This window comes from Acipenser ruthenus, chromosome 14 (assembly GCF_902713425.1).
Source record: "Acipenser ruthenus chromosome 14, fAciRut3.2 maternal haplotype, whole genome shotgun sequence".
Lineage (NCBI taxonomy): Eukaryota > Metazoa > Chordata > Actinopteri > Acipenseriformes > Acipenseridae > Acipenser > Acipenser ruthenus.
The window spans coordinates 9,143,916-9,265,811 of NC_081202.1; the positions used below are offsets into that span (position 1 = coordinate 9,143,916).

Genomic DNA, 121,896 nt, shown 5'->3' on the forward strand with positions numbered 1-121,896 from the left:
CCGGGTGAGACATAATTGTAAGTGACTCTGCAACTGATGCGTAGTTCACACACCCTAGTCTTCGTAAGTCACCTTAGATAAAGGCGTCTGCTAAATAAACAAATAACAATAATAAAGGGGAGAAACCCCTTTAAAAACTGAAAAGAGTTAATGAGTGTTTTGTCGTTGTTTGAATTTACTAGATGGCTAACACATCTCCGAAGCTGTCGCCTTGGGCCAGCACTACCCGGAGCAACACTACACCACAGTCACTGTTTAATTGTTATCACCCACCACGAGCACTACTGCACGCACCCAGGACTGGTGACCGTGTTAGTATATTGTGGGACGGATATTTGTGTTTATTATTTGGGACTGTAACCCTTTTGTTATTTACTCTGTGCACTACACTAGTGCTGTGGTGAAACAGACGTGGATACAATTACAAATTGTTCCAAACTGGATTATAACTCTCTGTGTTTCATTACTGCACATACCACTTACCACTTTGCCACACATGGTGTCAGAACACGGGATTATGGATCACGCATCACTCACAGCGCTGGAAGCACTGGATAGCAGATGGGAGGCTACGGAAAGACAGGGAGAGGATCGGTACACGACGATGGTGGAGAAAATCGGTCTGGCGATCCAGACCACACGACACCCGTAATGATGGCCCCGAAGGCGAGGGCACTGATGGCGGAGGATGACACCGAGGCTTACCTGGTCGCTTTTGAGCGGCTGGCTACCACCTCGTCATGGCCCAGGATGTACTGGGTGAGCCAGCTGGGATCCTGTCTGATCGGGGAGGCTCAAGCAGCATATCAGGCCATGACGGACACCGAAGCTGCCGACTACGACCTGGTAAAGCGAGCCATCCTACGCCGGCTCAGCATCACGGGGGAAACGCACAGGGTAGGATTCCGGGAGAACTGAAAATCCCTTGACCACATGGTGCACTGGCTAAGCCCCGCCCAGAAAACGGGTCTGTAAAAAAGGAAACGTGGGTGTTGTGTTTGTTTGTTTTGTCTAGTAAAAACTGTTTGTTTTTTGTTTCTAAAGACTACTAACACTATCTGGAGCTGCAGCCACAGGCCAGCAACAAACCCGGACACCAGCACTAGTTTCACGCACTAGAATAAACACTGTGTTTGTGTTCTGTGTTGCGTGTGGGTGTTTTATGGTTTTGGGTCAAAACCGAGGATTACAAACGAAGTGATACACGCCGTTGTATCAGTTCCATCATTTATTATTTACAGGTGTTTGCCCTAAGGCTCTGGACATTGTATAATCAGTAAACACCCTTGCACCTGGAAATCATTGTCTGTTTTGTATCCGTTCTGCACTGCACACACCTGTAACCACTCACCACTTTGCCACAACGTCCCTTGAAATATCGCATAATGTTCTGTCTCTTTTATTAAACATGTTTGTAATTTTGTTTTGTTTTTAATGTAACAGTTTACATGTTTGCAAATTCAGTAAAATACCCTATTCTTATTTCCATGTGTCAAAAAAGTAGGATTGCCTTAATGAATAGGCCTATATAAAGAAATGCTAATTTACAGTGCATTTACTGTTCAGATTCTCCTTTTAAGATATTTGAGGAGTGTCCTGGAAAAACGCAACCCAAAAGTTCATTTCTTTAGATAAACCACCCTTTGCTTCTTGCTAACAAAATAGTTTTCTGAAAACGTAAATGTTTGTGGGTTACATATATTAGGTTCTTCCACCATATATATATATATATATATATATATATATATATATATATATATATTCCTTAAAATCCTTTTTAATGTTTATATTAAGCAAAACGAGAGGACTATGAAATGTTTCCAGGACACCCATCATTTTCACTTTGTTTCTGTACTTCCAAAGTAAGTTAGGCAGTAGTTATTGCACTTGAAAACACAACAGCAATTACATTAACATATCTCTTCCTTTATTTACTTGTCCAGTCATACCCAAACACATCATGAATATGTTTTTGACCTAGTTTAGCCATGACAAGGCTTTCCCTAAAGCATTTCACTGCAGCCTACATTTTCGTGTCATAAAAATATACTGTACATATCATTCAACCACAAGATGGCAGTATGAGTCAGCTATTTACTATTAAATGATGCCACCCGGCGGTTTTTATTATAAATCTAAATTGCAGCAGCAGGAACAACTCGCTGTACTCCATGGACAAAAGTCCATGCACCCCCTTAACACTTTTATTGGTTATTTTAATGATCTTCTTTGGCCAATGAGGAAGGGATTTCTACATGTTGACATCTACAGAACCTGCGTGCTGGCTACAACAACAATAACACAAACACAAAGTCATAGATACTTTATTGTAGCTTTGTTGGAGAAGGAGTATTTAACACGCAGGTGAGGTGTTAGTATTAGGGCTGTGCAAATACTTTTGTTGACATGTATTAAATGAAGACTATTAAAAGTGTTAATTTCAACTTCAAGAAAAGCTTCATTTCCTTCATCTGTGCAATGGCAATAAACCCTTGCATTGAGTGATTCAAAGCCCATTTGGAAGCGAATTTTCCTTTCACCTGAGGCTCTGAAAATGTTACTGCTGCAAACTAACACAAAACACAAACCTACCAAATATCTTTCTATCTTAAGAGCTAAGTGTTTTGTATACGGGGATATGTATTTGTTTGTCGCGTTTTAGCCGAGGTTAGAAGGTTAAATCTTGCCCAAGACTACCAACCAACCCACATTCACTGCAGAAGTTTGCTCACATTGGGAGACTGACATGTTTATATGGAAACAAGCAAAAAGAAGTTAGATAAATAATTGCATATAAAATTTGAGTGGTTTTAGTTGGTTTTATTCCATTGTAATTATTAGCCAACAACTTAAAACGTATTAAATGGAATTACTGCAGACAGACTGATATATAAAGAGACATACATCCCCACAAACTGATACTCCTAATACCTAGTGTAAAATAATATGAATACCAAGTTTCATCAGAATTTAATCAGGGGTTTTACAGATAGATGCAAAAACGTCAGTGTGATACAGATGGACACCCCCACGTATACCCAGAAACCAATGCTCTAAATAACTTAGAATAAATAACGTTATACACAATTGGAGAAGCAGCGTTCCAGATATATGTAGGAATGTGAGGAACTCCACAGCTGTGTATTTTTAAGAAGAAAAGAATGCTTCAATTCACTGGATGTAAAGTCTAGCCCTTAATGTGAGGGCAGAAGTTGATTGTCTATTAGAGTACTGGGTAGGAAGCAGGAAGAATGACTGAGGGATGTGCATTGGAGCATTCCCCATTGTGGTAATGCTACTGTATCTGAATGAAAGAGAGTTGGTAGTGTGCAGCTGCAGCAGTGGTGTTACACTGAGAGAAAAGAAATCATCCTCCCACTGGATTTTTGCCTATGTGTGGATAGAAGGGATATTCAAACAGGGTGACATGTAAGGATTTTGTAGTCAAATGTGAAAGAAAGAAAGAGTTGAAACTATTAAAGGAGGTCTCCCCTTTAAGGATGAATTGTACAATATGCCAGACCTCAAATGAAATCTGTGAAATCTGTGCTTGCCTGTACTTGTTATAGCTGTTTGCATGTTCTGATAGCTATTTGCTTTACTGTAGATATCTGGCATTAACAATTCTGCTGCTCGTCTTCTCCCAACCTCGCTACTCATGGGCTCTGCTTCACACCTTCCACTGGCTACCTATCTCTGCTCGCATTCAATTCAAGACCCTTGTTCTTGCCTATCGCTCTCTTCACCACCCTGCCCTTCCTACCTCCAATCCCTCTTGTCTCCCTACACACCTCTCACCCTCTCCACTCCTCTACTGGCTGACTGGTCACGTCTTCCCTCCACTCTCCATCCACCCGTGTCCATTTCTTCTCCTTCCTAGCCCCTCTGAGGTGGAACCAGCTACCGGATAACTTCAGGACTGCCCCGTCTCTCATTGCCTTCTGTAACCTCCTCAAGACCCACTGTAGATCTCTTGATCTAGCCCTCCTATTTTGCACTGGACTTGCCTGACCTCAGCACCAAGTTATTGGATCCTCAGCTAATGTATTATTGCACTATTATGTCATTGTAGTTATAACTTCTTGTAATCCTAAATGGTTACATCATATTTCATATTGTATTCTATTAGTATTACTGCACTTACTGTAAATATACTGTATTTAAATATTAATCTTGCATTGTAACCCTGTAATGCCCTGTAATACCTGTGAGTCTTCAGGATTTGGGGTTTGATACAGCAAAGTTGCCTCAAACTAGGTCTCCCAGAAACAGATTTAAAGTCACTGTTCCTGAAAAGGAGCTTTGTGTTTCCTCCGCTTTAATCGAGATCTTTAATCAAGATTTATCAAAGGCAAAAATATTTCTGTCCTGTGCCTTGTCACATTTTCACCTAACCACTGTCACTGAAGTGACTGAAGTTTGCTGTATTTGTTTGTTACTATGTATGTATGTAAAAGCAGTGAGTGTGACGGTTATGACACAGCTGGGTCTCAAAATATCAATGAAGCGAAGCTAAACCTAATAACTCTTCCTGTTGTCTGCTGGCAGGAAAGCAATACAATCTCATCTTTCAATTAAACCTTCCAGCTTTACAAGTAGACATGGCTTGAGATTTGTGATCATAAAAACAGCTAATGCACCATGATCTGTAGTAGCACTAATATGATACACTGTAGGTACACATGATGGATGATGATTAAAATGGGAATGGACTATTTGAATCGTATTTACAGACTGTGGGTAGAGGGTTTACTGGTAGAGTAACCAGTGACTAAATGAGTTTCATGAGTGGAGAAAAATGTTAAAAGAATCAGCTATGATACTTAAAAAAAAAAAAAAAAACTTCTTCATAAACCTATGACTTTGCAACAGATGTTTTTTTTAAAGCAGACTACTGAATGATGACTGCTAATCTTAGCAGTTTATGTGAAGAATGTACTATGAATCATAATGGAATATCAGTAATAATATATCATTAAGAAGAACTGAATCTCATAATAAGGGAGACATTTTTTCATGTCAGACATCATGTTATCTAATAAAACTCTGGCGTGCTAGAACTTTTTTAAAGGTTACTTTATTACAGCTATAAAAATGTGCTGCATTGAGTATCATTTTCACCATCTGACACTTTGCATTATAGTGTACTGCTGTGTAGTTATTCATTATAGTGTACTACTGTGTAGTTATTCATTATAGTGTATTACTGTGTAGTTATTCATTATAGTGTACTACTGTGTAGTTATTCATTATAGTGTACTACTGTGTAGTTATTCATTATAGTGTATTACTGTGTAGTTATTCATTATAGTGTACTGCTGTGTAGTTATTCATTATAGTGTACTACTGTGTAGTTATTCATTATAGTGTACTACTGTGTAGTTATTCATTATAGTGTACTACTGTGTAGTTATTCATTATAGTGTATTACTGTGTAGTTATTCATTATAGTGTACTACTGTGTAGTTATTCATTATAGTGTACTACTGTGTAGTTATTCATTATAGTGTATTACTGTGTAGTTATTCATTATAGTGTACTACTGTGTAGTTATTCATTATAGTGTACTGCCTATTTGCGTTTTCTTTGGATTGTTTCCCGTCTCTCGCTGATTTATTATTTTTCAGATATTACCATTTTTAGGACTGTCGATGTATTAAAATATTCAGTCACTTTTTATTTAAGGAGAATGTTTTTAGTTTATTAACTGTTAGCCTCTAGATTACTAACATGATAACAAACGTTGTGCATTTTTGTTATGATTAGTTTAGTTATGGTAACCTATTTATAATGCAATACAATGGACAACTAAAACTGTTCAGCAAATGTCAGATCCCTACCGTGGCTTTATATCCTTGAAACTGTTCAATTTGTTTAACAATCGTACTCTACTAATGTTTAGAACATTAGTTTATAAAGAGTTTATTATATTTCAGCTAACTAAAAAAATTAAAAGTGAACAACATTTCTTAATGTGTTAAGAAACACAGACAATAAACTAAAACAAGTGCCTCTTAGAACTATACTGTTATTTCTGTGAATGGTTGCTTAGATAAATTATATGATCTATTTAAGGCTTTTTTTTTAATCTATTATCTTTATTATAAGTGTTGTTTAGTTTTTTTCTACTTTGCATTTCAGCACAGTGTTTACTATCATGGTAATATGGTGTCCCTCCCTTTAAGTAACTCCCATGCTCCATTACCCATTGTTGAGAGCTGAATGTGTATAAAGTTCAGGCACTGGAACATAGTGTGAATAGCCAAAGGTATTCAGTCCCATCATGGGAGCTCATTAGCACTCTATAGAAACACAATAACTACCCACAGATCAGCAGATCATGCACTACAGCACAGTCACCACATAAACAGCCTGTAGTGGGTAGAGGTGATTCCTGACTTCCCTGGTTTGTATTCTCAGTTAGGCTGAGTGTGTGGGGCACCTTAAATCATTTTAGAGTTTGAATTAGTAGCATTTAGCGTTGCATCTATTATTTAAAGGAATTTAGCATGATGTCCCAAATACATAAAACATGTGTTATAATGTATGCCTATAATTCTCTCTCTCTCTCTCTCTCTCTCTCTCTCTCTCTCTCTCTATATATATATATATATATATATATTGCTTTTAGTACAAGCCTTTTTGTTATATACCTGTGCTCAAAATAAACATTAACCAAATACATGTGAAAGAATTTGAGAGCCAGTTCTTGCTAGCGCCAGTCTTCAGTTTGTCCATTTCAACTAAAATCATAAATTCATAGTCAAATTACCTTTTTTATGTTACCATATTGAATTGCATACTGCTTTGTAGTTTTCCATATATTTAATGAAAAAATGACAAGAAAAAACAAAAAAACATTTGGAAATCTAACATCAAATACTGTAGTACTATTATGGCTTCCTGTATCATTTTGTAGTTTCTTTGATAACATGGTGTTAAATAAAAGATCTAAATTATGTTCATATAGATTTTTTTTAAAAATATGTCTCAATCCTAAAATTCTGGGTGATGGAAAACTTTCGCCATAGCTGTATACTGTGTGTGTATATATATATATATATATATATATATATATATATATATATATATATATATATATATATTCAGGATAAGTTTCTAGGTCATGCCAGCCACAGTTAGTTAGATTTTCCTTTGTTAATTCAAAACAAAATGTTAAAAACTGTTTTTCTAGCACCTACAATACATTGACACTAACAATGACTTGCAGTTACCACCCAGAAGGTAAGCGTTATTAAAAATATAAAAGCTGCTGATTGTAAAAGTTAGTTGTTTGACAATTGATTAAATAGTTGAAGCTAATAGTTGAAGCTAAGGTTTTACAATACATTTTATTTTATCTTTGAAATAAAAAAAACAAAGCAAAATACATAACATACTTTAAAAAAACAACATGATAAAAAAGCAATATTTTGTGGTGAAATCATTTAAAGATAGCGTTGCTTGTGTTTCAAAGATCTGCAAGATTCAAGACAAACGTGCACTTCTCACTTTTGGTTTTGCGCTTTTGTAAATAATCAAAACAAAGCTCTTGAAGTGCCTGCTGAGGGGTAATTTGTTAGAAATAAACGGCATTAAAAATACACTAAGAGAAAACAAGGGAAGAACAGAGGAACTAATCTTCACACGAGGACAGGGAAACATTTCTTTACTAGCACCAGAAACTCAAATTTGATTACAAGCAACCTTTGCCTTTTTATCACTCAAACAATGGGCAGTGCTGTCTAGGGCAATTTCCATGCACAGCATGTGGGTCCCATTTTTTCATTCCTGGACATGGGTGTTTGCTGCTCACAAATGTTGTTGCATTTCAATCAACTTTATTCAGCTGTTCCATTATTAATCACTGCATTGTTAGCTGTAGCATTTACAGAGCCACAGAGTATTAGCAAAAAGCAGTTTGCATTCTGAGTTATATAGCCTCGCAGGCATTATTTTATCGGGGGCAGACAATAGTATAATTAAAGGAACCACAAACAAAGGGGCTGTTAACAGCATTGTATGTGAGCTCTCCAAGTCTAAAGGGTTAAGAAAAGCCCAGATAGCTTTCTGATCACTACAAGGGCTTTTTGTATCAGGTAACCTTTATAAATAATTTACAAATATACACATTCATTTAAAACAGAATAGATTTGTGACTACAGTGAAATATACTACTGGATCTCAGATTTATAGTGGGGGAAATTACTTTTCAAAATAAATCCTTCAGTTACAAGTTATTTGAACACAAGTGTAACTAGTTATCATAACTTATTACTTTAGAAAAATAGTTACAAATAGTTACTTCTCAGGCACAGTTTATATTGTACAGAGATATTTTATTTTGGTTTTGTCAGGCTGCAGTTCGGAATATTCTTTAAAGATCGAACCCACTCATTCCCTTCTCTGATGCAATTTTCTAGCAAGATGATATAAAAAGCATGTTCTTGTGAGGTTTGAAGCATTATGCATAAGTTGTGGTCCTTGTTTTAAAATGTAACTAAAAGTAAGTATGTTATTTTTTCACATACATTTTACTGCGTTATCACATTTAATTACCTGTCTGAAAAAGGAAACATTACAGTTACAAGTTACTAAAAAAATGTAATAAAATGACAGTAATGTGTTTTGTGTAAAGCGTTACTCCCCAACACGTCCTGTCAGCCATATTATGTAACCAGAATATTGGGCAAACATGACAGCATGTTGAACTTACCCAATGTAAATACAGTTATATTGTTTGCCAAATTAAGAAATGCTCTTCCTTTTAGCTTGTACACATTTATTCCACTTTTCCACAATTGAGAAGACATTTTCAAATCTATTATGCAATCTTTGTTGTCCAATGTCGCAAACAGTGGAAGCAAACAGATTTTGTAGAGCATTGTTTTTAGCTGTCCAACCCACTTTCTGCTGAAAATATCATGGATTAAATACATGCTTCCTGTTGTTTATGTATACAGCATCTTAAGAAATCTTCCAGTCCTAAAATGAAATAGTTATCGTTGATCATTTGAACAAAGATTAAATGATCTTTACTAGAAACCAGCATGTCACATTGTTCTTTTGAGGTAAATCTTAATATGTATAATACCTTCGAAAACATGTGCACAAGAGTTCCAGCATACCTAAATGCTTTGTTTAATTTTCACTTTGTGTCAGTAATTGAAAGGAACTGTCTGGAAGAGAGACAAATGGACTCAAGTGAAAAATGCCTCTGTTAAAAAACACATTGCTGGTCTTGGTATACTAAATGAGTGGAGACATTTAAAATGACAATTATTTTAATATACATTTTTTTTAATAAAATGAAGTAACTTCAAAATGTCATGTAAAGTTACTTTTGTCCCTTGCTTTACTTTTGCTTGGTGTACCAGTCCCCTATAGAGTAGAAACTCCCCCCCCCCAACTCCGTATTTACAATGGTACTGACTGACGTTATATAAAATATATGTTTTCCACAACCAGTCTGTAATAATCAGAGTAGTCATTTTTTAAAGTGTGTGTTATAAGCTGTCACCTTCATTCAATGCTGCTTTGCAGAAGCCTTAGTGCCATGTTCGTAATGCTTAATTCTTTGTGACAATTTATCCCACAGTGAAGAATAAGATATTGAGTGCTTTTAAGCTGTCTCAATCATTCCCCTTGGGGGAATAACAGAAACATCCTTATTTGAACTGACCTTCACTCCATCATGCCACATTTTAAACAGCTCAGAAGAGTTCAGGAATAAATAATATGTCATACAATATAAATCATGTAGTATATATATTTTCTTAGATATCAGTTTTGAAATGTTTTCAACCCCACTGCTATTGCCTTGTTACAAAAGTCTTTTAAGTGTATTTATTTAAATAGAGAAAACACCATTAAAGTTTATGAAGTACCAGTATAGTTTCACTCACGAGGATAGCCGCATCAGTGAATAAGTTATTCAATAATATACAGTATTTAGCTAAATGTATTTCTTCATTTCAACTGGAAATTGTAGCCTATATAAGCCTTGTCTTTACAAAACAACTAAGGAATGATTATCTCTCAATTTAGCACACAAACAGCCCTACTCTATAAACAGTTTCAGTGGAGACGAAATTACACAATCTAGAAGTATTTACATATCAGGGACTGGAATCCCAGAACTCTCCATAAAATCTTTGTGGGGATTTTCAAATTGGGCCCATTCAAGATCCTTTATTTTCCTGATGCCACCAGTCAAGTTTTTTAGAGATGATTTGTAGAGCAAAAAACACTTCCATTAGATTAAGATTTAAGCATAGACCTATGTTACCTTGCAGCCAGACCTGATATCCTACAACTGTTAACATATTGTCAACATATTTGGGTTGGTTGCTATGGTCACCACACCATCAACCCGTTGACTTTGTAGAAATTCATGACACCTGGCTCCTAGCATGTGTGTTTAACTAGATATTAAGCCACACCAGTTACTAGTGATGAAGACAATCTACTTCAAGTTTGTCTATACTAATGTTCTTGTTTTGTTTCCCCAAGCAGAAAAACAGAGCCTTATCTGTTTACAATACATCCCCCAGTTCCCTTGGGTTTACTCACACACTAAAAGCTGTGATCTCTGACTGAGGATGCTGAACATGCAAGCAAGGCAGGATATAGATTTGAAAAGATAAGACACGGAAATGTATCAAAATATTACTGGATTTCATTTAACCTGATCATACATGCTTTCTTTGCATTATTTGTTTAATACTGTAGTTTTACCATACCTGTATGTGTATTTGTAAGAAACAGACAAGGCATGGGTTGCCCAGTATGTGTAATTTAAGTAAACCAAAAATTATTATTATTATAGCATTTTTGTTTGTTCAGGAATTTAAATATATTTCTCATAGCTAATTACTGTTTTTTTATATTATTATTATTTGTATATTTTTACATTTTTTAGTCTAATTTGGTTCCACTACTAATTCAATTGCTTCATTTAAAAAATATATATAATTATTGCGAAGATAAAAACCGGTCTAATGCATTACCATTGTGGAAAGTTACTTATCATCAAAATATAAGTGTAGTTTAAATGTAAAACTTTTTTTTTTTTTTCAAAAGTTTCCTTTTTAAATAAAATAATAATCTTAAACTGTTAAATAAGACTTTATTTACTGCAAAAAGAAGTCAGTTTGGTCCAGAAGTTAAACTTTGGTCAGCAGTTCATTGTCTCTGATGTCTATCATTTTATAGTCAATTTGACATAATGAATGAGTTGGACACACCTTCTGCCCATCAGAATAGCAGTCTCCTTATCTGAATTGAAAATCAAATTAAGACCTTGGAGCCAATCAGAGAACACCCAGAACTTCAGAAACCCTCCAAAAAAAAAAAAAAAACATCTTTGGATTTTATCAAAACTTTCGCTAACTTCCCTTGGAGGAGAAAACTGCTCTACACTGCAGATGCAAGTTCACTTAATTACAACCACAGCAACAGAAGAGAAACCTTGATTTGTAACCCTCCCTTGAAGCAGGCCGTCTGACACAATGGTCCCCAGTTCTCTTCCAGCCCAGAATCTTTATTGGGAGATGGCAGGCTCCTATCCATTTCTACACGCTCCCAAACCTCCAGGATTCGGAAATTCGGGGAAGAGTTTTCTTATTGACAATCTGCTGAAGGATGGGGATTCACAGGACTCTTCAGCCCCCTGGGTCCCTGTGAGTCCCGTACCAGTTAAACTGTGTCCAACTGCGGAACAAATCAGCCCCTCAGGAGGTCCATATAGTACAAGATGGGGTTTTCAGCTTGTTAACCCCTCAGACAGACAGTGTGCCCAGTCTCCAAACAGGGAACTGCTCCTGCAGCCTCAACCAGGTAAGACAACCGTCTTTCTTTCTTTTTAAAACAGACTATGCATGGTCACGTTGACTTATGTTCCCAGTTTGTTAAAAAAAAAAATCCAAAGAGACATGCAGGGGCCCTTTTACATGCATTTTGTGTATTGTTTGTTTTTATAACAAATTCAAAGAAGTGGTACAAAACTTACACTAAACTTAATAGCCTATAAAACGTCTCACCCAATTAAGTAGTTAATGTAGAAGTTTAGCTGTGATATATATATTCAACCCGTGAACAGTGCTTTGTGTGAGCGTAAAATGAATATCTGGCTTATGTTGGGTTTAGCTAGAGTAGTAAAAAACATATATATTATAGATGGTAGTTTCAGTATTTATGTGTACTGTTTTCTTGTACTCTCAGTAGAGAGATTGTTTAGTGGAAGCTGTGGTATTGATTTTTTTTTTTTTTTTATCTTTATTGGAACTCAATTTACACCCAAAAGCTGTATCTGACCAGTTATTAAACTGAGTCATGTAAACAGCTCTTGCTTCACTCAAATGATTGTATCAAGTTTGAAGTACCATTTATGAAAAATGCCAGTGGTGGTATTAATTATTTTGTCCCTGAGGCACCTTATTCTTGGAACAGACTCAATGTATGCATCAAACTGAAATATAATTGAAAGTTCTGCTTCTGTTAATCTGAAGGCAATTTGTAGCCCTTAAGAAACAAAATATATTGCTCTATACCAAAAGATATTGTGGTAATATACAGTGTCGTAACCAGAGCTGACATTCTACCGAGGTCAAACTCAGGTTTCAAGCTATAGCTGGCAGTATTTATATGACTGCTTGGTATTTACTATTCAACCAACAAATCTATGTTACACAGTAAACCAACAGAGAAAATGAAGGAGTCTTTTGTACTTTAGCAGAATTTTTACATGAGCGTCAGCATCGATGATGCAAAAAAACAACCAAGGACACGACTTCAGTGTCTTCATAGCAAGTGACGGCCATGTAACATATATCAGGGTATATTCAGTTCATCTAAATGAGAGTAGATAAAAAATACCTCCACTGTTTAGAAAATTAAAAAAGGGCCTAAGGTTATGAAAAATAAACAACCAACAGTCCATGCTAGTCTTGTTTATTTACATAATTTAATAAAAGTATGAGAAAGGAAGATATATGACTGAACAGACCCCATTGTGAATTATCAAATATTATGGACAAATTATATGTACAAAACAATGCATAGTATGTCAATATATTAGAAAATATAAGCAAACATATTGTAGTGGCAATTTTTGTTATATTGTCCCATATGTTTCACTATATATATATATATATATATATATATATATATATATATATATATATATATATATATATATTGTGATTCAAGATTCTTTTTTAATGTGTAACAACATGAAGCAGTTAACTATTTGACCACTGGTAAAAGCACAGTCTGTAAGGGAGGGGTTTGAATTATACACTTACTGTAAACTAAAAACGGTTTCTTGGATCTGCAATTTAAACACAGGATCAGATAACTGTATGAATTTATTTTCATTTAGAGATGGTACTAAAATTGATACTGTGCAGGTTTTATGAAGTGTGCGGATGTTATATTACAACAGTTGTGTTGCTAATACCTGTAAACTAGTAGTCCTTCTTAAATAAACATTAAATACATCATTAATATTAACAGTACAAATATTAGTAATGCATTATTACAATCACAATTAACACCAAAAACAATAGTTGGGAGTTAGGGTGCATACAAAGTCGTTTTTCAATGTAAAGCTATGGACAAAAGTTTTGCATCTCCTAGAATTTTAGGATTGAGACATTATAATACAAAATAAAACTATAGGTAATCAAATAAACCACAAAATAATATCACAAAAGTCTACTGGACGTCATAAAAACATTATTTCATGCTAGATTTCGAAATGTCACATTTTTCAATTTTTGTCAGTTTTTCATAAGTATATGGAAAACTACAGTGGTATGTAATTCAGTATGCTAATGTAACATTATTTAACAGGTTTCATGCGACTTTATGAAGCAAAAGGGGTGATGCAAAAATTTTGGCCATAGCTATATGTACTGTATTAACATTATAGCATTTATTTGTTAACAAAATACAAGTAGAAAACGTTATTGTGGAAGGATCCATAACATTATTGAACTATTGTAAAATTGTTTGAATATTAGGGAATAGCTAATATTTGCTAAGGTTCAGGTATAAGATCTGTGTTTCTTTTATGCTAACCATCCTTTCATTAATTATCTAAAAAATATATACATTTTTGCTTTTGCTTTGATTCTGCATATTTTTCTTATAATGTATTAAATTGTCATGCAATAATAATGTTTATGTTCCTATATGTTTATTGAATGTGATTACATTAATCTAATCATTTGTTTAAAAGAAAATTACTGGATGATCAGACAAGAAAACACTTCTGACACTGAGATCAGTAAAAGGAGAGCGAGCAACCTTTGTGCTTATTAACGATTAAAGTCTAGCTTAAGCTTTTAAAAAAAATTGCTGATGGTTATTAAATTATGTAAATTAAGAGAGTATTCAGAAATTCAATTTAATTGAATCAAAGGGGTTTTATGTATACAGTTGTGGTTTAGAATTGTATAATATTAACAGGTGTTAACACCTAGCATTAAGCTTTGACAATAACCCTGCACATTTAGTATTTTCTTGTCACATAATTCATACTGGAATTAACTTTTTTTTCAGCACTGGCTCTCAGAAACTGCAATACTGTGAACTGCTATACATAACAGAATTCAGCTTCTTAAATGGTGCATAGTCATTTAAAAAATGGATTTTGTTTAGAACTGTAATTGGTGTTTCTTCCTTACAGAAAAAAAAAATTGTTTTGAGAATCAAGCAATGTATGCACTGTATTTAAAATTATACATTAACTTACAAACACAGAAGAATATGTATTGGGACTGATATACTCTTTTTTTCTGAATATAATGTCCACTTCATATAGATATAAAAGCATGGGCTTTTGGATGAGTTGTCTGGTCTATAAATAATGAAAATAGAAAATGTATTAAAATCAGTTACAAAACAAAGTTTAAGTCTACTGCTTATTTCACGCAGATACTTCCAGAATAAACGTATATTGTTGACTTTATTTCCTTCTATGTTAGTTTATGGTGCTTCGAATAGACCACTACAGACCAAAAAAGTGAGTGCAAAGAGGTAACTGGCAGATGTGATTCCCCTGAATAATTGAAATGTGTGTCCCTTTTCACAGTTTTCTTGAAGAATGTCTTTCCAAGGGCTCCACAGTTTCTTGTGGCCTGCTGTGGTGGGTCTTGTCCTCTCCCTGCCCCTCCTACTGCTTTTTCAAGTAAGTTGTTATGCTTCATCTGTAATGCTTGACTTCATCTGTAAACCAGAGCAGCAGGATTTAATGTGGTCTGAAAAACTAATTACAGATGCAATGCCAACGAGCTGATTCTCAAATAAACCCTCAGCGGTGCTATTCATAAGATTCACAGTGATTTATCAAATGTGGGTGCTTCTAGTACCATGAAAGTTGTTTTCTTCCAAGAAGAATGCAACAATAGCACAAAGGATGCATGTTTATACCGTTCATTATATATTTCTATAATTAGTAAAGACAGCCTTTTAAAAGACAAAGTACAAAGTGTAAATGTCCATCACAGTCCATGAAATACAACTTTGTTTTAGCAACTTTGAAAATATCATTGGGAGGGAGGCAGCTGATAATCATTTAGTGAAATGCCCATCTGGGAATTACATATTTACTACCATAAACTGTTGATAAAAACATGGCCTGTCATATTTGACTGTTTTTAGTACTAATTTGATTACCAGTAACTTACATTGTATTTTATTTTTTTCTTATTGTATATTTCTAATTAGGAGAATGACATATTTTGGTATTGTCCTCCTATAGCTAATAGAATTACAGAAGAGCTTTTTTTTTTTTTTTTTTTTTATCACACCAGTCTTTATTTTTTGTTCTAAAGCTGGTCTGTGTCAGGACTACCCAGCTGCCATTTTTAGGAATATGTTAAGGCTCTAAGGAAGGTTGCTAAGTCAAGTGATTCTTGACAAGTGAGGCAGCAAATGCTAGCAGTTTAATGAGCTGTGAGTCCCTAAACACCTTTTAGGGGGCTGACACTTTCCCACAGAGCACTTTACATGGCCAGGGTTGCCTAACAATGCACGACAGCACCGTGACCAATCACCACTTTCACTATACTCATCCACACGCGACCTCGCCACCATTTTTCACTGCAGCGATAAACTTTAATAACTATTGCGTTCTAAAAAGGCTTGGGCAAGGATCAGTTACCCTTTTGTATGGTCTAAAAGCAAAGCTCTATGTGTCTTTTCTCCTGTCTCTCACATTCCAACCAGATTCCTGAACACCATTTAAACCCCTTGACTACAACATAAAGCAGTGAATGAAAGTGACTTTTATAGACTTATTCTAGCTCATCTTCCCATACAGCCCTGTCTACCTGAGAATAAAAAGATTTAGTGGAGAAGCTGAGTTTAGAAGCGGGCTCGCTGAATACGCTGAGCTAATACTGACTGTTTTGATTGCTTATTAAGAAGGGCAGATACACTAGTATTTTGGAAGTGACCTATTAATCGTCCATTTATCTATAATGTATTGAATTTAAATGATGAAATAGAGCCTGTGACTAACCACCTTACACGCTCCTTCCAGGTGGTCTGCATACCAGCAAAATACAGATTTGTCCTACAGATTAAGAAGACATTTATCATTGTGAATTGGAATTTGTTTATGTAACATGCACTTCAAACGCAATACAAAAAAGAACATAGATGTGAGTTTTTATTTTAAAACACTAAAAAACATAATTACATGAACCATCTAAAAGCACAATTTTGAGAATTAAAATATATAAGCACAATACGGTACTGCTAATACCACTACTACTAGAACTACTACTACTACTACTACTACTACTACTACTACTACTACTACTACTACTACTACTAATAATAATAATAATAATAATAATAATAATAATAATAATAATAATAATAATAATAATAATAATAATAATTTATCAAAAATACCAGTTTAAGAAATATTATATATTTACACCTTTCTATTTGTTTTTGGTTGGATACCTGATAGGATAACATCAATAATATGAATTGGGTAGCCTCAATGATACTATGGGGAATAAGCGTGCTGAAGCATGACATGATTGCATGTACTTGTGGGTGCACAGTCTGGATTAACAGCATTGACAATATATTGAGTTTCCTCACATAATGCCCCCCTCAGGGGGTGAATATGCAGGCCATTTTCCATGCCTGTCCAGTCTCTGGCAGGTATACTGGTACATAGTGTTAATTATGAAGTTGGTGGTTTTGTTATTTGGGCTAATGTTTCCAAAGGGATGTTTCAGACCAGCAAACATTTAATTTGTGACCTAAAATGGAGTCAAGTGAAAGACTAGTTCATTAACCCTTGTGCACAGTAGTTTACATTATAAAAGTTCTTAAAGTAAAACAAAATTCATCTTATTTTCAAAGATGTAAAAAAGTGTGTATATTTAGTACACTGTAAAATTACTGTAATAATTATAATTAAATGAATTGCAATAATCTGATTGAAGTAACATACAGTAGGATGTTATCCTATTATCAATTGATGAGCAAGCATCCCAGAGCGCTTTGCATAAATTGATCCGACAGGACTAGATTAAAGCAATAACCTAATCAAATAGAAAAGTCTTCAGTGGAGCCGTGGAAATAAAATCTCTTTCTGCACTGTACTGGGGAGAGAACTCCAGAACTGGGGAGCATTGAGGAACATAAGGACTACCAAAAGGTCTGCGGCCAAGGACATTATGAGTAAGAAACTCACTTACATAAACAGGTCCAAGGCCATGGATTAATTTATAAGAATTAATTAGCTGAAATAGTAGAAAATACCTCATCCTTTTCAGATATTGTACAGATGAAAGTGATTTTTGTCTACTACGGTACTATAAAATACCACAATCATTTATTATATTCTGTTTCTTATATTTACCTCAGAAGGCAGCAACAGCTTTGCACGATGGTCCCAAGAAGTGAATACCAAGTCAAGGAGAGGGATTCTAAAAAGAGCTGTCTTTTCAGAGGAACAGAGAAAAGACCTGGAGAAAACCTTTCACAAGCAGAAATACATCAGCAAAACAGATAGAAACAATCTTGCAGAACACCTTGGACTGAAGGAGTCACAGGTACCGGACATTTTTTATATAAATAGATTTATGTTAATATATAGAGTATACACCATGAATGTGGGTTGTCTATGGCCTTCCTCATGAGCAAAATAAACCCAGCACTCCATCCTATGGTATGCATTTTATATTGTGAAGTACAGAGCATGTGGGAGTTATACTTCCATTAACATCCTGCATCCCAACATTCCTTGAAGTGTTTGTGCATGATAAAAGAAAAGAGACTCAAGCATTGCAGTCTTGGATAGGGAAGCACCATTGTACACCTACAAAGCACCCACTAGTCTGTGGAGCGGCTTTCTTGTCTATTGTGTGATCAAAAAAAGATAAGCTTTGGTGGAACCTGATTTACATAACACATTAATCATTTTTTAAAATTAAATGCCAGCCCTTTAACTTTTCTATTAGAGATAAGAAACAAAGTTCACTTGACACTGATGTTCTGCTGATCAATACCCTTTTACTGTGTTTTAGTTGATTCTCTACTCGTTTCTGCTAAGATGATTAGATCACTGTTTGCCAATATTGCATCTAAAAAAAGGCTTCTCAAAGGAAGTGAGGTGGGGAAGCAGATTAACGAAGTGAACCCTACATTGTACAGTCAGTGAAGCATTGTGCGCTGAAGCACGTGTAACACCTCACTCTTAAGGAGACTTTTCAGAAGCAGTTTTTGCTTGAATAGTTCGCAAGCCTGGTCTAAACAGAAACAACAATAGAGAATCACAGAGAACACATATAGTAAGATATTAAACAGGTAAGCAATTCAATATTAGATAAATAAATTATATTGTTAAAGCAGTATAGCTACAACATCCCACGTGTAACAGGAAAACTGGGTGTCTTAACCAGTATGCAAAAGAGCTTGGATAGACTGCATTCCTGGTTACAGAGCTTTGATCCTCATCTCACCGACAGGAGTTAGAATCCTATTCTATAAGATTTTGGCACCAACGTACCCACTCAGGCTGCACACGAGTAGCAACCATGCACACAGCAAGCCAGGGTCTTAACTTCTATGCTAAACAGTAGCCTACACACTTGGTTATAACGTTTTTAACCTCATCTCACCAAATGAGGTCAGAAGTCTACATCACACAACACTTGCCATTACACTAACTCTGCATTTGAAATGCAGTATGCATTTTGTGCTGATGTCATCCATGACTCTTTCAACAGGTGAAGATCTGGTTCCAGAACCGAAGGATGAAGTGGAGAAACTCTAAAGAAAAAGAAACCTTCTGCCATAAATCTTGTGAAGAAGAAGAAGAAGAAGATAATTTGCTGGAGAGTGAATTACTCAATGAATACACCATTTGTGCAGCAGCATTGTCCATTGCACCAAAGGGAACTCGTTTGCATTCCAGCAAGGACTCCAGCAAGGATGTAGCTCTGAAAACAGAACCATCAGAGAAAGAGTTCTGTTTATCCCTGCTCAACACCAGGACATGAACATCCTACCATCTGATTAAAACTGACAGGAAAAAGAATGTCTTTCTCAAGCACTTGATTAGATCAAAAAGGAAACCTAACTAATAAACAGTTTACACATGAAGACAGATTTTACTGTGTTACCTCTCCCTTTTCTTCAGCTTAACATTTCAAGCAAGCTATCGTTTCAACATAAGGAACAGAGCGGTAATTCACAATGACGTTATCTTCTTTTTTATTCTTTGAGATGTAAAGCTTTGGGTGTAGCTCTTTACTGACCTCTGCTGGCAGACCTGAATAATACTATTGTAAAGGTTTTTATTGTGAACATGGCCCTGAGACCGCAATATATATTCTTTAGTGTTCATCTTCGCCTTGTGGGTAAGCCATTGTGCAATTAATCAATAAAACAATAACAATATAATAAAAGAGGTGACAGTTCTGTTGAATGTTACGGACATTTCAACAAATCCGTTGATTACATTTGATTTTCATGGACACTTTTTATTTTGTTTATTATCTGTTCTAGCTTCCAAGTTACCAGATGTTGTTTGTATATAGTAACCTATTTATAAAGAAATATAAAAGTATATCAATATCAAACCTGTACCGTAACATCTTTAAAAGTTTTTCTGAACATGTTTTACCCCATTTCAATTATATGATCGACTTGGAGTTAATATTCCCAAAGTGGAGATCTGATGTTTGCTGTTATAGTCATCGGTTACTATATATTAACTAACTATTAACATTTGTTTATATGTTAGCTAGCGAGTTGTTAACAGTTAATAAAGCACGTCCAATTAGTTCTTCAAAGAAACCCCACGAGTGAATTTTTATTTTCAGGTAGGTCACACAAACTGAAACAGTGTTTTTCACCGCAGGCTTCTTTACATCGCATTTTTTGAGACCCAACACTGATTAAATCAATAAAACAGATCCTCTGAAGCATGGTGCGTCTCACTTTTATAACATTAACATTACATATTCTCCTTTCAATTAAAAACTGGAGTATGTCTTTGAAAATATTCCCCAATATTTCTTGAAAATCTGAGGGGACTGTCAGGCCATATCGAAATAAATGTAGACTTGTTAGTAATTGGTATGCCATTATTGTTAGTTCCAGTGTGCAGTATTCATAGTGAAATTGTAATATCTATCTATCTATCTATCTATCTATCTATCTATCTATCTATATATATATATATATATATATATATATATATATATATCTATCTATCTATCTATCTATCTATCTATCTATCTATATATATATCTATCTATCTATCTATCTATCTATCTATCTATCTATCTATCTACCTGTTCTGTCTGTTGGTGCATGCTGGGAGTGTGAGGGGTGTGTGCTGCTGCAGGAGGGGTTGTGGAGAGAGTAGGTGAGTGATATGTGTTTTTTCTTTTTTTTGGGATATAAGTGTTATTTAGGTTTATTTATTTTGGGTGTTTTCAAAAATTTAGCTGACTTTTGTCAGCTTGAATAGGCCAGTATGGCCAGTTCCGGGGGGAGGGAAGCTCCCACAAACTTTTCTTTTGAAAAGTTAAGTCGCCGTCATGGAGTAAAGATCATAACGGAGGGGTTTGTGTCATTGGAGCAATGTGTTTTAGCGTTAGGTGAAGTTGTCGGATGCGAGAATATCAAGTCTGCATCTCGAATGAATGGTTCAATTGTTGCTTTTCTGAATGAAATCAATCTCGTTACTAAAGCTGTTGAAAAGGGAATTGTGGTAAATGAGACATTTATTACCGTGTTACCTCTGGTTTTACCATCCAGAAAAGTAATTCTTTCAAATGTTCCCCCTTTTTTAAAGAATGACGTGTTAGAGAATGCACTCTCTAGACACGGGAAAATTGTTTCGAGTCCAAAGAGAATCCCCTTGGGGTGTAAATCTCCGAAGCTGAAACACATCGTTTCTTTCCGCAGGCAAGTTAACATGATTTTAAATGACATGAGTCAGGAGTTGAACGTAGCCCTCAAATTTAAAATAGACGAGAATAGTTATATTATTTTTGCGACTACAGATGTCATGAGGTGTTTTGGTTGTGGGAAAGAGGGGCATGTTGTTAAAAACTGTCCCGAAAATGAGGCTAGCACGGCGGAACAGGACAAGGGGAAAAAGAGTGAGCATAAAGAAACAGAGAGGAGAGAGGAGGGGAAAGAAATTGGGAACGGCTCTAATAATTCTGCAGATGCAGGTAACGAAAGTAGCCGACAGACAGAAACTCAGGGGGATGAGAGACTGGAACAAGAAGCTAGTACTGAGGTGAATGTAGGAGAGCTGGCAGTGACTGGAAAACAGAGCAGAGAGACGGCAACAACTAGCGCTGAAAAACAGTCAGCTCTTGATGTAGACAGCGCTGTGGAAGCAGGTTGCAGTAAAATGATACAGAATACGTCTGAGTGTGTAGAGCTCAAACAAACTGAGAGTATTGTTAAATCTGTAGAGGTCAAACAAACAGAGAGTGTGGTTGAGGCTGTAGAGTTAAATCCAACAGCAGGTGATGAAAGTAAAATAAATTCAGTTTTAGAAAAAATGGATGTAGAAACGGTAGGGGAAAAGTTTAAGTTCAAAACTCCGAAAAAGAAAAGACAGAGGAAACGGGAAGATGATGAAACTGTAAAGAAAAGAGCTAATGTTATTGAGGAAAGTGAAGCGGCGCCTGGGAAGAGTAAAACAACAGTGCCGTGGAGTGTTAGAGTTGCCAGCAAAACTCCCGAAGAGAGCTCAGAGATAGACAGTGAAGAGGAGGCAGTTTTGACTGACTGTTCCCAAACATCAGACTCGGCTCTCTCTGGAACTGGCTACAGTGTCAGTAACATAAAAGATTTCTTGGAAATCACGAAGGGTAGAAGAGGGATTAATATTGAAGACCATTTCCCAAATATCTCTTTGTTTTTATTAGCGGCACGTTTTACCTCACAGAAAGCGTCAGGCTCCGACCTCACTGAGCAAGAGCGTTGGCGTTTGAAAAACCTGATCGCTAGAGTCAGTAAACAGTTAAAAAAAAAAACCTAGTGATTAAATGGATTGGATTTTCTTTACCTTCTTGTCAGTGTGTCTGGTTCTTCTTTTTCCAGTTTCCTTCCTTCCTTTTCACATTAAAATGAATTCGTTCACAATTGGGTCTTTAAATATTAATGGGTGCAGAGATGAGCTGAAGAGAGCTGCTTTATTTGAATACCTTGATCAGAAAAAATGTAATGTTGTTTTTTTACAAGAAACACACACTGATTTTAATAACCAAGTCGACTGGGTTGGTGACTGGAAGGGGGACGTGTTTCTTAGTCACGGCTCCAATGTAAGCGCTGGGGTGGCCGTGCTGTTTTCAAAAGGTTTTATTCAGTCTCCCCCTGTTGTTACTGAAGTGGTGAAAGGGAGATTGTTAAAAGTTGACTTAAAGATAGGGGAAAACATGTTTGTTTTTATAAACATATATGCCCCGAATGATGGACGAGAGCGGGTCCGGTTTTTTAAGACGTTAGATCAAGTTTTAAATGGCTGCAGTGGCAGAGATAGGGTTGTTTTAGCTGGTGATTTTAATTGCACAGTTAACCACATGGAGGACCGTAATCATCCTGAGCCACACCTTCAGTCAGCTTCAGAACTTAATTTGATTTTAAAAAAGCATGACTTGACTGATGTGTGGAAACAATTTAACAATTCAATGAGACAGTATACATGGGTCAAATACTGCAATAATAATGTTTCCTTGGCCAGGTTGGATCGCTTTTATATTTTTAAACAGCATTTTAATCTGGTCACCAAGTGTTTTATTTCTCCAACTGGGTTATCCGATCATTCTCTTTTAACTTTAAGTGTAATGGTTCCCTTGCAAAAGCCAGGAAAGTCTTACTGGCATTTTAACACTCAGCTTTTAAAAGATACCCATTTTAAAGAATGTATGAGTTTTCTATGGGAAAGGTGGAGAGAGCAGAAGACTGCTTTTACTTCCCTGGCTGAGTGGTGGGATGTGGGGAAGGTGCAGATCAGATTGTTCTCTCAGCAGTACACTATTAATGTCACAAGGAGGATGACTGCGGCTCTGGAAGAGCTGGAGAGGGATATGTTAGAGCTTCAGGGAGCTCTACAGTCCAATCCCAGTAGTAGGTCGATTCAAGACCTCAAGAACAAAAAACAGCAGATGGCTGAACTGCTGAATGTCAAGATGCAGGGGGCGCTGGTGAGGTCCCGAATGCAGCATATAGCTGAGATCGATGCACCCACACAGTTTTTTTTTGGATTGGAAAAAAAGAGAGCAGAGCGGAAAGTCATTCACTGTTTAAAAACTTCGACAGGGGAAGAGCTGAGGGAGCCTGGGGAGATTCGGCGACACGCTGTGAATTTCTATTCGGAACTGTTCACAATGGAGGTTGGGGAACAGGCTGAAGCGACACAGCGGTTCCTGGAGGCTCTGCCAAGGCTCGCTGAAGAGGAAAAGAAAGCACTTGAGTTTCCCCTAACGTTGCAAGAGCTCTCTGATGCCCTCCAGGGGCTAAAAGGGGGAAAAACTCCAGGAATGGATGGGCTGCCTGTTGAATTTTTTAAAGCTTTTTGGACATTATTGAAGGATGACCTGTACGCAGTTCTAAATGAATGCATGGAGAAAGGAGTGCTGCCTATGAGCTGCAGGAGGGCAGTGATAACACTATTACCCAAGAAAGGGGATTTGTGTAATATAAAGAACTGGAGACCTGTGTCCTTGTTATGCACAGATTACAAAATAATGTCCAAAGCCCTGGCCAGAAGACTAAGCACTGTTTTGGGTCTTGTTATACACCCTGACCAAACCTACTGTGTGCCCAACCGATGCATCTTTGACAACATTTTTTTAATTCGAGACATATTGGCTGCCTCTAAGCTCTTTAGTTTCCCTGCTGGGCTTATCTCTCTTGATCAAGAAAAAGCCTTTGACAGAGTCGACCACAGTTATTTATGGAAGGTATTTGAAGCCTTCGGATTTGGCCCGAGATTTATATCTCAAATACAGTCCCTATACTGTGACATTTTTAGTTTGCTGAAGATCAATGGGGAGCTGAGTGCACCTTTCCCAGTCCGCCGGGGTATAAGACAAGGTTGTCCTCTCTCAGGAATGTTGTATTCTCTTTCTATTGAGCCGCTTATCAATAGACTTAGACAGGTTTTAACAGGACTCACTATCCCAGGTAGCCTAGCTCAACCAATTAAGGTCTCCGCTTATGCAGATGATGTTTCTGTTTTTATTCAGAGTCAAGCAGATGTTGACAAATTGTATGAAAGTCAGAAATGTTTTGAAGCAATTTCTTCAGCCAAAATAAACTGGCAAAAAAGTGAAGGGTTGTTAATAGGGGATTGGAAGGGATGTGGGATCCCAGTTCTGCCAGGTGGCTTGCGGTGGAGTCAAGAGGAGATAAAGTATTTGGGAGTATACTTAGGGAATGAGAGGGCAGTCAGGAAGAACTGGGAGGGGTGTTTGGAGAAAGTAAAAGGGCGCCTGCAGAAATGGCGTTGGATTTTGCAAAAGATCTCTTACCGGGGAAGGGTCTTAATTATAAATAATTTAGCTGCTTCTATGCTCTGGCATAGGCTTATATGTATGGAACCTCCGAAAGATCTTTTAAAAGAAATTCAGAGAGAGTTTTTAAGTTTCTTCTGGGACGGGTTACATTGGTTGAGGCAGTGTGTGTTGTTTTTGCCGCTGGAAGAAGGAGGGCAAGGTTTGATGGACTTGTCTAGTAGACTCAAAGCTTTCAGGCTGCAAACAGTTAAAAAACTGCTGTATAGCAGCGAGAAACTTCCCTGGACTGATGTAGCTCAGTTTTTACTGCATCAAGCTGGAGGGCTGGGTCTGGACAAACAGCTTTTCCTCCTAGATAGTGCCCTGTTCAACTCGCCCAATCTGCCACCGTTTTACCAGAGTTTGCTTAGGGCATGGCAGAGTCTGAGGGTTAAAAGAGGTGAGGGAACTCTTGACTTCTATTGGCTGCTTGAGGAACCTGTCATTTTTAATCCTGGATTTAGAATAAAATTAACAGAGTCTCAGTCGTTTACAAAATCAATGATGAAAGCTGGGGTTATAAAGCTTCGACACGTTGTGGATGTGAATAGGGCAAAATGGAAAAGTCCACAACAGTTGTCCTTAGCTCTGGGTTTACATTCTACGAGAGTAGGTGGCAGGTTACTTTGTCAGATTCAAGCAGCCCTGTCTAGAGAGCAGGATGACATTTTGAAAAATGGGTTCTCAGCAAAGAACCAGGCCTTACTTGAGACCCCGTTCCCCTCCTTATTGATTTCCCCATTGGCCCCCTTGAGTGGGGAAGATGAAGGTCGCCTGCTAAAAATGGAAAAGTTGACAGATCTCCCCCTGGCAAATACAGAAGGCAAAAAATTATATGAATTGTGTGTTAAATTGTGTCATGAAAGACAGTTACAAGAACTTCCAGACACACATTGGAGGGAGCGGTTGGAGGTGGGAGAGCAGGCCAGACCGGCCTGGAGGAGCCTGTATAAACCTCCTCTACCCAAGAGATCAGGGGACTTGCAGTGGCGACTCCTGCACACCATCATCGCTGTCAATGCTTACCTGTGCATCATAGACCCAGGAATAACAGATAAATGTCCCTTTTGTATAGAAAGAGAGACTGTTTTTCATGGTTTTGTTTTCTGTAACCGTTTAGCCCCTTTGTTTGTTCTCATAAGGCGCCTGTTTATTGACCTAGGCTTGGATTTTTCTGAGTGTGTTTTTATCTTTGGTGTAGCTTACACAAAAAAGGAAAAATATGTGTGTCAGCTAGCGAATTTCCTGCTAGGACAAGCCAAGCTCTCTATTTTAAAAACTAGAAAAGCTCATATTGCTGGTGTTGGTGAAATCAATGCAGTTACTGTTTTTAGAATGCTGGTTATCAGTAGGATTAAACTGGATTTTAAATATTACAGTATGGTGAATGATTTGGAAATGTTTTCATCGAATTGGTGTATTGCTGGTGCACTTTGTGAGACAGATGGTGGGAATTTAATTATTTATTTGTAAATTGCTGTTGTTGGTTATTTATTTAATTAAAAAAAAATAAATAAATAATAAAAAAAAAAAAAAAAAAAAAAAAAAAAAAAGTAAATATTTGACTATGTATTAATGTATTTGTTTTTATGTGTTTCTTTGTAATGTTAAAGATTTGTGAGTAGTTAATAAAGGTATTTTGAAAAAGTAAAAAAGTATCTATCTATCTATCTATCTATCTATCTATCTATCTATCTATCTATCTATCTATCTATCTATCTATCTATCTATCTATCTATCTATCTATCTATCTATTACCATTTAGATTGTATTGTTTTAATCTATCTGTAAATATCTTGAACATAATAATTTGAAAAAAATATAGTTTGAAAATTGGATGTGTTGTACATTATTATCTGTTTGGAAGATGAATTGTACTAGATTGTTTAATTAAGTAAACAATACATTTATAAATACAACAATCATTAGTGTCCTTCATTGCACCACACCTGAGCCAACCACAAACACATGAATAAATAAATAAACATGCATATGTACATTTAAAGGAAGTAAATACACACAGCATATGTTCCCCTCCACAGCTGTAAAAACAAAATTATTGTACAGGTAAAAATGAAGGCTCACAGAGGTACAGATTCCCCAGATTCTGATACTCTTAATAACTTGTACAAAAGAATGTGCAAACCAGTTTTAATTGCCATTGAATTTGTGCTTCTTTTGATATAAAGTGTGTAAAACTATAGTGTGACACAGGGATGGACACAGTGCCTACATATACCCTGAGATTCTGATAACCTTAAACATTTTTACTAACAATGTCCTTTGCAAGTTTCATCATAATTGGAAGGGGTTCGCTAGATATATGCCAACATTTATTGTTGACATACAGGCCGACAGACAGCCTCCAATAAAACCATACGCATAATAATTTATATAAAAGTATTAAAGTATATCCTTAGCAAGTTTCATCCCAATTGGGCAAGCGGTTTTCTAGATATAGGTTTTGTGACACATATACATATGCATCGGCTCCCTCCATGATAACCGTATTACATGCTAGTAATATATTCCTTAATATTACATTTTGAATCTAGTAGAAATAAAAGCACTATAATTTGATATTGAAATAAAGCAATCAAGATAGACAATAGACTAATAGACTAGACTAATTTGGATTAAAAAAAAACAGCATTAGATATATAACATATACATTTCCTACATCTGATCTAAAGGAATAATTAATATTATTAAACCTGGTCAATTATGCCTGCGAGAAATTAAGATTGTTAAGTAGAACAATGCCACTTACAAACTCAGAGTAGAGATCACTTGAAAGGCTGTGCATTCTGTTTGAGCGCTGGATAACTCTATCAAAGAGATCCGAGACCGATAGCAAATGACACCCAGCATCCCCATGAGCACAGATAGGTGCTGAAGTTACTCTGTACTCCAAATCTAGACACACAAGGACTAGAAACAACACAGACACTGGAAATAAAAAAATGATCAAATCTCATTATAATAATATACTGACATCATCGTTGAACAAAATATAACATGATCATCCTCCACAGTTGCAGTAATACCTTGCCTCATTTTGCTGGACTTGCTTCAAATCTTGCTGGTAGTTGCTCTTCAGTATCAGCTTGCTATTTATATGTCCAAGGATCCAGGTAAGAAAGCCTTATAGACATCTGATGACATCCATTAAACCAGAGATAAAATAAAGAGCAATGTAAGATGCAGGTGTTTCTGTTCATCATTTTGATCCTTGAATCATGGTTTGCCCCTTCAACCAAGTTTTCACGGCTCAAAGCTGCATTGAACAAATCAGGCGTAATTTGATGGAATCAGCAGAAATAGTGGACCAGAAACTTCAGGATGCTGCTGACAAACTCGCTGCGGTGTGTTCATATCTATATATATTCTTTAAGAAAAGAAATAAAAGGAAGATTCTCACGCTATCTTGGAAATACAACGACATTTGGCTTATTGTTATGCCATTTTAATGCTTTGTATTGCTAGTATGGGGTTAAATTAAAACAAAATTCAACTGAGTAGGTGTCTGTTCATCCATCTGCTTGTATGCCATTTTTACATACATCTGGAGAATTGCATATCAAATTGTGATTAAACAATGAATTGCTAATCCTTATTCTGTACTGTTCTGTACAAACTGCTGATATGTGTCATGGTAATTTTATACTTAGAGCCGTGGCAGGGGATAATGTTACTGACATAAATTGTTGTTTTACAAACCAGAGGAATTACAGGAATAAAAGAAACACACTGGGCAATAATCGAAATACAGAAAATAACTAACCCTAATGTCTAATAGAAAACTCCAATAGAGAACTCCAAAGTAGAATTGCGTTTAAGGAATGACAGGAGAAAGGGATTTGTAAAATTAATATTTGGTCTAAAAGGAACATTATAAAAGCCTGTACAGTTTGATCTATAATGAGCACCACGCATCTAGACAAAGGGCAACAAGATCTAAATAAGTATTATAATTAGAAGCTTTTGAAAAAATACATACCAACAGCTGGGAAGTCCATTTAAAACCTGGTCTAGGAATTTAGATTCATGTCATTAATGTATAGATAGACCTATACAGACAAATTGTTTCACTTTAACGAGACAACATTTTTACATTTTTTTTTTTAATATACAAAGGGTTTGGGGTAACATATTTCCAAAGATGCTGTTCAATGTAGAGTGTGTCAGTGTATTTCTCTTTAAGACAAAACAAAAAAGAAGGAATGACACAACTTCTAGGGCAAATACTGTATAACTATAGCATCAATCTAATTATTATTTTGTAAATGCAATGTGTACTGCCAATGGTCACAGTGTGCGCGTCTGCAAGGATTTCTATTATCAGTCATGTGTGCATATGTGTTTGTGGGGGCAACGTCTATGAAATTCATTTCAACATTTCAAAATGCAATGCTTTGTATCAACACATATTTGTTGTCCTGAGATGACCATGTGACTGACTGAGATGAACACGCACAAAAAGCAGACCTCTAAAAATACATTTGAAAAAAGAATTTACTGGTGACCGTATGATGAACTCATTTTTTCTTTTTAATCTGGCCTAGTAGTGTCCTTACAGTACCGTCACATAAAAGAGGAGCTGATCTAAGTGCTTTTGTTTTGGATCATTACAGCTGCTGTATCTCACAATCACTCTCAATCTAATAATGAGGCACGATTCCTGGGGATTAGTCAGTAATTTACCCTTCTTTGCATGGTTGGATTTCTAGTTTGTTACAGTCTGCAACGGTAGCTTTAGCAGTAGGTACTGCTACTGTTCTGCTGCTAACTGCATCAGTAACAAACTGCTAAAATGTTGTGTATGGTGTTCCTTATTGTATAAGAGCAATCATCTTGTGCTGTTCAGCCTTCTCTTATAACAAGTATAACAGTAAAATACATCCCTCACATGGCAGTAAATTCAAAATTAGAGCTATCAGTATGATGAAAAAGTTGATGATTGTAACATATTAAGAAATGCATAGATAAGACCTGACATATAACACCTAGATGCCATTAGGCAGGCAAACAAGTGTGCAGAGGTTATACAGACAGAGAATCCATTCCAAATCCCCACAATTTCATAACAATAACTTAAGATAAATAATGGTAATACCTGTTATTTTGTTTACACAATTTTATAAGCAGTTTTACAGAAGCATGCACAAATATAAGTGGGGCTACAGATGGCGCACCAGCGCCCCCTGTAGTCTGGCTGGGCGCCTGCGGGCTTGCCTGTAAGCTGCCCAGAGCCGCGTTGTCCTCCGATGCTGTATCTCTGAGGCGGCTGCACGGTGAGTTCGCAGTGTGTAAAGAAGCGGACGGCTGACGGCACACGCTTCGGAGGACAGCGTGTGTTCATCTTCGTCCCTCCCGAGTCAGCGCAGGGGTGGTAGCGGTGAGCTGAGCCTAAAAAATAATTGGGCATTTCAAATTGTGGAGAAAATAATAAAAACTAATTGGCAACAACTAAATTTTTAAAAAAGGAAAAAAACAAAACAAAACAAAAAAAGTGTTTCATTTTCTTATTTCATAAAAATACAGATCTGAAATGGCATAATTAATTATTAAGACAATAGCTATATTCTTCCTTTTGTGTGACCAGAATAGAGCAAGTTTGGGTCATATTACTTTGGGTCACAGCCTCACTGCTGTGGGGACAATATGTGAACAGCCTCAGTCTCATCTAATATTTCAAAGAAGTTGTGAGTCATCCAACTATGAATATCTGTCATTCTGAGAACTCCAGAAAGGGTTGGTTTTAGAGGTCGCACGAAGGAAAGTATTGAACCCTGGAACAGTTTCAAGGGCAGAAAGATCAGGTTCACAGCTTACTCAAAGTGCATTTTATACACCTAAGAAAATGAATGTTAAAACACAAAACTGTACTTTTTTTTTAGAAGCCAGGGTGGACATTAAAAAGACAAGTGATTTAAAAAAAAAAAATGTTTTTAGTAATAGTAGTAGTTTGTATGTTTATTTATGTGGGAATTAAGACTGCTGTACCCTATCCACACATTAGCAGTTGCTTTTATGTACGTGGAAAAACACACTGAAACAAACGGGCAGTTTCATGATCTGAATCTGGGTTCCGCTCTTCTTCCCATCAAGCAAATTGTTCTGAAAATGAATTCCTGTGGCTGGGAACACACCATGCACATGTACATTTTCATATATCTATATATCTATATATCTATATATTGGTTAATTATTTGATCATGTATAAAGGAGGAGCTGGGAGAAAGTTCTTCTGCACAGCACTACATGCAAGTAGGTTGTGCACTTGGTCCCTTATTTTTTAGTGATTTTATTATTTGTTTTTCAAAACCTTTTGCTTGTTATAATTTTTGTAAATTAAAGTGTGCATCAAAGTACAGTACTTAACTTCAGCTTGTGTCTCCTGCATTTGCTATTCCTGCAACTAACCTGCCTGACTGCAACGCTACTCTTCCACAATGCCTAAAATACATTATCAGCTTTAACTTATAAGATTATCAGGTGCCAATTAAGTTGTAACCTACATTTCTAATACACCCCCTTAAGCCTGGTCTGCCAACAAATACAACATTCTCACCCAAAGGAAGATCTAGAGATGTCATTGGAGGGAAGATAACTTAAGCTACAAGAAAATTGTCAAGAAGGGCTGTCAGACTGTATATCATTTTTCAGTTGATCACCGGAAGGTATTGCTCAATCTTCATCTTAGAATAGATCCCTGAGGCACTCAATGCGTCGGCCTGCTTTCAAGCATTCAAAATCTAGTTTCTAGGCTCTAATAGTACGTTTACACTTAAAGCTTTGAACTGAGCTGGCTTAAGGTCGATTAGATTAGAAGATTCTTATCATATGAGCTATCCGTTTACACTTGAGCAGCACTCTAAGTCAACTCTGAACCTGTGTGGGCGCCCATAGCCCCTGAAATAACACGCGTGACGTCATATCTCCATGGCAACCTCACTATACACAGGACGAAAAGTTATTACAGACGAAGGGTGCATTTATTAAAATTTTGTAATTAAGATGTACTTTTATCTTAACAAGTATTGTTAAGTATGCCGGACACATTTCAAGTAATCATAGAGGGCAATAGAGAATGAAGCTAATTCATATCATATGAACTCAACTGTATTTTGTTGGTTCTCTGTTTTCATGTCATATTATCAGACAAGTGTACTTTTCGTGCCTCTTATTAGTGGTTAGCAAGATAAATGTCCTGGACCCTGTGCATGAGTGAAACTGTCCAGAACAGACAATTAAAAAAAATAGTGGTAAGCAGTGGCTCTGATAACTCCGGTCTGTCATGACTGCGGCTACAGTTGAGTGTGTCTATGTGTCCTGGTCCCAAGGAGAGGGCAGAGTCACACTGCCACTGGGAGCATTGCTCACAACGTGCCTCTGTGTGACCGACTCAAGGACTGATGCGTTCACAGCAGAGGGAAAAACAGATCAAAGCCGTGGCAAAGCTGCCCTCTAGAGCAGGCCATTTTTGTGCACATGTTTGAAATTATTGTTTAAACCGCATTGCGGCAGGCTTTAAAGGTCATGGTGTATTGGAATATAAAGTTATTTAAGGATATTTGTAACTATTTTATTTATTATTTATTTCTTAGCAGACGCCCTTATCCAGGGTGACTTACAATTGTTACAAGATATCACATTATTTTTACATACAATTACATTCTTTTTTACACATTATTTTTACATACAATTACCCAGTTATACAGTTGGGTTTTTACTGGAGCAATCTAGGTAAAGTACCTTGCTCAAGGGTATAGCTGCAGTGTGCCCTACCTGGTATTGAACCCACGACCCTCCGGTCAAGAGTCCAAAGCCCTAATCACTACTACACACTGCTGCCCTGTCTGTCTGGTATGATTGGTCTATAAAAATTAAATTAATTAACAACAGTTTTCAGAATCACTTTTGGGAGCCATTCCCATACTGTATTTCCTAAAGGCTGAAACACTCTGCACCTGTCTGACTATCTCTGATCTTTGATCAGAACATTCGGGGCTCAGCTGAACACAAGCTCCCAAACATCAGAACTGCTGGATTTGACTGTCTTACCATCAAGTCTAAACTATGTTTACACATTACACACACAAAAAAGAAAACTTTGTAACTTTTCCAAATAACTTGTGGAGCTCGGTGGAGTTCATTAGTTGGCAATCCATTTATTTTGCTTCTCACTGGATGCGCCTTCTGTTTTGGTACAAACAAATGTTTCAGTTTTACCTCCAGTGACCTGAATACCCAGACCTCGAGGCCTGGAGACAATAATATGTGGAGCAGAAAGTTACGTCTTTCCTGTTTGGTGATGCACTTTCCACACCACTTCTTTCCACTTCTTTACTGAAATATGTTTTTTCTATTTTTTAACATGATCTGATTAAATTTATGACATGTTTATTTATTTTTTTCTGTATATTGCATCAAGACTACTGAAAGTGTCACCATGAAACAAATGTATGAGAAGCGTATGACTAGACCTGCCAGCCCTAATAGTCAATAATCATTTAAAGCTCTTATTCCAAGGTACCCAAGTGTCAAATAAGATTTTCTTGTCTAGAGTTGATGGGCTATATTTAATTTAGTTGTTCTGTAAATACATTAAATAATATAGGAAATTTGAAAGTACAGTGTAACCACAGTATCGCTGATATACCTGTAATGTGAAGTGCATCCAACAGAAATTATACAAAATAAAAAGATTATTGATTGACTATCAAGTACAGTAGTAAGACTTTGACATTAATTTAAGAACTTGACATTAATAAGGAATGAAATTCATGCAAAGAGCATTTTTGCAAATAAGTTTTTAGGGAACAATTCATAGCAACCGGAAAATCATTCTGAATAATTGAAGATGAAGATGAAACAACAATCATTTCATTACAATATGTTCATAGTAAACGATGGTGTTGTTAAAATAATGTCATTGCCTTGTCTGAATAATAAAAGCAGGAATTCTGCACTGTTGTACACGTGGTTTATGTAAATATTAATTGTGTAAACTCTATTTCCCTTTCACACTTGACTACTCTACATGCTGTATTATTAAGTTAAGTTATATCTAATAACATCTATCTTTTCTATTATCAGGAATTTCCTTCTGCTAGTTTATAGAAGCTATAAATCCATGTCTCTTGATAATGATAGAGATGTGTTTGAGTCAAGATTAGGGAGGTAAAACCTTATCGCGATTTTCTTAGAATGGGAGGTCTGCTCAGCCAGATCACCTGACATCCCACTTTGTACTGCTTTATAGAATTCACTGGTACACTGCAAACTGTACTAGTTTGTTATTTTCACTAGATGGCAGCATAGTTGTTCTGTAAAATACAACTCAACTTTTTTGCTAATTTGATAATTTGGGAGTACTTCCAGAATCCCCCCAAAAAAGTATCATAGTCCAGATTTTCTGAATATTCTTTATTAGTTTCAATTTTTTTTTCTCATAAATGCATGTAGACATTATGGGCAATTAAATAATAATAATAAAAAAAAACATTTACCCAGTACTAAGTTTATACCAGTTCTTTGTTTTTCTAAGCCAAACTATATGTTAAAAAGCTTTGTTTAAATAACTTAGGAGGCTACACATTACCACAGACTGCCTTGGAACTGAAGTGCAGTCCCTCAACATGTTCAGTATCCAAGACTGCAGATTCTTTGCACACAAAAAAAGTATTGAGACACTTTATAAACACTTTATACCAGACACTTTATAAATAACACAATACTTGATATATTGATGGAATGTGCAGGTGGCCCCATAACAGAACACAAACACCAAAGGGTTAAAAAAAAAAAAAAAAAGAGGACTTGACCACTTGCTGCCAGCAGATGATGCTGATGAACAGAGATGAAAACAAAAGCAGGACAAATCAAGTCACTAACAGAAGCCTGGAGTCTCTTTGGATGTCTACTTGATGAGGAGCACTTTGACATTGATTGACAATTAGGTCAACCACGCATAAAATATCATGCAAATAATATATTCTGGGGAATCAGATTATTGTAAGTACAATACTGACAGAAAATGCTGTACAAAAGCAAAATGACCAAGCAGTACCTGTTTCATGATAGTTACTAGCCAGTATAGTATACATTTATAAATTATAAATTGTTATAAATTATAACAATAGATAAAGAAGGCAAAAGCCATTGGTGAATGTATCACTCTGGATGATTTGCACATCTTAAAAATATGGACACCCTGATGTTTCCATTGGTGTTGTAGACAATGGTGTTCTGTCTTTATCACTGGCTCTTAGCAGAAGTATACAGTGGATACCATTTTGTTCTTTGTTTGTAATCAGAGGCCATCTTGTTATAAAATGTTTTAAACTGAAAGGAACGCTGTTGTTATAGTATTCCATAAAGCTATACATTCCCACATATCCGTTTTACATAAACTTGTTAACCATTAAAATGATAGAAGCCACCTGGCTGAAAAAATATAACAAAGGGAAAAGTTTAACCGGGAATAAGCTGGTCTGTGAAATCTATAGTTTTTCATAAATTGTTAATATAGCCTTAAATTTCCATCTGTACAATTGACATTGCCAGAAACATCTCTCACAATGTCAGTGTTTATTTTGGACAACTTTCTGTTTGTCATTCATTATCTTTTTTTAAAATTGATTTCAATAGGGATCTCTCAAACCAGTAAGTGTTACTCACCATTCGTTCCATTAGATGTATATCTTTATATACTGCACTTCCACTGTAGATTATTTTTAGCTAACACCTCCACTTACTGTAACTGCTTTTCTCTCTGTCCTTCTCAGTCCTTTCTGTACTGCACATCACCCAGAACAGCAGCTTGGAAAAACCTGTTGTCACCTACCAAGCAATTTACAAGCTGCATTTAAAAACATGATTAACTATTCAACAGCTTAATAAAGCTAGAAAACATATTTTTCCTTGAATAACCAGCTCAAATGATTGTGTTGCAAAGATACAAGGGCATAGGTAGGATACTGATTCACAATTCCCAGATCTGTAGTATTTATTATCCTATTATGTGTGTTATTAATCATCATTTATTACTGTTTCAGCACTTGGCAGAACGTAAAGACATACATATAGGGCTAAAGGAGGCTGGATGGTTGAACACAAGTGTTTTTTCATTTTAATGCTGGATTCCAAAGGGAATTTATTCAGACTTTGCATATTGTGCATTCAATATCAGTATCAAATCATGGTAGGGTTTGCAGTAAACTGAAAATGTATTCCCCAGGGCAATGGTTTTCATCCCCCATCTGTCTGACCAGGACTCTCAGTCATGACATTGGCAGTGTGAGTGAGTAATATTGTTTACAATACATTCAGAATCACATTACATGTGTTGCCTGGTGTGCATTCAAGTTATTTTATTTTCCTCACGGCACTTAAAAATAATATAATATAATGATATTTTCTAAGTCCCCTTTCCAGATGAAACACTATTAATAATGTAGAGATGCTTTCAGAATGTGACACAATGCAGTGCCAGGGATTTATATTTTGGATTCCATTTTTATTTAATCTTGGTATTTTCTTTATTGTAATGTGTGTTTCAAACTATAAACACCACACATCCAGGTTTTGAACAGTGAGATTTAGAAATAATCCTTCAGTTTAATAGTCTAATCATGGGCTTTTTTTTAAATGTGTTCTTTTCATTCTAAACAAATTGCACCCTTGCCTTGAACATCAAGTGCTGCCTCATTAGACTGACATTTATGAGAAATGTGTTTTGTTTCAGGCTATTTAGGAGTATGACCTAGTCACAGAATGTTCTGGAAAACACATTTGAAATATTTACATTGCAGCACAGGCTCTAATCAATTTAAGATGACACTAAAATGATGGTGGTGGGTCTTGATTAAGATGGCCACACAATTGACTTTATTCATCTTACTGTACACCTGTCTTGGTGAAATGGCACAAAGACCAAAAGCGTTTGAAGGGTGAAAAGTTTAACGTTTTTAATGACTGTGGCAGGGCTCAGTCCCTGCACATGAGAAAAGCTGTGTTTTTGTTTTGTTTATTTTTCGTTCAGGGATTTTGTGTTTGTTTTCTGTAAATAGTATCATATAAATTTTGGTCTAAATAATTATAAGGCCACAATCAAAGGATTAAGATGGCCCATGCTACCTGGACAACAAATATAAAAAAAATTAAAAAAACAGAATCTGCCAATCACTGTGTGTGTAACTAGGATCGGAACCCCAGAAGAAAGAAGCCAAACACTCCGACCACCGTGTGTGTGACAGGGGTAGTTTAATTTGTGTTGGAACAATGATTCGATCCCACAAGTACAGATGTGTAAACAGGGCCTCCTGTATAGCAGAGCAGTGCTAGCCGCATTGGCGGACTTTTGTTTGTAATTTGTTTTGTACAGTGTTTTATTTTGCGTCTTTGTTCTATTGTATGTCTGCCGTGAGCAACCATTGCAGGTAGTGTCACGTGATTCTGTATTTGTGTAAACAAATCATGCGTGTCAACCTCACTTCCTGTGTGTCTCCTGTCTCGTCCCACAAAGAACAGCAAGAAGTACTAATGCTCAAAAGAGCCTCACCACTGCTCTCCAAGGATCGAAACAAAGTGAAAAAGATTCACCCCCCCTCCCATGTTAACCTTTTAAAGAGCCTCACCACTGCTCTCACCACTGCTCTCCAAGGATCGAAACAAAGTGAAAAAGATTCACCCCCCCTCCCATGTTAACCTTTTAAAGAGCCTCACCACTGCTCTCCAAGGATCGAAACAAAGTGAAAAAGATTACCCCCCCTCCCATGTTAACCCTTTAAAGAGCCTCACCACTGCTCTCCAAGGATCGAAACAAAGTGAAAAAGATTCACCCCCCCTCTCCCATGTTAACCTTTTAAAGAGCCTCACCACTGCTCTCCAAGGATCTAAACAAAGTGAAAAAGATTCACCCCCCCTCTCCCATGTTAACCTTTTAAAGAGCCTCACCACTGCTCTCCAAGGATCGAAACAAAGTGAAAAAGATTACCCCCCCTCCCATGTTAACCCTTTAAAGAGCCTCACCACTGCTCTCCAAGGATCGAAACAAAGTGAAAAAGATTACCCCCCCTCCCATGTTAACCCTTTAAAGAGCCTCACCACTGCTCTCCAAGGATCTGAACAAAGTGAAAAAGATTCACCCCCCCTCCCATGTTAACCTTTTAAAGAGCCTCACCACTGCTCTCCAAGGATCTAAACAAAGTGAAAAAGATTCACCCCCCCTCCCATGTTAACCTTTTAAAGAGCCTCACCACTGCTCTCCAAGGATCTAAACAAAGTGAAAAAGATTCACCCCCCCTCTCCCATGTTAACCTTTTAAAGAGCCTCACCACTGCTCTCCAAGGATCTAAACAAAGTGAAAAAGATTCACCCCCCCTCTCCCATGTTAACCTTTTAAAGAGCCTCACCACTGCTCTCCAAGGATCTGAACAAAGTGAAAAAGATTCACCCCCCCTCCCATGTTAACCTTTTAAAGAGCCTCACCACTGCTCTCCAAGGATCGAAACAAAGTGAAAAAGATTCACCCCCCCTCCCATGTTAACCTTTTAAAGAGCCTCACCACTGCTCTCCAAGGATCTAAACAAAGTGAAAAAGATTCACCCCCCCTCTCCCATGGTAACCTTTTAAAGAGCCTCACCACTGCTCTCCAAGGATCTAAACAAAGTGAAAAAGATTCACCCCCCCTCTCCCATGTTAACCTTTTAAAGAGCCTCACCACTGCTCTCCAAGGATCTAAACAAAGTGAAAAAGATTCACCCCCCCTCTCCCATGTTAACCTTTTAAAGAGCCTCACCACTGCTCTCCAAGGATCTAAACAAAGTGAAAAAGATGCACCCCCCTCTCCCATGTTAACCTTTTAAAGAGCCTCACCACTGCTCTCCAAAGATTCACCCCCCCTCCCATGTTAACCTTTTAAAGAGCCTCACCACTGCTCTCCAAAGATTCACCCCCCCTCCCATGTTAACCTTTTAAAGAGCCTCACCACTGCTCTCCAAAGATTCACCCCCCCTCCCATGTTAACCTTTTAAAGAGCCTCACCCATGTTAACCTTTTCATTCTCTACATTGCTCTTTGGCAATATCAGGTTAGTGATCTTTAAAATAAACGTTGCTACAAATTCCATTTATAAATCTCCATCCATTAACTTTGTATGGTGTTTAAAATCATTCAGAATTGATCGTGCTTCTCTTTTACTCACTCTAACTAGCTGACATATTGCTAAGGTAACAGCCTGTGTGATTTAGCCATGCTTTATTTTCTTTTTGCTTCCTGAACATTTTATAAAAACACAAACACTTAGGTTTGGAAATAATATGATAATGTTACCTTTTAACTAATTTCAGTTAACAATGATCACAAATCAGACACCTGGCATGCTAGTAACACAATACCATTGGGTCCTCCTGTCCTATAGTTCCTACTCAGTGATATGGCAAGAACCTGGTAAAACTGGAACTGCATTCATCTTGATTAGAGTCAACATCTCAGATATCACTGGGGATAACTTAAAACGTTACTTTAATTCTCATGAAGATGGTTACCATTTTCAAGAGATCACTGTTTGGTCAAAGAGAATAGTGATTCAGTTTACTGTCTGTGTGCCAAAGACAAATGTCTCTGAGCTACTGTAACTGCCACCCTGCTCTTCCATTTGTTCTACCGACGATTCCAGATGGCCTTCGGGCTCGAGCAGGAGAAAACTGCCAATGTTACAAAAAAATAGTGACAAGCAATATTAGGCAATGCATATTAATTGCCTTGTGATGGAGCAAAGCACCAGCCTGAGTACTCTGCAGTTTATTGGAGTTGGCTGCATAGGATTTATGGAAAATTACTAACACAGCATATTCTTATTCTGTGACTTTAATGTATATTTATTGGACCCAAATAAAATGTAATATTAAAAAAAAATATATATACATATTGTTCTGGTTACAATAGGAACTGTTGTTGGTTCTATATTTAATTCTAACAAATCACAAATCATATATTGAAGTAAACAGCAGTAACTGATGCAAAATCATGGCTTCTGACATGAACCCAGATTTTATCAATTGTGTTTACTTATTTGCAAACTAGAAAAGATCATATACAGGACAACATTGATAAATATGTACATCGTTTCGAGAAAACAGTTTAATATTGGCCTTTCATATATGTTTGAGTTCAGACTGTCATTAAACAACAGATGTATTGACATATGTCAAGCAAGTGCTGAGAAATACAGACAGGAAATCCTGCTGGAATGATTGGCATAAGCTTTTGACCATGTGTGGCATTCTGATCTGTTGCCAAGCAAGTTGCTGACTTGCTGATGATGTCAGTGCTTGGGTTGGACATGTTTGCCCCTTTTCTCAGATATCTTGCTTGTTAAATATCTTGCTATCTTTTCGGATATGCAAATTATACAAATTTGGTACACCAAAAAATGTATCCATTTACAAGGAATGATAAACAAATTGGGATAGACATTGATTACTTGAATTAATCCTACAATACCTATTACCTGTTTTGACCAGGACATTTTGGTATCACTGAATAGATAATTACCCACAAAAGCAGCAACACCCTACTACTGTACCTATGCAGAATGACAGAGTAGGATATTAGTTCTTCATTTTAATTCAGAAAATGGTTTCTGCAATGGCAACCGACAAGACATGTATCCAATTGAATGTTGTACCAATCCTGGCAGTAACCATTGCAGAAACAAATTCTGGGGGTGAAATTAAGAACACATATTGCTCAAAAGAGCCTCACCCCAGTCATTCTACATTAGTTTTGAAAAGGGGGTGCTTAACTTTTAAGGGGTACCTATATATTCCGTAAACAAGCTGAGTTTACCAAGCATTCTTTAGTTTGCGTATCCATAACAGACCAACAAAAAAACTACTGGGTCATATTTTATTAGCCAAAAGAAGCTTCAGATTCCAGTACTTTCACACCCCTGTCCAGCTCAGCTGTTTTTAATTTGGGACACCTCAGGCAGGACCTGCAGCAGTGGGTGCTATTCAATGTGGCTGTGACTGACTGACTTCGAAATGCTTACTGCGGTATACCAAGGTAAAAGCATAACATTGTGTAAGCATGTTAAAAGCATGATTTAGCAAAGAATGTAAATTATTAAACATGGTACAGTATTTCAGGAATTGTAAATATACAGTATGAGCTAGAAGGTTTAACCATGAGGATTTAATTTCAAGAGTAACTGAAAGGTTTGTGTTTGATTGAGAAAGAAAATACTGCATTGCTTATTGAATTCAAGCATTGTTTGGACATTCACTGATCATTATACCAGGGACGTGGTAACCTCTGCATACTTATGAAAGCATTAGCTGCTAAGTTTGCCTGCTTGACCTAGTTTCTATTAGTTTTACCTCAGAATTCATAATTGAGTGTTCAAAGATATGGATAAACTTATGATAAAGGTAAAACAAATATATAGATAGTCCAGAGGTAACCTGCTACTGATGATTACATATTTATAAATTGAAATCCATTCGCCGCTGAGTTTTATATTACTTTGATTGTAATTGTTGTTATACTACAGATATTTATAACTATTTCCAGTCGATTTATATTAACCCTTTAAATTAATTTAAATGAACCGTTATGATTCCACCTTTCCAGGTTGAGCACCCCTACGAGGGTAACAACATGCAACCCCCCCCTCCTCCCCCCCCCCAGGTGCAACCGGCATAGGCTATATGTTGTATCAGTCCTTAAAGGGTTAAAGGAAATCAAAATGCAATTTATTTTTCACTAGAGTACAGAATAAATAAGTGCCACTGACTACAGAATACTATTTTACCATTGAAAAGAAAGAGTAACAAAGGCCGCCATGACCCAGGAGAATATGAAAAGGGCAGAGAAAAGCTGTGTGGCTTTGATGTTGTCAAAGGTCATTTCAAATCCAATATGTGATGCCCTGACAAGGCTGACCTTGTTGTCATCTACACAATGTTAGCATATCATCTCAGGACTCGAGTCATCTCTTCAGTTTCAGATCGTATCATTCCCAGGGATATGCTGGGTGGTTAATACACAGAGTTATATTTTATGCTATTACAATGTAATACATCATTTCTCTAATATATCTAATCTCTATGCATACTGTAAACCCCTCAATGACCTCAACCTCTTTTTTAAAAAAAATGGTGATGGCAAAATTGGATGAAATTAAGTGTAAGCTAATAAATGTGGAGGTGGACTAGGATTCTTTCAAATTAGTTGTGTGAATAGATGGCTTCCATTTGATTCAGTAACTATTTTTCATTAGAAAGTATAGTCATGACTAGAAATAGGTGCCATTTGTATAAACAAGCTACTGTACTTATGGCCAAGGTTGTACCATCCTTACAATGGCAGCCATAAGCTGCATCCATTTTAAAAGAAACATCTAATTAAACACAAGTACATTAAAGTGCAAGTAGCTTTAAATGTAATCGTAATCCCCTGTTTGCATTACCATTATTATTGTATGTGCTTGCAATCATTGCAAGTGGGTTCTGCTGCTCCAACATTGAGTTATTATCATGTTTCTCTGTATTAGTCTTTACCTGGCTGTAAGCTGCTTTGAGCTTGTCCGGTGAATCCTCATTATAAGTACAAATAGTAAATACTAGCAAATGATAAGTACAGTGTAACTACATTAAGTTAAATTAACTGTATTTTGGATTGTATCTGAACATTTAAAAAAATATATAATAAAAAAAACATCTGCCAGTTACTGTAAACATTTTGTAAATTTTGCCAGATAACTGACAGTATGTCAGTATATATATATATATATATATATATATATATATATATATATATATATATATATATATATATATATATAACAGAATAAAATGCAATACATTGTAATGTAAATTAGAATATGGTGCCTTTCATGAGAAAGCGTCTGTACGTGGGAGTAAAAGCATAGAAACAAATGCAGAAAGAAATCGGTTTTAATTTGAGATGTACTGTACTGTAAGCTGGAGGCTGAAAAGTGACTTTAGGGGCATACAAACCAAAATCCCTGCCATCCCGGGACTTGAGCCAAACTACATGGATTATAAGCAGACTTGCATCCAATGAACAGAAGAATAACAGTTCAACCAACAATATAATTCTGATGATCAGGTGTTAGGTCAATTAGGTCTGCTTATCGGAAGTAAAAGCCTTTCCAAAAAATGATCTGCTTAACTGGCGTTCAATGTAATGAAAAATGGATGAAATATCCAGCATTAAAATAACTGCAAACAACCAAATACATCAGCAAATAACAAATTTGAACATTAATACAGCGATAATTTACACTTTTCTCCAAAACCCCATAGTCCCAACGCCCTTTGTGCCAATTTCATACCCCTGCCTCTACCACCGGTCTTCCTCTGGGAGAAGCCTGAAAGGCTGCAGTGTCCCACAGCCGCCAACAGTGGGCACCAAGTCCAAGTCTGCTACAATATATTTGCAATTCATTCCTGGTCAATATGCTTAAATTTAAAAACACTTAGATCTCCTTTCAAATATACACAGGATTAAATTTGATTCTACATCCTATGGACCATCATGGGAAAATATGGTGGATTATACATTTTAGAAGCAATCGATAAAGAAATAATGTATAACAGTGCTCCATATATAAACATGAGATAACAACTGACCCCAATTGTCATAAAGTGCAAGATACCAAAAGCAGGTCCATCTCATGTGGTTTTCAACCACATTTCCTCACATTAAAGCAGTCAGACAAGCTACCTCCTTTGCGTCATTCATTTGGATGGCATGGATAAACAGATTCAGTTAGACGAGAATTTGTAGATACAGACGTGCTCAAATTTGTTGGTACCCTTACAGCTCATTGAAATAATGCTTCATTCCTCCTGAAAAGTGATGAAATTAAAAGCTATTTTATCATGTTTGCATGCTTTTGGTATGTCATAGAATAAAGCAAAGAAGCTGTGAAAAGAGATGAATTATTGCTTATTCTACAAAGATATTCTAAAATGGCCTGGACACATTTGTTGGTACCCCTTAGAAAAGATAATAAATAATTGGATTATAGTGATATTTCAAACTAATTAGTTTCTTTAATTAGTATCACACATGTCTCCAATCTTGTAATCAGTCATTCAGCCAATTTAAATGGAGAAAAGTAGTCACTGTGCTGTTTGGTATCATTGTGTGCACCACACTGAACATGGACCAGAGAAAGCAAAGGAGAGAGTTGTCTGAGGAGATCAGAAAGAAAATAATAGACAAGCATGGTAAAGGTAAAGGCTACAAGACCATCTCCAAGCAGCTTGATGTTCCTGTGACAACAGTTGCAAATATTATTAAGAAGTTTAAGGTCCATGGAACTGTAGCCAACCTCCCTGGGCGCGGCCGCAGAGGAAAATCGACCCCAGATTGAACAGAAGGATAGTGCAAATGGTAGAAAAAGAACCAAGGATAACTGCCAAAGAGATACAAGCTGAACTCCAAGGTGAAGGTACGTCAGTTTCTGATCGCACCATCCGTCGCTTTTTGAGCAAAAGTGGGCTCCATGGAAGAAGACCCAGGAGGACTCCACTTCTGAATGAAAAACATAAAAAGCCAGACTGGAATTTGCTAAAATGCATATTGACAGGCCACAATCCTTCTGGGAGAATGTCCTTTGGACAGATGAGTCAAAACTGGAGCTTTTTGTCAAGTCACATCAGCTCTATGTTCACAGACGAAAAAATGAAGCTTTCAAAGAAAAGAACACCATACCTACAGTGAAACATGGAGGAGGCTTGGTTATGTTTTGGGGCTGCTTTGCTGCGCCTGGCACAGGGTGCCTTGAATCTGTGCAGGGCACAATGAAATCTCAAGACTATCAAGGCATTCTGGAGCGAAACATACTGCCCAGTGTCAGAAAGCTCTGTCTCAGTCGCAGGTCATGGGTCCTCCAACAGGATAATGACCCAAAACACACAGCTAAAAGCACCCAAGAATGGATAAGAACAAAACATGCAGTGGCCTTCTATGAGTCCTGATCTGAATCCTATCGAACATCTATGGAAAGGGCTGAAACTTGCAGTCTGGAGAAGGCACCCATCAAACCTGAGACAGCTGGAGCAGTTTGCTCAGGAAGAGTGGGCCAAACTACCTGTTAACAGGTGCAGAAGTCTCATTGAGAGCTACAGAAAACGTTTGATTGCAGTGATTGCCTCTAAAGGTTGTGCAACAAAATATTAGGTTAGCGGTCCCATCATTTTTGTCCATGCCATTTTCATTTGTTTTATTATTTACAATATTATGTTGAATAAAAAATCAAAAGCAAAGTCTGATTTCTATTAAATATGGAATAAACAATGGTGGATGCCAATTACTTTTGTCAGTTTCAAGTTATTTCAGAGAAAATTGTGCATTCTTCGTTTTTTGTGGAGGGGTACCAACAAATTTGAGCACGTCTGTATGTAGAAAGACATGTTGAAACTAGATAGGTCTAATGCTTGTGTTGTGCTAATTCACTTCAATGGGATTAATCACATGTCATATGCCAATCCTTTTCATTATAGTATACTTTATGCATGAGTAGCCTAGAAGTGCACAAAATAATAACATGAGAGACAAAAATGGAGATGAAAATGAATAAAAGCCACTTTAGCTTTACCCTTTGGGAGATGTGTTCACTTGACCCTTCTCAAATTAGACTAAATCCAATGGGCAATGGTTCATGTAAACATTTAATTTGTGTAGAAAATACATTGTGATTTTCTAAAACTGGGCTAGTTTTGCAAGGGCTCAATCAAATTATGACAGATATCAAATGAGCCAGACCTCCTCACCCACTGAGCTCTTCCTCACCATGGTAATGTTCGAACCCCCATGAGGTCAGAGTAGGGGAAAGCGAAGGCGTGGGTTATATGGCACATACATTGTCAATGATAGTTTTAGGGCCAACAGTGAAATACAGATACTGTGCTTTAAGATTTATACCATGTTGTCAAAATGAATGCTTTTTTTCTTTCTTGAACACTCGTCAGCAAATAACAGCTGTTGCTTTAATATGATGAACAAAGTGCGATCTTATAAATGTACATTTTAATGCTAACAGAGACTTAAGGTGGCATTGTGGTGTAGATTTGTACCCTTCTTTTTCCTCCTTCTCCTCCGACAGCCTCCACCAAACAAAAAAATTTGCGGGACTTATTGGTAATGACGATTTCAAGTCCAGAGCTTTGATACCCGTAAACTGTAATTATGTAAGAAATAACCCACCCCAGAATTGTCTTACCGCACACCCTGTCATGGGTTACTTCGTGGGTTAATTACACAAACTAGCTTTTTAAGGAAAAAAATAGAAATGTATTATGTATCCTTCCACTGAAAAATAAACATTACATTGAAAATTCCCAATTATAGTCAAATTCTTTAGATAAAATGGCATTTGGGAATTGAAAGCAGACTGATTTCCCACATCTGAGGGAGGATTCATGGAACAGCTAAACACTGCACTGGCTCTTGACATGAAAGGAGAAGCTTCCAAGTGTTTTTTTTTTGTGTAGGAAATTATCCTGCTCAGGTTTTGCGGTCTTCAAGAGAAGCTGACCAATAATTTCACAGGCTGTTTTCACATCGATGGCTGGTAACTGACATAATTTCTCTAGATTGTAAACCAGCATTAGATGCTATGTGGACTAAAAGACTTCCGTGTCAGTTTGTACAGTGCCGCAGTCCTTCCTGTCTGCAGAATATGTTTCTGAAATCGGGGGGTTGTGGTGAGATTTTTATTGTGTCTAATTTAAACATAGCATACTCACTAGTCACTAGGCAATATTTAGTTTAATAAGTAGATGCCTAATATATATATATATATATATATATATATATATATATATATATATATATATATATGTGTGTGTGTGTGTGTGTGTGTGTGTGTGTGTGTGTGTGTGTGTGTGTGTGTTGAGTGAATTACATGGTGATTTCTCAGATGGCTTTTGAATAAAGTGTTATTGGTACTGCTTACCTCAGAGTTTTCTTTGTTCTGTTCTCTGACAAATACCACTGTATATTTGCCATTTTTTCTGTAATTCTTAGTGACAGAAATGAAAAAAAATTAGGTGATTTAAATGCCATTTCAGTTGTATGTTGACATTTTTTAGATAACTGTTACTATTAAGGTGTAGTAATATTAATAGAACAGGTAAGTAAGTTGGTCTATGATGTCATAGCCGTGCGGAAAGACAATTCTTACCGCATGGTCATGTGATCTTGTTAAGCCAATCACATCACTTAATTTATCCAAGCCATTTTATAAAATGCAATAACCACACATGCAAGTGGAATTTGAATTCGTAAATTCTATCATTTGATTATGATAAGGGTGGCCACAGAGCTCCGCATTTAAATAAATGGAAAATAAATAAAATAAAATAAAAAATACAATTCCGTATCAGAAATACCAGTTTCTTGAAATCACATATTTTAAGTAATCAGCTGTGGGTCAGTGTATTTCAAGTTTATATATACGGGTTCCTAAATAATTTAAGACGCTATGCAAAACGTGTAAACAGCAGCTGTGTATAAATGTACTGACAGGACGAGGAGGTTGCTCTGCAGGAGCCACAAGGGGGCTGCGGCTGGTGTCGATCCTCTCTCTCTCTCTCTCTCACTTGCTCAGTCATTGTACAGTGTATGTCTTGGTCGGGCTGCTGAAAGCGGAGCCTCAACAAATCTCCAGAGACTCGTTTTCTTTCCCATTATCCCGATGCTATCTTTATCATTTGACAACAACAGATTCGTTTTCTATTCGTGGCTCGGATAACAGATTCTCGCATTTTAATGGACTAGTCTTCAGTTTTTTTTTTTTTTTTTTCAATTGCTGTTTGAACTTTTGCAGATGGTGATGCCTACATATGGGGAGTAAACTAAACAGTTGCTTATGTTATCACCTCCTCCGCGCCTATGTGAATCTTGCTAGAGTGTATTCTGAATTTACAAAGACTTGGCCAGAAGAACATGGACTAAATTTTCTTTCATAATGGGATTAATAAAATTTAGCATTGCGCTGTCTATTGTATGCATCTGTTCAGGTAAGAGTTTCTGAAGATTTCAAAAATACTTAAAAAGACATACAATCAAATCAGCATACCTTGTTATATCCATGTGTGAATTTGATATTTGAAACTAAGTTATTTTTTAAATTCCAATGGCCTTAGTCACACTCTGCACCTATGGATATGTATCGAAGTAATAAAATACATACACTGCTAATTTTGACATAATTCACTAACCTTTTTTTTCTCCGGTATGTTTTTCTGTTTTTTAGGTTTTGGGGTCGATCCAGCTTTGCAGACCAATTTTTTCAATGAATTTCAGCTCGGGGAGTCTTTTGATGGAGTTTCGCAGGTCCACGGATTTCACAATGGAAGCAAAGCATTTCTCTTTCAAGGTAGGCAGTGCAAGCCAATGGGTGTCAAGTCGGTACTAATAAACATGGACAGAGCGAGAAAGGGTTTTCTTTCTTTTATTTGTATTGTTTTGCAGTCAATTGATGTTATATATTAAAAATATATACCTACAATATTGATCGTTAAAATAAAATAAAAAAAGTGAAATGTATAATGTGCGAAGTAATGTGCGTATTCAGTCAGCGTGGATACTTCTGGTTCCATAATAAGATACATGTTATAACAATTAAATAACTGAAAGAAAAAAAAAACTGATCATTGGAAAGTACAGAGAATCTTTCGTTTTGGGGCACTGGATTTCTTTAAAACTTGGAATAGTAACAGTAGTTTTCTTTAATCGTGTAAAATAAGTTTACAATATACGCTTTCAATTGTGACAGACATGATACATTTGGAATGAACTCACTACCATACTGCATTGTATAGTACAGCTTTAATACTGTATTGGGGTGGGTGGCACCAGTGCATGTTGTGCACAAAACAAAGTGGAATATACGTTAATAAGGAGGGGGAGATGAATATGTTCTGTAAACTGTTATATAACCAGGAATATCTTATCAAAAGGTTTATGCCTGAAGCCCTCTTTACAAGTTCAGAACACACCTGATTAAAATTATCCTCCACTGCATCGCTTAGTGGCAAAAAGATCTGTGCACAACTGTATTATGTAATGTGTAAAGGGAAGGAGTAGCCCAAGTAAATTACGTTAGGAAGTGTGGTTAGGAATATAATGAAGAATGATGTGAACTAAGGTACAGGTGCTTGTAAGCAGGTCTAGGTGGGCATCAAAGCTTGGGGTTTACTGTGGGCATTGCGCAGACCTTCCAAGTCTACTAGTAATGCAGTGTTCAGACAGGCAATGGTTATATTTATACTGCAGTATGGTTTTTATTTTGGTACTATACAGATGGAAGATTTTGACACATCCGCAGACAACTATATGGTTCTGTATATGGGTGGGCATTTCAGATAAAACATCAGAGCACAGTTTTTGAGTTTCCAAATGCTAATCCAGTTTTGTGGTTTATTGATTTTCTAATTATGGTGGCATTATAACAGGGCTGCAATAAACAACACTACTTAAATTTTGTACTGAAGGCAAGCAATAACAAAAGGCAAAGCCAGTGGGGGTAGCGAGGGGCAGTAATTGGAATGCTCAGCTCATTTGTGTGGAACCATGCCCCCACCCTCAAAGAAGAACACACCCCATAAGAGTTTCTTAGTTGGAGCCAGAACACCTTGGCAGTTTCTTTACAAATTAATTCAAGTGCTAAAGTAATGTATTTGAGATTTTTTTTTTTTTTGAGTAACGCATATTTATCAAAGTACACAAATACTGGTACTCGATTATTCAAGTACTCTAACTCACCCGTAAGTCTGTCTTGTTGTGGAGATCCCACAGACTTCTCCAATTTGAGTCTTTGTTTGCGACTTAGGTGTTAAGGCTTTTAGGGTTTTGACCACTTTTGTCTTACAGTATGGAAATGAAAGACTATTGTTAAAAAGTGTGTGGATTGGAGTACTATAAGGTATATCTACAGTACTGTACATCCTTGTGTTTTAAGTGAAAAATATGTTATTAAAATAGATATTTTGTTTTGAAGTATGTAGTTTAGCAAAAAAAACAACAAAAAAAAACACTAAGAAATCGATTTTGAAATTTAACATGAAATACTGCACTACTATTATGGCTTCTGGTAGACTTTTGCAATATCATTTTGTAGTTTTTGTACAATTCTAGGTGTTTCAAAACTTTTGGCCATAGCTGTAGTTTTGGAGAACTGTAGATAGTAATTCTGTGCTTATTGATAAAAAAAAAAAAGAAAATGCCCTTAAAAAGAAAGAAGCTTATGCCCACTGTGAAAATCGGTGATGTGTAGCTGCTGTCTAAAACCCTGGGTGTTTGGGGGGGGGGGGGGGGGTGCTTAGGGGGGGTGCTGCTGGCTCTCAGTAATCAATATTCTTTTTTAGGTTAAACACGATTTCACAGCAGTTTGACTGCATTTTGTACTAAGGTTTGTTGCACACTACAGATTTCTCAATCAATATGTAAGCAATAGATCCCGCAGTGTGGAGTAGTGGTTAGGTCTCTGGACTCTTGACCAGAGGGTCGTGGGTTCAATCCCAGGTGGGGGACACTGCAGTTGTACACTTGAGCAAGGTACTTTACCTAGTCACCCTGGGTAAGGGTGTCTGCTAAGAAAATAATAATAGTAATTAGAGTGCATTAAAATAATAATAATAATTAGAGTCCGTCTAGTAGTTGTACCACCAGAGTTCTACCATACATACAAAAGACAACTTCCAAGATAATATTCATGGTTTTATTGCAACGGTACAAAGTGCCCTGTTTAATTTTAATTTAACATTTTAATAATTAGCTTTCGTTCCGCTTCATTTTTAATGTTACGCGATCAAATATTGTGTGATAGTGCCCTGCAGTGGAGCTTCTTGATTGGTGGATGAACGTTATGAGGATTCTTAAGTTTAGTAGTATTGATAGGCACAATTTGGATGTGTTGCTTCCCAGTGGTTTACGCTACAGGTGCTGGGCGCTGAATATATCTTCCAGTTTTTTTTTTGTTTTTTTTACATTTGTTCCACAATCACGTTCACTTGGTTGTAGTTGTTTTTATGGATATTATTGTAATCTGTGCTAAATCCACTAGTCTGCTGAAATCCCATTCTCTTTGGGCACTGCTGTGTTAACGTGGGACTGTGCAACAGACTGGTGGTGCAGAGCGCTGTCGAGATAAAAGGATTCCACCAGCTGGAGCTCACAGCAGTTTTCTGTTCAAGCCGATTGAGCTGCAGGATGGCTTGACAGTCCGTGCTTTGCTGCTCCAGCTCAGTGCTGTGCCTCTCCAGAATAAAGTGATCAGAAAACCCATGCTGCTGCCAGCATGGCTTCAGCTCAGCTCAGCTCAGCCCAGGAAAGAGAGCCTGTGTGAGCAGAGTAGAAAGAACAGAAGAATAATACAATCTGGCAGATGTGAAATTAATGAACTCACAGAAAAGCTGCTTTCAGTTCATCATGCTGAGGACTTTTATTATATATATATATATATATATATATATATATATATATATATATATATATATATATATCGATATTAATATTAGGCTTGTAACAATAACGATAATAATCGAATTATCTATCGATTGGGACCCCATGATAACAAATCGATAATATTTTAATGAAATCGAATATTCCATGAAATTAAAAACGTGTCCTGTATATATTAATTTACTGTCAAGAACGTAATCTATATTGTTGCTTCTAAAAGTTACGGAGAATATGTGCCTGTGAACAAGTACAGGATAATGATGCAGAGATCAAGAGTAACCTGCTTTATTAATTTATTTTATACATATTATTTTTGTTTTAAATCAGTACCAACTGTAGTCGTCTGTAAGCGAAACTAATAATATTTAACATTACTAAGTTGTCACGTAGTAAAGAGAGATTGATGTTTACATTCAAAAATGATTTTTTTTTAATGTAAACATTTTGAATGTAAACATCAATCTTTCTTTCCTACTTTCACCTGAAGAAGAGACCTTGAGGTCTAGAAAGCTTGTGATTAATTATTATTTAGTTAGTCAAATAAAAGGTATCACATCTCCTTCTCTTTGTCTAACGTTACAGTGAAGAATGAATTTCACGGTCCGTGCACCCGATCTGATTGAGATCACTCGATTCAATGGGACGTTATCATGCAAACATCAGCCCATAGGAATGGGCCATTAGGTACCTACTAGCCTCCCAGCAGGTAGATTAGGTCCGGATCAAGCTCTTTAATGGACGTCGGATGTAGTAGCCGCTAGAGGGCGCTAAAAGGCGGTGTTGAAATAAAGATAAAGATTAGGTTAGTTGTAGACATTAGGTTTAGGGGTAGAGGGTAGATTTATGGGTGAGTAGGCTAGTAGGTACCTACTGGCCCATTTCTATGGGATGATTTTTGGTTGATAACGTCCCATTGAATCTACTGATCTCAATCAGATCGGCTGGTCCGTGTCACGTTTTTCACGGCCGTGAAATAGGTAGGGCTTGGTCATGTATGTAAGCGAATCCATGTGGGTGAAACATTGCGACATGGTAAATCAATTAATAATAAATCCACATATGTGTATGAAAGAGATATTCTACATATTCAAGTATGGAGATGCAAAATAAAATGATCAACCGGAGAATGTGTCGCTGTGGAAAGATCCGTTGCAGGAAAGGGTAGGCTACCTCTAATGTACTGAGTTCATTATTACAGTATATTATTACAGTTATTACAGTATATATCAATATTCTTAACCAATGAGTCCTTTTTGTATAGAAAGAAAATGTATTTCCTGTTTTAATAAGTGTATTACATGTTAAAATGTGAGTGAGTATGATTAAATCGTACCCAGTTCTCTCCCGTCTCTGTGGTAATGTGTGGAAATGAAGCCTTGTTATACCCATTTCTTAAAAATGTTAACCTGAGAAACCCCATACATATTGCACGTTGAGGACTGAGTTTTAATGAAAAGGGGTCATTACAATAATGTTTCAAATTGAATTCAAGCAAACATGTTTTCTGGTGTTAGAGGTGTCAGCAGTTAAGAAGGAAGGGTGTGAAACTGGACTAACAGCAATGTTTTGACAGGGAAAGAAGGAAACTGTGTCTCTGTTCCCAGAGGAGCAGATCAGATCGGACAGATCTAGGCCCTGATCCTTTTCAGCAGATGTAGCTGATCTTTCCAGAGCTTCTGTAATACTCAGTACTGCACCTTCCTGGCTTTTGTTTCAGGCTTTTATTTATAGATAAAAGAAAAGAGCACATTTTATTGTGTCAATTTTATTTTTCCTGCTGCTGGGATTGAAATGTTTATACCAATGAAATATGTTCTTGCCTACTGCTTAAATGTAAAGCTGTGTCGTGTCATTGTGCATGCATCCCATCGCTGAAAATAAACACTTTGATGTGATGGCTTTTGAGAAGATTCATCATTCCTGGATAAGGGCGTCTGCTAAGAAATAAATAATAATAATAATAATAATTTATTGATAGTTCCATTTAAAATAACATAGATGTATGCATCGAGGCTAAGAACTGGTGGGAAAATAGAAGATAAAACAATGAACATCTTTAAAAAAAGAGTACAATTCTTATATCTAGAGCCCAGTATTTGGATCATAATATACAATATAAATGAGTGCAGTAAAAAGCTACACTGCTACATCTAATTTAAGTGGTTCAAATTGAGATGAACAAACTTACTTATTAAGGATTAACTATTATTCCTAAAGTAATGATCCCTTTATTTATTTATTTTCAGATACCTCAAGAAGCATAAAAGCATCTCCAGATGTAGCTGAGCGAGTTTTACAGAAATTAAGGAACAAACAGGAGTTTACAATTCTAGTAACACTGAAGCAAGAGTGGCTCAATTCAGGGGTCATTTTATCCATCCATCATGCAGATCAAAGGTAAGCAAGTGGCAGTTATAGTGTTATCTTTTTGTTACAAAGCCATAGATTGGAGCTGATGAAATCCACCACACCCCTCTAACTGCTCACAGACAGCGTCTCTAGGTGTTTGTTCTGCATGACCGAGAATGATGACCTTCTCCTCCCCTCCCTTCCCCCAACCCACTCACAAGCACACCTGTTCTGACCCCAACATACCATTTTGCACTAAACCGTTCCATGAAGGCCACCAATACAAGGCAATTTATTATATAGAATGCAGTGGGTCAAAGGTTATGTTCCCTGTGCATAGGTTAATCAAAGAATGATTCTAGGATTGAGTTTGCTCTTTTCTATCCATCTTACATGATCTGCCTATGTTTTACATATATCTAGAGATGATGAAGCATGGTTAGGGAATGTTAGCACATTTTATTAAGAGTATTGCAATCTAGGGCCTGGAGGTGCCTGACCCTATATATGTGCATATGTCACAGATTTGACCACAGATGTAAAGATGTGGCTTTCAGTTCAGTAGTTGTACTGTATCTAGTTTTTCATAGTCATGATGGCTCTAACTTTGTATTTACAAGCACAGTAGTGGAAATGGTTTACTAAGTGGATTGGGAGAAAGGGGTGTTTTTCCCTCTATTGCAATCCCCTTTTGTCATTTCTAATTCCTTGCTGAAATAACAGAAGCATTTGGAAAGTGTCAGGCAATTAAAAAGCCCAATGAGAGGGTGTCATTCCATACACAGCTCAGGACTGCACAAGCGTGGGTAGGCATTAGCATACGATGTACTATATATGTTGGCAAGGAGAATAGGAACATACAGATTTATGGCCTTTGACGACAGCTCTGACTCAATTAGAATGTCCTGTTGAACCATGCAATTTGAATCATGCACCTGTGTTTTCTTAAAGAAGTCTGGGGACCGACCTAAGCTCATTACTACATTGCAAGTGTTGCTCTCTGGCAGCACCCTTCCCCTCCTTGAAGACTTTATTTTTTGTTTAAGGGGCCAGTGTTTGGTAAAATCAACCAAAATGCACGTTGAAAATCAAAAGAAAGGTACATTTTGTAGCAAACATGAATATGTATTTGGATTCTGACCCAACCTAAATAACATAAGAATGATTTCTGGTAATGACATATGATTACTAATTGGTAGAACTGATAACTGTTTCACTTTCAGTGAGAGACCGTCAATCTTGCTGTTTCATAGACTTTAGGTATTTTAGGTCATTTAGACTGATAGACGAGATTTACATATTCAAAGTATGGTAAAAAAAACCAGAAAACAAAAAAAAACATGACATCTTCACCAGTTATTTTGTATCAGAAATTACAGATAGTAATATTAATTAGTAAGACTCTATTATCACACACACATACCCCAAACCCCTTCACCAGTCAAAAGAATGCTACAGAATAAACTGCTGAGGTCCATGAACTAGCTGTATCTTTTTCAGATACTTAACTTAAGCTTTCCACCTTTAAATGAAAATGAACAACTTTATTTGACACACCTGCTGAGCCAAGGCAAATTGACGCAAGTTTTAAATAATTTTTTTTTCAAATAAATGGTAAACTTGCTTAATGATAATTCCTCAATAATATTGATAGTGGTTCTTGCAGAATATCACCAACAGTCAAGTCATGGAATCGTTCAGATCTAGATCCAGGAACCATTCCAGGATTCATAAAGTATTTACAAAGTGTAAATACTATTTAACATGAATGCTTCAGTTTTGTTTCAATTAGGTTTACATAAATCAATTCATCCCAGACCCTGTTTCAAAATTGCTTCTTACTGAACATAAGCAAGGCTGATCTTGAGGGATTGTTGAGAAAGCACAGAAGAAAGCAGAAACATTTTCTTTAGCATGCTTAATTGATTTAAAGGAGAACCACCACCATGTTTTAAATCACAGGCAGTGTTATTAAGTGCACCTTGTCAGCTTTTTGTCAAATTTGTGCAGGTGCAATATGGGACTCATTTTGGCTACATCCCCATCTTTTTCACAACCTCTTGCTAAATTACAACGATTCACTTATTTGCATTTTTTTTGTTTTAGGAAAATACATCAAATCAGAGAACAGTGGCTTTTACTTCAGTATCCAAAGCATAATAGTGTAGAGAATAAAATCTGAACTGAATTTTACAATATCATTATAGATTACTTTGAAAGAAATGTCATCCTACTCTTTTGGATAAGAGAAGTGGACATTACTTCAAGGGGTACCATTATCAACAATGGTTCTTTATCTTAATTGCACTGTGAATCAATCAGTACTCAGTGAGTTCTTGTGATCTTCACAGTAATCATATAATTTGTGTTAAGAACTTGCTTGGAGCCAGCTCTGTAGTTAAGTACAGTAGAGAAAGGAGTATTCACAGACTTTGTGCATCTGATTGCCTGCTTCAACAACATCGTAATTCCATTCCTGATTTTTTTTTTTGTTCTTCTACTTTGTCATTAAAGTGGAGCCATCTATAGAGATACAGTTTATCACCACACCATTTTTCCCTGATTTCATTACCTCTTATCTTTGGTAGTATGCTGTTTACTGAGTACCGGTAATTTCCATGTATTGGCAAAAATCCAGTGAGCATGTCTGTCACACAGTCTTCTGGAATTCCATCTGAGCATGCTACTGTACACGCAGTACTGCAAAAGGGACTTTGAGTATTCTGCATGCTACTGGCACAAACCACCTAGCAAATGTAATGTCCTCATATGCGGAATATTACGTTTAAATAAATGTAATGTATTGCATACCAATTGGAATTTGCAGTGTGGTAAGTCTCAAGTTTTACATTGCCTGTGATTGTGACTTTGTTGTGAGAATTTACACGAACGCGAAATTAAACTCTTAGGACTCCCCTGTAATTCTAATTCCTGTGAAGTCATTGTGAAGTGTTTTTTTTTTAAAGTTGGCTATACAGATCTACAATTTGAAAGCTGCTATACAGGATCCTTCTTAAGTATTAATAACAAAATAATTCTCTGTTGTTCAGTATTCAGTACAGAGGAATGCTAAGGGATTTGCCTTCACTTTAATGGAGCAATACTAAACCACGTGTGCTGCATACTTATCTGCTAAAAAGAGGCATGATTATATAAAACCGCATGTAGCCTACAATATGAGCAACAGCACCCTGCTGAAGATTCTCATTCGGTATAATTATATTTTTCACATTCAAAGGAAGAAAATGCATTGACACTTGTTGCAGTCACAGATGATATATAACAGAAGACTTGAGCTTATCTAAGGCAATACCAGTGCCAGCATTAGATTAAGCTAATGGACTCGCACTTAAAGATAAGCATTCTTTAAAACGAGTGTGCTGAACATGAAGGATAGATACTGTTTGCTTGAAATATTCTTAATATTGGATCTCAATCTGGTAATCTGGTACTATTTAAGTAATAGAACCCTATAGGGCATTACCATCTGAAAGTGGCTATGTTAAACAAGACACAATTGGGGCAAACTTTTACTGCAGTAAACATGGATAAAAAGTGGGGTGCAGGTTTGCCCCTGGTTTAACTATTACATCATTACATCTTTACAGGGCCGACCAGTTTTTGTATATCACATGGCCCCTTTTGTAGATATCACATCTTTATATGTCCTACGAGTATGCTAAGTTTCATGAATCTCTGTGCTCAGATTGAGATGTTTGGTTTTGACAGTCTCTTATGCAATTTGATTCCCTGTTGGCTGTTTCTTCCATACTAACAACTTTTAAAAACATGTTTTTCTATGTTTCATAGGTTTCTGGAGTTGGAAAGTAGTGGCCATCGGAATGAAATCAGATTGCATTACCGTACGAAGAGCCAGCAGGCTCACACAGAGGTGTTTCCGTACATTTTGGCTGATAATCAGTGGCATAAAGTGTCTATAGCTGTCAGTGCATCTCATGTGATCTTACATGTAGACTGCAACAGGTAAACCAAGAAAGAATTTGGAGACTATTTCATTTTGCTAATAAATGCCATATAAACATTCTTACAGCATTATTTAATGATTTATTTTAGGATATATGAAAGGATTGTGGAAACCCCCTCGATGAATATGCCTGGCGACGCCACCGTTTGGCTTGGGCAAAGGAATAATGCACACGGCTCTTTCAAGGTAAGAATATGACAAACAGAATGCATGTTTTTTTCTGTTTTAGTGTTGTGAAATGTATAATGCTATTGCTATTGCAACGAGTGATGCTGCTCCAAAACACCTAACCAATCAGATTCTTTCAGTTTCATTGATCTAATTCAACAAGCACAATGCAGAGTGGACACCAAACTAGATTGTCTTAACAAAGTGGGACGACTACTCATTTTCGAAAAAAAAGGTGGGGTCAAACTAAAGGGACATTACTGGTAGCTGTGGAGAAAGCATTACTGGAATAAGTCAAAATAGAAGTTCTAGCAGCTTAAAAAGGTGGCAAGGCTTTTTAAAACAGTTAACATGTAATTTGAAACCGGCTTGCTCTTTAAATATATTAGTTGCTGCAAAAAAGTCAGTGTAGTTGCTGAATTTGCTGAGCATTTTATACAGCCTGAAGCATTATCTTTTAGACGTCAGGTACTTCCTTGAATCAGGTAAACCTGCTATACTGCATGTGTGCTGGCAACAGAACAGCGAATGTGCTGACACCTACAAGTTAGGCACTTGGCTATCTCCCAGCAACCTTAATATTCACAGCAAATAATATAAAGCTTGCAAGGTTTTCTGGCAGGAAATCTATAGTATCATTAATACAGTTCCCAGTTCCTAGTGCATCGCATTTATTCAATCTACAAGCCAATTACCTATTAGGTTTATAAACCTACTTTGCTACCACCACCACCTCACTCCCCAGCCACCACCACCTCACTCCCCAGCCACCACCACCTCACTCCCCAGCCACCATCACCTCACTCCTCAACCACCACCACCTCACTCCCCAGCCACCACCACCTCCTCCCCAGCCACCACCACCTCACTCCCCAACCACCACCACGTCACTCCCCAGCCAACACCACGTCACTCCCCAACCACCACCACCTCACTCCCCAACCACCACCACCTCACTCCCCAACTGCCACCACCTCCCCAGCCACCATCACCTCACTCCCCAACCACCACCACCTCACACCCCAACCACCACCACCTCACTCCCCAGCCACCACCACCTCACTCCCCAGCCACCACCACCTCACTCCCCAGCCACCACCACCTCACTCCCCAGCCACCACCACCTCACTCCCCAACCACCACCACCTCACTCCCCAACCACCACCACCTCACTCCCCAAACACCACCACCTCCCCAGCCACCACCACCTCACTCCCCAACCACCACCATCGCCTCCCCAACCACCACCACCTCATTCCCAGCCTTGTCCGGAGGGAGGGTGGGTGGGTGGGGGGAGTATACGATGCTCCTCTGCCTAATATTTTTTGTTTATCGGGTTGAACATGTCGTATAGATTTATTATTTTATTCTTTGTTTTTTAGCAGGCGGCACCGTAATGCTCCGAAGGATGAGGGTGTGCGCCAACTATTTTTATTCTAATTTTTTATTTTTCTTCAACCATTGTTTGGGTTCAATGTTTTTGGAAATCTGTAGGATTTTGTATTATAATAAAGGTGGTTTTTTAACGCAAGATTGTCCTGACTGAATACATGTAACATGAGATGCATTTTTATTTTTAAAACTCACCAATGAAATAGACTGCACAAGGAAAGTACATACAGCACTGTACTGCATTTATAATGAATACAAGTCATTGTACTACTCCACTATGACTATGACTACTACAACTGATAGTACCAATAATAATAATAATAATAATAATAATAATAATAATAATAATAACCCTTAAGGATTGCATATAAAACATTAACTAAATGCCTAGATGCCCTTTCATGTTGTTAATTTCATTTTTAGAATGAGGAGACTTTGAACAGCCTAATCTCAGCACTTATCAAAAGTCACACACTAGATTCTCAGTAGATATGCTGTGATTAGCAGCAGGAAGAATATAATAAGCAACAGTACTGCCAGGGAAGGCAGCTATAAAGCAGTCTCCCCTGTTATTAATGGTGACTTCTGACAGCTTTTTCAGCTCAAAGCCTTGTCTAATGTACTGCAGTAAGACTTTGGAAAGGGGTTGCTTCTTATCTTTGTAATAGTATAGAAGTATGTATTTCATCTATTACAGGTGGCCGTACCTTAATATGCATTGCTACCATTACTCCTGTATCTTTGTTAGCACCATAAGAAGAATATTAGTAGTGGCATCATGAATTTTATTTATGTGATTTTTAGTGGAATGCATTAATGGGAAGGTAAAGCAAAAAGAAAATAAAACATTGCTGGTTTCTGTTTTTTAAATCTAGGTTTTTGAACTAATACAACTGCAGTTAATATTGTTTAGTAGCTGAAATAGGACATTAGTAGAAAGCAAGCACAGACAAGCACAAAAACAACAAAACAAAAAAATCTGAATTATGTAAAGAATAATGAGAGCTTTATAGTCATGAAAGAGTCCCAGTAGAAAAGTTTGTAACAGTTTTATATCCCCTTCATGCCCTGGGGTCCCACATGAGATCACATCATGCATGGGTTTTATATCCCCTTCATGCCCTGGGGTCCCACATGAGATCACATCACGCATGTGTTTTATATCCCCTTCATGCCCTGGGTCCCACATGAGATCACATCACGCATGGGTTTTCTATCCCCTTCATGCCCTGGGGTCCCACATGAGATCACATCACGCATGGGTTTTATATCCCCTTCATGCCCTGGGTCCCACATGAGATCACATCACGCATGGGTTTTATATCCCCTTCTTGCCCTGGGGTCCCACATGAGATCACATCACACATGGGTTTTCTATCCCCTTCATGCCCTGGGGTCCCACATGAGATCACATCATAAATGGGTTTTCTCAACATAGGGAAACAATCTCAACTGAAGGTGCCAAACATAAAAGTCAAACAGCAAAATAGTTTTTAATATGAACACATATTTGTTTGATCCCACATTTGGTATGTGGGAAATTCCCAAATATCAAGGTTATCATCCCTTAACTGCAATTGGCTCATTTAACACAATTTCTTACATGGCATTTTCATTTTCCATGTTCCAGGTTGTATTATTTTTAAAACTATTAATCTATAAATTGACATTAGCTGTTTGTATTGTTGACATAAAGCTTTGAGAATCTGGCAAAAAATCTATATTAAATGACATAAAGGATACTCTTGTCGAAGGGTAACAACCAGCAAAACTTGTAAATACTTGTTTAATATTCACAACAGCAGTGGATGATTGAATTTCATGTTTTTCAGTGTTTTATCTGTGGAACAGATTGCAGCGGATGATTAACACATGAAAGCAGTTAGAGCAAATCAAACAGCCGGGGGTCTAACATTTGTTTCCAGTAAATTTCAAGACTTTTTAATTCTAAAAATTCCAGGATGCTTTCCAAATCTATTTTTCTGTTGCATACAGTCGTTGTTTTTCAAAAATAGTGCTGGTGTATTACTATTACTTTTTAAAAATGCACTCCTGCATAGAGTCTTTACTCCAAGCATTAACTCCAGTCTTTAATTAACTTTTTTTAAAGATGAAAATTCAACAGTAATGTAGAAAACTGAGAAACAAAAAAGCAGAGGAGTGCATAAGATACCTCCAATTACTTTAATTTGATGTTGAATACCAGTTTTTTTTTTTTTTACAATCAACATGTGCTTTTCTCCTTTCAAAAATAGGAGTTAATTGCAATTATTACCCCAAGAAGCTTCTAATGACAGTTTGCATTTACTTTATGAGATTTGCTATCCTTCTGAGTACTTTTGAGTGCCTTTGCGCAAATGTACAGTTTCTAATGTCAACTTCTAATGTCTCTTGCACTCTCCAGTAGTGAATTTTCCATGGCCACTAGTAGCGTCTTTTGGCCCCTCAGTGGTCAAATTAAAGCAACATTACTTGTTGCCATAGCTGGTATGAGGCATTGAAAGACTGAATAGTGTAGAAGTTCTGGCACTTCGATAAGTTGCTATGCTTTTCAAAACTTTTTAAAGCTCCAACCCAGCTCTGACGAAAATAAATCATTATTCGAGCAAATTTGTTAAAATGTCATTAAAAACTTCTTGTTCTTTAAAGTACAGTAGATAAAAAAAATATAATAATAATAATAATAAGTAGAAGAAGAAGAAGATACAAATTGCAATGGCTGCTTCTCTTTGTTCCCAGGGTATAATGCAAGACGTTCAGTTGCTCGTGATGCCACAAGGATTTATTTCTCAGTGTCCGGATCTAAACCGCAGTAAGTTTTTACATGATTTTACATGTTTTTACATCATTGTACAGAATACTATATTGTACAGCGTGCTATATCATTTCAGATGTTTACAATGTTTTTAATATATGACATGTTTGATTGTGTTTAGCGTGCCCCACCTGCAATGATTTTCATGGCCTCGTACAAAAAATAATGGAACTACAAGATATATTGGCTAAAACTTCAGCAAAGGTAACGCATCAGGAAAGTGTCAATCTCTTCATTGATTTACTATCATCAAAATACATATATTTTCCATTCACAATTATATTCTCAACATGTGTGGTTTGCAGTCGCATTGAGGGTGTCTACAGGTGTAATGAAATCCAGTAATTAGGAATTGTTGATTGGAAAAAATACATATGCGGGTAGCTCGCAGGACATTGTGCTCAGTCGCTTATTAGAGTTTTTTTTTTAGTTTTAGAGAAAATTATGCCTTACCGAAAGTATAACAGATAGAATGCTACACAAGATATATCTGTCTTCACACAAATAATGATTTTAATGTTTAGAGGTTGGAACACTGTGAAATAAAGAAATTAGAATGAAATCATTTTAAATTCATTATTTTGGTATTTGTGGTGCTTTTGTTGGGGTGTTATGTTGTGTGTGTGTGGGGGGGGGGGGGGGTATTTAGTTTGAAATGTTTTTCTTATGTAGAACTAACATAAAAAATGCATTATATATATATAAAAAATTAACACAGTTTGGAATACAACCATTTATGGGTTAACACAGATGTATCTAAGTTATTTGGTTGAAATGAGTGCTAAATAAAACATGCAGGGATTAAAACTGTGCCTAATTGGTTTTATCGGTTGATTTGCATAAGCGTCATTTATAGAAAATCTCTTCACCTGCAGGGCACTGAAGTCGTGTGCTATAGATATTGTTCCTAATATGATTATTCTTTAAGATAATGCAAACATTCAGAAGTATAAAAGCGCCCCTTCTTTATAAAATGTACACACAGCTGTCCCGAGCAGAGGAGAAGATGAATAGCTTGGATCAGTGCTATTGTGAGAGGACCTGCAATGCAAAGGGAAATGTCTACAGAGCGTTTGAATCATGGACAGATGGCTGTAAGAACTGCACTTGCATGGTATGTGCCTCCTCTGTGTAGATTTGATTTAAATCCCCTCTTTGTGTAAATGTTTAATTGAATGGCACAATGCAGAACCACAGATTCATTAAGTATTTCCTTAGGGGAATAAAATGAATAATGCAATTCGATCACATTCACACATTATGCCTAGATTAGGGGATACAATTAGCAAGCTCCTGCACCTGTACTTTTGATGGGCTATGTCTTTATACATATGGCCATGGCCATATGGAATGAATGTCTCAACTCTCATCTTACCACAATGTATGCTCTATTTTAAGTGTTATGATAAATGGTCCATGATACCTTCCAAAGTGTTATAGACTCCATGACTACATATAGCCCATGCCTGTCTGAACTATTGTACAGAATTGGAGTTGGCACAATTCACTAATAGTGATGACCACAAAGGGGAAGTAATATTTCTGTCACATGGTAAAATATATCTCTGTTGAAATCTGCTGACAAAAGAAAAGGTTTGTGATGTTTGGTGGCGGGCTAAACTGGCACTCTGATTGATTGAAAGATCCTCTGCAGTCTGTTATATCCTATTAATGTCCAAGATGCTAACCAGCCTTTACGTTGTGAAGCGTTAATGAATGGTCTCTCTACATGTGCTACTGTAGGTAACTAAGCTTATGTGTTTTCTCTTAGAATGGTACTGTTCAGTGTGAGACTCTAATCTGTCCACCTTTACAATGTGCTCCTGATTCTGTGCTGGCTTATGTAAGTGAAGCGTGCTGCAAGGAATGTCAGCGTAAGTACATCAATCCATTAAAAGAAAAAAGATCAATCTCTTCAACTGATTGGAACTGGGTGTTTTTTTTATTTAACCATCCAACATACAGCACCGTCTGGTACATCCGTCAGTCAAGGAAAACAGCAGTTTTGAATAATGATGTTTGTCAATAATCTATACTATTTTTATATATTATGCATCCATTCCTGGCTCAGATTATTTGTAGTTTGATTTTGCTGGCGAGGTTGAAGTCTTTACTCAATACAAGCTTGCATTGTTCTCATGATCTGTTTCTTATGGTTCTATAAAGGGGGCTTTCTTTTGTTTAATCTGAAGAAATTTGTATAGTTGAGCAATGAGCAAATGTACAGAGTTTTGGAGCTTTAAAATGTAAAGAAAAAGTCTTCACAGTCATAGTGTTATACCTGTTATTAATTGTTGTGAGTTATTATACGTATCAGTTAAGAGGGACCTGTTAAAACTTCTGGTATTGTTATAAATCAGGGGTATCAAACTGCAGTCCTCAAGGACTGCAGGATCTTCTGGTTTTCATTCCAACTTAAGCTCTCAATTAACATAATTGATCTAATTATTTGTTCAATTTGACATATTTAATATTTTTCAAGATCTTTTACAGTTGATAGTTTTAAAAATGCACTTGATTCAAGGTACACTACCTATGAAACATTTTGAGGTCTGGAAGTGTTAAGTGTGTCCAGTTTGTCAAAAAATTAGACCAATTAAGTAACTGAGAGCTCGGGTGGAATGAAAGCCAGAAGACACTGCGGCCCTCCAGGAACTGAGTTTGACACCCCTGTTATAAATACAGGATACTCTGTCAACCCACTGGGGGCTCGACGGTTATTCGGCCATCCTTGTGAGTAAAATAAACACAGCACTCCATAAACCTTATTGGAGCAAGTACAATGTATGGAAAGCATGTTTAAAATCAAATTTAAACCCTTAGCAACGTCCCGTAATTTGTGATTCACCCAGTCATTCTGTCATTGGGTTTGAATAAATGTACAGGTATGACTAAACGTTTTGCATCACCCTATAGAATGAAACCTGCTGAATAATGTTATGTCAACATATTGAATTACATACTGCTTTGTAGTTTTCCATGTACTTAACATTCAGTTGTGGCCAAGTCAATCACAGGATATAAATCGGATCAATGATGTTAGATACTAGATGGATGTCAACCTTTGAGAACGTTTGCCTGTCCCAGCAATTTACCAGCCCTCAAATGTCCCAGGAGAAGACTGCCTGTCTCATTCAGGTGTCACCCAATTGGGTCCATGTTTTACTTAATGTTGGATATGCAGATATTAACAAATATGAGAGGTGTAGCCTTTGTTGCTCGGTTTCAGGTAGAATAAACATATCACACGTCTTCTAGGTTCTCGGTGTCAATTTGCAGTGGTGTTTATTTAGCCGTGTTCTTTTCTGTTACCAGCGATGTGCATATTCAATGGCAGGGTTTATCTAGATGAAGAAAGACAGGCAATGTTCACATCCTCTGGAGTCTGCCTTCTCCATGAATGCAGGGTAAGTATTTCTTATTAAATTCAAGTGCTTTTCCCTTTTCAATCTTTTCTATATACGCTTTCTTTACTTAGGGTAAAGAATCTTTCTTGGGGAATGATGTTTTTCAAATGTAAAAAATGTTGCCAGGCATAAATCTGATCACAATCTTGAAGGGCAATTTATTAATTCTAGCAGACAATGTGTAATCCATAATGCTGCCCAACACCCAAGTACACTATTGATTTCTCAAATTAGCAGAATAGTTTTTAATATGCATATTTTTATTTAAATGAAAACAGTATTTTTTTTTCCTGAGATGAAGAGCCCAAAGTCAGCAAGAAACCACTTAGATGCAGACAAAATTCAGGAAGGTAGTTGAATTTATACTATGTAAATTATTTTGATTAATTTCAGATTTTTTTTCTGTAGAAGTTTAAGTCATATTATATATTATTTAATTGATTGAGTATACTTGCACATGCATAGACTGCCTCCCCCCCCCCAAAAAGAAAATTGTAAACGGTGCAGGCTAATTGCAACACCACATTTTCAGCTATTTCAGTATTATCTGTGAAAAAAAGAAAGGACATTCATTTGTGTACTGTCCTTGACATCATTTGAACCTGTAGTGTATATGAAACTAACAATACATATGTGACTTTGATATTATTTACACTGTAGTATAGTATGGGTACAAAACTGGTATTAACTGTATACTGAGTGTTCCACGTAGTCATATGAGCTGCTGTGCCTTTGACATATTGTTGAACCATTCAAATAGAGTGGGGATATAGCCTAAAGAATACATTTTTCCCTCTGGATTTATCGGTTTATTCTGTCATGTTATGTGTTCAACATTTTTTACTGTTACACCAGCCATTGATATTTGGCATGTTTAATAAAGTCTCTAATGTATTTTACCTCTGGGGCAATCTCAGATCTAGTTTCAGCAAGGTGGACCTCCAGGGTGTAGTAATCTATTCCCGCATAAAAAAGTGAGTTTGTTAGATTTTTATTAGACTTTATTAAACATGCCAAATGGTGTAAACAGTAATATATGATCATTAAGAACACATATCATGGTATAATTCAACAGAGGAATACATCAAAAAGGGTAGAAAGTATTTATTTAACTGTGGAACTGTCATTCACCATGTTATGAAATGACAAGATAGAAACCGAAAGATCAGCAAGGTTAAAATATGACAGGGCCAGCCTGACTCAGATTAGTTATAGCTTTTATTAAATCTCAGGCAGAAAAGCGTAGGCTAAACTAAAACTGGAATTAAAGTTAACATTTATTTTAATTACCTATATATATATATATATATATATATATATATATATATATATATATATATATATATATATATATACTATATAGTTTCGTGTGGACACATTGATTTTAAATGTGTCTCTTTGGAGTCTTGCTCTGTCTGTGCCTTGTTAGCTGCCTGGAACTGTCTTGTGAAATCCAATTCACATAGGTGATCATTTCTTTTTAATTTATCAACAGTGTTTTCAATAAGGTTTGCATGTTTACTGAAATTCCAGTTCATCATAATGAAACATTAGAAGAAGAAGAAAAAAAAAAACACCTAAAACTATATTGTCTTAAAAACAAAATCCCAAATTGTCTTTTTAACTTGCAAAGGTACCAGTAAAATGTATCAATTTCAGCATTGTTTCTTTGTTTTGGACCAATACGGCTAATATTATAATTGTTTTATAAAATACATGACAAGATGAGAAAGTATTGTATGTCAGACAGTCCTATATATATATATATATATATATATATATATATATATATATATATATAAAAAAAAAACACAAAAAGACAAACAAAACAATTGTGGCTCTCTAGATAAAATCATGTTTAGAAACCATGGTGTGTAATGAGAAATCAGATACTGCCTGAAGCTACACGATCGGCAGCGTTGTACCCTGAACGACCATGTTGGGATTTGATTATGACAGCATTATTGATCTCTGCGGGAATTCATAATTACAAACACCTGTGTGTACACTGACTGCAAAAATGAAAACTGGGAAACCAAAAAAGGATTTTTGTTATTGAGATTTGTGTAAAATACTGCAATTAATTCATTGTTGTTATACAGTAGCTGCCAGCTAACTTTTTTTCCAATTTCTAAATAATATTGGCAAGGTTATTATTAGTTTTTCTTTTTAATTTGTTATTTGCAGAAATAAAAAAAAGGCTGTTTTGCGATTTTATCTTAAGAAGTGTAAGGAGATTAATTTGTCAATGTTCTTTTTAAGTTTTTTTTTCATTAATCATATAACAATATAAGAAATATTATTTCATTAACAGGACAGGACCATGCGTCGTATAACATATCCAAGTTGTCCAGAACTTAACTGCGCACCATCTCAGCAAATTACACTGGGCAACAGCTGCTGCAAGGTTTGCAAAGGTAGGACATACTGAAGCCTCTGACATAAAATTGAATTCATAGACCTATAAATTAGAGACTTGGAGAATCATTCAATACTGTTATTTCAGCAAATATATGTCTAGGCAGATAGTATATTTATAGTATATTTTCTATCAAAGCTATATGTACAGTTGACAACCATTTCCTTTAATTCTGTTATTTTTTTATACCTGTTGAAAACTGCACTGTAAGTGATTTTGTTTGGAGGGTAAAGGATACATGTCTTTAGATCCAAAATGCTGAGCATGTCTTTTTCTGGTAACAGCCTCTTACTTGTTTTTTACAATTAAACATGATTACGATGTAAAGTGTTTAATAGGAGTGTGCAGAGTTGTCCGATGTTACGAGTATTCATTACAATCAAGATCATTTTTCATAGTAACACTATTACAAAAGTAAAAAGCTTTAATACATGTTTCTTGTATCAAAAAAAAAAAAATCCTAAAAGACAATATGGGACACATGCACTCACAAAGTCACAACAATATATTCCCTTTTTTATAATCAGCCTTAGCTACATATTTTTTCAAAAGTAGCCTGACACTAAATTAAACAAGTTTAGTTCTTCACCTGTCGAAATATTGTTTATTACGATGCAGACGGTAACTTCTCCACAGTGCCCAATGGATTGCTTTAACCTTCCTCCAGGCATTGCCATGCTAATTAAGCAATCCACTCTCCATACTACTGTGACAATCTAAACTGTTAATTAGGATCTATGTACCATACTCATTTTGTGTCTGGTCATAGGGAGAGACATTAGTGTTTTTTTTTTACATGTCTTCATATCTTTCTATAATATATTGAACTTAATTTCACAGACTAATTTGGAAGACCGTGGAAAATCTGTATGTAATAATATTAAAATTGTTAGGCTAAAAGGTCACCAGGATAAAATAATATGCACCCCACTGGTATCAAGAGACTTCATTACTATTTCTGGATGAGGAGTAAAAACATTATTTGATTACAGATGAACTGCTTTTTAGCATTACACATTTTTAATCCGGCTATTTGTGGTTCTTCAAAATACTCTAATGCAGAAAATAAAGATGCTCCTTCCAGCTTGTTAGCTGTGTATAACCATTTATTGTTCATAATTACAAGCTCCTCCAAGGATGAAGCATCAATGCTAGGGATTTCTGAAAAAATCCCTCTTATATTGGTTTCATTATCCCCTTTGACACACAGTAGCCGAAGCTGTATCTTGAAATCTGCTAGCCCTCATTTGAAAATGAGTTGGATGGTCTTAGTCATCATTGTAAAGGACAACATTTGTAGCCCTTCTCAAAAAGAGAAGCCAGCACTCGGCTGGGCAATGAGACTGAAGTGTTTCCTCGCCCTTTCGAGGGTGGTCCCAGCGAAATGTGGGAAAGCTCACATTGAAACCCTCATGCTATTCCAGCGAAGCCAAAACATCCTCCCACAGTCATCTTTATATTACTAGATCACATCATTCCATGTTTCCCACAAACACCTTGATTGTATTTTAGTGTGGTTAATCAGGTTCTTAAAAGCTATTCCTACCCCCCCCCCCCCCCCCCCCCCCAATTCAAAGGGTATGACTTTTGCGCCGATGGACACCACTGTATGGATCACTCTGAGTGCATGAACTTGGAGGCTGGGGCCTGCTGCAGCTGCAAAGATGGATTCCGGGCCCTTCGTGAAGACAATGCCTACTGTGAAGGTAAGCCAATTTGAAATCTTAATGAGAGCCATGGGACGCCTTTAGAAATGACATGGCAAGTCATGGGCCAGACATATTTCCAGAAGTAGATGGTTTTGACGAACTAAGTAAGTAATTAGTATGCATTGACATGCAACCCATTTGGATGTTATACAGCATATCTGTATATAAAATATTCTACTATTTATTGGTGTGTGCAGGGCCCCTAACAAGGTTTTTGTGACCACAGGGTGCATAATACTGTATAGTGGTAGCCAATATGTGAATTTTAATACTCTCTATAATAAAATAACTTAGACCGGGTTAAACGTATATCTGTTTCTCTTACATTCAGTATGTATGGGAGTGAACTAGGGATGAGTGAACATGTTGGGATTGCAACAACGTGCACTTGGAAAAGACTTAAATATTGAATAAATAACCTTACATTGTCCACATTCAGCTGTATAAACACTACAGTTAACCTCTATATATAACATGTATATATATTCACAACATTTAGGGAAAAAAATGGAAAATGTTTAAATGTTCAATCTTTAAACTATTACCATCTCTAATGTACACAGTAAAAAAAAAAAGACATATAAACAGAAAATGAATAGTCCTGTGATTTATTGTGACATGTTTAATACAGGCATGTATATGAGGATTAGAACAGTCCACAATCATGTTCTGAATATTATATTATAGTTATACAAGCAGCCTCTTTCACAAATCTTTCTTTTTCTCATGTGCACAAAACCCTGAGGGAATGGCAGCAGCCATCATTTTGCCATTGTAACTCATTTTACAGTCATAACTTGTACAATAATGCAGTAACTTGCATAGGATAAATTGAACACCTGATTGTGAGCATATATTTTATCCAGCCTCTGACCTCGTTCCCCTGGGAAGCATATTCACGTACTGTATTTAATATAAATCTTAAAAAGGATGTGTAACAGGAGATCTGTGCTGACTGTCTGGTGCATGCATGGTTCTGCAGGAAGATGGCAGCAGCCTCGTAAGATCCACCTGTCAGTCATGGCGGTGACACGGAGAGGTGGGGAAGAGGGTGTGTTGGCTTTCCCTCTCTCTGAGTGGCTGAGAGGCGGGCCTTGGGGGGATTGCTCGGCCTATAAGTACTGCGCTTGTTTATGCATTCGGGTGGCCATGATTAGGAATACCCAGAGACGCTGGCTGAGAAGGCCGGTGTAAACAAACACTAGGAACGCCAGTGGTTAGATCGAGAGAACAAAACAGGCAAGCACGGCTGAGGAAGACAGCCAGTTTAGAGAAAGAAAATAATAATGAAAATAAGTTGTTACGTACCCGAGGGAACGTTTGTGACTAGAAGGGGAACCTTGGCCAACTCAGTGTATAGTGCATAACAGAGTATAGGACGGAGACCCGAACTGACCGGCTTAGCGGCAGTGGGGGCACTACGTAAGCAGCAGCTTTATTTTGTAGTTTTATTTTCCCTTTGCTGAAAGCTTTTTTTTAAACACGAGCAAGCTCATAAAACTCAATGACAGCTCAAATTATCTCGATTCTTTTGGATTACAGCAAATCCTGCACTGAAGGTCATTCAGTTAACCTTCATATCTTTAGGTTCTTACATTCAGAATACAATTCCAAAGGCAGTAAAGCTGCCAGTTTCTTCCTGCTGTCATTAAAGATGCCGCACTAAAAACTCTGCAGTTGTCCTTGAGCAGATCAATAGATTCTTGCAAACTTTCTAACTGCTGTTCTCCAAAATGAAAGGGGGCTGGGTAACATGAAAGACTGTTTATCTTAAACACAGGGAGTTTTTAACATGCCTTGGTCAACACTTGCCCCAGGCAATTACAGAGCTGTAGAACATCAGTTTAATTAAAGATGCTATCGTTCCCTATGCTTGCATTGATAGGGCACCTTGCCCAGTGCTTTTATTATCAAGGCTAAGCAACTATCAAATGGCAAAAATTCATTGTAGTAGATTTTGACCCTGACCAGCAATTAACTGTATGTCACCTTTAGGTATACTATGTGGTCAGAAATGTATATTCTTAAGTGGCAACAGTACATTACGTTTCGGTATTATCTTGCTACCATATGTATGTGTGTGTATATATATATATATATATATATATATATATATATATATATATATATATATATATATAATTTTTTTTTGCAATGTCTATAATGTCACTCTCTGAACTGTGTGTATTACACATCACGTAAGCACAAACAAGAGTAGACAGGATAAGCTAAATGTGTTCTTATTATAATGCTTCAAAAAGCACATTCATTTAGATTTACACAACATAAATCCTTTCTGCAGAGGATGAGTTAATGCTACATAAAAACTGCATCAACCACTATGAATATAAACTAACCAGCCTGTTGAAACAACAGCAGCAACATTAATAATAAAGAAAGAAAAATATATATATATATAAAAAAAAAACATACAAGCTTTGCATCCAGCTGCTTCTCCCTGTCCATTGGGTTTGGCACCTGTTTAAAACTGTGAATAATTCAAGTTAAATACTACCCAGAAGAGTTTAATAGAAACATAGTTATACAATTAGATAACTGTTTGGACAGGAAGTCATTGCCAATGTCGATTGCACCTGTAAAGAAATACACTGTAAAGAAATAGACACATACTCTTGGCAAGATATTAAATGGGCCAATATTGTATGTTAAGAAATCAAACTGCTACAGTGTGGTTACACTGCAGAGCAGGGTTTGTTCAGGATGCTGCTTCAAAGTACTGCTTTAAAACCGCAGCTGCTCTGTTTGTTGCTGTATGTTTTCTTAGTAAATTAACTTCCTATCAGAATGATGATGAACAAACATAAATGGAGACAACACCTTTTCATCTACTTTCGAAGCTGGTGGTTTAATTATTTTATTATTATTATTGTTATTATTATTATTTATTTATTTATTTATTACAGAAAAGCAATGCACCAAAACATAAACCCTGTCAATATTTACCTCTAAGTGGTATTTCAAATAACCTTGCATCTTGGTTTTGAAGGAATTAATGAGACTGTTATTGTATAAATATATATCAAATCCCTGCAGGAAGTATAAAAGCAGAACCAGATAGAAATGTCATCACAACATTTCTGATAATAACTGAAAAAAATAATAAATAAACTCTTAAGGCATATGCACTGGATAGCGGAATTAAAACCAGGGACATACTTAAAAGCTTCTGATATTTTTTTTAAAGCACAAGTACTCTCAAAACTAAATATAGAAAATGAAATAGTCTGTGCTCAATTTTTTATGAAAGCAACGGACGACATGAGGCTCTGGGGAACACTGTACTTCTTTTGCAGTAAATCAGAGCCTGCTTGAGAAACAAATCTCATTGTTCTTCCAAAATTTTTATTAATATTCTTAACATGATCACAGTGCAACATCCACCTTCCACTAAACCATTTCTTACATTACTGTTCATTTTCTGCCTGGCCTTAATTGTGTTATTAGTTACTGTTTTGTGATTGATTAAGTGGTAAAAGCACTAAAATAGGAATAAAAATAGACTGCAAAAACACAATCAGAATCCTTAAATTATCTGACCATGTAGGTTTTCTTTTCACTTTATCCCTCCTATGTTGCTTTGTTAACCTTCTTTTAGAGATGTGGACTAGATTATTCTCTATAGAATAGCAGTTCTGACCCTCGATGTGTTGGTTTTCCAACAATAGATTTTCTATAGTAGGAAACGGATAAAATCCCAAGTAGACCAGAAATACCTGACACACACTAATCCGTTCGGGCCCCAAGCAATCATAGATGAAGCTGAATGAAACTGACAGAAAATGATTGAGCTTTAGTCACCTATCTGATCAAAGTTATTGGTTGATCACTTACGCTTAGTCAAAGTGTATTTCAGTGTAATACTGTAGGACTAATACTTTAGGTATAGACTTTGGTCCATGTTACAAGAAGACAAACAGCACTCCCTTCACATCACATTTCTGCTTTAAAACGAATAAATAAATAGTCATCTTTTTTTTTTAAAGATGGGAAGTGAGTGCTGATCTTCTTGTAACATGTAATATTTCTCTTTGACCAAAGCATCCGAAGTGAATGTTGTGAACTGAGATTCCAAGTGTTCTTTGGAGCTGAGCAAGCCATTTGATCATTTAATGGACTTTGGTCCAACCCCAAGGACCAATGGTTGTCACGGTTCCCAGTGTATGTATGTGTCATTTGAGGAGTGTGGTATTAAGGCGTCCTACTGCTCCACAAAGGGAGTCTGGCTCCAAGCATGGGAAATTCATAGGTTTGACCCTATGTTTGGCCGGTCAAACCTATTCCTGGTTTGGCATAGCTATCAAGTGTAAAACTTCCTGAATACTGGTATAAAGGCTTTGGCTTTTATCTGGGTTTAAAAAGCATGTTAATTGTAAAAATAAAGGCTGTCCATTATCTTACCTACTGCTGTTTTCTGTGTACTGTTCATAAAAAGGGATTCATTACTCTGGTCTCAAGTTGAATTGTTATAGGCTGAATTGTTATAAAGCACAGATATATTTGCACAGTACAGACAGTTAATCAATGTCAAAAGAAGGTCAGGAGTAGCACCTACTTTGGGTTGCACTGTCAAAACAGATAAAGCTAATGGCAGAGTAATGGCAAACTATCCTTGAAGCAAAAAAAAAAGACTGTGTAAGATTTGCTAAGTAAAAAGTAAATTAAAAATGCATCAAGCAGTCCAGTGTCAAGAATTGCATTGTGGGCTCCAAAAAAAGGAGAGCAATTCAGTTTAGAATCCAGCTTCTATGACCTTCCAATGTTATTTGAAAGAAAACGGGGTGATCTATACATTCTGAAAAGGTAATGGTTGAGTTGCACAGTGTTTACTTAGAGCCTTAAAACAAGAATACTAGTTTTGTGTAAAGCACATTAGGACAAATGCTTTTTTTATGAAGTGAACAAATAATCAGATATAGTTAATTGACTTTCTAATATAAATACAAGTATCTGTTGTTATATTTGATACATTTGGTGGAGATCATACCAGTCTAAAAGAAATGTATTTTTTGGTGAAATGCATGCAGACTGCTCAGATGCGTGCAGAATAACCGGTGTCTGTATTCTTGCCAAGACACACGCTTAATTAAAATCGAAATGTATTGAAATAATAATAATAATATTATTATTATTATTATTATTATTATTATTATTATTATTATTATTATTATTATTATTATTATTATTATTAATAATAATAATAATAATAATAAACTAGTAAATAATTAGTATGGTATTTCAGAGGTTCATATAGAGGCTAAGAATATAATAAAGGTTGAGAGGGCTGTAAATTGAAAACAAATTGAAAATTAGTTTTCAATTTACCGTCAATCTCCAGTGACGGTTTATATCCTTGTCAAAGTATTACTTTGCTTCTCCTTGAAACATCTATCCATTGTTGTCATAAAGAATACAACATTATATTCCCTGTTTGCTCAATGATGTCCTTGTTTTATGAGTCATGTGTTAATAACAATAATCCTGCAGAGCACCAGGAAGGCACATGAAAGCAATGGTATATTATCCGTGTTGCAACAGTGCTCCATACACTTTAGTTAAACTGTGCTTTGAGACCTTTGGTATGCTTGAACATTTCTTCAGTCAGCGGAGGTCTCGGAGGATTACGTAGACATAACAGAATAACAGTGCATTTTTGAAAGAGCACTTTTTAGTCCTACAGGCACACAATGTCAATTTAGACTCAACTTAAAGTAATAAGCAATACTTCATCCCATTACTTAAGGACCACCATTTTGTGAATTGGTCATTGAACTACAAACTACACTTTATAAATATGTAATTGGCCTTTAGTTTAAAGAAACGGAAAGGGGTAGTAGTATTAAAGTAGTAAAGAGGTAAAGATTAGTATTCAAGAAGCTAGAAGCCTGCACTACACATCAATGGCATAATAGTCACAATTGTCCCTCATAACCAGAAGATAATGTGTTAATTACTTAATTACATCGCCGGGCAGTAAACAGCAGAATGCTTTACCACACCTCACTACTCTTTACAATGCTTACCTAGGCTTTACCATGCACTATGCTTTATTGCACTATGCAATGCTTTTACTATGGTAAACCTTTATAAGGGCGTACACACAAAGGCAGATATCAATCATTCTTTCTGTTAGTTAGGACCGCAGCAACACAAACAAAGTAAATTTATAATCACCCATTTTCACACAGCAGAAACATTGCAGTGCCAGTGATTGTTATGGATTTCTGTGTACCTTCCAGCTGTCTTTCATTATAAGGTCTGGCATGGGGCTTCTAAAGCGAGGATTTTATCCATCAGCTTTGTCCTAACCTAAGGACAGTACCCTACAGATTTCAGATGCACATTCGCATTCTCCAAACCGTAACCTGCTGATTCATAGAGACAGACCTGCTGAGATGTATAGTCTTGTGTGAAAGAGACATAGCTTAAACAGAGGTACAGTACCACAATTAGTTATTACCTTTCACCAGCAACGGTACACCTGCAGTATTTCAATTCTCTTTGTTGAGGAAACAGATCCAGTAGTTAGAAGAAACAGAACAGGTTTTTATATGTCAAATGTAACCAAACTGAATGTTGGATGTTGATCTTTTTCCTGCAGCAAATACAGACAGTTTTACCCCACACAGTAATGCACTTTGATACACGATTCATATAACCTTCAACGTTCAAGCTAGTATTGAGTATTTCACCTTTGGCTGTAGAGCACATGCTTTGACATGAACATGTTTGTCCAAAAATAATTGTATTGTTAGTATCAGACATTGGTAAAACCCTGCCATTTTGTAAATAATACACTTAATTTAGCCTTGCCTAGCTTGTCCGTTCAGTCCTTTCAGTAAATTCAGTCAGTAAATCAGCTGTTTGAATGGGAAATCATGTCTTGTACTGTGCTGTATCTTCTTTGATCTTTAAGATACCTTTAAGATGTATTAATGATAGTGGCTCAGGTTGCACTCTGTAAAACAAGTTGTCTAATTTGAATTGATTATTAAATATGTGAATTTCTAATATGTAAAACAATTACTATTGCGTTGAGTGGTGTCCATTGGGTAGGTAGGACTCAATATGCTCAAGTCTTTTTAATATGCTTTATATAAGGCTTGAGAAGTTTTTTTTTTTTTTATTTGAAGATTAAAGCAGGCATCGATTTTTTTTTCCTTTTGTGGTGCTTTATCATGTGCTGCTATGTGACAGAGCAATCACACAAATGCAGTCCGTTAATGGAGATGAAAATCACCTCTCCATCATTACAAGCCATTTAAATTCAGAAGCCTTTAATCCAAATAATGACAAGTTATAATGTATAGCCTCAACTAGTCTGACTAACTGTCACTGGTAACCGATGGTACTCGGAGTTAATAGCTCCTAAATCAACTCACCAGTACCAGTCAGTGTGAATTTCAGATCAGTGCAATATTAATACAATAGCATCCTACAATTATATATATATATATATATATATATATATATATATATATATATATATATATATATATATAATTAGAGCTGTCACTCGCTAAAAAATTGGATCAGTTCATTTATGGGCATTAGTTGGTAGATTAATCAGTAGATTAATCTGTGCACATTTTTAATAAAGGTAACGATCTTATTGCAGCTTTCCTGCATAGCAATACAGTACTTAAATCAATAGAATAATAAAAAAAAATAAGCCCAATGGGAATTTGGTCTTTTTAAAACCATTTTTATTATTATTTTTATGTTATGTAAATGTAACAAATGTTACCTTTCTGTCCAATTACCCTATTATGTTGGTCAGGATAAATGCGCCAAGCTGGATTTTACCACAGCGTTCACCACAGCTCCGGTGACAAAAAAATGAATCTACGATCAACTCTTTAGTTGTATATATATATATGAGAGAGACTGGTGCTTAGGAGTATTGACATATGGCAGGCTGTCCTGCAAAACAAATACTTTTTAAAGTATACTTGCATTTTACATTATTTACTTGCAGTGAAAATTAGGATAATTTGCATCTGACAAAAATACATGTTTAATAACAGCCTGAAAACCAAGCACATTAAACCGAGCACAAAATCATTGAGAAAAAAATGATTTACAAATGTCACTGTCATTGTAACACAATGCACAATGTCAAAGGAAGAGGGCATTAATGCACATTGTATGAAAGATCTCATAGCCATCTACTTCGATTGTGATTGCATGTTACCCAAGATTAAACGATACAATCTGAGTAAACAACAAAAAGAGAACAAAGCAATTTTAATATACAGTAGTACTTATAACTACAGAGTGCATCTAGTGTACTTGGAGAAAACAGTCTTCATTGCAAGTATAAAATCCTCTGATTTGTCACAGATCTTTTCCACTCAGGAGACTGTTTTCTGTTTGTACACTGAATGCGACCAATAGTTACGCTTAAACCTACGAATGTCACAAGGTCAAGGCTGGCTAAAATGAATCAAATATTTTCCTATAGGCCATGGTATATACTCCATATACATAAATATGCAGTTTTCTAAAAGAGCTAAGCAGGTAAACCTGGAGCATTAATCTAGTTTTCAGTCTAGTGAATTGTCAGGCAATGTTGGTACAGGAATGGTACAGTACACTTCAATTAACCACAGGGGAAGATCTAGATACATGTGGGATTAAGCTTTAAAATAGCTCAACATGAAAAAAAACATTCCTCCATTCTGTAAACATGCAGCTGATATTTATTACATTAATTGATGTTCATATGATGCAACCATCTACTTTCACTGTGAAGCAGAGTCAGTGTTTGAGAAGTATAGCCTTCCTGGGCTTGTTGACCTAGTTTCACAACTGTGAAAGATGACATACCGCAAATGTTGGGCATGCAGTCAGTTTCAATCGGTTGTTATCTGTCCTACACAGAGCTTGCTTCCAGTCCCACCACAAATACGCCAAATACAGCATCTTGCCTTAATCTGGTTATCACTGATTTGGGAAAAAAAGTAAATATATAAGAACAACATAAATGGAACAGTCTATAGTAATGCAATTCAATCATTTGTTCCTTAAAAGTATGAAACTGTTTTGACACTAAACATTTCAGTATCCTAGCTTAACTGTATCCTTTTGTGTTGAGACATTATTAGGTGTGTCAAACCATGATGTATGCATTTCCTTTACTTGCAGACATAGATGAGTGTGCAGAAGGGCGTCACTATTGTCGAGAAAACACCATGTGCGTGAATACCGCTGGATCTTTTTTATGCATCTGCATCACTGGATACATTCGAATAGATGACTACTCATGTACAGGTAAGCAGTGACAGTTGCAGTATGTCATGATGTGAACAATAACTCTAAATCCTCCAAAATCCTGTAAAAAATGCATTAGTGCTGCTTTTTTGTTAAACCCTTTGTCTGCGTACCACTGCCTGCATGATACTGTTTTATCTCACTGGTAAAGATGACCTATCAACTCACAAGTAAGTTGCGACTGGTCACTGTGACAAATTCAGTGAAAGAAACATCACACGTCTTTTTATGCAGTAAACTGTGTATATATATATATATATATATATATATATATATATATATATATATATATATATATATATATATATATATATTGCAAATAACACATTTATTTATTTATTTATTTATTTATTTATTTATTTATTTATTTATTTATTTATTTATTTTAGTTTGTATTTTATTTGACAGGGAAAGGGCTAAAATTCCCTGTTGCTGGTGAAAGCCCTTTGAGAATGTGGTTAGGCTGAACTGAAATGCCAATTCAGCCTGACCACATGAATAAAGGAGAAGCTGTGACACACCTCCTCAGTTCAGCCAGTACTGAGGGAGAGGTCTGTGCTCTTTGTTGTGGTCACCAGCATCGCTAAAGGCTCGGGTGAAGTTTGCAAACCTGTTTAATCATTTCTTTATTATTGTAAATTCAATTTAGCAAGATGTGCTGAAAGGCATCACTTAGTATGTGACTCCTTTCTGCCTGCCTGCTCATCGGCCAGTCTCTCACATCATGGAATTACATGGAAATTCAGATTTTTAGGGTATCTGAATCTAGGTCATTATGACCTACTTTTGCATGAATCTGATTGATTGGGATAACAAAGGCTCATGCAAATCTGATGCCACTTTGCTTGGATATTTTACTGTAAAATTTCCTGAAAGGTACTGTAAATGTAGTACATGATAATGTACAGTTTTAATGTAACAACACTGATTTGTGAGCTGTTGAAGCTATTGATTATATCCAAAATGGGACACTCTATTCTGCACAACGCACATTATAATAGAGTGAATCTAAAACTTTAAACCAATAAATCACACTAATACTACTACTATTACTACGACTACTTAGTAGTACTACGACTACTACTACTACTACTACTACTAATAATAATAATAATAATAATAATAATAATAACAACAACACAGTCTGCCATGTATAAGATTTATAAAGGTTCATTAGGTCCAGACATTCCTTTAAAGTCTAACCCAATCCCCTTACTCATATATTTATGAATAGCTTTTATTCACAAAAATCATGAGTTATTTAAAGAATGCCTTTTCACTGATATTCATGAAACTGTTCTATACAGTCATTGGCTCTTTTTAACAACAATTTTGTAAGGTTTTGTGAATATTTAACTTTATTCATAAAAACTGACTGGAAAAAAAATGAATTGAATTAACGCTTTGATGATTAAAGCTTTGTGAGTCTATGAGATGGCAGAGTAAAGAGTACATCTCCCTGCATACAGCCGAGGTACATGCAGTGGAATGTACAACAGCTGTGTTCCCTTTCAAGATTGATGGCCAGGTAATATTTGTATATTTAGTAAACTCACTATTTATTACATGATTACAATACAATTTAATAGTGCTCCTGAATGATCATGGAAACGTTTTATATAAAAAATCTGCTTAAACAATATCAGTACATATAAATACCTACAGTATGCATATCTTTGTTACAATATGTCTGTATCATATTGAAAATAATTACCATCTTCATTATAACAGTCTAATTAGGAAACAATCATTGCGGGTCCTAAAGTGAGGTGGACTTTATCATGAAGGTGATTGTAATTGGTATTCATTGTGATGGAAGAATTGGAAAAGTAGCCGTATACAACATTATAACAATGAACTCTTAATAAAATGAATGTAATGTTTATTTAACTCAAGTGATCTTCACACGGTGAGCTGCAGCAATGCAAATAAAGCATGTTTTAGAAGCTTTTTTTTAACCAAGAAAATTCCACGTTAATTCCATTCTCAATGAAAAACAAGTACTTGGGGCCTATTTTAATAATCGAAACAGTGGCAGATCTTAATACCGCCGCCTTAAAATGTATAAATCGGATTTTCTGCAGATTGAGTCATTAATACTTAAGACTAATAATACTATACCCAGTCTACCTTAATAAGAAGTTCTAACTGTGTTATCTGTGTGCTATAAGAAATTACACCATTTTGATGTTGATTCATAAAAGATCACTAGAATCTGAGCATGTTATTACATGAAAGCACACTGATAACACAGCTAAAACTGTCTCATTATAAGGCCTGGTTAATTGTACTGTTATCACAAACTGTTCTGTTTCTGTTTCACACTGTTCTCCCACAATGTTTTGTTTAGCAACTTCTTATTAAGCAGCCCTATCAGCTAAGAGGAACAATTGTGCACTTTGTGTGAAAACTTGGCACAATTATTTTTGGATGCTTATGAATAAAAGTAGCTAGAATGGAATTTATTTTTACCCATGGTGACTATGGTAGAACGTACCTGAAATCTTGTTATGAAAGCAGTTTTCAAGTCTTATAAGCATTTGTTTTCAGGATATAAGACCTAAATGACTTTTCTTCTATGTTCGGACATTTGAACTCAGCTGGCAAGTTCTGCCTTCAAAATGAGTCCAATACAAGGGCTGTTGTCTGCTGTGAATATATGCTCACGTAAGTGACAGTATGACACATTATTGCTGAGTCATACTAGGCTGGAATTACCCTTATGGAAAGCATTAGAAACATTTGAATAACATTTTTTTCTTCTTCTGGGGTTGAACTACATTGGCACACAGAACCAAGGCATAGCAGGAAGATAAAAACAAATACGGACTAAGCCAGGGGAACGATAGCCTCTATTCTGTACTGTGTTGTAATGAAAAGGCATGACTTCTTTGAGTAAAGTCAAAAAAGTTACACCAATAATAATGATGATTATTTCTGTTTTTTTCCCCGTTTCTCTTAAATTGCATTTGGTTTCTTATGATCTTTAAACTGAGATATTTACTGAAATCCTTAGTAATTTAAACACAACACGAATAAAAAAGTAAAGCCTTTTTTATTATATGAGCAGTAATGCGTTTTATAGGCCATGAGCATCTCTGGTTCAGTCTCAAGGGACAGATATATATATATATATCTGAACGTGTCACACATGTACATGTATCCATTTACATCTGCTTATATCTATCAGTAAGCCAGTCATTTTTTTTTTCTTTTTTTTTTGTAGGCATACTTGGCATTTTACTTCATTATTTTGTACTCATTATCCTTGGAATTCATTTATCTTTTATGTTCCGCTTCAACCCTCTTTCATCCTTTAATTATGTAGTAATTTCCTTTCCAAATGAATTTATTCTTCATCTGTAGGCATCACTTGAATTAGTTATTAGATTGATTAGCCGGTATTTTTAAATAGTGGCTAAGTCTCTGACTTTGGAACACACTGATGAAGGATTGAGATCTGCTTTTTGAGAAATACTCACTGGATTCCCATGGAAACAGTTTATGAGTGGAAAAAAAAGTAGATTTTGCGTCAGTAATTTGATGTCTTGGGGAAGTTTCTTTTCTGTTCCGTGCACCGCATCACAAAAATAAGAAAGTTAGCAGGATTTTTTATTTGTGGGACTCAGATGTCCCTTTTACTATAAAGGGTTAACGCATTAAGCATTCTATAAGCAGCTTAAACAAAGGACATTGCTTAGGTCTAAACTTTGATTTGAATTTATAATTATCCAAAATTAGTTTATAATTATAAAAAAGTTTACTTTTATCATCATTTCACAGGGACCCAAATAATTATCAAAACTACATATGTAGCTTTGACCTCTTTCTGCAAACCCCAAAGTTTGAATTAATTAAATACCAGAGTACTGGGCCTGCAATGGACCTGGAATAAACGATTTTAACAGAATTTTTAAATTTTTTTCGTTCATTTTATCAGCTTTTGGTCTTTGTTCTTGAGCACATGGAAAAAAAAACATCTATGGATGTTTACACTGGATTTTGATTCAAGCTCAGTCTTTTTTTCTTAAAGTTGAAACTCGCAAGGATAAGAATCAAGAGGCCTACTCTGTCGGAACTCTTGCAAAATATGAGAAATTAGACCATTTTGACTGTCCAAAAAATTACTGAGAATAACAAATGTGAAGGAGTGTGAAGGTTTCTTAGGTAATTTGATTGACCAATATATACAAGCAGACCCAATATCTTTGTATACTTGATTTACAAAGGACCTGCTCATCCAAGCAATGTGAAAGAAGTTTGAGACAAGTGTGAGAAGTTAATTAGCAGCAGCGTCAATGCAACGTTAAGACTTGTTTAACAGGAGATGTGTGTTTTAAAATACATTTTAGGCGCTCAGGCCCAATTAAATGGATTGACAGAAGAAACAGAGGGGCAGTTTACAAGCAAAAACTGAAAAGCGTGACAACAGATCTCTCGCGCTTTTTTGGTCATGACAGTTCTGCTTCCACGTTTACATGGGAGCCAGAGCATGATGGTCTGTGTGACGAAAAACAGGCAGCTTTTAGGCAACTTAAGTTTTTAGCTATTGCAACTACCGACAGCTACAACTAGTAGAATAAATTGACATCTGCTTAGTTTATCACATAATCCTACGGAATTGCCCATTCACAAAGGCTTTATCGTTATCTCAGTGTATACAGTGCCTTGCGAAAGTATTCGGCCCCCTTGAACTTTGCGACCTTTTGCCACATTTCAGGCTTCAAACATAAAGATATGAAACTGTAATTTTTTGTGAAGAATCAACAACAAGTGGGACACAATCATGAAGTGGAACGAAATTTATTGGATATTTCAAACTTTTTTAACAAATAAAAAACTGAAAAATTGGGCGTGCAAAATTATTCAGCCCCTTTACTTTCAGTGCAGCAAACTCTCTCCAGAAGTTCAGTGAGGATCTCTGAATGATCCAATGTTGACCTAAATGACTAATGATGATAAATAGAATCCACCTGTGTGTAATCAAGTCTCCGTATAAATGCACCTGCACTGTGATAGTCTCAGAGGTCCGTTTAAAGCGCAGAGAGCATCATGAAGAACAAGGAACACACCAGGCAGGTCCGAGATACTGTTGTGGAGAAGTTTAAAGCCGGATTTGGATACAAAAAGATTTCCCAAGCTTTAAACATCCCAAGGAGCACTGTGCAAGCGATAATATTGAAATGGAAGGAGTATCAGACCACTGCAAATCTACCAAGACCTGGCCGTCCCTCTAAACTTTCAGCTCATACAAGGAGAAGACTGATCAGAGATGCAGCCAAGAGGCCCATGATCACTCTGGATGAACTGCAGAGATCTACAGCTGAGGTGGGAGACTCTGTCCATAGGACAACAATCAGTCGTATACTGCACAAATCTGGCCTTTATGGAAGAGTGGCAAGAAGAAAGCCATTTCTTAAAGATATCCATAAAAAGTGTCGTTTACAGTTTGCCACAAGCCACCTGGGAGACACACCAAACATGTGGAAGAAGGTGCTCTGGTCAGATGAAACCAAAATTGAACTTTTTGGCAACAATGCAAAACGTTATGTTTGGCGTAAAAGCAACACAGCTCATCACCCTGAACACACCATCCCCACTGTCAAACATGGTGGTGGCAGCATCATGGTTTGGGCCTGCTTTTCTTCAGCAGGGACAGGGAAGATGGTTAAAATTGATGGGAAGATGGATGGAGCCAAATACAGGACCATTCTGGAAGAAAACCTGATGGAGTCTGCAAAAGACCTGAGACTGGGACGGAGATTTGTCTTCCAACAAGACAATGATCCAAAACATAAAGCAAAATCTACAATGGAATGGTTCACAAATAAACATATCCAGGTGTTAGAATGGCCAAGTCAAAGTCCAGACCTGAATCCAATCGAGAATCTGTGGAAAGAACTGAAAACTGCTGTTCACAAATGCTCTCCATCCAACCTCACTGAGCTCGAGCTGTTTTGCAAGGAGGAATGGGCAAAAATTTCAGTCTCTCGATGTGCAAAACTGATAGAGACATACCCCAAGCGACTTACAGCTGTAATCGCAGCAAAAGGTGGCGCTACAAAGTATTAACTTAAGGGGGCTGAATAATTTTGCACGCCCAATTTTTCAGTTTTTTATTTGTTAAAAAAGTTTGACATATCCAATAAATTTCGTTCCACTTCATGATTGTGTCCCACTTGTTGTTGATTCTTCACAAAAAATTACAGTTTCATATCTTTATGTTTGAAGCCTGAAATGTGGCAAAAGGTCGCAAAGTTCAAGGGGGCCGAATACTTTCGCAAGGCACTGTATGAAGGCTGCCTGTCTGCCACTGCCTGTTTCCTCATTTCTGTAAGGACTGTTCATTAAATTATAATTTACCAAATCCCAAAGAGAAAAAGAATTTGCTGTTTAAAATATTACAATGTTTTTTGATTGAGAAAGGATTTGCTGATGAGTGTCAGAGAAGTTTTCATTCCAAAAGAATGCTAATGGTTTGGAACAAATCAAAGCTTTAAAATTTAAAATGAAATTGCATTAAAATGTTCACAAACTAAGGAATTTTGTTTTTAGTTTTGACATGATATTCAATTATTGTCTGTTTTGTATCTAAAAAGAGTATTGGAGGTGAGAGTTTTTATGACATTGCTTCCAACAACTAAAGGAAAGAGCCATGTTACTTCCTTGTTTAATCAATTACTTGAGATTATATACAGTAGGGTACAAAGTTACAAACCCATCTGACCAATAAAAACTCTAAGAAGGTCACTAGTAAGTTACCTGTGATCATCTGAACAGCACACGTTTAAATGAAGGGCCATCATCACTTATTCAAATGTTATTCTGCTGTTTTGGACCAATCGTGGTATCAGTCAGGAGGTCAAGGGCACTCAACAGACCCCTTGGTGGTTGTTCTACCTTTTAGGTTTCAAATTAATACAATGAGCAGTCCCAGTGATACAGCGATGACCAATAACATCAACCATCAGTCATATAGATTGAACAGCTCTTTTCTTAATACCGTTCTTATATTGGTTGTTCCTATTTTTGCTCCCTTGTTTCTGAGAGCCTAGCAAGTGTCTACTTATTGAACTGGCCCAGGTAGGTTGATAATTTTATAAGGATATTCGAATGTCACGGAAGGCTGTAAATTGTTAATTAAAAAAAACAAAAAAACAAAAAAAAAGATAGTATTTGTGCTCAATATTGTTGTGCCATCAGAGTGAAAACAAATTAAGTGTAACATTGAACAAAATATTGACAGGACACAGCAAATAAGCTATTGAAGCTAATTAAGGGTAGCTCATTGATTTCAAAATCCTAATACTAAAAACATTGATGGCCACCAGGAAGCGAAGACCTTTTTGATAAGTCCCACCAACCCCCAGCTACAGTGTTTATAAGCCATTGTAAAAGTAGATTCCACATGGCTCAATAACTTCTTTCTACCAAAAGAAAAGAAAGGGCAAAAACTGTTTATGCAAGCGATAAGGGTTTTATTTCAAGGCAACCAAGCACTGTTTTTATTCAGCATCTGCCAAAGTTATGCAATATCATTTGCTTCCCTGTGTTCTATTACATCTTAGATCATCAGGAGGAAAAAAAATACACCTACACATGATAGCAGCTAAACAGAAAAACAAAACCATACCAACAGCGACAAACAAATGACATGGTCTGCCCACACATGAAATATCTATGATTTAACCAGTTGTGGTGGGTTATGTATGAAGATCTTCAATCTGTTGTTGATTCAGAGCTACAGATCCCATGCATCTTAACATAACACAATGCGAGGCTCATCCTCCTGCCACAGGGTTCTCTTTAATGTTGGGGTCTATTGCTTATCTGTCAAGAAACAAGCTAATGTAATCAATGAAGGGAGACAACTTGGATCCCAAGATGGTGGCACAGCTGACAGAACAAGCATCTGGAAAGCCCATGAGGTGTTCACAAGGGATGATATCCTGTCAAAAGCAGTAATTACAGCAGGTAATTGGTGTCATTTACCCCGTCACAGCCTGGTGACTGTGATGGACGCAGGACACACTGCCTGTCACATATTGTTAGCTTTGAAGTGCCACGGATCACAGAAACAAAAGAGGTTGCCAGCATGTGATATGATAACAGAAAAGATACAATTAAAAAGTGAATAGAGGTTCTGAAATGTTATAATCTGCATAAACGAGAAGCTATCTGGTCAGCAGGATGCACATGAGGGATGGGTTTAATCTAGTATGTTCTTCCATGGGCTCTGTTGAAGGCAATTGGATTGTAAAGCATGCGGTTTATGATTCATGGATGTCTCGGCTCAATTTTCGAATGCTGATTGCTTGCTGGTTTACAATCAAAAGAGACAAGGTAGAATCGTGAAGTTTAAAACATAGACTGTTATTTATTTTGCAATAACATATGCATAATATCAGACCTTATTCAGAATAGACTAAAAAAAGATGTTTAAATAAAACTTGAGTTTATTGTTAAGAACATTGTGATGTGGGAACACTGGAATGATTATCTGTAATTTACCACAACCTTGAAAATATATATCATGTCACAAACTTTGATTACAAAGTGCTATTCAGAAAATATAAATGTGTCATTGTTCTGTCAACCCTTTGCTTTTGTCAATAGCTATGTGCTTCCTGTTCTTTAGGTCCTTCCTAGATATTCATAATATCTGTATAACCGTGATTGCATTGTGTTAAAAGACTCCTCAATGAGACTGTCAACCATTCTGTAAGGTTAATGAAGTCATTTGCTGCCTTGAATTTCATTACATGAAGACAATTAAATCCCTGGCCTCCAGGTAGGACAGCTTCATAGTCCTGAGGGAGTTTCTTAATTGGTATTTAGCCAATGGATCTATGAGTTTGATTTAAAATACAGCAAAGAGGTTGTTTTTAAGTCAATTATGACTTGTCATGGGATTGCCACACGCAACAACACTCATGACTAGATAGATGGAATAGATGGAATCTGGAGTATAAACGTTTTAGCTTTTATTATAACAAGGAAAATGGCATCTACTGCACAGCCTGTATTACTGTCAGATATTTTTTTACATGAGTCATTCACAGAGATTTGACGCAACACTACATACTATAACGTCAGTTTTGATAGATTAAATAATGTTACATTTACATAAAGAAACTGTCTACAAAATAACCGTAAGGCTTCATGAATAAAGGCCATGGTTTTTAGGTTGCCCCATATTACTTGTTAAGCCATATATTTAACATTTATGAATAAAAAAATATATGCATTATAGTGTCTTGAAATCTAAAATAAATTGACTGTAGGCGATTCGACTCAAAATTCAAACAGCAAGATTGATGAAAGCATGTGCACAGCACCAACCAAACTTGATTCATGTTACCTCCCTTGTGGGATTAGGATCCCACTTTGAAATCATGGTCATTTGGAGGGCATTCAGAAATTGCAAGTTAAACTTTTCAGATGTCAGACTCCAGTAGAAAATGTGTAGGAGGTTAAAGGGAATCCAGAAAAGAGCTGCTCTGCCAAAGAAGTAAGCAGCTTCGCTCTTTGACCTGGATCAGGATGCTTAGTACTTGTTTTTGGATAATCTTGCACTACAGCAACGTTACTTGACAGCTGTTCTGTTATATTGGGGTTATTGCAGACATTGACTAAGTGCTTCCCCGATCACTCAGACAATGGCGCCGGAGCCTTTCTGAAAGTAGGGGGGCCAAGGTCGGGGTGAGGATTTAGCCAGAGGGGGGGTGTGGGGGGGTTGCAATTTTATTTCAAACAAACATCCCACAAAGTAGATGTATATACAGAGTATAACAGCAACTAAACATTAAGTGCTATACAAGTGCCTTTTCTGGCAGTGCACATGTATCTATCTGTGGCTGACCATTAAGTATGGGAAGGAGTTATATGTCAAATCATTATATGGAAGTGAGGTCACAAATTAAATTTAGCATTACATTATTCAGCATTATAAACTCTGTGTTAAAATAACAAATGGTCTCAGCTTGATAGACTGTTGTACACGTCACACACCACTCACACAATAGGATAAGGCACTAGGCTGCTTTTCAGGTAGTTTCAAAAAGATATACCAGGGACTGGACATGCTTGGAGAACGAACTGCTCACTGGGAGGGTGGTACGTCCAGGGCAGGCTTGTGGGTGGCCTCAGGGACGTATGTGGTAGTTGTGGTTTTTGTGGTTGTGGTTGTGGTGGTGGGGGGCATATCTTCAAAACCATGGTTCATGCATGATTAAAGATGCTATTTTTCTTTTCTTTTCCTGCAGAGCATGATGAATGTATGACAGGACAACACAGCTGTGATGAGAATGCTCTGTGTTTTAATACAGTGGGAGGGCATAACTGTATGTGTAAACCCGGCTACACTGGGAATGGCACATTTTGTAAAGGTAAGATTACTGAATTGTGTTGCCGTTCATTAAATACAAATAGTTTTTTTATCGCTTTTTGTATATATATATATATATATATATATATATATATATATATATATATATATATATATATATATATATTATAATACCTGACAAAACAAGGTACATTTGATCCCTTGTTTTATGAAGCCTACTGACCACAACCAATTTCTAAATATTTAAGTTATTTTCTCAGTAATAGCATAGCAACTCTCATCATCTCTGGGATATAATAATTACCATACTGCTAAATATTAGGGATATATATATATATATTTTGTTATTATAGGGTTGAGATTTAATTAACGGTATTGCAAACTCATACTCAGATATTCTGCATTTATTGAAGCATCCTTACATTTCACAGAACAAATGTGAGAAATATCTGTATACCCGACTCATTTATTTGAGATTAAAGTGTGAAAAAAGTAAGCAGAACAGTAACAGTGACTGAATATTTACACTAATGACACTAAAATAACTGTAAAACAATAGATTAATCAAAATAATTCATATTCTTAAAAAACATTAAGGACGTATTTGGTGTTCTTGGTGGTTAGTGGGAATCATTGAAGAAAACAGTTGCATTCAATATTTGTAATATTAAATATTATAAGCGCTTAAACTGCTTATTAGAATTGTACTACTCCTGTATATATTTGCTGTGCTTTTATAGATAATACCATTGTTTTTGTTGTTTTTTTTATTAAACCCTCAGCTTTTTGTGAAGACGGTTGTCAAAATGGAGGTACTTGTATCCCTCCAAGCATGTGTTTGTGTCCTCAAGGTTTTACTGGCCCCGGATGTGAAACAGGTAAGAATTGTGCTGGGACGAACACAGCAATTCTACAGCAAAACGTTACAATATGTAACACGTTTAAGTAGAAAAATATCCCAGGAGTAAAGACTACGTTGTGTAGACTGTACTTTACCCCAGTGAATTAACTACAAAACAAAGGATGCCAAATAGCAATTAAAGTAAAACGTAGTTTTTGTTTATTCCTGAAATAAATAGTAGTTTACACAGCATTTTATTTATTTTTTACTTTTTTTTCATTCCTTGTCATTGCCGTTTCTCCACAGTAAACAGTGACCATAGACACATTTTCATAAAGTAATAACATGAGGTTTTACTTTATGAACACTTTAAATAAGACAAACGTGGAAATGGCGTTGTAAAATGATGGGGAAAAAAACACTGTTTTGGTTCTCGTCTATTACATTTCACATAACAAAAAAATATATATATAATATATAAAAACTACACAACATTTCCAGCAAGTTGGGTACTGTTTAAGCGAGGCATTTCAGAATGACATGCTTGCCTTTTTTCTGTCCCATGAGATTCTGACTCGCTCTAAAGCAGCACAACGTGTTTTTGACCCAGATGGCCTTCCATAGAGATCACTATGCAAGTGCACGCTTGGTTTGTTTACTTTTTTCTGTCTAAAACTTTTATAGAGGCTCAAGCTGCTGTGTTGATCCTGTGGTTTATTTATTTATTTATTTATTTATTTATTTATTTATTTATTTATTTATTTTTATATATATTAATCTCACATATCTCACAGAGCTCTTTTTCATTTGCCATTTTTGAAACTGTTTTGCAGCTTCTGGTAAGGCGGAAATAAGTGCAAGGTATTTTTGTCATTTCTAGCATATAAGAACATCTGATTTTTGTATCCGAATACATGTCAAAAAATATTTAAATATTCGAATATTTGTCACAGCACTAGGTAAGAATATACAATTATTTTTAATTCCTTCTTATTCATAAACAAATACATACACACGTAAAATATCAGAATAACATAATTTAAAATGATGGCTTCTTATATTTATTTACTGGCATGCAAATGTAAACAATTGTTATTTCTAAGAAGCAGGATCTTGGGTTACTAAGGGGAAAGAAAAATTCCAAGCACATTCAAAGAGATGCTCAGTAGAGCATAACAATGCCTGAACCTTCTGCCAGCTCAGCATATCTGAGCTAAGAGCCTTAAATGCTATTAAAGGATATCTTCCTGCTTTTTATGGTGTGCAAGGAATGTCACTTAATTGAAATGCATCCACCTTGGAGGACAAATAAAGGATTATGCGGGGGCTAAGGCTGTAAGAACAGAGAGTCATAGGACAAATACTGTAAGACCCATACTTTTTTTAGACACAATATATATGAATGTCATTAATGCCTGGTAGCCTAGCCCATATTTATTTTTGTGATAACTCTGTGCCTGTATGTTGCAGTGCAGTTTCATTAAAAATGTCTTTGCACCAAGGTGCCACTCTTGACCAGGGACACACAAAGCCCCCTGCTGGGATTGGAGGAAAATCAGATAGGGATGTAAACAGTTAGAGTGGAAAATCAGCAAAGAGATCATCTCATCACGCTACAGCAAACTGTTGAGACACCTGAATAGTCTTCCAGACTGTGCCCTTACTTTCATGTTTCATGCAGTAGCTTGGTAACATCTGTGACTCAGGTTTGCCAGATGAAATGAGTCAATTAGTTTGACAACTGGAGAGCAGAAGCCACGGATCTTCAGTCCTCTTGATTGGTCAGAGGGTTGCAGCGGTGAAACGACATTCGAATTTGACAGAGAATTGTGGAGTACAATTGATATAAAAAAAAATGATCCAAGAAAATAATAAAACATAACTGTTCTCCATTTTATATCGACGCTGTAATAATTGGCTTGCACATTCCTCCCAATTCCCATTAATTGCTTGAGCACATACCCACACGGTGACAGACTAACACAGGCAGCTTTACTCATACATTTTTTCAACTTCAAACCACCTTAATAACAAAACAGTGAGCTCATCAATAGTTATTGGAGAAATGTTGGGATTTACTTTAAAGCAGACTGAACAATCCTTGATTTCTTGGATTGAAAAGCATTGTTTTCACAAGGTGAAACAAAGTTAAAGATGTTGATTTACTGCAAATAATTGTTTTGTTGCACATTACATCTACAATGGGTGCAGTCAAAAAATGGTTCCCAGAGGCTTATGTCCAACTAGCAGCTGGAATCACTTCATTAGCCTCTTACATTCTGTGTTCAAATTCAACATAATTGAGAGGCTCTCTGCATCACTGACAAGAGAGGTTCTCCATAAAGTGATGCAGCATAGTCTCCTTATTCAACTGTGTCATTCTGACTTCCACAGTTATTGATTAGACACGTCCTATTTAACAGGATTGTCTGCCATTTATTGCTTCTTTCAACAGAGTTTCACACGCTTTACTTTTGCTTACACCATATTACTCCCTGATGAAGATGGTATCACTTTATTTTGTCAAAGCCAGGCTACATCTTCCATCTATCCTGTGCTATTGGATTTTAAGAGAGTTGCAATGTTTTAGTAGCCATTAGATCGTCCACTCCGACATTTGTTTTCTGCTTGCTTAGCATTCTTTATCCGCAAGCTTAAATCTTGTATATCTGTGAACAGGGAAAATATGTGGTCTGTATGGTCAGAGGTTAAAGCAATGTGGCACTGTTCATTTTTACTAGACAACACTGGTAATGGAACAATAGTAAATAATATAAAATCTAAGAATATACCTGTGTACCAAACATTAAGAAAATGACACAAAACATGTACTGTCTCTATGAAGCTGTAGCTTCAAAAGCCGCTTTTATATTAGGTCAGACGTCAAAGTAAAGGGTGCCGTTGGATTGAAGAGCTTATCAGTCAATAAGAACGGACCCAGATCCATTCTACACGTATTATATATTTAATAAAGGATGAAATACGACCTCTACCTCTACCATGCCAATACGCTGATACATTAGGGGACCATTTTAAAGTCCTGGTATATGAATAAATCATCTCAGGTCAGGAAGGTTAATGCTGATGATTGTGATGTTCAGATCAATTTGTTTATTTTTCTTAGAAATAAGATAATGCTGGACAATGATTCCCTTGTATAGCTTCCATCATATCGTATTCGTAACTGCAACAAACCCATGTGTCAAAAGGTTCAGGAGCCAAACAAAATACATTGATAAAACAGGACAGTTTAATTGATGTTATTAAATCCCACACTCTTTAAGTCAGTCAGTAAAGCACATCGGTCAGAGACAACAATTTATCAGTACTGTGAGTATTCATTAAATAGTTTTCTAACTGAGTTGGGTTAATATAAAAGCTTGATTAACCTCTCCTGAATGGACTGCTACTAGAGCTATTGTAAGTCATCTTGCAGTAAAGTATACATGACTAGAGATATCAGATTAATGTAAAGGCATCAATACCAGCTCCTGTTGCCTTATTGATTGATCTAACGGGCTCATTTCATTAATTGAAAGGTTTTCAAAGCCGTGGGGGATATTCTTTTTATGGTGCAAGTAGACCCCTAGAGTCTGCGAGAGCGGGGGCGGAAGATGACTCAGCGTTGGACAACACGGTTAACGACTTAGGAACGGAAACGGATATGAGTATGGAGAGTACTTCACAAAAGACTAGTTCAAGATCTGCAGTTAGCAAAGACATGGAACTCCAGGTTTGTGTCTGCGGCTGGAGCAAGGCGACAACGGTCAGGGGTTTGAAGATTCATCAAGGGAGAATGAAATGCTTGAGGGAGAAGGGACAAGGGCCTCGCATTGATCAGTACTTCTTACGAAGTCAGTCAAGTCAGTCGAATGAAATCCAGCGACATGAAGCAAACCACAGTTTGCAGGATATCAGCACCCCTGTCATAGACGTGAGGAGGACTTGCATGGACACAGTTAGTGATGAACCTAATGATCCTTGTGAACCCGGTCAGACAAACCAGCATAAGAGAGAAAAGAACTTCAACGGGCACAAGCCTGGAGTTAAATGGCCAAGAGCTTGTGAGAAAACTGCATGGGACACAGTAAACACAGATCTCTGCTTTGCATTGGAAAGATTAAGTGGAACAGTTGAAAAGAAGCTGGATAAATTTGGGGACATCATCTACGCATATGGAAGTGAGAGGTTTGGAGTTGAAAAAAGGAAGGAAAAAGTACAAACTATTCCTGGAAAGTCTAGACGACAGCAGGAGATTGAACGCTTAGTTAGAGAAAGGAGACAGCTGAGGAAGCAATGGAGAAGAGCAGAACAAAGTCAGAAGGAGGGACTCAATCTCTTACAAAGGGTCATAAAAGATAAGCTTGCAACATTGCGCGTAGCTGAGCGCCTATGGAAACGCTACAAAAAGAAGGAGCGTGCGAGAGCTAACTTTTATAAAGACCCATTCAAATTTGTAAAGAAGTTATTCACCAGTGAGAAGAATGGCACACTAAAAGCATCTAAGGTTGAGCTGGAGAGATATTTGGAGGAAACACATACAGATTCAAAAAGGCAGGAGCCTATGTCAATTCCGTCAGACATCCCACCTATCAATCCACCAGAATACCAAATGGAGGACTGTGCACCTAAGTGAAAAGAAGTAGAGCAAGCTGTGAAAAAAGCAAGGGCTTCATCATCTCCAGGGCCTAATGGAGTTCTGTACAGAGTGTACAAGAGTGCTTCAGGAGTTCTACGAATTCTGTGGAAATTGATGAAAGTGGCATGGGAAAAACAGGTTGTACCAAGAGCATGGCGCCGAGCAGGTGGAGTCTTTATACCTAAAGAAAAAGATTTTATAAGCATCAGTCAGTTTCGTCCTATTTCCCTATTAAACGTAGAAGGCAAGATTCTCTTCAGCATTATTGCTCAGAGATTGTCAACTTACCTATTAAAGAACTGCTTCATTGACACTTCAATACAAAAAGCGGGCATTCCAGGTTTCCCAGGATGCTTGGAACACATCAATGTGATCTGGCAACAAATTCAATCAGCTAAAAAGGAGAGGAAGGAGCTCCATGTGACATTCCTGGATGCACCATTTCTCCACTGGCTTTTACCATGGCAATGGAAGTAATCATTAGGGCATCAAAATGAGTAGTAGGAGGAGAGCGCATGGCTTCTGGAATGCGACTACCACCAATTCGAGCATACATGGATGACATGACAACCATGACTACAACAGTAGCCTGCACTAATCGGTTATTGGGCAAATTAACCAATAACATTGAATGGGCACGAATGCAATTCAAGCCCAGGAGCATCTCTATAATTAAAGGCAAAGTAGTAGATAAAACATTCTTCATTAATGGTGAGGCAATACCAACAGTGTCTGAGAAGCCAGTGAAGAGTCTTGGGAGATGGTACGACGGGGATCTAAAGGACACAGTTCGTGTGGGAGAAGTTAGACAACAAGCAGTGGAAGGGTTGAAGAGCATAGACAGCAGCGCTCTACCAGGCAAACTAAAACTCTGGTGCTTTCAGTTTGGTCTACTGCCAAGGTTGCTGTGGCCACTGACTGTGTACGAGGTTTCTTTGACAACAGTAGAGAAGCTGGAAGCTTTAATCAGTTCATAGATCAGGAAATGGTTGGGAGTTCCACACTGCCTCAGCAGAGTGGGACTTTATGGTAAAGGAATACTGCAGCTACCAGTCTCCACTCTAACCGAGGAGTTTAAGTGCGCCAAGGTCAGACTGGAAATGACATTAGTAGAGTCACGCGACAAATGCGTAAGGGAGGCGGCACCTGTGTTGAAAACTGGAAGAAAGTGGGCGGCAAAGAAAGCTGTGGAAGATGCAAAGGCTGCCCTTCGAATTAGTGATATCATGGGGCAAGTTCAGCATGGAAGAGGGGGTCTTGGTCTCAGTTCATTTCCTCCTACATGGCACAAGGCAGCCCCAGCTCAAAGGAGGAAGCTGGTAGTCAACGAGGTGCAAAAGCAGGAGGAGAGGATGAGGTGTATAAAGGCCATTTCCCAGGCCAAGCAGGGAGAATGGATGAGATGGGAGAGTGTGGAACAACGCAAGATTGGCTGGCAAGACCTATGGTCAATGGAACAGAGCAGGATCAGTTTCCTCATCAGGTCAACATATGATGTTCTCCCATCACCACAGAACCTAAACCTCTGGGTAGGAGAGGATCCCTCATGTCCTTTGTGTTCATCACCTGCAACATTAAGGCACATTTTGACAGGATGTAAGGTGGCTCTTAGCCAAGGACGGTTTACTTGGCGCCATGACCAGGTGCTGCGATGTTTGGCCTTAGCATTGGAAGACAAGCGTAACATGACCAATAAGTTGCCACCTGTTCCATCAAAACATTATACACAAAAGACAACATTCCTCTGCCCAGGAGAGCAACCACCAAGAAAAGGTGTTAAAACCAATCCTCGCCCAGGACAACTGGAAGCTGCTAGAGACTGGAAAATGCTGGCAGATGTTGGTCAACGGCTTATTTTTCCACCTGAGATTGCCACCACTAACCTTCGACCAGATATTGTCTTGTGGTCTGGATCAGCACGCCTTGTTCAACTGGTAGAGTTAACAGTGCCATGGGAGGATGCTGTAGATGAGGCGTATGAGAGGAAGAAACTGCGGTATGCTCAACTAGCCACTGAAGCAGAACAGCAAGGATGGAGAGTCCGGGTTTACCCAGTGGAAGTGGGTTGTCGAGGATTTGTGGCACACTGTACAACCTTGTTTCTCAGAGACGTCAGATTCAGTGGCCAAGAGTTGCGTCACACAGTGAAGAACTTATCTGAAGCAGCAGAGAGGAGCAGCAACTGGCTGTGGTTGAGACGGAAAGATTCTGGCTGGGGATCTCAAGCACAATAGAAAGAAAGAAACGCTGATGTACAGGTAAGTAAGCTGGGCTGAGTTGAGTGGGGGACGGAGGGGGGTGATGCTGGGACGCCAGAATCACCGTCGAGCCCTCTTGAGGTGTCGTGGGCTAGTCGACGAAACACTGAGGATGGAAGGTGCCCACTTGAAGACCCCAGAGATGTACCCTACTTAGCTCAATCCAGACGGTTGTCATGCTGATGCGCTGGGGAGGCCGCACTGTGGTTGATCCCCGGAGCCAGCATCGCAGCCGTTGTGTGTGCTGATGCGCCAGGGAGGCAAAATAAGCTGATCCCTGGAGCCAGCATTACACTTCAGCCATTAACACCAGACAGAAGGATATCTACCTCATCAGATGGAAGGAAACGTAAATGGATGGAGACACATATGGATCACATTAGTTTACTGTAAAGCTACGTCTTAGTTGGTACTTATCTTGGCGAGAGCCGAGTTCAAATCAGCATGAAGTTTTAACATCTACTCTCGTGTAATGGAAATCATCTTAGTTTGTAGTATTAAGGCTGAAGGAAGCCATTGTATTTTATCTTGCTCTTAATTGTATTAATACTTGTACTGTGCTCTTCTGTGGTTATAGAGCCTTTAATCTCATCTCAACGACAGGGATCAGAATCTGTAACTGCAGTGCATCACACAACACCGCCTGTCGCATTTGACTATCAATAGTTATGGTTTATATTGGCCATTGTAAACTGGGACTGTTGGATTGAAATGTGTATTGCCTTGGTCCACCTATCTTGACCTGAAAACCTTCTGCCATTCAGTCCTGGGCCTCTTCAAAGCCAATTTTTGCAGCGTAGCGTGGCGATTTTCTAAAGTGTACAAAATGTCCATTGAGGGCTATTTTTAAAACCAGCTGTATCTTGGTTTTTGAACAGGTAGTCTTCCTACACCTACTGTATTTCCTACAGTATTCTATAAAGTATGATTCACTAAACACTAAAAATACAAACACTAAGAGTTATCATCATCGTGGTTTTTACTTGTGAATTTTAACTGCAGTTTCTAAACAAAATTGAAACTTGAGTCACAATGTCACAATGAAAACATAATCAACCCGTAGAGAAAGCACTACATAGTTTATTTATTCAGACAGAGAGAACTTGTACTTAAAGTGGCAATCCATTAAATAAGCAATAAATGTACAAAAGACAGTATGTAAGATTACCCAAGATGTATAGTGGCCTACTCTTGTGTGTCTTAATGCTGTATTTTTTCATACTGAATTTCTACTGAACATTTGCTTGGTAGCATTGAAAAGTCATACCCCGTGGCTCAACTGGTAAAAGCACAACCATGTGGTGTGCAGGGTGAGTCATACAGTCAGGGGGGTGCAGGTTCGCATCCTGGCTGTGTGAAGTCGGTGGTCTTCACTGGGGCCCTGGCGCTCCCACGGGAAAGGGAGGAAAAACTGGCAGGGACTGCAGTGAAAACAACCTTCACTTCTCCTGAGCTGTGGGGGATTGCTGCAGTGAAGGAACATAGAAGTCATCATCAAGTTTCAGGCTTAGTGTGCCTACAAAACACTCAGCAAAGGGTGATGAAGGGTTGCATTCCTAATGAGCTAATTGTTAATTAAAGTCAAACACATTACTGAGCATTATGTCCTTTTTGAAAAAAATAAAATAAAATGGTTTGAGACCTTATATCGTATAATGTGTTGTCCCTGACAGCCTGGTTTTAAAAATGTATCAAAACATTGTGCTGTGACAGTGCCTTAAGCAAACTCAATAAATGGGGCCCTTCAGCAGTGAAAAAAAATGCATACTTCAGTTCAGCAGGTGTCCTGTTGCTGAACATGGTTTATATAAGGTGCCTAGTTATGTTCAATTGCAAACATAGAAAGACATTAACAAGTTCTGTATAATTAGGGTTTCTGTTTTTCGCATAATCATGTTTATTTTTAGAAATTTTCAGGCTTTTTGTAGATCGTCAGAAGTCAGCGTTTGTCAGGCTTTTATTGTTTATACTACCGAAAAGTTAATTGACCTGCTCGTTCTGGTATTGCCCAAAAGTAATCTGAAGTACACGAATTTAAACGATATTGGCTTCATTTGTAGTGAAAGCAGCAATGGCTTGATGTTGATGCAGGTTTATATGTGTTTCTGAACACAGAAAAGCTTTCACTTTATAATGGATCCACTCTTTGATAAAGTGGCAGACTGACTAATGCCGCAGCGCATGCAGGCAGGTTTTTTATTTTTATTTTGCCACAGCCACTGGGAATTCACTAAAAGATTGGATGGCAGCTGGTGAGAGTTAGAAAACTAAGTGAAGCCTCCAAAAGGCATTGACGATCTACAGTAACACCCTATTGCAACTGGAGCAGATGGCACTCAAGGCTGTTATGCGATGATGTCATCTACTCATTGTGCGCACATGCATGGATCCTGTATAGACTGTGTTGTTCAACACGATCATATCATTGATTAAGAAAATCATTTCTCACTACAAAAGCATTAGGGAAAGCAGTTGCAAAATACCGGATTGTATTAGCACAACAGTGCTACAAAGTACTGTTTATATAAGTACATGTGGGGAAAAAGGAAAGAATATTAGTTTGTTGCATTTTCTAGTGATTAGTGCAGGATTTATATGGCATTAAATTTAAGTATGCAGTTATTTCATTAAGTTAAGTGTTTTTTTTGTTTTGTTTTTTAAGGTAGTACCGCCACTCTTTAACTACTGTATATTAATACAGCCATTTATTAACATTGCTTCAACAAATGTGAAGTAACACAAAAAAAAATGCTTTATACATTTTAGGGCGGTCGTAGTAAGTTTTTATGAATATCATTTTAATTCATTTATTTTCCCAGTTTGATGATATTTTCAAATTACTTTCTTCTAGTTACTGAAGACAGACCAAATTAAAAGAAAAGAAGAATAAAACTCCATGTTGGTGTAGTAAGCCCATTGCAACAGCACTAGCTATTACACTGGTGTTATCTCTGCTAGCAAGCCTTCCACCCAGGCCACAATGCATGAAGCAAAACAAAGACCAGTTTTTAGTATACTCTATTTGGAAGGTGCAATATTGTAGGTTTGTGGGTGCAGTGATCTGTTCTAGGTACAAAAGTCTACAGTAATTTAATGTTTGTCTGGCATGTTAAAAGAAGTAGTGGTTTGTCCAGAAATTCCTTATATTGTAAACTGTCAAAAAGTCTTATTCAGATCAGTTGAGCTGATATCAAATCAACATACAGATCATGTTCCATACAGACTGTTGCCATGTTGAACCTTTTGCACTCAATTTAACTCCCAGTTATATATGTGACATTTTTCACTTGACTTTAAATCTATGACCCAAACCCACGTCTAATAGCTGCATCTAATTTGAGCTCCTTTTTAAAATGAACCCATTAAAGGACCAAAGAATATGTTTTCAGCAGTGTACTATTAAAAGTAGGTTTGGGTTTTAATAATATATAATATTATTTGATAATCAAAGACTTAACGCTGATACGAGGCCAACATTTATCGGAATTGTTATATTATAACACAGAAACTTACCAGTGAGCCAGTATGGAATCGTGTTTTTAAATACAAGCTCAGCCATTGCATTACTATATGACCCCAGGGGAGCTCTTGGTTCAGTTGTTTGTGCTCCAGGCCACTCAGAAAGAATACTGACGACAAGCACCTTCCCACTGGAAATAACATTTGACATGTCACCTGGGTTAGCCTGTGTTATTGATGTTATTAGGCCTCCAGGCCATAGGCTGGGAAGCCTACTTATTGCTGGGATTATTCTTATTATTTTTCTTTCTGCCAGAGTTGCTCAAAAACTCACCAGATTTGGTAGATTGGTAGATGCTAATAGAAGATGGAAAATGCTAAATAACTTATGTCTTAAATCACATGGTTTGGCTGCCATATTGGATTGAAAAAAAACATTTGTCTTTTGAAAAACGACTTATTGCAGAGTGCTGAAAGTTGGAATAGTTGTTGAGGGATAGTCTAAGATTAACTGGTGTTCGTAAGAAGCTGATAGGTTGTATGGTATAGTGGCTATGCTGCATGACATCAAAATCGCACGGTACAGACATCATAATCACAAACTACAAAGATCTTCTCCCAAACCGCTAGTCTGATTGAAACAAACCCAATGGCACATATGATCGTAGTGAGGTTGTCTTTAATGGGTGTTAAAGGAAAGTTGCTACAATAAAAAACATGGCGGCCATGTTGGATGACATCATCAACATAAAAAACTGGCTAATAACTCCTTGTAGAGTGCAGACAGGGCCGTGGTTACTATGGAACACATATAGTAACCCATGTATGCTCTATAAAAAATGTCATTGCCCTATTTGCTAAAAATGTTGGTACTGGTACTGTTACTGGCATTCTGCACTATTTGCTAAAGTGTTTGGTACTGGTACTGTTACTGGTACTGGAAGCTGTAAAGTTGCTGGCAACTCTAGTTATTATTATTATTATTATTATTATTATTATTATTATTATTATTATTATTATTATATAGTCTTAGATATTAAATGAAAAACACAAAGCTACAACACCGTAAAACTTCAAATACTCGCCAGTCTCCAATACTCGCCAGATCTCTAATACTCGCCAGTCTCCAATACTCGCCAGGTCTCTAATACTCGCCAGTCTCCAATACTCGCCAGATCTCTAATACTCGCCAGTCTCCAATACTCGCCGTGTCTCCAATACTCGCCGTGTCTCTAATAAGCACCGGGCTTCTGGGAAATATGGTAAATAGACTCCGGGTTATGAATAAGTATATAATGCGCGTGTACGAGGAGCTTACAAATTTATTTTTCAACAGCAATGAAGAGGCCCTGAGTCTCATGATGAATGATAAGAAAACTGAATTTAACTTATTCTAAGGTACATGTAATGCATACAGGTTTTTTTTGTGTGTGTGTGTGTGTGTGTGACGTTATTCATTTTAAAACCAGTTGTTTTCTGATATTGACAGGGTTTCCTTTTAGTGTATTTGTATGTGTTTTTTTTGTATTAACAGTATTTAGTGCATTTGAGTCTTGCAATGAATATTTGTATTTTGCTCCTTTTCCAGCATTCTTATTTATCAGTGTACACGTTATAAAAACAAATGTCAATTTTGCTTAGATTTTTTGATAAAACTGGTACTTGTATTGATTTTATTGTTAATCTTTAAACAGTTTGAAGCATTTTTTAGTGTGTTGTGGGTCAACAGTATGAACTTATTTTTGTATTAACACAGTATTTCATGCGGTTATTTTGCAATGAATATTCGTTGCTGGTTAATTTTTCATTGATTGTCCATTCTTACCAACGTACATGTTTTGAGTGCGAAAGATAAATATAATTATGTGTTAATAAAGATGATACTTATTGCTTTTATTAATTTTAAAACCAAGGTTTTTTTTATTTTTATTGTGCTGCAAGCCTACCTTAATACACGCTTGTGTTGCGATATTTACAACCTTATAAAGACAAACTAGAATGCTGGAATGTTGTAATTTACTTATGTCGTTTCTATAAGGTTGTGTGCAGGCAGCTTTTTCATGATCACATCTGAAGTATTTGCAGATGTTAGTGATCTTACATAGTAAACGCAAAGTCTCAAATAGTTGCCGAATAGGCGCCGGGGCTACTGGCAAATATTGTAAATAAACACCAGGGCGATATATAAGTTTTACGGTATGTAGGTCACCATTGAACGTGCCACTAAAGCAAATTGCCTTCAGATTTAACAACTCTTAACCAACCGTTAACCGGAGAAATGAATGATATAGTGTCAGACCCAAGTGTATAAGGCGGTAAATCTGGTTCAGGTTTATTGTGACATTAATGGATTTAAAGCCATTTGGGTGTACCTTCTATGGCTGCCATATTGAGGCCATTTTTAACTACAAAATTAACTGTTTCACTGCGACATTGTTTTAACCTCTGGCCATATACCAGTGATACAGCTATTTATTCATATCCATTTTATATCATGATTACAAACTATTCCATCAGAGACCATTGTGCTCCCGGGGCTTCTTTGTTTTTGTTCACAACTTTAGTTATAGAATGCATCAGAGGAAAATATTATTCATCCATGATTAATAATCTAGCCTTAAGGTTTTCTAATATTTGAATCATTTTTTTTTTTTTTTTTTTTTACTGCCGAGCTATGAATGCAATTCATCATACTTAATTAGCTGTTGCTGAATTATCACCTTTGATTGTTGGAGCAGCCATTGGATCCAGTGGTAGGGGATACATAATGAGGAACTGTTTCATAATAAGGAACTGGTGTCTCTGTGATGGATGAGTTCCGTGGCAACAATGAAATGTCATCAGGAATGTCAGCGAGGTCAATGAAAATTCAATTCCAAGCCCCCTTTATCTAAGCAGCGGCTCAGTCACGCATGCACTCCCTGCACTGTTGAATTTCTTTCATCTGCCAGTTAACAGTTCCATCGGGGGTACATGTAAAAACCAACTCGCAGCTCTGGGAAATTGCATCATTTGAGACATCAGCAGCTATAATTCCGCATTAACAAATCTTATTAGCTTTTAATTTAGCTCCAGCTCTATAAAACATCTATGTATAGTGTTTTATATTATTGCCACCTACTTTTTAATATTGTATATATTAAAAGAATTACTACAGTACCAGTTTTTAACAGAATAATACAATCATCAATGATACCTTTTGGTAACGTTGAAACAAAGCACTTACATGCATTTATTATAAAATCTGACAATGGTGCTAACAGCCTTGACCTAAATGCATATTCTACACTACCCTTCAACAAGTATATACAAATATTTTATATACTGCATATACTGTAATGAAGAGAAGTCCATAATTTATCCAGGCATACAGAGATATTTTTAGGAAGGGATCATTCATTTAACCCAGTGCTTATTAGTGTAGTGTATATTTTACAGGTCAAAATCAAATATAAATTAATCTGAATCAGACTTTGAAAAGTATCTTAAAACATCCCAGATTTAATGAGAAGAGTCTAGGGAAAGTTCTGAAGACTAACATCTCTTGATGAAAGGACATCTATGTAGGGCACCTACATACACTAATTAGTTTCCCAGTTTAGGTTTTTAACCTGTAGCACCAACTAATAGTGTACAGCATAGGTAATAATTATGTAAAGTGTTACTTATGAATCTGACTATGGGATATTGTAACATGTTCATTTTAGATCACAGAGGAATGGAAGATGTGTCTGATCGTATTATTTTAAATCAGCAATCAAGATAATGAGTTCTAACCAGCTCTTTGATACCCCAGAAAGGTGGTGTCTTGTTAGGGTGCTCTGTCTATCATCTCCGTCTTCAGAGCACTTTGATAAAAAATCTTCAAGGGGCCTTTTAAGCTGTATTTCAGAACCATAGATGTGCAAAATAGTGGTCTGAATGTGACCCAACATTCTTATTTATTTTGTTTTTATTCCTATGACCTTTAAAGACGGGAACATCGGCATGGTTGAGTGGAATATTTATGACACAACAAAGACATTTATGACATCAAAAGGATTGCACTGAATTGCAATAGGCCTCATGGAGTTCATAGGTTCCTGGGTGTACATTCTTCAATTACTACAAAAAAACAGAAGTGTTGTGGCCTGTAGGTGTATTCGATTATTCAGAGGCATCGGGTTGTGTTTGGCAATATTAGCTAGTACTTCAGTACCTGTAGACAATGTTTTTATGATTTATTTATGAGGGGTTAACATCCACGCTCTATATGCAATGATCCTTGAAGAGCAGATCACTCTGAATGCCATTTTAATAGGTTTGAAGTTTTTCCTTCTAGTCAAGAGCCTTTGTTTTCAGTTTGATCAAATTTCACCAAAATATTCCTGGAGTTTTGGGCCGACCCCAGCATTCATAATGACTGCTTTATACCATGAAAACCCATGACTTTACATTTGGTGACTACAGTTAAGTGCAGTAAGTTATGCATTCGATACAAGGCTGCCTGTTCAACGTGCTAGTACTGATACAGGTTACATTCACCAGCTTTACCCATTTGTTAGCATTGACAGCAAATATGTAATTGAATCATTTTCCTTTTTAGTGGGCTTGCAATATATATATATATTTTTTTACTGTTTTTCATACCTGTCAGCTTTTGAAAATACAAAATCGGGAGTGGGGGAGTGGTGGAATCGGTGATACCTTTTTTACTGTTTCACCTGAACAGCGGCAGCCTGCCAAAGGGCTCCTCTGGGTCCTAAACCCTGCCAAGTACACACAGGGATTGCAGTAACCACACACCAGCCATGACTTTTGCAGACATTAAAGGTTTGCTGACATTATTATTATTATTATTATTATTATTATTATTATTTATTTCTTAGCAGACATAAGGGGGTTTAACAGAGTTTTGAGCAAAATACCGGAAAAAATCTGACCCAGATGTCCGGGAGTAGGGTCCAAAATACGGGAGACTCCCGGTGAATACGGGAGAGTTGACAGGTCTGTTTTTCTTAAGCTGATGTTAGCTCCTCCATGTCTGTTAATAATTACAGTAAAACATTTGTTTTAAGGTCATGTGATCTAAGTGGCTGCCTTCCCTTGCCAGTTGGTTAACCTAAGGAAGTTTGGCTTCCTCTAGTGTACACAGTTTTGCTGTTCAACAATCAACATTATTTAAATGTTTTAAAAAAAAGAAATAATTACAAATATATATATATATATATATATATATATATATATATATATATATATATATATATATATATATATATAATATACACACACACACAAACATCTTTCACATATTTTTGGCCGCCCCCTTAAAATGCTTTAACACATGTGCTGCCATTTTGCAGTAGTGTTAAATTATGCATGCTTTTATTCACATTTACCATGGCTTGACATATTTTTTAATATGCCTTATCAATTCTCTCTGGGCTTTACAATGCTTACCTGTGCTGTATCACAGTTTGATAAGCTTTTACTATGGTAAACTTTTATAATTTATAAATTACAATTTGGCTATGTTTGCCAGTCGAGAAATCTACCTCAGATTAATGGTTTAATGGTTGAACTATAAAATTATACTAGTAGCTTTTATATAAAGTCTATCTATTCTGTCAACTCCACTGTAGCCTGACAGCTGCTGAGTGATGCCATATTCAGCCTGCTGTAGTCTGAATGCTGTGACCTATACATCTATCAGCTGCATGCAGTTCCACTGTAGAGCTCTAGATCTAGGTACTGTAATGTTTCAACAGAAGAAATTTCTTGTCTTTTGATCAATATGGTGTTCAAACATTAAACAAGGGATTGATGGAAAACATTTGACCAGATAGGCCTTCATTTTAAAATGTGTTGCTTAAAATCTATTTTTGATCCTGAAATAATGCTTTTATTAAATAAATGAGGAAAGTCAATTGAATGTTATTGAACAAAATGCGATATTTGATAAAAAAAAAAAAAAAAAGATTAAAAGCTGCCATGTACTACAGTCTTGTTCATTTTTCAAATTGAAATCTTCTGTTTATTAGACACAGTCTGAGTTTAGCCTTCTCTGCATTCTTTTCCATGCCTTGTTTCAGGTTTGCTTACGTCTCCTAGAGGTTGTTTTAACTGCAGGCACATAAGTTCCCTCACGCCTTGATTTACTACCATTATGTCACTATTATGTTTATACAACAGGAGGCAGTTATAAATGCCACTTGAAAGATCTGCCGTAGCTCAGGGAAGGAATACAAAAACTGGGCTTTAGAATGATATTAATAGTGGTCATAGTTACAGTACACCTCTCTATCAAACAACTGTTGCAGATAATCTGTTTTAAGTTTGCTTGCCTCAGTAAGATCAAAATTGGTATATAGAACAGATGAAAACACACAGAGAATATTGTTGCCCATCCTTTCTGCACAGCGCATCAGGTGCACAGTCAGAAATCTAAAATGTTTAAAGTATAGCTTGGTTCTGGAAATGATGCCTGAGCATTCAGACAGCCTAGAATGACTGGATCTGGTCTCATTTTTAGTAGTTATTTTTAAGTCAAACCCAAATTCACTGACCAGAAGACATGATTGTCTTAACCCTGTTTCAGATGGCATTATTTTATTTTCAAAATAGTACGCTCTTGACTGATGTGGCACAGAAATGAAGAGTATCACTAATTCCAAAGCTTGTAACAAGAAGGAATGCCTTTTCTTCTTTCTTAACTGAAGATTATCCATTGGCATTTTTTGGTATGTCACTCAGAGAAAAGAATGTTTTGCATGTTAAGAATCTTTCTTGACTTGACTTCTGTCAGCAGATTTTTACTTTGGATATGTGACATAAACATGAACTCTTTCTTAAACCAGCCTTGGTGATTTGTATTCAATGGTCAGGAAACATTAGCGTGTATTTAGTTTCTTTTAGCAGCACATTAAGTCATGGATATGATTTTATTTTTGAGTGTTCAACTAATTTCACTTAATTTACTTTGACTTCCAATGACACAAAGCAGACTTATCCTTTATAACCTAAAATATAATGTTATTTAATGTGGTTGGTGCTTGAAAGAGTTAATCTCTCTTTGTTTCCAGAAAAGCTTGAAACAGTATTACAGTTCATTTCAAATGTCATGCAGTAAAGGGCTGCAATAAAGGCTGTAGGTCACTTTTCATCATTAAGCCTGCAATTTGAGTTACCAAGAAATCACAAGCCATAATGAGCCGATGGAGCATGAATCTGCTACAGATAGACAATAGCACTGTAATGAATATAAATGTATGATTTTGTGAAAAACAAGTGTGCAGAGTAAGGTGAGCTCCAGGGCTCCAGTTGTGGGTGATTCTTCTGTGATATTATTGCACTCTGCAATTTGTGGTCCTCGGTACTTTCTTTTTTATAGCTAGTGGTTTATTATTTAAAACAACTGCAAGTATGTATAGATCTGAACAATGTGAATTTTACTGAGGGTCAGATTGTCACAATGTGAAATCCTGCTCGAGGCACAATTGACACCTTCTAATCCCTTTCTATCCAGCTGATCCTCATAAAAAACAGATGACATTACAAGAAGCTGCATTTTAGGCTTAACCCTTTGTGGACTGTGAAAATTCTACCCTTTTCAAGGTGTGCCTGACAAGACTTGACTGTAGGACTTGATTCAGTGCAAATATCCACCTAAAGTATACAGTATTATACCTTTCTAAAATGCGAAAGGTCTGAAGATTATTAAGAAAACAATGTTTCACTCTATAATGAAGTATACCCTATGATTACCTTTAGAAATGTGTTATTTAGGGATCTACCTAAAAACTGTAAAATCACCAGTGGTAGCCACAGCCCTTACAACTAGGTTTTTATTGTACACAAACTTGTTTGACAGGTGTGCAGGCTCATCTACATCAGATTCTTTACTAGAATCAGTGGGAAGAAGTTTGTCATCCGAGTGATCTGTGAACCCATCAACTTCTTCGGTAGCTGCGTTTTGGTTGATTGTCTGAAGTCTGATGAAGGCTTTTATGCTAATGTGAAGAAAACAAATAGCACACTTGTCACTGCATTGCATGCAATCACATCATCAATCTATTTCGATTGAAATTGTAATGGGCTGTCCGTATAGGGTTAAAGCACCCTGCATGCTGAACCAGCACCTGGGCACCAATACAATACACCAGGGGCGCGCATTTCTGGTCCTTGCAGTACGCTGCAGGGTCTTTACTATCTAATGCAAGACTTTTCAGTTTATTCTTTGCTTCTGACTAGCACATTACCGAATGTGGTCAGGGCAGTGATTTCCAAGCTAACTAAAATCACAGCAAATGAAATGGGTGGTTTGGATGATTCACTAGGCATTAGATGTTAATCCCATTACTATATAGCCATTTACAATCAATGTTCTGCTTTAAAACAACAATTTGTATAGGAGAAGGTCAGTGACTGCACAAACCAATTTGCATTTTGAAGGCTTTGAAAATAATGGATAAACGATGTGACAAGTCACCAAAAAAATAAAACATGTATACACTGCTTGCGAGATGCGAAAAATGTGTCGCGTGGCAGATGGGGAACTGACCAAAGAGGAGCAGCTTCCCTTGCGTGCCGTCAGTAAACAGTGATGGGAAGAAAAGATATAATTCTTTCAGTATCAAAATACCCAGAGCTGTACAATAAAGGACACAGAAATTATAAAGACACGGCAGTGAGGGAGAACATCTGGCAGTCCATTTCCAGGGAACTGGATATAGCGGGTGTGTATGATTCGTTTACATTTACTGAAACAAGTATTCTACATTTTTATTAGCTGTATAACAGGAATATCATACGTGTGATTTTTTTCCAGCTGATGTTACAATCAGAGGAGAGTCGCCTATCACATCACGTGCGCCTGTCGCCACTGGTGTGAAAGGTAGTGTCACAGTGAAAGTACCATTTTATGAGGACAAATCGCATTGCGTCCAGTGTGTGGAGACCTTAATACTATTATAGCCCTCCGTGACTTAATGGAGCTGGTTAATCATTCTAAAAACCTAACAGTTTGATTATTATTATTATTATTATTTATTATTATTATTATTATTATTATTATTATTATTATTATTATTATTATTATTATTATTATTTTAATCATGGACTGAGCTTCTTTCATCGGGCCATGTGTCTGACAATTTTTCTTTGTATTTTTTTTTTTTTTAAATATTTATAATATTGGTGTGTGATTATTTCATTATTAATATACAGTATTGGTCTGGTCACTGATGCTTCTCATATATTTTGACATATAGTAAGGTTGTCAGTGCAGTCACACACTCCAGGGGTATGAGAAATACATGATTCTCTTGGTTTGGCTTTGACTCATGCCTCACAACATACACACGGCCTCCATATATCTCCATATACAAGAATACAAGACTGCAAATAAGCTATATTATATCATTTGTAACACAGAACCCTCAGTTGTCAACTACTGCGGTTTTAAAAATAAATGTATAAAGACTGAAATGGTGTAAAGTTTTGGGGAAACACGTTAACCAAATTCTTTCTTTTTTCAGGATGGTACCTTAGTAGCAGCTTAAATCCCATTAGTAACTGCTGCAAATTCACATAAAGAGTGACTGAAATTAGGGATTAAGATACAGAGTCTCAGTTGCCGTGGATATACAGCTAATCACATGTGTTGTACCTTAAACAGTGGTCCTATAAGGAGGACAAACTTGTGAAGAACATCCACACTTCTACAATAATTCATTTAACCTAGGTCACCATAATCAATGATAGGTTTGCACCTTGTCTATTGCTACCAAATAACTAGAATCAGTATCCTGGTGCAGGCTGGTCACCTGTGAGTGTGGCCTACATTATAGTATTGTCTGTAATACAGTAACTGTGGTGCCATGGTTTGCTAATCTGTCCTAAAGATGCCAGTGGAGAGTTGATACAAATGTATAAGTATAATCACTTAGCAAATGTAGCTTGTCAAAGGGCATTATTATTTTAAAATATTAGCATATTTGTTTTGTTTTTTAAAAAGAGAAGTGTTCCTTGCAGCTACAAGACTTAAATACATTGAAAATGCCACTGAGGTACTAGGGCTGCGGCAGCGTTTCAGCAATCTATTTTCCTTAAAAACATGCAGTCCTTTCCACTGACAGCATTTCATTATGTTTTCCTTTTTTGGCTGATAAAAAGACATTGACGAATGCTCGGATGGCTTTGTTGAGTGTGACAGCCGCGCTAATTGCATCAACTTGCCTGGATGGTACCACTGCGAGTGCAGGGACGGCTACCACGACAACGGGATGCTTTCACCAAATGGAGAGTCATGTGAAGGTCGCTTTTCAGTTTTCAGTTTTTTATCTCTCTCTCTCTCTCTCTCTCTCTCTCTCTCTCTCTCTCTCTCTCTCTCTCTCTCTCTCTCTCTCTCTCTCTCCAATCAAAATATCCAGAGACATTAAATACAGGAAATACACTTCTGGGGGCATGATAGTGTTGGTGAATCAGCTCAGCTAGTGTCATTTTTAAATTAAGCTTTAAATGTTCAATTTAGCAGATACAGTTTGTGAATGTTTTGCTTAATGGTATTTTCAAATGCATTAGCAGACATTCAAATGACAAAGTGGTTCCTTGCAATTACTAAACCAAGTAAACAAAAAGGCAAGGATTTTCTGTTCATTCTAGCTTGATTCACAGATTTTGTACGTATGTTGACAGTTTCTTCAAAACTACCTATATTTTGTATATTCAGTTATTTGAGTTTCAGAAAATGTGCTTTAAAACTAATAATAATAATAAACATGTTTTTCTTTTTTTTAAGTAGTCTTGTGCAATCACAAGAAATATAGCACTAAAATCTGCAGTATCACGAACAGTCAAATCTCAACAATAAAATAAACATTTACTTTCATTGATCTCCTATGAAACAAAGTACTTCTTTCAATCCTGCTGCTCTATCCACTATTACATTAGTCGCTTCTTTATGCTATAACAATGACACCTAGTTTGCTAAAACAAATACAGTATTTTCTTATGACATTTGTAATGACTCACTGTCAGGTTGCTTTTCAATGTTCCTAACTTTTCCGTCAACTGTAGAAAACTACAATGTCAACTCTAACTTTTTTTTTCCTGTATACAGTTTATAGTACAAAAAAAACACACACAAGGTATTTTAAATTAAAAATAAATATTGTTTATGGTTTCCTGTAACTTTATTTCAGGTTTAACCATTTTTTGCTAAAGATTTTAAAGGATATATTTTCTATTTTTTAGTTTCTTTTCCTTATCTTATCCTTACTATTTTCAACAGGGGGTGCTCCCAGTAAAGGCAGTGTCATGTTCCAATCTAGGATCCTATCAGGGGTTCTGCATTGGCCTTTACACTCATGCAGACTGGGGAGGGAAAAATCGCCTGGGGTTGGTTAACATTATCGCGCCACAGTGACCCCTGCTGGTCAGGCACCAGGCGAGGCAAGACAGAGACCAGTCAAGCTGAACTTTCACCTCAATGGTTTAGAAGCTCAGCAACATCTGCTACTTTAGTTTCTGTGTACAACTGGGGAGAAAAATTGGTTATATTACATGATTCAGCATTCTGAATTAAATGGTTCTCTAAAAGATCAATGTAAATAAATGGAAAGAAGCCATTTCCCTGAAATCCTGTAAAGGGTTAGCAAGGTTAACAGATGAAGACAGATATTAATTATAGTGCTTCAGGTTTTTATGAAGAGAATAATTTATGCCAACAAGGGAGAGCATTTTGTTAATTAAATGTGTTGTTAAAGTTTTATTTAGTACATTTTCTTTCTACAGACATTGATGAATGCGCGACTGGGAGGCACGGCTGTGCCAGTGACACTGTTTGCTTCAATTTGGATGGCGGATATGACTGCAAGTGTCCTCATGGAAAAAACTGTTCTGGGGACTGTGTCCATGAAAGCAAAATAAAGCATAATGGCCAGATCTGGGTCTTAGAGAATGACAGGTGCACTGTCTGTTCATGTCAGGTGAGTGTTCCAACAGTAAATATTGTAAATGTTTTACACAGCTTTGAAGCCAGAGTTTTTGTTGCAGCTCATTGCCAAAACTGTGCCAGGGACACTTGGTAAGAGCTTCCTTAAACACAGTCTAGAATGAATGATTTTAACAAGGGCTTTTGAAAAAATAGTTTGTGTGTGAACTTTTATTTAAAATAAACACAACAGACATTGACGAAGACAACTGATCTACATAATTGAGTTAGAAAATGTAGTAAGTCAATTATCAAGTTGATTATATAATTGAAACGGGGTACATTTGTTTAAAGACACTTTTAAAGTTATGTTATTAGTTTTTAAATAAGAATATAACAACATAAGAAAGTTTACAAACGAGAGGAGGCCATTCGGCCCATCTTGCTCGTTTGGTTGTTAGTAGCTTATTGATCCCAGAAACTCATCAAGCAGCTTCTTGAAGGATTCCAGGATGTCAGCTTCAACAACATTACTGGGGAGTTGGTTCCAGACCCTCACAATTCAGTTTAGTAAGGATGCGTGACTGTCAGCTAGTGTAATAATTAGTAGCTGATCAGTCACGCATCCTCACGAGGTTTTTAAAATACAAAAACAATAACAAATAAGCAGCAGTGGTCCCCTGAGATGATGACAGTGATTTGTTTATCCTAGCCTCTTTTGTCAGAAGTGCATGGCTGGAAATTAAAAATTCACTTGGACACCCTTTCATGCTCTGCTGTCATGATGCACGATGCTGTATTTCATTTCAGTCCTGGTCTCTGTTTGTTTCAGAGTGGGTTGGTGATGTGCCGGAGGATGGTGTGCGACTGTGAGAATCCAACCGTTGACCTGTTCTGTTGCCCTGAGTGCGACCCGCGGCTGAGCAGTCAGTGTCTTCATCAAAGTGGACAGATGGTATATAGCAGTGGAGACACTTGGGTGCAGAACTGTCAACAGTGTCAATGCCTGGTAAGACACACACAACAACATTAGTCGAGGGGGCATTAGAAATATGGATTTACAGTGATTCGTTGATTAATCGATTATTGATCGCCATGGCTATTTTTTTGCAAGGATCAACTCAACATCCAGTTCTGGAGTCTTCCGTAGCTAGCTACCCATGAATACATGTTTTGCAAGACTGCACATTTGTATTTGTTTTGTGATGAGAAATGGCAGAGTCTAATGAAAAATAAACTGCACTGGAAGAATTTTCCACACTTTTAGATGCAGTAATTCCAACTCGGGAAGTAATTATAATGGGAGATATAAATATAGACTGGAATTCTTCTAGCAGTAACAAATTCAGAGATCTCATTAGTCAATAAAATTTAACTCAGTTAATAAATTGACTCATTCGTTATACTAGGAATAATGAATCTGCTACCACAATTGATCTTTTTTTTAACCAAGAAATCTCTCTTTCTATGCCTCCAAAAGGGTAATTGCAAATTTGCTGAGTGATCATTGTATTGATTTTAGTATTAGGAAGGCACCTAGAGTAAAACCACCTCCAAGGACTATAAGATACAGATCCTTTAAAAGTGTTCATATTCAGGCATTCCTAGCTGACCTTCTTCAGGTTGATCTGGATCAGATTCCTACAGTTGATGATATGAGGTCTGTTTTTGTACATTATTTTAATGCTGTCTGTGACATCCATGCTCCTCTGAAATCTTTATGACAAGGAATTGAAACATAACTGTATTTAGTTGGGTTACTTAAGTATACCAGTTTTATACAGTTTGGTACATGAAGGGTGGATTGTGCCCGAAGTCTGCTTGCTCTGCAATTTGGTTTCAATGAGCTTGCTCCATGGGAAATAAAAGAAAATTCTTTAGAAAAAATCAGTAAAAGGTTTTAAAAATGCATTGCAATAGTGGTTGTAAATGGGGAGAGGCTAAAACAGCCTGAGATAATATTGTTTGTGGAAAACAACACACGCAATGCATATCTCAAAGGAATGCAGTCTTATACAGCAGGCGATTCTAAAACTGCCAGATGCTGCAAATAGTGGAATCTACACTTGAGAAAGTACTTGAGAAGGAACTATTATCCTTACTGAGGGTTTTCTAAGAGCAAGCTACAATATTCTGGGGAAAGCTGATGAGAGGCATGACCAGGGGCCTCTCCAGTGCCTCTCATTGCTATTAAACCGAGATGAAATGGGAATGTATTCACATTCATTTAGATCACTTGTTTTTTTTTCAAGGTGAAGGTAAGTAAATAAAACAACGTTGGGAATATCAAATTGGATAGCACAGAGTTGTTTACGTGAGACACAGTTGGGTGGGGGAGGGTGGTGATGCAGGTAGGAAGAGATGTACTGTAACGAAATTATTATTATACACAAAGAAATTGTGCAGTAGCGTACTGTAGTATTCTTTGTTAATGTACTGTGAATTATATTTTTGTATGACTTCTGGAGCCATCTTTAGGTTTAGTGTAAACAAAGCACAATACAGTCATTCTCAGAGTATAACCCACACCTCATGTATAGCACAAACACACATGCATTATACGCACGGCTGAGCCATTTCATTTAATATCTCTTGTGTAAGGTGCACCCCTTAATAATGTGCAGAGGGGTAAAGCAAACAATAGCACTTAGTAAGATCAATTATACTTTAAACTGTGTATATGTTATGAGCAAAGCTCGAAATAAAAATTAAAATAACTTATTTCAGGCTTTGCCCGGGCAAACCACGGTCAGGCCACTGCTTCTCAGGCAGAGTCTGAATCCCTCTGTTCTTTCATTCCTGTTCTGAGTGACAGGCTGACCTTCGGAACAAGGAATAAACATGAGAAACCCCATTGACACTTGCATAGTACCATCGGTAACAGCCGGATAGGAATCGAGATATAAAACCTACGTCACAGGAACAATATTACCCACAAATTCGGAACAAGGAACATCAGAACAAAAGTTAACATGAGAAACCACATTGACACTTGTGTATAAAAAGGACAGTATTATTAATAACGTAATAACAACCAATACTAATGAGTTCTATTGAACTGTCCAGTAGTACACACTTAAGTAGTACCTTCTTTCCTTTGCTGTCTTCCACAGCGAAATCTTTATGGTCGCTGGCATAATCTTCTGGGGGTTTCTCGGTATTTTTTTTACATTTAGCCACAATTTGCAATTCTGTTTTAAATGTTTCCTATTTAACTCTAATATAGCTTTAAATCCTGTGAACAAGCCTTCTAATTCTAATCTCATTTTAAATGCAAGCGGAGTCTCCAATACAAATGTAGGAATTTGCTGCCACTCAGTAGTTGGGGTGGATTTAAAGTATTCAGAATGAATCAATGATAGATACAAGTCAGAAAGGAGGGAAATTGCCCAGCTGCACTGGGAAAGGTACTGTAGTTTGCTTTTGTTTTTTTTGTAGTAGGTTTTTGTTTTTTTAAATGGGAAAGGGGTGAAGTCAACATGAATTGAGTAAACATTTCCAGTGTTTTTCCAGTGTTTATTGACTATACACCAATTTCATTTTTTTTGTATCAGGGTATTACTTGGGTTTTTATCAGTTAAAACTGAAAATCAGAAGCTCTAATCATATTAAACCTAAACTGTACACTTGTTATAAAGATATTTTTTTTCTCTAACAACATAAATAAAGGCTTGAGAAAAACATATGATACATGTGCACTCAAGTATACCTCACATCTTGTATATAACATGTATCCTGGATATAACACCGAGATGCTTATAAAATATGTGAAAGGGTGTACTTTATATTGTGAGCATTACGGTAGTATCAATACATCCATGCATTCTCACGTCTTCATTTTATATACTATATTAGTTTACGTTAACCCACTTATTCAAGCTCATTTCTGACTACATCATATCAGAACTGGGGGTAGCTACACTTTAGTAACAAAACCTATACATGTCTTCCTCAAAAGACAACTGTTCCACTAGGACTGTGGAAACACCAAAGTTATGACAACAAAGTCACAGAGATAAATATTATTATTATTATTATTATTATTATTTATTTCTTAGCAGACACCCTTATCCAGGGCGACTTACAATCGTAAGCAAAAACATTTCAAGCGTTACAATACAAGTAATACAATAAGAGCAAGAAATACAATAACTTTTGATCAAGTAAAGTACAAGTTTGACAAACCACAATTCAATAATACAGCAGGTAATAGTGATACTTACATCAGGATATGATTAAATAGTGATAGTTACATCAGGATGTGATTAAATACAAAGTACTACAGGTTAAAAACTTGGCAGATTACAGTATTCTGAAGTACAGGATTAAATGCAGTAAAATAGGGGGCAGATAAGAGCAAAATAAAGCACAATTACATGAAGGGTGATAGTGTCCCAGGATACAAACAGAGGAGTTCTACAGGTGCTCTTTGAAGAGGTGAGTCTTAAGGAGGCGCCGGAATGTGGTCAGGGACTGGGCGGTCCTGACATCTGTAGGAAGGTCATTCCACCACTGCGGAGCAAGGGTGGAGAAGGAGCGGGCTTTGGAGGCAGGGGAGCGTAGCGGTAGTAGAGCTAGTCTTCTAGTGCAGGCGGAGCGGAGAGGTCGAGTGGGGGTGTAGGGAGAGATGAGGGTCTGGAGGTAGCTGGGTGCAGACTGGTCAAGGCATCTGTAGGCTAGTACAAGATTCTTGAACTGGATGCGAGCGGTGATCGGGAGCCAGTGGAGCGAGCGGAGTAGTGGAGTAGCGTGGGCGAAGCGAGGCAGAGAGAACACCAGGCGGGCAGCAGAGTTCTTGGATGAAATATCATCCAAAACACACTTTATAAAGATTGGGTGAAAACAAAAGAGCAAACCAAACTTTGTCCATAGATAGGATTATTTTCTTTTTAAATAATAGTTACTTTTCCTGCTTGCTTTACAGTGGGAGCTATTTGACAGCCATGCTGCATCAGTATTTAGGTTAGCTTGCTTTGTTTATTATGCAGACACAGACCCTCTACAATAGTCTTGCAATGACTGGAAGTTGAGCATGCAAAAGCTGAAGTAGAAGTGAAAAGTAATAGGGGTTACTGACAAGAGTGTATTCATTACATTTCTTGTTGGACATTCCACAATGTTGCTGGTGGCATAAAATAATGATTTCATTCAGAACTATGCACACTATTTAATGATGTACTATAGAAAATACAGTGAACTGTTCAAATTAAATCAGGTTCACCATTTCGACTTCTAGATATGATTGAATTTAGGGCCAATCTCATGAAATGTTTGTAAGTAACATTCACTTTCTGAAGGTTAATGAGATTTGAAAGCTTTATAATGACATCCGTAAAGTCCAAAAGAGAAAGAATTAAGTAATAACTGATACCGTGCAACACTCAAATTAGTTATTCAGTCTGACTGACTGAAGACTTGGCCTAATAGCAGTATTGTTTGAAAAGTAATCAATATGTTTGTCATACTCCAGATGGTTATCCAAATGAGTTTAATATCTTTGACCTGAATACCTTTGTCAACTCCTGCATAACACAGACATGATTAATTGGTGGTCTATGTAAGACTTTGGAGGGATAAGAAATGACACTGACTTTTATGATCATTTATTTTCCCTCAGACAGTATTAATTAAAAGTTCTTATAAATCTGATTAATTATACAGTAATCCATCGCATATCCGACTGCGGTAGGACCAGAGTAAGGGCAGATATGTAAAAAGTCAGATGAATCCTGTTTTAAATACCATTATACACAGCTGTAAAAATTACTATATTCACACAATTATTGTTTTGAGATTCAGCTTTTATTGGGAGCTCTCCTAAATCCCTTGTTCAGAAAGATACAGGGTATTAATGCTTGTGACACAGTAGCCGTCTGTCGTGTGGGTGCATGCATTCGCTGCTGAGTGACAGGCAGGAGATCGAGACAGAGGTTGAAGTTGATACAGGCAAATAGGATTTATTTACATATCAACACACTAATCCGCTCACCTGACACTACCAGCAATGGGAGCACATACAACACAGTGTACGGAAACTTTGGTAGGATCTACAATTGCTGAACTAATCTCCTCTGATCAATAATAAACATTGCTGAAGAGCTTGATCATAGCGGATAAAGGGCTAGGGCAGATATGTGATGGGCTGATACACAACCACTACTGTACAACCAAATTAGTATTGTAAATAAATATGTTGCTGCCATCGTCTTAGAGATAAACTGAAGATTATTAACACAAATATATTTTCAAGTTAAATCCTGATTTGGATTTGTAATGGTGCATTTCGTATTTAGTAAAGCTGTTCCCAGTCTCTGTAACACGCAGCCTAAACCACACTAAGACAGGTGCATTAACAGCTAGAGATGAAAATGTTAGCAAAAGTAGGTCATGGTCAACTAAATCAAAAGCCTAGCGAAGATCTATAAAAGCGTTCCAAAATACATGGCCCTTACCTTCAGAAATATTGATATAGTCTGTGAAATCCAATAAGGCAATCACAGCAAAATGTGTGTGTGTGTGTGTGTGTGTGTGTGTGTGTGTGTGTTGAGAATAACATGGAGCAAATAATATGAAAATAATTCAGGGGTCTAGAAAACAGGAGTTTAAATCAAGCAAGTAATAAAGCTAAAACGGAGATGGGATTACACCCATTCACCCGTCGAGTTTACAAAGACAGTGGTATTGGCTATTCTCTGATGAAATGTGTTGTTTGGTTTCCAGCAAGGAGAAGTGGATTGCTGGCCCCTCTCTTGCCCTAAAATTGAATGTGAGTTCACTGTGATCCCCGAAGGAGAGTGCTGCCCGCGGTGTGTCAGTGACCCCTGTCAGGCAGACGCAGTGCGCAATGACATCACCAAGACGTGCACCGATGAGCACAACATGGTTCGCTTCACCGGCTCCTCATGGATCAAACATGGCACAGAGTGCACCCTCTGTCACTGCAAGGTAAGGGGAACGCCTGTATTCATCTTTTCCAAATCTTTTATATAGATTTTTGTGGCGGCTATGACAATTTTTTTGTTATATTTCATTCACAAAGAAAGATGGAATTCAGTGTGTTATCCTATATATTTTTGGGGCAGCTATGACAAAACAAAATGTATAGTTCCTTTAAAGATATAGGCCAGTGCAGTCATACCGTTTTTGACTAAAAGAGCCAAATTGATGACCAGTGAAGAAACACAAACAACAAAAAAAGACTGACTTTCTTCGACCAAAAACAACAAATTGTCCAGCCTTAAACTCTAAATCAAAAGAGCCTCAAGTGAGGCTCAAGTGCCATTTGTTGGACAGCCCTGATATAGGCCATTTCCCAGATGCGTTTTTTAATTAAGTTGCTTCCAAATGTTTCCTTATTTCATTGGAAGATACATATACATATTATATTTTAAAGCAGTGTTTTTCCATCATGAACCCGCACAGAGGACTGTCAAATTAAATATATAATTTGTTTGTGTAAAAGATACAAACATAAATACATTGTCTGAAAATCAAATGAACTGAAGTCCAATCTCGTAAATGTGTGATTTTATTACAAACTTAACACAAGAGCAAATGGAATTGAGATGTAAAATTTGTGTTTTGCAAAACGTGTTTTCCTTCTTTGTCCACAACAACAACAAATGATTCCCACACCACAGACTTGCATTTTTCTGTGATCTTTTGTTCATGGAATTCGTTTTTCTTAAGTTTTTCTTTCACGTCCTTCATAAACAAATCCATTACTCCGACTTTTAAGAATGATCTGAAAGAAACACCTTCAATATGGGTCAGGTGTCTGCTGCGGCGCTCTGCAAGCCATATCATGTGCTACTGGGGGAAGCCAAACCACGCAACAGGAATTATAAACAATTATTTTTAGTACCAAAGACAGCCTCTTCAATAGTAATCGACAGTTTGTGTATTACTGAGTAAACAAAATCGGACCCAACCCGACCCGAGTGTTGCACCCGTAAACCCGTTCAGTATGGGTCAGATCTCGGGTCCTTGGGTCCGGGTAGACCCGTGAAGACCTCCACTATGTAGTACTAATAAAGGTCATCTCTCTCTCTCTCTTTTTTTTTTAGAATGGACATGTCTGCTGCTTAGTGGATCCCATGTGCCTTTAAGAACGGTTAGCTCTCTAAAGGTATTTGTACAGAGATCTCTGCAAAAACTACAATTTCCTTTCCAGAAATTACTTTATACCAAATACAAACTTGTATTATACCAAACAGAACACAGGCTGTCTGACAAACTCCTAAATATTTGTAAACATTCAACAGATTATTGTGTGCATTAAGGACAGCAAATGGGTTTTAAACATTAATGCTGTAAAACGTAAATATACTGGCATGACTGTAATCAGTGTTATCATTAACTTACTTTTATTAATTTAAATGCTAAATGATCTTGTTATTCTGAAAGGGGAATAAACTTGTGTTTTACATTTCCAGAAAAAAAAGTCTTCTATATTTGGTTCTTTGGTAGCACTAACTTGATTTCTGGATTTCTAATGTGTTACTTATATGGCTTGTTATTGTGCGACTGTGAAATAAACCTTTTCATTCACATTGCCAATTGTTTGCTTTCATTAAGACCAGTAATCTTTGAGAGGTCTCAGCGTCACAGTCTTCATGCTTAAGAAAGATACTTACCATTGACAGGCTATTTTGGCCCTGGTTTCTTGTTTTTATTCTGTGGTATCATTTTATATCTTTATCAGCCAGTATATATAAGTTGCTAAATTCATATAAGGATAAATGAAATGGCAGCACTTTAGATTACGTGGATAGATAAACATGGCCAAGTAATTATACTGTACTTACTGTGTGAGAGCAGAACACTGTTGATAACCATGTTGTTACAATGTAATTACATGGTTATTCATGCACGGTAATCTACAGTGCTACCAAACAAACCATTCTGTACAGTAACAAAGGTTTGTGATGTGTGGCCAGCTCTATGTACAATTTTAATACATTTTTATAAATATTGGTTAAGTTTTATGAAGTTCAACAATAGTACATGTACTATAAGAAAGTAAACAATAATTAATGGTACATACTACACCATTCAACATAAACCCCAAAGCTAACATTAATAATTCAACAGCGACAGAAGAATAGGTTCGGATTAAATCTGAACTCCTTTTAGTGGCATTGAAGAACTATCACGTAATACAATCTTAATCTGAGGAATATATATATATATATATATATATATATATATATATATATATATATATATATATATATATATATATATATATATATATATATATTTAGAGGTTTTAGCATGGCATATTTACAAGCATCTTTATCAAAAGTATTGATTTTTAAGTTCTTT

General features: G+C 36.7%; 2 protein-coding genes across 3 annotated transcripts; both read left to right on the forward strand.

The window, feature by feature from the left end:
* The first annotated feature begins 11,416 nt into the window (after positions 1-11,416).
* LOC131697464 (homeobox protein DBX2-like) lies at positions 11,417-20,634 on the forward strand. The gene is made up of 4 exons (XM_058986495.1): positions 11,417-11,838; positions 15,098-15,193; positions 17,899-18,086; positions 19,263-20,634. Exons 1-4 carry the CDS (start codon positions 11,511-11,513, stop codon positions 19,533-19,535), a joined length of 885 nt encoding a protein of 294 aa, XP_058842478.1. The 5' UTR covers positions 11,417-11,510; the 3' UTR covers positions 19,536-20,634.
* Positions 20,635-47,430: 26,796 nt separating this feature from the next.
* Positions 47,431-121,128, forward strand: LOC117420121 (protein kinase C-binding protein NELL2-like). 2 transcript variants are annotated; one of them, XM_058985746.1, is made up of 20 exons: positions 47,432-48,133; positions 48,370-48,492; positions 53,825-53,975; positions 57,738-57,911; positions 58,002-58,098; positions 62,212-62,284; positions 62,409-62,491; positions 63,273-63,401; positions 64,059-64,161; positions 65,603-65,694; positions 68,009-68,111; positions 69,691-69,819; positions 78,988-79,113; positions 89,379-89,501; positions 90,244-90,339; positions 110,811-110,951; positions 112,431-112,624; positions 113,402-113,578; positions 119,290-119,514; positions 120,636-121,128. In XM_058985746.1, exons 1-20 carry the CDS (start codon positions 48,082-48,084, stop codon positions 120,675-120,677), a joined length of 2,433 nt encoding a protein of 810 aa, XP_058841729.1. In that variant the 5' UTR covers positions 47,432-48,081; the 3' UTR covers positions 120,678-121,128. The 2 variants fall into 2 exon arrangements, with proteins under 2 accessions (XP_058841730.1, XP_058841729.1); XM_058985747.1 differs by lacking the exon at positions 110,811-110,951 and having other exon boundaries at positions 47,431-48,133.
* Positions 121,129-121,896: the final 768 nt, after the last annotated feature.

Excerpts from the sequence above, each read along its gene's own strand:
- LOC117420121 (XM_058985746.1), top strand. The coding sequence starts at position 48,082 with ATGGGATTAATAAAATTTAGCATTGCGCTGTCTATTGTATGCATCTGT. Across the intron at positions 65,695-68,008 it reads GCCTTCTCCATGAATGCAGG|GACAGGACCATGCGTCGTAT; the intron begins GTAAGTATTTCT and ends TTTCATTAACAG. Across the intron at positions 68,112-69,690 it reads CTGCTGCAAGGTTTGCAAAG|GGTATGACTTTTGCGCCGAT; the intron begins GTAGGACATACT and ends CCCAATTCAAAG.
- LOC131697464 (XM_058986495.1), top strand. The coding sequence starts at position 11,511 with ATGGTCCCCAGTTCTCTTCCAGCCCAGAATCTTTATTGGGAGATGGCA. Across the intron at positions 15,194-17,898 it reads CCCTCCTACTGCTTTTTCAA|AAGGCAGCAACAGCTTTGCA; the intron begins GTAAGTTGTTAT and ends TATTTACCTCAG. Across the intron at positions 18,087-19,262 it reads TTGGACTGAAGGAGTCACAG|GTGAAGATCTGGTTCCAGAA; the intron begins GTACCGGACATT and ends CTCTTTCAACAG.